The sequence below is a fragment of the Chaetodon auriga genome, chromosome 5, assembly GCF_051107435.1.
Source record: "Chaetodon auriga isolate fChaAug3 chromosome 5, fChaAug3.hap1, whole genome shotgun sequence".
Lineage (NCBI taxonomy): Eukaryota > Metazoa > Chordata > Actinopteri > Chaetodontiformes > Chaetodontidae > Chaetodon > Chaetodon auriga.
In genome coordinates, this window is record NC_135078.1 from 17,100,393 (window position 1) to 17,244,571 (window position 144,179).

Below are 144,179 nucleotides of genomic sequence, written 5' to 3' on the forward strand. Positions count from 1 at the left end.
TGTGGCACATAATCCCCTGCAAAACCACAATGAGTCATTTTTACACTTTGGTTTTTGTACAGATTAAACAAACAAGATATAACATGTCAATCAGTGAGCTTTAGAGAGATGCTGTTACCTTTGTTACCTTTGGACGGAGCCAGGCTGGCTGGTTCCAGGCTAGAGCCTCATATCTAAATCATCGATCTTCTCATCTAACTCTTGGCAAGAACGTGAATAAGCATATTTCCTAAAGTTTGGAACTATTCCTTTAACCCTTAAGCCCTTGTTGTAATACTCACCTCTGCACAGGTAACTTTAACCGTTATACTTGTTTAAATTTTGTCCAAACTGATATTATATATTCTTATGATACTTTGACCTTGTGACCAGAGTTTGCACCTTGTCTCCTACAAGCACATCTTCGAACCATGACCACGGCCTTTCCCAAACTTCATCCAAGCAGTTTTAGTTGCCGACATGTAAGCAAGCCTTAACCCAAGAGAGGATGGATCGGAAAACATCCATATGAATCATTACCTTAATAGCCAGATGGATTTGGACAATCTATTTTGCTGTTTAGATATAAGGTCTTGTCTAGATCCTCTCATAATCCTTTGAGGATTGGCAACATTCTCCTCATCTTTCTGTCCTTGTGAAGATATGTGGTCCTCATAAGTGTAGCCCTCAAGAATGACTGCAGGCACACAAGCTCTCTTTTTCTTTTGTACCCGCACAAACACTGGCGAGCCATCACCACTACAGGTTCCGGCTTTCCCTCGATGAATACAGGGACCTTGGCTGTCCCTATTGAAAACCTGATTCCTCATTGAATAGGAAGCCCTTGTCCTTACATCACTTTGTCTACTGCACTGATGGTGTACTAATGGCAACATCAGTCCCCATCTGGTGTCCATCATTTGGATTCAGGGCAGGGCCCGTCCCAGCAGATACATCCGATTAGTCCCTCTCATCGATTTGTGCTGCCTCGTCATGACTTAGTCAACCCAAGGTGTCTCTTCTATGACATGCTGTCTCCCTGTGATTTAGTTTGCCAACGCTCTAAGTGCATTGAGTGTGACAATAAAATCTTTAATCTAATATGCATCCTAAAGAGGGAGGGTGGTGGAGAATTAAGAGAGAGCGAGGGAGCGAGACAGAGAAGGGAGGTAATGTTCTCGATGAGCTCAGATGTAATGAGAAAGGTTTGTGTCAAGTTCATGAATATACAGGATACAGACACTGAGGTTTTAAATGCAACACTTGCTTTTTGATCCTGACTGATGAATGTGTGATTTCAGGTGTAAGATGTGGCATTAAATGGTTTGTCTGTCTTAGTTATAAAGTGATGAACATGCACAGGTACCAAGTGCTTATTTTTAACTCTCTCTGGAACCCATTTCCTCTTGCATGCAGGAGAAGTATGATGATTATCCTCTGAAATGGCCAAGAAAATTTCACATCTGTGCTCTGAAGAGGTGAAATCCTATTTTCTCCTCATATGTAACCCAGCCTAATCTGTGTTCGCAGTTTGAAGCATGTGATAGTGTGAATGGGGTTACAGGGCACAATGCATGCACAGTGCTCTCAGTAATTCTAACTGACAACGATCCCATTGCCCGGGCTTGAGAGAGAGTGTCATATTTATGGATGTGTGAGCTGTATATCAATGAGATTTGGTGCTCCACTGTATGAAAAGACCATTACATAGATTTCCAGTGCACTGCTCAATCTGCTGTACCAAAAAATGTTGGCATTGTACGCAAATCACGGGTAAGTTAAATTTGTTCATTTCATTAAGTATCATATCAGTGTTTCTGCAACAGGTATCAAAGTGACGTAGTTCAGATTACCAATTCACTGAGCTGAGTTCAGGAGGAGGAGGGATGGTGGTGGCGTGACAGCTAGGTGAGATGACTGCCAAGTACCACTGTTTGAGCCATGTTTGCGACAATAAAACTGGGTACTTTTAACGAGGTGTTGGGACATTTTCCAGCTGTGTTTGTGGCGACAAAACGTCATATTTTAAGCCAAACCATTTTCCAAACCCTAATCAAGTGTTGTTTTGTCATTAAACCTAACCAGACCTTAACCAAAGATTGAACATAGAGAAACATACAATGCCAGCATTTATGCTGCCGATTGACTTGGCTGTATCCCACTGCTGCTCAGTAAATAGACATAACATTATAGAGAAAAGCTAAACCATGCATTACTTTTAGTAGTAATGTACTATAAAACTGTAGGGACACTTTATAGAAACTTGATGATGAGAGAGGATGATTTTAAAGGTGTCTTGAGAGCAGATTTAATGCTTCCTTTTCATGGTTTATGATATTAAAAGCAAACCATTATACCTTCGAGGTGCCACATTGTCTGTATCACTCAGTGGTTTAGTTTTACATCTCTTTTGATGTGAGGGCATCTCAGGGATACAATAGATCTCAATTCAGAAAAGGTGATTACTTGTATACGTGGCTTTAATTAATGGCAAACAGCATGATGTGTTTTCCATTGTCACACCTATTAATTGACAGATATTTTCAACTAATTCAAAGGATCCTTTTTGCTTTTCATGTCTGTAATTGCCTGTTGGCACGCCTGACCTGTCACGGTGACACCAGACATACTGAGCCGCATTCTAACATCTTTTTAATGAGCCTCTGTTATGATGCAGTCTCTAATTGTGCTGATGGTAAAAGAACAATAACATAAAAAAAAAGAGGTATGAACTACCCAGCCAGTCAGTCAGTCAGTCAGTCAGCCTTCTCATCTCACCCTGCTGTGACCCTGGCTGTGTGAGCGTGCAGATTACTGTGTGCGAGAGGAGGAAAATCTCGGGCTTGAAGCCAGACACTTGTCATTTTGGCCAGAATGACTTCTATATATCAAATTGAAGCTCTTGATGAAACGAGTTATCCTGTATCAAAAAGGCATCACGACCAAAATTGAATTGAACAATAAAACCTCAAAGTTAAGCAGTTTTTTATAGGGAAAAATGAGGCTCTGTGGTAAAATTAAATGACACTCTGTGTGCATAAGATGTGAATGTGTAGAATAACACAAGAGATGTCAAGAAATAAGCACCTGTGCATGAAAGAGTTTTCATCCCTTTAAAAAAAACACACGACCTGATCACTGATAGTCCATGTTGGTGTTGTTTTCCTCCTCACTAATCAAGGAAAATAAAACCAGCTTTTTGAAAATAGAGTTCGAGCCATCTTTGCACCACGCTGCTTGAGCATGTGGATGGGGGTGAAGGAGAAAATAGGCCCGCATGAGAAGTAATCAACGCAGCCCACTATAGATAGTGACAGCAGGTTAAGAAGGGGAGGGAAAGCTCTGTTTCTATGCCAGAGAAAATGAAAGCAGCTGGGGGTCTACGCTGTGCGCAGTCATATACGCTTGTTATCAAGTGTGTTTTTGTATATGTGTGTGTGTGTGTGTGTGTGTGTGTGAGAGAGAGAGAGAGAGAGAGAGAGAGAGAGAGAGAGAGACAGGACGCAGCAGGAGAGGAATGCAGTCATGGCTGTAAAGTGGGTGTGAAACAGCCATGTTCACTGACCTCCACACTGACCTCCCCACCCCTCCTCTGCTGGTAGTTGATAGTGCCCACAGTGTGTGTGTGTGTGTGTGTGTGTGTGTGTGTGTGTGTGTGTGTGTGTATATGTGTGTGTGTGTAAGAGAGAGAGTGCACCACCGAAAAAATGCTTGAGAAAATTTGTGCGCGCGTGACAACACTTGACACCTGAGTTTGTGTGGCGGTGGTGTGTGCGCGCCCCTCGGTGTGTGTTATGTGTGCTGATAGTTGTAAGTGAATGGTCCAGAGTTCATGATAGTCCACGAGAAGAGGTCAAGAGGATTATCTTAAAATATTAGCTGCCCTCTCACCCCTTCCTCCTCCTTCTGTCTGTCTTTCCTCTGCTTGTTGCTCCTGCCTCCTGTGTGCTTGAAGGCAAACAGCAGCACCTGTTGCACACACACACACACACACACACACACACACACACACACACACGCACACACACACACACACACACACACACACACACACACACACACACACACTGAGTAGGTGTTCAGAACTAACTGCACCTGATATTCTTGACTTTATGAGGATAAAAATATTGATGTAACATTCAAGGTCTTTTTCAGCTGAATTTACCAATCTATTTTTTTTATCTTTCACATTTGCCTTATTGGCTGAAAGACGCATTACAGAAAAAGTAAGAGATAAAGAACGCACTAAGAAATCTTGACTTTCCTCTTTAGAATCACCAGCTTTAGTTTTATGTCTATATCTTTTTATTGTATAATTTTATATTACATAATTTCATTTAAAACTCATTGCTTTGTGTTGGTATGCTGATGCTATTTGCTACTGCAACTACACATTTTTCCACTTCTTAGACTGTAGACTGTAGCTCTACATGACATATGGGCAGAGGAGGAACTTTATCAATAAACTCAGGTCCCTTTTGAAAAAAAGTCACATCTAATTTCTCAAACACAAGTAGGCATATCTAAAAAACAAAACAAAACAAACAAAACAAAACAAAACACAAAAAAACAGACGAACGCAAAACAAACAAACAATAAACATGTGTAAGGATTAATCCACCTAACAGTCCTAAATCTGGAGAACTGTAGATAAATTTTAAACACTCCATAAAGCCACTATAAATCCACCCCAGACGTCATGTACGCTGTATTCCTATGAATACATGTTTCAGTAATTTTCGTTTGGTATTTCCCACCTGAATTTAGGCCTGCTGCTCATTTTCTAAAGCTTCATAAATCCTCCTTATGAGCACTTGTCTGATGTGAGGCGACGACAGACGCAGTTCCCCTGACGCGCTCGAACTTGGATCTGTCCCCGGCTGAGTCAGCTATCCCGCCTGCTCGCCACTGCGGGGCGTCGGGGCGCTGGAGCGGTGCCTTGAACCCCCTCAGTCCGCTTGCCGCAACAGGCTGCCCTGTCGCATCCACCCCCGGAACCCTGCAGTGGCCGTCACCTCTCAGCATTACACCGGCACACAGAGGGTGTGAGGCACCAGCCCCCCCCCTCTGCCTCTCTGTCCTCATGAACCTGTGGGATAGACGTGACCTTTCTGGAGCTGAATAACTCGCAATTCTAAATTAAATATGAACGGAAATGATTTTGGAACTAGCAATATGTGAAAAAATAATGGACAATATAATTGAATTGGTGGAACAGCCCAGTTGCTGCATTCTTCTAAACTCATCATTTGTTTTTAAAAATAGACTATATAATTAATTCGTCCAGCCTATAGCACATAAAGCATAGACTTTCCTGTTATTTAAAAAAAAGTACATTTGAACTGAGTTAAACTGAACTGAGAGTGTAACTCGAGTCCATGGTCGTCTTTGCTCCACAGCGTCCGTTTGCATGTAATTAAATAGCGTCGTGCGCACTTATCGGTCGCATCTAACAGAGTATCTAAAAGCGGTCCCTGTCCTACGGTGGCCCTGAAGTGCAAAACGCAAACGCAAAAGAGAAAACACGAACGCAAAAAAGAAAACACAAACGCAAAAGAGAAAACACGAACACAAATGAGAAAACACGAACGCAAAAGAGGAAACACGAACGCAAAAAAGAAAACACAAACGCAAAAGAGAAAACACGAACACAAATGAGAAAACACGAACGCAAAAAAGAAAACAAAAACGCAAAAAAGAAAACACAAACGCAAAAGAGGAAACACGAACGCAAAAGAGAAAACACGAACGCAAAAGAGAAAACACGAACGCAAATGAGGAAACACGAACGCAAAAGAGGAAACACGAACGCAAAAGAGGAAACACGAACACAAAAGAGGAAACACGAACGCAAAAGAGGAAACACGAACGCAAATGAGAAAACACAACAACATTAACTCTAACGGAAGAGGTAGGTACCTTCGGGTGGCATGACTTGACGCTGATTGGACGACGTCTCCTGAACAATCCAGCTTCCTTTAAACGACTCTTCAGTGTACGCAAACTTATTTTAATGTTGTGAAAAGTTGACAGCATATCTAGTATGACGTCATATGTATGCCCGGCATCAAAGTACTCTTTGATAATACCAACTAAGTCTGAATCACCAATCGCGCTCATGTTTTGAAACCGATGCGTTGAGGTAGGTTTACTTCCTGGTAAAGAGACGGGCAGTGACGTCGTCCAATCAGCGTCAAGTCATGCCACCCGAAGGTACCTACCTCTTCCGTTAGAGTTAATGTTGTTGTGTTTTCTCATTTGCGTTCGTGTTTTCTTTTTTGCGTTCGTGTTTTCTCATTTGCGTTCGTGTTTTCTCTTTTGCGTTCGTGTTTTCTCATTTGTGTTCGTGTTTTCTCTTTTGCGTTTGTGTTTTCTTTTTTGCGTTCGTGTTTTCTCTTTTGCGTTTGCGTTTTGCACTTCAGGGCCACCGTACTGTCCTGTGCACCTCTCTCCCCCCGTCCCCTTCCAGCTCTACCTCTCCGTAATTGAATTAGCTCGGTTTTAGGCGGGGGAGGGGCTTGGCTTTGTTCGAGTGACGCCCATTCAAATAATTTCAAACCAATGGGACTATCCCCCGCTCCGCCGTAACCAAACCCACTCTCTCAGTCGGCGTCTGGAGCTGCCTGCCTTTGCCCTCACCTTCCTGCGCGTCCCGGCATTTGAAACCCAAACACAAGGAAAGGGGAAGACTACACGGCATGCACATGGGAGAACGAAAGATTTTTTTCCTTCCTGCACGTCGCACGATGGCTTATATATGAGGAGGACACTTTGGGATGCGGACATAAACGAGCGTCTCCGAGGAGTGAAGCGCATGAGAAAACACAACGCTGTCCGTCCTCTCTCCGACACCGAGAAGGACTCCTCCCCACCTCATCCGTGACACCGCCGGTAAATCGCAGAGAAAGGATAACAGTCTTTTTTTCACGCTGGAGACGAAAGACCGAGTCTGACATTACAATTCATCTGCCAGCGACTGACTGACTGTATGGCTTTAAAAAGTTGCCTGGAGAACATGGACATCTGACGTGCGCCACACGGCGTCATTGGACACATTGAGCCTCTCTCTCTCCTTTCCCCATCACATCTTGGACTGACTAATCCCCTGCGCTTTGGGTTTGGAGTAAGAAGGAGTGTTCAGCAGTTGTCATTTGCCCTGACACTGGCTGCATCCAGTAGCTCCCTGCATAAGGGCAACATTATCACACCACTGAAGACACTGCCTGTTGTGCTGCGCATTTGTGTGTGCGTGCTGATCTGTTTGTGCATTAGTGGGAGAAACATTTTGTCAGCCCTCCACGGATTTTGTCCGAGCTGACAGCCTTCATGAAATAAAGCCTCTGATTCATCTGGAGCCACCTGCATCAGAGAGAAAACACCGTGACGCGTTGGTTTTGTAACTTTAAATTCCCGTCAGCCTGAACAAGTGTCATCTCAAGTGTGCCCTCGAATGGTCACGTTTTCGCCATTCCCTTCGTGCTCTCTATGTTGTGCGCGTTTGTATTTGTTCGGCATTCCAGAACTGCGCAAGAAACACACGGCCACATGTGAATGAGACTCGTCACCTGTCCCGGTTGAAGCGCCCGTACAACTCGACTGACTGACCCAACACTGAAGAGGAATACGTGCCGAAGTTTCGCTGTAGTGATGCTGCAAATGGAAATGGTCCTCTTCATCTGCCTGGTGCTGTTGATGTGTGTATTTAGCCAGGAGCCCAGTTCCAAAGTGGTGGCCGACCGCTACGCCGTCTTCTGGAACCGGACCAACGCCAAGTGAGTAGCCCCACACCGGGCACCTTTGCCGCGAAGGGTCGGCTATGTTCCGTCTCCTCGCATCTGCATGAACCGCGGGGTTCGCAGGTTTGCTGGACCACATCGGTGTTTATTCTCCGCAGTGAGGGCATCATGCCAGTAGCTGTAGGTACAGGCTGTAGCTGAGGATAGGAACAGGAGTGTAAAAGGCTACTGTGTCTTATTTCCAATCCGTGGCTGCTCATAAACAGCGCGTCACCCGAGGAAACTGTAGATAAAAACCGTGCGTAATAGGCCTGGACAGAACATTCATCGCCTGGTGTTGCATCGCTTCACCCGCTGTCAGTGTTGTTCAGATAAGGGAATTCACCGTTTCATTGTGAGTTATTCAGCTGTATGTGCAGGGTCAGAGCTGCAAGAGGCTGTAAAACCTGGAGCATTATGTTGTGTTGCTCCTCTGTCCGACGGACGCAGGCTGGGTGTTTGCACGACCCCAGTGGACCTATTAACACCAGTATCTAACTCCCAACTAAGCTAAACAGCAGAAAATGAGGACAAAGTCCTTTAAATTTGTTCATTCAGTTACTCAGTTCAGTCTGCGTTCATTGTCTTGTTTCGGAAAACTTAAGTTGGAGGCACACGTACAGGCCAACAGCTCCTCAGACCTGTGCAGAGAGTAGGACTGCTGCTGTATGTGGTTCTGTGTTCAGGGTATTTACTGTGAGGCTTCATCACTAACTAGCGATACTGAATGTAGGCAGTGAGAGCGTAATGTATCAGTCAATATTAAACAGCTCCTTCACGAAATGCAGTACAGTTGCCATAATGGAATTCATGGCCATACAACGGTCTCAGCACATCTAGAAGTACATTAAGGAGTGCTTCATGAATATTATAAAGGCACCATGGCAGACAAATTACCTAAATTGACAAACTCATTTGTGAATAACAAAGACACCAGTGTACTAGAATGGTGATTTTTTAAAAATTATTATTACATTAGAGTTTGTTCGTGTTCATTACTGTTAATCTCAGAAATAGTTCTTCAGTTGCTTTTTACGTGAAGAAACGTGTCTGAGAAGTTGGACAAAATTCGATTCAGGTTTTTTGTGCAGGGTTTTTTGAGTGAAGCACTTTACTGCAAAGTCTTTTTTTTAATCCAATGAAATCTGTTCAGGATGTTTTTTAAGATTTCAGAGAGAAAATAATAGATTTACTTCCTAGAATTAAGCCCTAAATAATGCAAATAAATTCTGGAAAATGTAGCCCACAGAAGCGTAATCGTATAAAACTGTGAAAGAGTTTTTATTGCACTTAGTGTAGTGATGGCTGTGCAGTATGAAACTTCCCCATTTTGAACTTTTGAAAACTCTCGCTCTGTGTAACTGTGCAGCTTCCTCATTCGCTAAACTTCACATATTCTTTTTCTCTATTTTTGCCTGATTTTTTTGCATATCCATGGCTGCTCATGCATAAGTTCAGAGGCACAACTCACGTCCTGACCTAATGCCTCAAAATTAAAATATTCAATCACTTAATTCAAATATTGTCAAATATTTTAGAATTAAAAAGTGAATTTCCTTCATTTGCATCAATAGAAGGACATGTGTGTGTTTAACGTAAGACTCAGCTCTGTGAGTAGTGAACTGAGGATTTTATGTTGACTGGGCCACACCAGAGAGCGCCTGCAACGTTAAAATAAGAGTTCCTCAGATGTGCTGCAATCCTTGTCAAACCCCTCCTGCTCGGACAACCTCAGCGTTCAGCGTACGTGTTTGTCGAGACAGCGTTTCCCACTAAAGGTCCCTCGTGGAGTTAGACTGTGCAGCCTTGTCCCGGTCTTATTAAGTCTAAACACTGCTGGTGGAGTTTACAGAGATCTTTCACTCAACTGCCAACGGCACTTAGTATTTGTTGAATAAAATCCTCAGCCTACCCTCCAAGTGCACACAAAGCCATTAATAGCACGCGCTGAATTTGTTGCACAACTATTTATATTCAGTTTGAAGTTTTGGAAAACATGATTTATTGCTTGAAGCAATTAGTGGTCAGGAGCACAAACGGAGGGCTGACTGTAAGCCCTCTCCTGAAGTCGGGGCCAGTCTAGCGGGGTGCGTAGATTCTCGGCCTGATATACCGTAGACCGTGACTGTTGTGGTCTAGGTCTCTACCCCGGCTGTTTATTTATGGGCCGCTTTCTTCAATGGAGGCAAACACAATTTTGAGTTGAATTTTGATTCCTGCCGTTGATAGACGTGCTTTCATTAGACACTACATTTTCTTTTTCAACAAAAAAGTTTTGACTTGTCTGGCTGCTCTGTTAACTTGATATCTTCCAGATGTGCTGACAAGTTTTCTCAGTTTCAGCAGAGAAAAAAAAAGCGTTGTTAGAGGAAAAAATATGAGTAAAGCTACTGTTAATCTCAGATCTGACACAGTGACACTGAAAGAGAAAACAAGAACTCTGTGATCCACTAGGCTGTATGCATGTTGTGCCTTTTTCTCTCTTTGGGTCCCTTGTAAAATCAGAGGAATAGATAGCCTCCCGAGCCTCATCCGTTTCTGAAGCTCTGACTTGCCTGAGGAAAGGAAACAGGTTTTTCACGGAGACTGTAATGCTGCTAACACCAGTCACTCCGTTCTACTTAGTCTAAATAGAGTTTGTTTGACTCTCACCCCTGCAGGGCTGAGGCAGCAAGCCAGAAAGGTAACGTAACAGCAGAGAGGAGACGGAGACAGGCAGAGATGGCAAACTTGTCTTGCTGATGACTCAGTTAATAAATATTGAGTCCCTTTCTTCATGCATTACTGTCGAAAGCTGGTGTGGCACTGTAAAGCAACTTGCCTGCGTCTGCCTTTGTTCTGAGGCTTCACAGTCACACCGAAAGTACGGCTGCTCCAAGAATTTACTGTGTGAACGCCCCGTGCTCACAAACAGGCGCATTTGAGCCAAAGTGACACGTTACTTTATGCTTGCAATAAATTAAAGCAAATCGTCTAATTTGTCACGAATAGTGTCAGCAGGCAACTTAAAGGATAATTTCGACGTTTTTTGCTTCCAGTTTGACTCCCTTTACATTCTTTCTTGTTGTCTGAACCCACTCGTTCTGGGCTCCTTTTACTACCATTCATTCCTGCACCGTATGTGACTGCACTTTCCACAGACTTGAAAATTGCCCTCGCCACGTAATCCATCACACTAAAGCTGTAGTTTGAGTTTGGTTTTGTCACAAAATCTGTTTTGCTTTTAATTTGTGCCCAAGTTGGATCAGCATGTGCAATCCGTTATGCTCTGCTTACTGACTTAATCACCTGAAATGCACAGAAAAAGCTGTTAAACTAAAACTGTTTTACCTATAAACTTCGTCAAACGTGTTTCCTTTTTTTCCGCTGTAGTTAATATGAACTTTAAAACTAAGAATTTTTGTTTTAAAAGTGACCAAAAAATATTCAATTATCTCATCACATGTCAAATTTGTTGTAAAATGATTGGTGAAAGTGGACCTAAATAAGAAAAAGGGCTGGAAAATCAAGGAGTCACCTCTACGGTTGTTTGAGTCACTGGTAGACAAAACACGCTGGTGTAGACACTTTAGCAGCTTAGACCGGCAGCAGTATTGAATGGGCAGTCTCAGATAAGGACTTTTTGTGTTTTTGCAGTGGAACTTTTTGTCTGCAAAAATGTTTTTGCAGGTTAGAACTTCTTCTGTTTGGTTTTCCAGCACTCAGAATTATAAGAAATTGGTAGATTAGTGTGGAATTTTCTGTTGGCGTAGTGTATCGTGATTAGTGTTAGCGGTGCCACAGTCGTCTTCTGCTGGGTGTTTGTGTTGTTGGTGTCTGGGGAAGGGGCTGAGGGGATTTCCATGCTGTTTTCCTGGCTTCAGTCCACCGTTGTGTATCACAACTCCAGCAGGAGGCCAGAAAATTGCTGTTTTATTTTCCTGAGTATCTTTTTTGTTTGTCTCTCTGTCTCTCTTGAACTCCTGCACACTTTCTGTTTTAGTTCTGTGTTGAGATGTTCTCCCAGCTTTTCTCATGGTGCCTTAATTTACACATTCAGCACTTTGCCCATCAGAAAGTGTTGTTTAGAGAATCTTGAAGTCTCTCCTCACTGAGTCCCTACAGCTTCAGATAGCTTAGAACACGGGGACATTTCTCTCAGTGGACTTGACCCTCTGCTATCGCGCTGACCGTCTTTGCTTGTGAGTATTTATTCTAATGAGGGGACAGACAGTGGCTCTAATGATGTCTCAGCTGTAATGCCGAAGAGACGGCCCTTTCCTTCCTTCCCTTCTCCCCCCTCTGCCCTCTCTTCTTCCCCGTATCCCTCTTTGCCTTCCTCCTGCGTCGCCTCTCGGCGCTCTGCCTCTCCCCGTCTCTCTCTCCCTCCCTCCCTCTCCCTCTCTCTCTCTGTGTCTCTCCTCGCAGGGCACAGAAAATGAATGAATACAATTAGATATTTCGGGAGTCCCTCCACGGTTGATGGTGGAGAAAGACGCGCAGAGGTCAGGCACACTCTGAGAGGAGCTCAGGGAGAGGTCACACACATACGGCGAGGAATAACGAAGCAGAAAGTTGGCCTGTGAATGACAAACTAGTAACTAGAACTCTCCTTGAAGTGCAGGGTGTTATTAACATAAACAGTTTGATGCGGTTGTGGTCATGCAAATTGCTCAAGGTGATTTGTATTTTGCTGCATAATTTGTAGCTGAGCAAACAGCCTGGAAAGCATTTTTCTAACGTGCTGCTTTCTGTTGTAGTTCTACATTTTTCTTCTCACAGTGTAATGTAGCTGGAGGCCTGCGCACAGGAGCTGTGTCGCCGGTGTCAAAGACAACTTTCTTTTGTTGCCGTCTCGTCTGGCTCGTCTTTGTCTGCGCATGTTTTTGTGTTTGAGAGTCCATGCGTGCGTGTGCGTGTGCACGCGGAGTGCTAAATGAGCCATGGGGTCATATAGGCCATGTTTCCTCTCCTTCACACTCACAGATACCAGAATAATTACATCTCTCTCCCTTGGACTTCTCATTACCTGTCACAGACCAGTGGAACATGAAAAAACGTCTCGTCGCTCTGTGTTTGTATGCATGTGTGCAAATGCTGACTGTACACTGACAAAGGCATGCACGCATGGAGGTGGGAAGTCAGCCCATACACCCATCTGCCTCTAACAGATGTGAAAATGACACATTACAATATGAACATATATTTAGAACTCAAAATCTGAAAACCTGTAATTTTTAAAAATCAAGTTTATATTGCCTTTGACTGCTAAAGTGGGTGGATTTTGACCCCATGCTAATCTCTCCTGTCCCGGAGCTGTGTTTTACTCTCTCCACTGCTCTCTCTCACTGTCTGAGGGCTGATTAGTTCTCATTAATGACCCCTTGCTCTGTCATTCTTTTGCGCCTGTGGCATTGGCAGGCAGAAGCACCGACCGGGCTGCAGGGACAGCGAGTGTAGGAGACACAAAGAGAGCGAGGCGGAGGATGCAGAAAAATAAACACGGGACCTGATGGAAAAGCAGCAAAACTGTAATGATGGTTTTGTGCCGTGTAATGCTTCTATTAGGTTTAAATGGCACTCTGTGTTTTCTCACCAGACCTGTAAATGCACTTTCCATTTAAATTAGATTTTTTTTTCTATTAACTAGAAAATGAGCCCAGCAGGCAGTAGTCAATGCTTAGTCAATGTGCTTGGCAGAGCAGCTGTTCTTCAGCGCGCGGTGGAAGAGGGGGAGGACTCTTGGCCGTGACCCTTGTGGACTTGCTATGCGGCGGACAGAAGCAGCCCTGTCGCCGGGGGTGCCTGGTGGTCAGGCTGTAGTCTTGGATATGCTGATCTTAGTGAAGTGAAGGCAGCCTACAACTGGATAGAAAAAGACATTCCCATTTATTTATTTATTTTTGATATATTTCTACATATAGATTTTTTTTATCTGAGTGTTATAGGTTTATTTAGAATTATTATTTAATTACGTAAAAATAATACATTTTGCTCCTCAAAAGTGGTAGATTATTAGCGTATAGGCTTGTAGATAAATGCATTCAAACTGCGCCTCCTTTTGAACAATTGATGGTGAGTTTTGACCTTCATTTTGGTGATGTTTTACCTGAACACAATATAAGCTAATGATTAGATAAATGTGACTCAGCCCGACCAAGGTTACCAGTGTTGATTTGGTGCTACGAGCCTGAAGAAGCACCTTCAGTTTAAATGTTAGGTTATCCACCAAAGAGCGGACGCGATCTCTTATTATTACACTGACAGACATGGACAGTATTGAATGGCAGCTTCAGTTCACTTGCACATGTTTCCCTCCCTTGCCTGGGGAACCAGATTTTAATGTCCAGGTTTTTGTTTTCAGAGTAATCACTCCAAGGTCAGATGGAGTGCTGAAACATTGCTATCAGCGGAGCGATCTGTCTTTTAGCCCTCATTCAACCCGTGGCTTTCAGGGGAACTCTCGGTATAGCTCTACTTGGAAACAATAAAGTATTAACCAGCTTATGCAACACCCACATGTGTAAAGCTCGATGCGAGACTTCTATTCTGTGATGAGAACGGTAAAAATGATGTTTCCCTTTTTGCTAGTTGGTTGCCTTTCCACTCGATTGTTTGTTTATTCAGGGGCTAATTTTTTCTCTATCCCTGCTCTCACTGTCTCAGTTTCACTCACAATTTCAAAGTTGTGGAAAGTTCCCCCCCCCTCCCCAACTGTTTCTTTATTTTTCCTAAAGTTAGTTTGTGCCACCCCAGAAGAACTGTGGGAACAGATCTGGTGGTCCAAAGTTGTATTTTTACTGTGAACACCTGAGGAGATTTGCAGTTAATATGAACATAGTCGACAGAAAGAAAAAAAAAAAACAGTTTTCTTCGGGCTCTCGTCTCAGAAAAGCTTATGTTTCATTTTAAGACCCTGAAAAGGAGCGATTAACAGGAATACAGGATTGCTGCAGGTCCGGTAAGGGTCGAAACGCCAGTCCAGGCACCTCGCTATCGTGTATGTAAGTCCTCGTTCGTTGCTGAAAATGGCGCTACCATATCCTCCTTCAGCTCCTCTGTAAGATGGAGGCTTAGAAGCAGCTGTTACAGTAGTAACGCTTGGTTGATCTATCACCCCTGACCAGAAAGGGGCGCTACTGAGAGAGGTCTGATAGCCTCTTGTGCCCTCAGCTCTCAGCCTGAAGCATGTCAAGTGTACAGTTGGAGTGAAAGCTACACACAATTGCTTGATTTGAACCAGCTCTTTCTGGCTGATTTGACCTCGTTAAACCCATTTACTGTAAAAGTCATATTGTATTTACAGGAACTACACCATCATGTAAAGGCCAAAACGACTGACGGGTTTCAAAAATTTTTTTCTCTTTCTGTCACCGGTCACTGTTCAACTGGAAAATATGACGGGAACGATTGAGACTGTTCGGTTTTTGCCAGACACATTTTCCACAGATAATTCCTTTCATGGTAGACTGGCTGTGGACCTTACACTGCCGTTTTCCTTATTTAACTTGGGGGGTTGCGGGGGAGTGAATGGATGTTTTTCTAGCTGGGCAGCAGTGTGGAGAATAGATCCCAGAAGAGAACACATCTCCAGCTTGTGAAGAAAGACCTAATTGACGGGTTGTAGCCAGTTGTAAATGACTCATGAGGTAATTCGTCTTCACAGGCAGACTGAGAAACACACAGAGGGACTTTACAATTGTGTGGTGTGCTTTCCCTTTACGACTGACACAATCTGCTTGGTTTATTTCCAAACTTTCGTTTCCCCAAATATAAATTTTGGACGTCATAAAGTGCTGTTTTGAGCCAGAGGTTGTGTCATCACCTCCTCACCTGTATGCTGCGAGTATCGCTGGGTGGTTCCTCCTGTTTTTGTTTGCCGTTTCTCTGTTTGCGTTGCCACAGTTATGAAAAGGTGAGGCGAATTTGGGTGAAAGGACTAACTGATCCTCTGGCCTTGTTCTGAATGTGATCACCTCTTTTTAAACTTCCCACTGCTGCCACAATGTTCCACTGACATAAATATAAACAAACAAACAATTAAACAATGCCGCTTTCACTTTGTTCAGTGTACCGTTGTGGCGAGACGTGCCAATAATAAGCTAGTTGCATTAGCCTGTTTGAATTGACAGTAGAGAAAAATACTAACAGCCAATGCCCCCCCCCCCCCCCCCAATGCTGGGTCGTGAGACTGAAAGGCCGCCATTGTTCTGCTCTCTCTGTCCACTCCACATAGCCTGGGCTGAAAGTAATGCATGCGCTTTAAACGAAGGGAGAAAAAAAAAAAAAAAGAGAAAAGGGAGGGCAGAGGAGAGGAGTGAGGGAGAATGGTGTGAATGGCGAGGGGAGAGCGAGAGTGCACAGCTGAAGATGTAGTACGCTTTCGGACAGAAAAAGGGAGGAGAGGGGGAGTATAATGCGAGCGCCAGACACGAGGGGAGAGACATGAAGCAGCCAGGGGTGACACAGTGCGCGGAAAAGAAGAGGTGGCAGTTTCTCTCATTTCCAACTGGCCTTATCCATCCTCTGTGTCTCATCTGCCTCCCTCCACACCATCCAGCGCATCAGCCCCCTCCCCGCCTTGTCTGTCCTTGCCAAGGTTTAAAGATGCATGTGGCTTGCTGGCTCCCTGTCTCCCTGGTGGTGCCCGTGGCTGGTCGGTCGGTCGGTGGCGGTTCTCCCGGGGACGGACTCTGGGTCCTCACCCTGAGGAGGTGTCGTCTTTGCGGTCCGGGTTTGGTGACAGTGGGGCTATTTTCTACAGAGGCAGGATTAAGCCTGCTCAGGTTTAGCTGCCTGCTTTGTTTCCTCTGACACTGAAGACTCCCACACACAGGGCTGTGTTTACTTGGGGGTTGGTGCTGTGGTACTAAGTTGCATCTTGCTCTTAACTACTGTGACACACTGCAAACTGTGCCCTTGAATGTGCGTTTTCCACTGAAATGCGTGTATCACAGTCGAAATGCCAGGGCGTGTGTAATGTGGAGGCTTAATGGAGGGTTTCATTCCAAAATGCTACGTATCTGCTGCGGAGACGCGTTGGTACAATAAGAAGGAGCTGTTCTTGTCCTCAGAAGTAGATTTACTTTGCAAACGAAGGTCATGAAATGATGCGCTCCTTTCAGTGTGATGAATAATGTGGATAATTATGCACGATTGTAATTCAAATGGTGGATATCTCATTCTGCAAAAGATCTCTTTGTATTTGTCTTCGACTCAGCTTGTCTCTCCAGCTGCATCAGTGTGAAGGCTTGGGCTCTAATGAGGCTAAGTGGGATTTTGACCAAAAATCAAATGGAGAAATGAAGATAATTTTCAGATCTATCGTACTGTATATTAAAAAAAAGTACAATTTAAAATCAATTAAACTGAACTTCCAGTGACGTTGTCATGAGAGGATCTTTTTTCAGATCTACCCTCCTGACTCCAAGCCTTTTATTAAGCAACAGATGCTCGTCTGATCTGAGCCGTAAGAAGAGTCTGGAATCAAACAGATAGTAAATCACGTTTAAAAATGTATAACACACAACTGAATCCGACGTCCGCGTTTGAGTCTGGGTTTGATGTTGAGGGTATACGCGTCCACGTGTTTGCTGGCAAGTTGTGTGCAAATACACGTGTGTAGTCCCTTGTGCACACGCGTAAGTGTGCGTGTGTGTGCGCGGTTATCCTGAGCCGACCTCTGCATCAAGGCCCGCTTTAATGAAGCAGCAGAAACACACACCCTTTACTATAGCAGAGCACAGCACTATTCTTGACCCAATTCTCTGAGCCTGCTCCTCTGAGAGCTGCTTGATAGTTTTCACATTTTGTGAAGTTGCATTGTGTGTGGGTGTGCGTGTGCATGTCGGTCTTTGTTTATGTACGGTGGTTGGTATTCCTGTGTGAAACTGTACTGAGTACGTTTTTTTTTTTTTTCTCCCCCTGAAGGGAAAACGATTGATCCCCGGAATGTGTGATAAATCCCATCTTCACCCTCTTCTCTCATCTGAGCCCAGCTTTGACTGGTCTGGCTTACTCCGAACATTATCCCACATAACCAAATATGACACCCCAAAGAACATAGGCCGACAAACACACACAGACACACACATACACACACCACTCTAGTTTGGAAAGGCAGTTCATTATTTCTTTAGTGAGGTTCAAGTTGCAGGAGATGTGGTATTTATTCTGCTTGTTTATTTTCTTCCTCTAAATCGGCGAGCAGCGAGCCTTAGAGTGCAGCAGCCTTTGAACCGCGGCCTATCCCATGACTGCAGCCCTGGGTATTAACCCAGAGCCACTGAGAGGCTTAAAAAGCCATCAGCTCATTGTCCGGAGACACAACCCCCCCCCCCTTCCTCCAAAATCCCTCCCATCCTTCTCTTCTCTTTTCTTCCTTCCCTCCTTTCTTAAGAAAGCCTTGAGCTGGCCTCTGCTGGCATTCATATTAATCAGTTTTAAGGGTCTAATGAGATAAGTGAGACTTAAGGGGAGTCCCCAAAGTGGCCTAAGCCCTCCAGATAAACAGAGGTGATGAGCGCTGCCTATGGTTACATCCTAAGGAGTGTGCGTGTTTTCTTTTTCTGGCACAGTCATGCATACAAAAGTGTTTAAAGTCCTTAATCTCACGGTTGAGCTTTGAAAGCCAAAACATCACCTTGAGACAATCATCACCTTGCCTCGTAAATGGGGAAGTGATGATGATGATTTTGGTTTGGCTGGGCTTGTTAAGGGGCTGAGAAGCGAGTGCATCTGTGAATTTGACCGACATCAGGGTTTTTTTTTTTTTCCTCGATGACTCCCTCCTTTGTCCTAATCCCCACACCCAGTTCATGCCCTCTGCTCCTTATCCCGCCAAGTATCCCCGGAATATAGGCCAGTTGGTTTCCTCCCGCTCTTTTGCTCTTTGTGCCATATTGTCCTCTCTTTCTCCGTCCCATCCTCTCTCCTGTCTTCAGGACCACCAGATCTTTAACTGTACTGTCCTTGTACTTAGCTCTGGGGGTCCTGCTGAGGTGGCCCAGCATGCCCACTGTCAGCATTAGGGTCAGTGTTGTGGCTGCAGCACTTGGCTGACAGTCGCCTATGCCCCCCCCCCCTTCTGTTTTTCTTGTCTTTTAATCTTTTTTTTTTCTAAAAAACATGCACTCCCCTAACCCCCTCCCCATTTCTGCTTCAGCTCTCAACTTCAAGACAGACAGACAGAGTGCGTGTGTGTGTGTGTGTGTGTGTGAAATGAAACATGGCGGCCAAACCAAGAAAAATGTGGTACCAGCCAGACACAAAGAGGTAAAGATGGCAGCGATGTTTCTTTCAGTTTTTGATAGTTTTTGTAATTTCATCATTAAAAATTTGGACTAATTAGGCAACAGTGATGGCTGGAAAGATGATAATAACAAGAATAATAATGATAATAATAATAATCTGCCAGTCAGGGATCAGTGAGGACAGGAACAACGAAGACAGACCTTTGTGTAAAAATCACACTGGAAAAGTTAACGCATTTGATTTGATTTATTTTCTTATAGTTATATTTTTTCCCCTCTCATGAAAAACACGTTCCTGCTTAAGGAAAAACCTAAAAGTTTTCCTGCTCATTTGGGCTCTTGTGTAACAGAGGCTGCGGTTGAACGATACAGTAGAAGTGGCGGAGTCGCTGCGAGGGGGACAAGTCCTCGGAGAGTTCAGTTTCACCTGCTGTTCTGCTCCTCAGGGCCGCTGGACTCCGCGACCGGAGACATTCCAGCCAGGATTAGAGCGTGCATGGCAAACGGAAGCACAAATAAGAGGCAGCGAAGGGGCTTTTTTCAGAAGCTACACAGTGTTTGGCCCGGCTGCTTGAAGGTTAATGTGCCTTTGACATTTTTACAACATTTTGGGCGCAATTCACTTTTAGAATTTGTGGTTCCTACAAGCATTTTTCCATTGAAGACACAATTAAAAATTCTTAATCGCGAACACGTTTAAGATTGAAAACAAACTTTTATAACATCAATTTGCACTTTAAATATTATCAGTAAAGTATATAACATTTAACAAAAAAAACTGATTGATTGGTGATTGAAAAATTGAAGTAGCAGCTGCTGTTGAATTGAATTGCAGAGAATTTTTGAAATTGTTTTAGTATATCGTTTTTAATTATAACATTTATACATATGTGTTGACAAAATAACATGTTACGGTAAAATTCAATATAAAAGTGCTGAATTTTATACTTTTCAGCCCTTTTTATTTTTATTTTATTTTTTTTACATTCAATAATTACTCTCTAATTTCAGGGTTATTGTTTCTTCCAATGGGTATTCATTTATACATATTTTTCCCAAGTAAAATTTAATGAAAACTTGAAACTTTCCCCTGTTTAAAAATTGGCTTAGCTGTAGAAAATATAACCGTGCCTCCTCATAATTATTCCATTTTTGGAAAAGCCTGATCATTTTCAGAGATTTCAGTGGTGTGATTTTTTTGTGAGGCACAGAGTTGAAGTAGATTATTAGCCTGTGGGAAAAGAGGTGCATCATATTTCTCGTATTGGATTAGAATGCGTGCTTGGCTTTGGGTGAAGTGATGAAATATTCATTACTGTTTGTGATCTCGAAGAAGAGTAGCACTTGCAAACCTTCGCACGCAATTCATGAAAAATGAAGTCAAGGTAGGCATGTTGAGAGCATGAAGGTGATGGAAGGTTGTCCTCTTGTCTGGTTCGTATGACCTTAACTGAAAAAAATCATGATGGCTGGTACGACTGCACACCTTCCTCTACAGGAATTTGCTTTCTTCGACTTTTTAAAAATATTTTTTCTTGTTTATAACTTATGCGTACTTCCCAGAAGTTGTTTAAATAGGTGAAATAAATAAATGTGAGATGAATTTGTTTGAAGATTCCCAGTTTTCTTGTTAACAGACTGACAGGTGTCAGCCACCGGTGTCAGACTTGTCAATCTTTGTGCGACATCTGGTTCACAGCTGCTTTAATAATGCATTACAGCCACACTTTTTATGTCCTCTGCAGCCCTCCATCCTCTCCATTCTCTGGGATGTAGAGAGCTGTCCTTACATTAAGGCCAGGTCAGGCTGCGTCTGCCGTCGTACATTAGCAGCACAGCCATCCTGCCTGTATCACTGGTAAGAGGAACATGGCACGAAGATGGCTGAATTATTCACACTCATAATCGGCCTTTATGTCCCGCTGCCAAGCCTGGCCCCACTGTTATTCTAGTGCATAATTGATAGTGCTCAGAAGTGGAAAAGTTAGAATAGCAGAAGTAATGCGAAGCGAAAGTGTAGTCAGGCAGCACAAGAAGGGAAGGGGGGATTGGTGGGGTAGTGAGGGGGATAGACGGATGGAGGTGGGCCCCTATAGGAGTTTTTACACTGAGCTTGTGTTAGCCTTTACGGGGCTTAGGCCCAGCTAGCGTGAGGATCGCGTGTGTAGGCCAGCCAGACTGGTCGGAAGGGGGGAGAGGAGAGGGGGATAAGAGGGGGATGAAAGGAGGTGGGAAGGAGAGGAGATGCAGATCCAGGGTAACAAGGCCTGACGCTGAGCCGGCCCAGAATGTGGTCTGGTTCTCCCCCAAAGTTACTCTGGGGCTCCTCCGTGGGCAAATATACTTTTGAAATCCAATTGAATTTGATTCTGGACTGAAAAAGTTTATTTTTGTCTTTTAAATATTTGGGGAGGAGCAATCAAGGCTGCTCTGTTATCTGCACAGTTGATTTGTACTCATGGGTTCGGTTTTCCTTTGGACGTAATCCAGCAGGTTTTTTTCACTACCTGCTTGCTCAGGCAGGTAAGAGAGGCATTGACATCACATTACAACCATGCGATACAATGATCAATAAACAGCAACCTCCAGAGAAGAGCAGTGATTGGCTCTATTCCAGCAGTAAAGAGAGGCCATCTATAGAGAAATTGAGTGAGACGACCTTTGAAAATAAATAATCCTCCTCTGTTGGAAATAGGAAAAATGCTGTCTGTTTCACGTCCTCTTTTCATTAGCCCGTCATTGCATATGTTCATCTTTACCTAATTCCCCAAAGAATTCATTCCTACATCATTTCCTTGAGCTTGATATTTACATGGTTTGATATTTCTGTCAGGATTTTTTCCTCCCCTGCCTCCTCACATCTCCCATCCACTTGTCTCTGTGAGCTCCCTCAGCTGAATGGAACAACCTTCCATGGAAGTTTGAATGTCTCAGGTGAAGGTGTTAACACAGCCCCAGGTGTAGTCTATTTAACACCTCTCTGACCCTTAACAAAGCCTTACTAACTGCTGCCTAGCTCTGCCTTTTGTGTTCCATAACAAAGCCCTTTAGCTTCTAATAACACCACTGCTCTGCCAGTGTCAAGAGAAACCTGAGATAAGGTCCACATCAGAGAGTTGGTGGGAACTGTTTAATCCGCTTCTCGAAACCAAACCAACACACAACAGGCAGGGATCATGTTTGGCAAAGTGGCCCGCTTTGATGGAGGGATCGGATGGTGTGAGTAGGAGGAACGGGGATGACGGAAAATAGAAAGGCGGCTGAATGCCGGTAGTCTTTTACGGAGCTGTGAAAGAGAACATCTGGAGAATAATGCAGGGAGTTGTACACAGTGTGGGCTAATGCTCACTCTCACACACACACACACACACACACACACACACACACACACACACACACACACACACACATACACACATACACGCACACACTAGCAGTATTACATGCTGTTATTTTTATAGTCATTTCATGATTCTGCAGATTAATTCAGCATTTCCTGCTCTAATCTCAACCAAAACTAAATTCTTTGCTAAATTACATCAGTTTTTTGTACATACATGCAAATATATTGACCATGCCTACGAATAAATAAATCAATAAGCAGTGACCAATTCATTTTCACTGAAATTGAAAGAGGTATTTCTTCTCTTTCTCTGAGTCTCTATTTATTTCCTAGAACAAGGACTCATGCACTTTAGTCGCAGTGCCAAACACGTTGTTATCATTTAAATGAAAGCTCCACATCCGAGCTATATATATTTTTTTGTCAACATCACTTTTGCAATATATTAGAAAGTATCTCTCACCAGCGTCACTACAATGTGGCCATAAAGCCGTCGAGTGGAAACATTAGCAGCGATATGTCTCAGAAACTCATAAAACCAATTTACGAGTGCACTTAAGGCCCATACACCTACTGGAGCCATTCTATAAAGATGCAGACAGAGATTGCACCAAACTCCCCCCCAATTACCCACATTTAAAAGTAATAAATGTGGATCGATAAGTGATAGAGGGCCTGTTAATCCTGGACTTACTCAGTTATTTCCAATTGAGACTCTCCTTTTCAAACTAAAATTGCAGCATTTACAAGCTTACCATTGATTCGTTTTATTGTTCTCTTCCTACAGGCCATTGCTGCACTGCACTGTTTTTGCAGTAGTCCTCAGGAACGGATGTTTTTATCTTTTATAGTGTTTAAATTCTTAAGAGACTGGCCTTTATCTTATTAAGAGAGAAATTGCAAGCACCAGAATGCTTTTTATTGCAATTATTCTTTTTATATGCGAATAATTCATTTTTAGATACCACAAATGAGAAAAGAATTTTAATTAAAGGAAACTTCAATAATCAACACTTCAGTATAAAGTAAACAATGCTGCTGCTCTGGTGTGTGGAAACAATAATGGCAGCCTCCTTTGAAATACATTCTTGGTCACCCTGCAGCAGGACATGAGTTGACCAGTATGCCTTGCTGAGCTCATATGCTTATTTACAGTATTTACCGCTTGGCTCAGCGTGCCAGTGCTGGAATGCTATTGGCACTAGCAGGTATGGATTAGACCCCTCTCTGTCTCACTGTGAAGTTAATTGAGGGAATCCTCCTCCCACAGTGGACTGGGGCTGTCTCGGATCTGCATGCAGACTCAGCTTACAAAGCACTACAGTTTCACTTTTAATTTGATTTGACGATTTCTGACTCCAATCTGATGAGACTGCATCCAATAAATCATTTCTCAGTGACCTTTTACAGGCTCCGTCTGGAAAAAAAAAAAGCCCTCCTCGTCACACTCCCAGCCCCCCCATCACCATTAATGTAATGTCATTAATATGATATAATGGCTTATTATGGTGTCACTAATTAGATTGTACAGTAGTTAGCTGCGATATCATCCAATTCTACCATTAATTGCTTCACTAATGATATGCTTTTGCATATTTACATGTAGCTATGCAATTACTCTACATGGCTTTATGTATTGACAGGCAGAAGCAATGCCAAAGAAATTTATTTCTCCCTTTGTAATACTGGATTGGACCCTCATAGTTTTCTAGACCTAGTGTATTATCAAGAAAAAAGTCTCATCAGGAAATGCCAGTGCTAATACCCATAGATGGCATTTAGTTGAAATACCCTAATGGCCGACGGAGGACGAGCTACTGTCTTTTTGATAAATTTGTCTGAACATGTGGTTTTTATGTGCAGCTTTTGCGAAAACAGCCAATTAATTAAATGTCACAGCAAAGCTCAGAATAGCCAGATGTTTATTTGCTCACAGGGCATATTGTCATGTATTAGGATTTTTAAAACAAGGCAGCTGATTTGTGATTGATGTGCTATTATTTGCTTGTCATGGCTTATCATATGGAATTATGCATTAACGCTTCCATTGTTAGGAGTTGTGAAATCTCAGTGGTAATTTCATTTCTTCTCCTTGTGCCCTTGAAAGCCATAGAGAAAACCATTACTTTTGTACATGCCGATCTCCCAGTGGAATTGTATGTTATTCTGTCTGTTGTGCAAATGTTTTACTTCCACATATCTGGACACAGAATAATTCCTCTCCTTCTGGCTTTGTTTTCTCTGTGTCTCTGTTGGTCTTTTAATTGTGAATTTTTCCAGTGTTTTACAGCCTAGTAATGATTTTATAGCAGGCTGTTTTATACCGGTGTCCAAACCTGCAGCCCGGGGAAGATTTAGTGTGTTTCCGCTGTTGGGTAGTGAGCTCTAATTGGAAGGTCAGGGGGACGTGTTTCAGAGTAGCAGGAGATCACCCGCATACTGCAGATTTAAAGGTTATCCAAACCCACCCGCAGACATAAAGATGTAATTTTCCTGTTATTATATTAGCCATCTGGATAGAGAATATTGCATGTCGAACTGATTTAAAAATTGAATTTTAAAATTGGGCCGAAACTTGCTTAAAAGCATCATTTAAATAACTTCATCGAACATATTTGTCCTTCCAAAGAGTTTAGATCCCACTGTACTATCATGCACAAGGGGTATTTTAGCTTAATAGGTACATGTGCTATTTTGAAAAATTTCAACGCAAGTGAAATAGTCCTCTAGGTTGCTTTGACACCGGGAAGATTTTTTCCATCCAGCCATGGCGTCTCTCTTAAGAACAGCTGCCTCTGGTCCTGCATGGCATGCCAGAAGTTAACCACACTGTAGGCTTGGCTGGAAGGCTGAGACGTCTGTGTGCTCCACTCTATGTGTGTGTGAGGGGCTCCGTTTCTGCATTTCGTGCCACATTTCGTGTCTATCGCCAGCCCTTCTCTCACGCTTGCCTGGTCCTGTGTCGTTGATGGGGTTTGGGTGGAGGGTGGAGTGAGGAGGGCGTGGGGAGGAGGAGGGTGGCGGCCGGTAGATAAGTGGTCGATGTCTGGCTTACGCTGTCGATGTAGGCTGGGGTAGGCTGGGTCACGTGGTGGGCCCACAAAAAAAAAAAAAAAAAAAAAAAAAAGATCTCTCTGGGTGATTCTTGGCACGCAATGTTTTGAACTCAGGCACACACACACACACACACACACACAGCTTGTAGACAGACTCCTACTGTACATTCCCACACACACACACACACACACACACACACACACACAGATAAACAGTATTTTTCTGGCTTCCAACCTGATTGAGGTGGGCATGTGTGAGCTGTGTTGCACATTTTGTGCACCTGTCTGTATCCACGTCTATTAGTGTGCTGTGGTGTTTTCTCCCTCTGTGTGTATGCGTGTGCATCCAAGTGTGGCTCAGTGCCTTTCCACCCACTGTTGGTAGCAATACGGTTATTGACAACAGAAGGAAAGGTGAAGGTTCTGCAGACAAAGAGGCAGAATGTGCTGACCAGAGCATCCAGCGACAAAAGGAGTGAAGAGTGTGGGCTGAGGCAAGGGTGCAGTGAAAGTAGATATACCATAAACTGCCTGGCTCAAATGAACCGGCTTGGCTTGCTGACCAGCTCTCCTCTATTTTATTTCTTCCCTTCTTCTCCTCCTCCTCCTCTATCTCTCCTTCCACTATTTCTTTTTCTCTCCTCTTTTTTTCAGAGGGCTGTCTGCCATTAAAGCACAGGGAATTGATTTTCTCATCCTTTCTTTCCCCTCCTTTCTTTTATTTAATACCCCTCTGCCATCGCCTACCCCTTGCAGCCCGAATCAATACAGTATCTGCATGTACACTGGGATAAAATACAAGCACACACTATAACTGTCACAGCAGGGGTCTGCTATTCTTAAGCCAGCATCCTGTTGTTCTTCATCCTTTTGCCTGTTTTCTCTGTCTGTCGCTTACTCTGCCTGTCCCTGTGTCTTTCCTCCACCTCCTCTTCTATTGTGTCCACTCTCTACTCCCACCTTCTTGTTTTTTTTATGCTCTTGAAACGCCTCCTCTCCTTCCCTTTGCTACCTCACCTCTTGAAGCTAAGATGTAATGCAGAAAGGTGAGAAAGTTGAGGGACTTAGAATGCATTTAAAGTGCCCCTCAGCTCCCCTTTGCCTCCTCCACCTCTTTAAGATGGCTTGTAATGAGAGTCTGAATGCATGCATGCATGCGTGTGTGTGTGTGTGTGTGAATGTGTAAGTAATGAGAGTCATATTGGTCTTGGGTGAGTGAGAGCGAAAACGCATTTTTAACCATTGTAACCCCTTATCCTGTGTGCACATGTATGTTGGTGTATGTGCATATCAGTGTGTGCATGTGTGTGTGTGTGCAGGTTATGTGACATATGCAGAGCTGACTCTATCTGCAGTCCTCTCCGCTTTAACCCTCTCTTTGTCCCCATTTGAGCTTCGTCCTGCGAGAAAACAGAGACGGGCGAGCGCATGTAGGCCCAAACACACACGCATCCTTCACAGAGAAAGCAGTCAGGGAGAAGGAGTGACACACAGTCGGAAACACACTGACACCACTTCTCCATCCCTGTCTCTCTACTTGACTGCTTGACTATATTCAGCGATTCTGTGGAGCAGCATTGAGAGCTGCCAGGCCCAGTGTGGAGCTCCCATGCTGGGCTTGCTGTTTCCTCGAGCTCCCCTCTTTGATGACAAATGACCTGCGTCTCCAGATCAGACACTGGGAGCTGCCATGGGGGCGGGGTGAGGGAGGGTTTAATAGTGTAAAGTGCTCCGTTATATGGGCTGAATTTAAAAAAGGCACCGGTGGAAGGCAGTAAAGAAAAAAAAAAGACCAGATAGAATGACCCATATCTGTGAGAAATGGACTCTTTGAAGCGACGAGGACCTCATTCACCTTTCTGTTCAATGAGTCACCTTTACTTTGCGTTGCAACGCGCAGTGTGCGTATTTTTCACCGTGAATTATGTTGTTAAAACATCAGCTGTAAGCAAACATTTATCAAGCGGCACTGCCTGAGAGATACACCCATATCTGTGTGCAGGACACACAATTAAACACACACACACACCTATTGGAACACAATGAGGCTCATCACAGTGCAGCGCTGAGGGAACATTCCCTGTAGCTTGAATTTACAATTTCTACAGAGTCCTCTGGATATTCATGACAAAGAATACAATAGGTTCCCGTTACACATTTGGCTCAAGGAAAAATAACTTCAAAATTGACAGGGTGGTGTTGCTGAGTAATTTAGGCCTATTAGAATAGCCGCTGATTGGAGACGCTATTATTTCTGTGTATTACTGAGTAAATGGCCTCTGATTCACTGCTTGTCACACAGGACGGGGCAGCCCAAGGGGGGCTGGTGCGACTAACAGTTCCTCTTTGTTCACGCCAAGGTTTTCATCAGGCCTTCAAGACCTCCATTTTTTAAACAGAAATGCCTAATTCATCCCACATGCCTCCCTATTCCTTCTCTCATTTTCTCCCCCCCCTTTTTTTTTTTCATTCATTTTCACATACCACGCACACACGTCACACATTATAGCTGAACACACCCGCAGCCCGAGCGGTCGTGCAGATGTACGAACACAGACAGACACACATTTACATGCGTATACGAGCGCACACCTTCACCCTCGGCTCCCCCTTGGCTGTACCTTTCTCAGTCAGTCAGTCAATGCTGGATCCTGCTGATTCAGACAGCTGTCACAGCAGCATCAGCAGTGGGGGCTACGCCAGACAGACACCATGCAAAGCCACGTAGACATTATGCTGCGTGTGTGTGTGTGTTGGTGAGGGGCTTTGTGTGCATGTGTCTGAGCATGCATCAGTGGTTTAGGTTAAGTCACTTTATGCTGCATTCAACCAAAATGTATGCTGTAACTGCAGTCTCTGTTATTTCACAAAGGCAGACAGGGTGGCCCTGCGGTTAGAGAGATGGTGCCATAAAGGAGAAGTTGCAGATTTGACAGGCAGTATTTAGTGCTGAGTGCTCTTCAAGTTGGACTCTCACCTGCTCATTCATCGCAATTTGCCCTGGGTAAAAGTGTCAGCTAAGACACCTAATTTTGTGACAGATTGGATATGACAGCCAACTGATGACAAAATGTTTTTAGTGATTTGATACAGAGGAAAATTCACCGCTGGAATTAACTTAGTGGGAAAGTGAATTAACCTCAAACGTAAAGGGTCAGTTCATCCAAATTACGAAAAACCACATTTCCTCACTACTCACCTCCAGCTCTGTCTAGCCATGCGGAAAGTTTTCATTTTAGTTGTTCTTCTGAGATTTCTGCCTTTGCACCGAAATTTGGTTTGTGTTGCTCACAGCATTTAAAAATTACCCTAAAGAAAGTCAACAATGTTGCTCTGGATAATCCATAAATCCGTTAACAGTTTTCATAGGCACTATTTCTCTGGTGAAAAGTAGCTCCAGTGAAAAACTGTTAACATTGTGTTCGGTGGATTATCCAGAGTAACTGGGGCACATGTTGCAGTTTTTAAATGTAATCTCTCAAGGCTGTGAGCGTCACAGAGAAATTCACTTCCGCTGCACTCGGCCGGTCATCTGATATCTTTGAATGCGCGAGTCGTGTGAGTGTTTGTGTGTGTTGTTCTTTTTCGAGAGCGAGTCCACTGATGGTTGATGACTGTGTGAGCACCACTTGGGGTCCTTAGCTCCCACTGTGCCCTGAAGGGGGGGGTGGCCTCCGTAGATTAGACACCATCTGTTGGCTGGCACTTGACAAACGCATAGCCTTCTTTTGCGCACACACACACACACACACACACACACACACACACACACTTAGACAACCTTACACACATCTTACACATCTGTTGGACTTTTCACCTTTTCTTCATTATTTGCTCCTTTTCTTTCTGCAAAACTCTTCCCACCTTCACCTTTTCACATTTTTTTGTTTCTTCTCTCCTAACATTGTTTTTTTAGCCTTAGGTTTTCACCTGATCTTGTCTATACTGTACGTTCATTTGCCCTTTCTCTTTTCCTTCCTTCTCTGTATCCTCCTCCCTCACTTCCTCATGCCTTCCCTCTCTCTATGTGTCCTTTATCCTCAGCTCTTGCTTTCCTTCATCCCTCGTTCCCTCCTTCCTGTCTGGTGGGAGTGTTAGGGTGTGAAAGACTGTCATTAAAGAGATGCCCCCTCTCCTGCTGGGAGTAATCATCTATGAAAGAGGACACATTAATGTTACCACAGCGAACACTGTTTGCCCTGTGCATGTGTGTGTGTGTGTCACTGTCTGAGTGGCCCATGATGCCAACATGGCCCACTTTGTTTCACTCAACACTCCCTCCTCACATACCCACCAAATCCTCCCTCAAGGTCACTCAGAGCACACTCTGTGTTTGTGTGTGTCTGTTGCTGATCCCATGACTCTTGCTTTGTTGTACCTTTATGAAAAGGGCTCATTCTCTGCTGAATCACAGACATATTTTTCAAATCCTGTTTTTGGAATTGGCATATAATCTGCAGACGAGTTTCACAGGAAGTGATGCTGAACTTAAATAAATGTGTGCGAGGGAGTGTGCTTTTGTCAGTGGTGTGTGTGTGTGCACATTTGTCTTTGTGAGTTGGTGCACAGGCTCTATTTTTGTGTCAGCTTTGTTTGTGTTTTGCTTGTGTTCATGTGTGTTCGCAGGCATGTGTGTGGCATCTCTGTGTTTCATCCTTCCTCCTGGTGTTCAATGCTCTCTGGCTATTCTGAAGGTCAGAGATGACACCGTGGGAGAGGGGTCAGTCATCACTGCCACCCCTCCACCTCCTCCTCTCTCCATCTCTCCATCTTTCCTTTCATGTATTCTCATCTCTCTCTTGTGTGGCTCTTGGTATGTGGACTTTATTAAATTTTCCTCCGGGTGGGTGACGGAGAAGACAGGAGAGGATCAGGGGAGTCATCCCCTCTTTTCTGCTTTCATCTATCTCTCCCCTTTCATTCCCGTGAGGGGACTCTGGTTGTAGGGTCTACACGGTGAAAAGGTAGCCCAGGTACCTCTGCCCTCTTTGGGCACTGTGCTTCACAACAGCTCCCTGATTCCATCTGGAGGTCAGAGAGTGGAAAAGAGATTAAAAAAAAGGATCTCTCTCTCTCTGTCTCTCTCTTTTCACACTGACACCACGCTGCACTCTCTTTAAGGCCTCAAGCCTGACAGTAAGGTAAAAACTTTGATCTGCAGCACTGCTCTTCTCGTCAATCTTCCTCAATCGATAGAAATTAAGAAATGTGCTTTGCAACAGCAAAATAAGGTCCAGCTTGGAATTGCTTTGCAAATTCAGTTAGTCGGATCGTGAGCTCTTCTTTTAATGAAAGGGTCAACGGATCTTGTTCTGCTTAAACACAAAGAAGCAGGATAGAGACAAGAGCTCACGAGAACACAGGTATTTGTGTGTTTGTGTGTGTGAGTGTGTGTGTGTGTGTGTGGGGGGGGGGGGGGGGCGCACACTCACACAGACAGTCAGAGACATGGGGGATGAAAGAGAGAAGGCAGTGCAATTGAGAACGTGTTTGAATATTTTGTGCATAAAACAGAAATGGAAGCCTGTGACGCTCAATGAATTTCAATATGATGATTCAATTGGATGAAAACTAGTTTCTGTGCAATCTTATTTGTGTTTAATTTGTTTACATCAGTGTACGAGTTTAATGAAAGATAAAAGAATGTCCGTAATGCCCCTTTCATTCTGTCATTCAGTCCTTCGGTAGCTGCTCAGCGGTGGTGATGCCATGTTGCTTTTGTTTTTTGTACTGTTATGAATCATATTGTGGTCTGCCCTCGGGCTTCCTGGCTCACACTGTCTCTGTTACAGCCAGGGAATCAAATAAGGTAATTGATTGCTTAAAATGATCCTTTCCTCCTTTTGTTCACAGCTCACCCTGTCTGTGCACTATAGCGAAAGCTTGTTTATCAGCAGAGATTATTTACCCATATTCCCCATGGGGATAATGAACTTTTGGCAATATCAAAGGATCTGTTCTGCTGTCAAATATGGCAAAATGACACACACAGATGCATAATAGATCCCTTCCTGCTAACCTTAATGACGGCCTCACAGCAGTTCATTTGATAGGAAAATAGAATGTTTAGCCAAAGATGTAGAAGACAATTCGTCCTGTGCAGACTTCCATCCACTGTTTTGTATAATGTGATCCTCATGCAACTGACCTGACCATGTATTTGCTTAATGTGATCATGCAGAGGTCACGGTCACAAGAACAATTATCAATCCCTGCAATTTGTTGGGTGACAATGTGCTTGCACCCAGTGGGCAATTTGTTCAAAGGGTTCCCAAAAGGGATTGTGACAGATAAATTATTGCTTTCCCTCTTGTTTTACTCTAAACTCTGCCGCCAACAGAGCAGGATTAATAATTTGTGTTAACAAGAGGGATGCCAGCCTCCTTTCATCCATCCTCAAATTGTGCCCCTCTCTGCTTTCACCCCTGTCATCCTGCTGATTATACCTGACAGTTCCTCCTTCTCATCGTCAGAGATGACAAAGTGTTTCGCCCGTGCTCCCAGAGTCTCATCCCTCACCCACGTATGGCCCAGATCACAGTAGGAGCAGATATGAGACCAGGGAGGAGATCCGTCATGACTCTCCTTTCTACCTGGAACTCATTTTTCAGCTCCTGGAAAGGCGAGTGTGAGGCGTCTCTTACTGGTTAATGTGATTTATCCGCTAAGCTGTAGCTTGGTGGTGGCCGGTGTGGCTACAGGAGCAGCCAGACTCACAATTAACGCTGATTTATCTGCTCGCTCTGCTGTGACGATAAGGAAGACGCTTCTGGCCGAACTTGGGTTGAGTTCTTAGCGTTGAAGTTGATTGAGGAGTGCTTGGAAATAATGTCTGTGACCGTATGTGAAACACTAATAAACAGATTGTATTGTCTAGATCAGGATACTAAAGAAAAATGTATGAAACACAGAAGAAATTTCAAATTCTGACTTGGCCCTGTTACTCAAAAGGACACCTTATGTCCATGATGGCACTTATAATAGTATTAAATATAATCATGTTCTGTTTGTATCCACACCACTGCATTCTTTCTCTCTGGTCACATAATAGGAAGAAAAGCTAAGCCACATAATTTAACACAGCACTAGGCTAATATGAGACATTGTAGGCAGCAAAGACAGACATTTAGCAGTACAGTATTAGACAGGATTAGGATGATTCAGTGTAGAAAGGAGGCGCCGGAGATGACAGCTTTAGCCACACGTTTCACTAGGTGTCATTTAATACAGCTCCACTGCTGAGCCAAAATTAATTCACTCATGATGACTTCTGCTCTTTTCATTTTCTTTATTTATATATTTACCCTTATTGCATTTGTTCCCCTGTCTCTTTTTCTTTGCATTCCTCTCAGTTCTAATGGGTTTATTTAATTCCAGTCTTTTTTTTTCCAATGTGGCAGCAATCAGAGTACCACAAATTTGCAAGAAAATTAGTCTGTTTCATGTGTAATTATTGACATGAGGGGAGGGTGGGGATGTGTTTGAAACACTCACACATGCCCATTACTGGTTTCTTTGAAGCCTGCAGAAGCTTGCTCTGTCAACAGGTTTGTCAAAAAACCATGACATGATTTACTATCACCTCGACAGTTTACTTCATGTCAGATAGCTTACACATGTGGTGAAACGGTGACCACATTTCAGAACTGGTCAGATTGTAAAGCGTGCAGAACATTTCGGCAAACACACTGTGGTGAAATCAAAACAGTTTTGCATCATGTCTTCCACAATGTTAGAGCGTGCCGTAATTCATTGTGATCCAGATTCTCAGTGTGACTTATTCCACACATGTCTCTGAAGAGGTTTGGTGAGGAAAATGTTTTTTGTTTTTTGGGGAATTGGGGACTGAGAGGGGTGAAGGGGTTTAGGTCTTGGCCTAATCTACCTCCAATCTGGTGTCGTGTGAAGAAATGCTGAAATCAGGCCATGGCTGGAGGTTAGGTCAAGTCCCAAATGTAAACCCACAACATTCTTTGAGCCATAATGGTGTATCGCATTCGTGCCTCCTGCAGTGTGTGCGTGTGTACATGCATGTGTGTCCGTGTGCATTTTCACACTTCTACCATATCAACTTCTATTTCCACTGTGTGGCGTAGCATGGGGAGCAGGGGTCTCCAGGGGCCCTGGGTTTGTGCTAAGACCATTATAAAGGATCGTGATTGCGGCCGATTGTGTGAGAATGTGTTTATGTATGTCTGCATGGGGCGCCGACAGGGCTCTCTCCCGGGGTCGGTTTTAATTCCAGACGGACGTGTGAGGAGTGGGAGAGTAAAAAAGTGTGTGTATGTGGGGTGTGTGTGGGTGGATGGGATCCATAGATGCAGTGTGTAAAATGGTTATTGTAGTGTAATCAGCGTGGTGACCTGAACCAGAGTTAATATTGAGGAGATTGACCTTTTCTGTTGGCGGGAGATGAGGGGTGCCCTCCATCCCCTGTGGCTTTATGCTAGCGTTCTTTCAACACCACAGTGCTTCAGATGCATGCACACACACACACACACACACACACACACACACACACACACACACACACACACACACACACACACACGTGCGCACACGCATGCATATACAAAAGTATGCAGGCATAGTCAGCGTTCTCGCAGATGTATGGTAGTCAGAATCAGTAATCCGCCCACACATATATACTGTATATAAAACAGAGAACTCTCAGAGGTGTCAGTCCTGCACATCTTCTGTTGTAGCTGAAACTAGAAACAGGCTGGATGGTTCTGTAAACTTCAAAGGTGTGCGAGAAATACAGGAAAAAAAATGCGGAGGAAAACTTGTTGGGTGTTCTAGGCAAGCCATTGTTCTCTTGAGGAAAGACACCTTTTTTACTCGCTCTCATCTGTAGTTTCATTTGCATTTGGGAAACCTGCCCAGTCATACCTTCCCATGCCCAGGGGAAATAGCTGGGTGCTTTGATCACAGAGGACTACTTTGCTTGCTAGCGACTACTTCACTTATCCTTTTCTCATCCTAGCCTTTCTCCACTTCTCTGGTTCAGTTATTCTCTGACTTCATCTGCTTTCATAACCTCCCATGCTCTCTCCCTTACTCTCGCCTCTTAAATCCTCCCAGTAGTATTAAATTTGTGTTTATCCCTCCAGCCTGCCTCCCCCATGTCTCCAGGTCCCCAAGGAAACATCCAAAGCACAGAGCCCCAGGTAGGGAGCCCCAGGCTGGGCTTGTAGCTGCCAGGGGAGCCCTCACAGGGATTTGTGAGCTCCAGAGACCCCGTAGTAGCTGCACAAGGTCTTGTGTTGCACCAGAGAGAGATGAGGAAGGAGAGCGGGCATAAATAGAGTGCAAGACAGACAGAGGGAAAAAATAGTCAGAAAGGAAAACCAGGGAATGAGTGGTTTTCTTGTGCACATTTAGGATTATAAACATTTGTGCTTCATTGTAAATCTACACTGCTGGAATGGAAATGTAAAGGCCCTCGGCATGCATGCCTTAACTCCTCCAACGTGAACCCCTGCCTACCATTTGTCTGACGGAGAGAGAACAATTGGTCGCAGTGGTTCCAGAGGCCCCGTCTCAGTCTCTGCTTTGTGCAAGGATAAGATGATGTCCCATGCTAAGAACAAAGCCGGATAATTGACCCCCTTCAGTGGCGCTAGCTTGGCTCATGCAGCCTGCCGGACACAGGCAGCTTCCTGTGCACACATATGTGTACACATGAATGCACTGACAAACATAATCACGCTCACACACAGGCATTCGAACGGGCAGAAAATGCAAACAAAACGTCTCGCGCCGTTCCACGCTGGCTTCACTTTGATTGAACTAAAACAGCACGTGAGTAAATGTAAGCTATATGTCATTTCTGCCTACATGGCGCGTTTTCACCGATCTGCTGAGTGCCTTTCAGTAGCTGAACGTGTATACACCCTGTAATCTTTTCTGCTTTGTTATACAGCCTAGGTGTAAACTTTCAGCTTTGATTGACATCTTTGCAATAGGCAGGCTTTTCCCATTCCTCTGTGTGAGTGCAGCATTCTTGGTGCTCAATGATGGACCGCACTTAACTGTGACAGAACAATAAGCAATATTAAACATGCTTGGTTACAGTGGAAACATACCTTGTTGCTCCTAATCTCTACATCTTTGTCTCTTAAATCCCAGTGCTTCTCGCTCTGTATGTACAATGTAAGTACATAATGAACTGTGAACATCATGCTTGAAATCTGAGGCGTTTACCCTCCAGTCACCATTTGCAGCCTACGCAGAGGGGAAGAAGAAAAAAAGATGTTACCTCTCTGGCATACTGAGGCAAAAAAAACTCTTATTTGGTATTCAATACAGCATTAAAATTACTCATGTGGGCTTCCAACCTTTCCTCTCACAAATTGAATTGATTTGTTTGTGAGAGAAATAACAGAACAAAAAAAGTTTGCAGCATAATTTGCTTGAATCTGTGGCCCTGCTTATGAAGCAACGCTCTCCTTCTCTCCCCCTCTGTGTGTGTGTGCGTCTCCCTCATTGTATTATCGAGCTTGTGCTTAGTGCGGGTCAGTCACATCAGTCATTCTCAGATGGCCAGAGTAGCAATATACTGTATGCTAATTGTTTGCTGCTTAATATGCTACATCAATCAGGACTAATTATGACATTGTTTCAGCACTCAGCGTTGTTTCAGCAAATGAGACCGAGTGGGTGAGAGAGACGGGAAACAAAGACAGAGAGACGTTTCATAAGCAGAGCAGAACACAAATACAAATGCAACTGAAGATGTGCAGTGTATTAAAAACAGTGTATATCTCCTCCCTGTGTAGTTCTCGAAGCCTCGGGGGAATTCCTGCGTTATGATCAGCCTACTGTTATTTCCACTGAACTTTCTATTTTAATGTGCATTTACTTCCCAGCGCATTCTCTCTAGGATGAAATTGGAATTAAATGCATTGCTTTCAAGAACGGAGATGATCATCTCCGACTGAGCAGGAGCTCCAATTACATGCAGGCCTGCAAAATGCACAGTGCAAATATTAAAATGTGGCTTAACGAGCTCTTCCTGTGAGTTGTCTCCAAATATGGTACATCACTTCAATGGCTGGGGCATTAATTGCCTTTCATGATTGATTAGCTCAGGAATTCCATTCAGTGTGCTCCCATCACCTCCTGTTACGCTGAATTATTGTCAGGTATTGGGATGTGCAGGGCTATCAAAATATTATTTCTGTTTAAAGAAAGTGTAAAGTACACACACATGAGCACCCTGCCATGCTCTCTCTCTCTCTCTCTCTCTCTCTCTCTCTCTCTCTCTCTCTCTCTCTCACACACACACACACACACACCTTTAAAAACTTCTTGACTGCAGTGTGTGACCTTCTGGTCGTTGCCAAGTGCCTGGGACGGGGGCCCTCTGGCTTGTGAGGCTTTTTAATGGACTCCTAGACAGTCCATTTCTATTGTGTGTGGAGAACAACCCGGGTGAATGCAGCAAATTAATCACATTTGGACCCGGACTGGCTGCCACTTTTCACTGTGAGCCCCCTTGCTAAGGTGCAACTAGAAGGACTACAGGGGTCAGACAAGCACAAAATGGAGGGCCGAGGGAAGAACAGGGGGAACTCTTTAGTTAAGCCCTGAGCTGAAAGATGAACAAGGCTGTCATTTTGTATTCTAGCATGGCCACTTTTGCGCTCCTGCTGGCGTTCCTGCTGCATTTGTAGTAGTGGCTCCACGTGTCTTTGTGTGCAGCATTAGTGTGTGTTTGCGTGCGTGTACAGGCAGGGACGGAGAGCGTTCTTGCTGTTTTGTTGTGGCAAAGGTCAGCTTGTAGTGCCAGCTGGAGAGAGGCCTGTGAGGCCCACTGGATAGGCAGACTTGGAAGAAAAAGAGGGTCAGCGAATGAATGAAAGGTTGGGGGAGGTGGTGGTCACAGTGGGTTGGAGGAATGATGCAGAGGCAGGTAGCTTACAACACACATTTACTGTCTGATCATCAGAGCACATAAAGAAGCAGGTGATGCTTTCAGAAAAGGAGAACAACACTGGTTAGTTTGTTTGAGATTGTAACAAGCAGAGGCAGAATGAGGGTATCATGGGAAGGAGGAGGAGATGGAGGGAGGAGGATTTAAATGGGTAAGGGGAGGTGAAAGCATGGAGAAGAGGAGAGAAAATAGGCTAAGCAGCGAGAGGAACCCCCCGGCTTGCCGTGGCCCCTGTTCAGTATGCATCCCCACTGTTTGGATGATAGTGAGGGCAGAAGAAGGCCATTGTTTCTCTCGGATCTTCCTCTCCATTGAAAAGAGAGATGGATGGAAGAGAGGAAGAGAAGAAGGAGAAAGACAGAAAGAGGGTTAGGGTGCGGGGCTGACCCATGACCCACCCTGACCCGCAGACACCCGCCACAACCGGGGCTTTTGTCTGAGGAGGGAGCTTTCCGCGACCTCCTCCATGTAAAAATCGAAACCCCGGCAATCCTCCCCTTCCCCCTTGGACCCACTCGAATGTGACAAGGTCAGGGTTCAATCACTGTCAGGGGCCCGGGGCAGTCAAATAGAACTGGGAAGCGGCATAGTGCATATGTGTGTGAACTTGCCTGTGTGTGTGTGCCTGGATATGTGTTTATATGCTTGTGTGTGCAGTTGTTAAAAATCTGTGGTCATGTAATGTAATAAGGGGGCGTGTTGAAAAGAACGGCTCTCCCAGGGTTTTGGAGCGGTTAAACTAATGCCGGCTTTATGTTCGTTTCAACACCCTTTCAGTCCTTTTCTACCTGTGTGTGTGTGTGTGTTAGTGTGAGTGTGTGTGTGTGTGTGTGTGTGTGTGTGTGTGTGTGTGCGTGGTTACTTGGGTTCCAGATTGCTGCAGGGATTCATTATCATTTGTCCTTTGGTTTCAGCTTATGGAGACAGCCAAACAAACTTAAATGTGTTTACCATTCACAAGGAAGAAAAAGTTTTGTGTTTTCAGTCCTGGGTGATATCAAGCACTGTTAACTGTATCCAAGATAATCAGACACACACATTCACACAATATTTCTCCTTCTTTATTTCTTTATCCCTCTATACCGCACTTTATTCTGTTTAGTCTTTTCATCATTGGTATATCGTAGTTTATATTCATTGGAGAGCCCATATACTACTGCAAAATCACAGGAGCCTGACTGTTTCCATGTGTTGGGTTTTATTGCCGGTTTCCTGCCTCACTAATGTGGATTTTATCGACTCAGCATGTGGATATTGATGTTTGAGAGAAAAGTAACGTTTCCCTTTTTGAAACTTTCCAACCAAACCCTCGGTGACACAGTGGGTTCTCGAGCTTTAGGAGTTAAGTTCTTGGACACACATGGACTGAAGTCCAGTACCATATAAACACATAAACATGGGTTCTCTCTCTCTCTCTCTCTCTCTCTCTCTCTCTCTCTCTCTCTCTGCCTTTCACACACACACACACACACACATTCACACTTCAGAATAATATGCTTTTGGGATAAAATAAATCACCACAAGATCACACGCACCCAACGTCAACTCCTTGGCACAGCTTCCGCCAATATAAATGAATTTCATAGTCCTGGCCAGTGACTAGAAAACATATATTAACATTTTCCTCTATATTTCAAGCTTGTCAAATGAAGATGGGAGTAGACAGAATATACAGCTGGTAAAAACTTTTTGACTGATGCTCGCTGGCTGGAGTGGAGCATTTAAAGCTAGAACAAGTGGGAGGGAGAGCGGGAAAAAGAGAGTGCGAGGAGCTAAATGTGGAAAACATGAGGATGCTGGCAGAAAAGCAGGCAGTCGAGCTGTGGGGGATCAACAAAGGGATGGTTTGACATGGCTCTGTCAAACCAGTGTAATTACTAAACACCCCAAATTACATACCCTCATTTAGTTGTACCCTATCATTTACCACTATCCACATAGAGCTCGTTTTACTCCTCCTCCTCTCTGTCCTGCTCATTCGTGCTCCCTTTTCGTCCCTTTTTTTCCCCCCCCTTCTCTGCTTTCTGTCTCATTTCTGCTCATTCATGTCTCTCCATTTCTCCACCTGTGGTTCTGCTGAGGCTTTCGTTGTTGTGTTGCATCCTTGTAAGGGTCCCGGGTGTTACCCCGGGCTGCATTCTCGTGAAAGGTAACACACCTACACACACGAAGAAACTCGTATGCCTGCGTTTGTGTTCATTTTACTGCTATGAAAAAATGTATGACCGTGATCTTTGGCACCAATAGCAGCGTGGACTCAGTGCAAAACAACCATCGAGGCGGAGGCCTTGGAGAGAAACTGACATCATCTGTCTATCACAAGATGGACCGAGAAGAGATGCTTTCTCCACATGTTCCATTCAAACCCACTGTGGGTGTGAGGCCTTGTTGTGAGAATACGTATTTACATTAGTCCCCTGACAGTGAGGGAAACATCATTTCCACAAGCTCAGCCCCTCGCATTTCCACAGGCATGATGGAGACAACCATATGTTTAGACATCAGCAGCAAGACTCGAGGTCAGAGTGCCCGCTGTGTACATCTGCGGGCTCCTCTTGTGTGTACGCCCAATGTGTGCACGTGCATGCTTGTGTATGTACTTGAATATTTTTAAGTATCTTAAAGTGCATTTGCGGTGAAGGGTGTATGCCAGTATTAATCCCCTGTGATTGTGCTGTTCTGATTGCAGCCTTGCTAGTTTGCTTGGATTGGCACCAAAAGTGGCAGAGGCAGACACCAGATGAGGAGCAAAGCCCCTGCCACAGACTAAATAACAGGCTAAAATACCTATATCCAGTGTCTCTCTGTCTCACCCACAACACACTTGTAGGGTTTCCGGTTTGGCTTTCAGTGTGTACCGTTTTGATTGAGTTTAAACCACTCTGCATGCTGCCTCGCTATCTGAAGTGTCTCATTCTGTTTGGGAAAGAATGAAGCACTTAGGGACAAGTCCTGTTCCATCGTTTTGTGACTGTTTGCACGACTCGAGACCTTGTGGATAGATCAGACTGTCGGGGCTCTCTGTGCCATATCTCTGCTGTGGCAGCACTCTGATGATGTCATAAACCTGCTCCAGCCCCTCTACATCATGGCTGACATTTTCACGGTTGACGGGACTTCGAATGGGCCGAGCGCCTCGCATCAAGGAAGGGATTCCATTACTACTCTCGTAACTCATAACTCTCTCTCGCACACATACACACACATTGTCTCACAGCTACTCACAAAAAAAGGGGGAAAAAAAAAAAGGTAGACTTGAACCAGAGGACACCCGCCTGTTGGACACCCATTGTGCATATCTGAGGAGGTGTGTATCATTCCCAGTGAGGACATTTGGGGGTTTTCAGGGTCGTGGAGTGTGTGCTCAGTTGGTCTCTGTGGTGATAATTGCTAGGCGCGGCCTCTGATTTATTGTCCCATCAACGGCCACGGAAACCATCAGCGGAGCGATGCAGATGAGCGGAGAGGTAACGAGATGAAAAACGACAAGAGCAATGGAGAAGTGAAAGAGAAGGGGCTGTGATCAATAGGAGAGAGTGGTGTCCATTTGGGTAATGGACAGAGGATCATAAGCGAGCAGGGTCAGAAGCAGTTTCATTATCCACTCCATCCTGATCTCCGTCTTGTGGCCGCGCGCATCTGCCCGTGCGCGTGCAGGTGTATGCACAAGTGCGTGTGCATCTTGGAGAGAATGTGCGTGTATGCGTGTGTGTGTGTGTGATGGCCACACAGGTTGCGAGCCAGCTCCATTATCTCACCCATCAGCTCTTTTTTCTCATCTGGGCCATGTTAAGCGAATTAGAACCGAAAGAGAAGAGGCTGATTAGACAGGCAGCGTGAGAAGCTGACACAGCTTTAAAGAGAGCATTAAGATGGTGTTTATCAAACGTCCACAAAATAATAACAAAAACACTCTGGATCCATGCGTCTGATTAGGTTACCTTGCTTGAACCGTCACTGCTTCATCATACTCTCACAGCACATGCACACTTGCTCTCCTTCACTTCCTTTTCTCTTTCCTTTTACTTTCTGTGTGCTTGTTCAGGTGCACAGGAGCATTTGCATGTGTTTTGAAGATGCAGGTTAAATTTCCGAGCCACCTCTTAGAACCCCATCTCTCTGCAGAATTCGCTAACTGATCCCACCTTTTGTAGCGATGCTTTGAAGTGTGTTTGCATTGTGACTGGCTGCCAGGTGCTTTCTTTTCCTCCTCTGTCTCTCTCGATTCTTCTCCTCTTCGCTCCCTCTCACCTTTGTTCTCTTCTGCGTTTGCTCTGAATCTTTCTCCTTGTATCTCTCTGACGCTCTTTACCTTTTCTCTTTCTCCCCATTTGTCTTCCAGCCTTTTCTTCATTATTTTCAATTCCTCCATTCACTCTCTTCGTTCTTTCTTTTTTTTTGCCTCTGAGCCGAAAACTGACCTAAATGGATGAGGTCATGGAGAGCTGTCAACACTATGATCATATAGCTGCTACCGGCTCTGCTAACAGCTGAGGATGCGCTTTCAACTCTGTGTTTTGTAATCTCAGGAGAAAATTGAGAGATTAATTTGCTGGAAATAAGGGCAGGCATACGGAAGGACAGGAGGTGAGACAAACTGATATTGTTTTGTATCAGGAATGTGAATGTAAGAATAGAAACAAACAAAACATTTGAGGTCTTAAACAAACACTGAACTGATCTTCTCTTAAAACCTCCTTCATCCTTCTCTCAGATAGCTGGTGTGTCTGGTTGCGTGTGTGGTCACAGTTTGTCTGACTGGGGTGGCGAACCTTTTCAACACATGCTGAGACATCAGAGACATCACCCTGTGAGAAGGTGTTGATTTGATCCCACAGTCGCAAAACCAACACACACACACACACACACACACACACACACACACACACACACACACAGACATACTCTTTATCTGCTGGGGGATTTCCCTTTCAGCCCAGGAGGAATGTACTTAATGATTTTCAGACACAGATAGGATCTCACTTGTCTCACACACACCATGCAGGTAAGATGTTAATATATAGCTCCATTTCTGTGCGTTTGTATTTGTATACGTGCCTGTTTCTTAGACTAGGGTTGTATTTGTTGATTTCAACCTTCCAGTTTGAAATTTGACATGTTTCTAGGGTTAAAGAAAGATGTACTCAAAGGCACACAACCCATCACTGACATTCACAGAGACTTTCTCAGCCAGGTCAATGCACATTCGGTGAATCAAAGCCCAAGAGTTCCACAAACATCTTTCCCTGAAATGAACCTCAACAACAAGCGGTCTTCAGTCAGTGAAACGCTGTAAATTCAGACGAAATGCTCAAGTCATGCACACTCGTCAGCTGATTGACAAAAAAACCCCCACTTTAAATCAGGTGGTCCCCTGAATCTCTCAGCTCTTCATTCATCCCTGTGGTTCTTACTTGACAGACACTGCTGCTGTTGCCTGTAACTGCCTCCACTTCCTCAGCTTCCTCTTGTCCGTTTCTGAATGAAACACTATACTTGCCGTGGCGCAACTCGTCTCTGGAAGTTATGTAATCCATATGTCAATAGAAAGGGTTTGGTGTGTTGTCTTCTCCTACCCTCGGGCGGTGAGTTAAAGTGGCGATCTAGAGGATCGATTTGGCGACACCAGTAGTGACTGGTGGTAACAGCAAATGCGGTTTAGTACTACAGATGACAGAATTCTGGGGACAGCAAAACAAACTATTGTCATATTAATCAAGAAGTCAGGCAATAATTGGCTTTTTTCCATCATTCTGTGAGCAGCTGTGATCTGATTTTATGCTGCATGTGGCATGAGTCTGTGAAGAGTTTGTCACCTCACTGAGAAGTTGAAGTTGCTGTGCAGTTTGTCGCCTGCTGCTCTTCATCTAGCAGCTCAGTGTGGCTGCTCATTCTTGTTCCATTACTTACTGCAATATTTCAAACTGATCTGCTGTCAAAAAATACAGAAAATGACCGTTACTGTTCTCCAACATCCACTTCGTAATACTGCTAATAAATAAATATTGCAATCCTTTATTCAGTGGGCCACAGGCTCAATCACCATAACTCATTTGACAATAGTTGGTAACTTAACAAACATTTATTTAAATAAAAGAAATCTGATTATAGCCTTAAATCTTTAGCATGCAGCTGCTAATGCAGTCCCTACCCTAGACAGCAGAGCCTTTAGTGTCAAATGCAACCACATTAATCGTCTTCTTAACTGTGGATTTACAGCAAAAGTAGGAGCTGTTTCACACCTCTTGCTTAATTACACAGGTCAACATTTACTTTAACAACCAGTAGTGAAAAATCTGACAGTTTGGTGCCGAGTTGTTGGTTTGTTTGCACCTCTGTGTGAGTTGTCTGTTGCGACAGAAAGAGAAATAGAGCCAGATTGGGAAATGCGATGAAAAACAGCCTGCAGGTATTTAGACAAACTAGCCTTTGTTAATGGTGGTTTTCACACATGTGGCTAGAACGACTCCTAGTAAGACACTAAAGCTCTTTCTGTCACCTCCAGCTTCATGTAGAGCCGCCTCGGGCTGCTGTTGTTTAAACAGGCTGATGGCTAACAGCATGTGTGTGTTGCAGATGAGGTGCATCTGCTTTTTAATGTCCCCCCCCGTCTTCTAAACACTCCACATACACAGTCTCTCTGTCTAGATGGTTATAAATGGCTGGGTGTGTGGTGCCTGCAAGCTGTCATTAGGAAGCCATTAGGAGCATGCAGGGGAAGGACAAAACGAGACTGAACAGAACAGAGGAGGAAACATGCAACTGAGATCATCTTGGATCAGCCACACTACATCCTCCTCCTCTTCCTCTTTTCCTCCTTCATCCTCTCACCCTGTAGCAGACTGGAGGGGCCTGGCTAATGGCTGCCACACCTCCTTTCAACTGGCCCAGGCCCCCGGCGCTGCTGTCAGACAGAAAAATATATAGGGAGGTGGAGTCGTGGTTGACTGGAGGGGAGGGGAGTGGAGACAGATGAGGTTAGAAATCTGGCAGAGCAAAGGGACACTGATACTGGAGAGTGGAGAGAAAGAAGAAAAGAACGTAAGAAGAACAAGCGAGTTTGGGGGAAAAGAAACAGAAGTGTGAGTGGAAAATGAGAAAGAAAAAGAGAGGCCTTTTGATTTCACGACTGTCCCGTCTGAGTGACAAAAAACAGGAGATGGGAGGACAAGAGAGGAAAAATCAATAGTCTGACTTTCTTTTCCTCCTCTTCAAGGTTCTCTTCATCTTTCCGCAACATACAAGAAAAACCCCTCTGGAGCCATCTCTCCCTCATACTGCCTCTATCTAACTTCATCTCTCTTTTTTTTGGGCCTCTGTTTGCCAGATAGTGAGAGATGAAGTCAAAGGACAATAAACAGGTACAGTGAATCAGAGAAAGAGGACGAAAAGAGGGAGCAGGAGAGAGAGAGGAGTAAATAAAAGCTCGTGAATAGCTGCTTGAAGCGTGGACACAGGGTCTCCTAGCAACCAGGACCAGCTATGCATTTCTTCTCTCTTTGTTTGATTTCCTTTAAAAGACTGAAAGGAGAAAATGCACTTTGATTAGGAGAAGGGTACTGTGGTTTCGTTCTCTATGGACCAGCAAAGGGACAACAGGGATTTAGTACTTCTTAGAGGGCTGGGCTGCAGGGGAAATGTGATGAGGGGAAGAGCGGGAGAGGACTGGAAGTGTATCCAGAAAAGGGACTAATAATGAAAAAAAGTAGAAAAGTGATGAAAAGGGTTGGCCCGAAACCAGGACATAAGGACACACCCTGTTATGAGAGAGGAGCTGGATCTGTCTCGGGATGATGTGAGAGCTGAGGCAGAGCAAAAGAATGTAGGCCAGACTGTAAACCAGAACAGACATTTTGGAACAAAGGGCGACGAGGAAAGAGCGGAGGTGGAAGGAGAGTGAGAAATGTCAGCTAATGATCTTTGTGCGATCCAATTGAGCTCGGAGCTCCCAACACAATGTCAGGCCACTATAGCAGCTGATAACACCGATAATGGGGAAAGAGGTGGAGGGGTCGAATTGGAAAGATGTTGCAGGTTGAGTGGGGAAAAGGGTGGAAGTGAGAGTGGGTGAGGGCTGAGATGAAGGGGTCAAGAAGGGGAAAGAAACAGAAATGGGAATAGATTCAGAAACGATGGGACAAAACAAGGCTGATCACTCTTTTCAGTTTCCCCTCAACTTGCACCAACTTCCCTTATCTGTGCTTTTTGTGATATGCACCACACACAGGGCACATGTTGCACACACGTGTATGTGGTGACCGCGGAGAGCAGCCGCTCCGCTGCTGTGGCATGACAATCAGCAAAAGAAAGTTTTGTTTGCCTTCCTATCGATTTGCCATGTTGACAAAACCACTGTGTGTCCAGCAAGGAAAGGGAGGATAAATGGCTGTGCGTGTATGTGCATATGTCAGCAGTTTTGTTTTAGTTGCATGCCTTTGTATTCGGACAATATGCAATGTGTACATACAGACGTGCAAGTTTTGGCTTTTGTTACAATAGCAATTTCTGTAATACAAACTGCGAGTGAGGGAACTCATCTGGGACACCACGAACTCCGAGATCAGAGGAAAACCATCTGTATATATGAGCAAGCTTATGTGTAATCACTTTGTGTGTTTAAGTATTCATCTCATCTAGCATGAAGCAATAGTGTAGATAAGTGGAGGACTGTTTCCTGGAAGAACAATAGATAATAGGATCAGAAATATACAGTAAACAGCAGTTAATAAACACAGAAGACGGTTTTTGGAAGAATTACAGAGAGTCAAAAATTACATGGCAAATACAGCTCAGTATAAATAACACTTTATATCAATGACGCCCCAAGTCGTCGTTCAAAAACAGTATGTCATGTGTTGATGAAGATGGCAAAGTTGCAGTTGGCGTGGAGCAGAAGTAGACAGGAAGAGAAGGAAGGAGATCAAAGGAGGAGAGATTAGATCGTATCTCAAAATTGACTTGGTGGTGCCACCCTTGACTTAAGATAATTAACATCCCTACCTGCAGACAGATGGAGAGAAAAAAAGTGACTTGGCAGATGGATTTGAGGAAGCCGAATGAAAGGCAGTCAACGGGTGCGTGTGTGTGAACGTACACCTATACATAAATGTGTCTGTGAATTTGTTTGATTGAGAGCCACTTGTCAAAGAAGAGGAGATAATGAGTACAAATGCCAGCGGTACAGTCTGTTTGTCAGTTGCAGAGGAGACAAGAGACATCAGAAGGATATTTATTAGTAACAGTCACGCAGAGTGCGGTTGACATAGTCTATGAAAATATAGATACATTGCTGAAACACACATGCAGAGAAATTCTCAGCGAGACTTTACTCTCTCAAGATTTGTGTTCCTGCTTTCTAATTCAGAGCCAAGTCATTCGACCTAATACAACCCCAATTCCAAAAAAGTAAATAAAAATATCAATGCAAACAGAAATAAAACAGAAAAAGTTCTAATCCTTTTCGACACATGCTCGACTGAAAACAGTACAAAGACCATATATTTACCGTTTCATCATCAGCTTCATTGATTTTTGTAAATATCTGCTTATCCTGAATTTGATGCCAGCAACACGTTTCAAACAAGTTGGGACAGGAGCAGCAAAAGACTGGGAAAGGAAACAGGTGTTTTGGAGCATTCCGCAGGTAAACAGGTGATAGTATCATGATTGGGTATGAAAGGGGCATCCTGGAAAGGCTCAGTCGTTCGCAAGCAAGGCTGGAGCGAGGTTCACCAGTTTGTGAACACATGATCGTATGAAGGATACGACTACGTGGGCTCAGAAACGCTTTGGAAAACCGTTGCCTGTAAACACAGTTTGTTTGCAAATGATTGCATTCTGCTTTTGTTTATGTTTTACAGCATCCAAACTTTTTTTTGGAATCAAGGTTGTATAAACTGCTTCCAGATCAGTTTATCCAAGTATGTTTTGCTGTCAATTGACAAAGATGGATAACCTTGACTTGGCCAGCTCTCCTACTAATTAAACACATACTATATGTTCAGCATGCAGCCACACACACTGTTGTGGTCAGCCTTGTCGCATGTGTGCACCAAGTAGATAATTCACACGTATGTCAGAGAGACAATATGCTGCTGTGTTGGTGTTTCAGAGGGTGGATAGCCAAAAGACACAGAGAAGAATGAAGATGAGTGCAGGGTGCATTCCTGCATAAAAGCCATCCAGCCTGCCAGCCCTTGTTCTTGTTTACCGTAAACACCCTCATGCCAATCACTCTATCTCTCTCTCCCTTTCAGTGCTGTGACTCCAAGCCAGCATGTTGCCCTGGGCAAGTTTCAGACTTTTGTGGTGAAGCTTGCACACACATGCAGGAACATTTGTCACTGTACGCAGACAGGTCTCACTCGTGTACGCTCTCACACGCACGTAGACAATTCTTTTTACTCCCACGCAAATTGTCCTATTTCTTGTAGTCGCATCATGATGAGGTGTTTTTGAAGCCCGTGCGGGAACAACGAAGGACTTATGATCGGAAGATACATGATCTGATGCGTACATGCTGCAATCCTTGCCAGCAGTAAGTCACCTAATCAGTGGCCCTGAGGACACAACTGTCTATCTACCTGTCCTGCCACGTACCAGAGTATCAACCTGTCTTTCAGCTGGCTTACCAGTTCCGTTGTGTGTATTTGGATATTTCCAAGGTGTTGGTGTGCTGTCTTGGAAGTGTGAGACGGTTTCCTGACAGACAGCCCAAGCATGCTGGAGGGCATGGCAAAGAACGGATGCATTGTTTGACCAGGTGTGTATAGAGGTGTGTGTGAGGGAGGAAAAGACAGAACAAGACAGGAAGAGAGAGAGAAGACAGTGACAGTTAGACAGGAGTAGAAGGACGAGTGTGACAGATTTCTCTGCAAGGCACGCAGCTGCTGAGGCATCGGGATGGTGGTTGAACCAGCATGATGATGAACCATGATGGATCAACACAGGGCCCAGTAGCCGCTTGGGGCTGCTCTCACTAGAGCTGAGTGAAGGGAGGGGAAACAGCCCCTGGCTGCGAGTCGACACAGAGCCAAGATGGAGAGAGGACACTTGGGGCATTTGTTTATTTATTTCCTCCCATATGCTGTATCCTCTGCAATGCTACAGTGAGTCAGCTCAATGAGGCATAAGGTGAATGCTCCATCAACTCTCTGAGGATGGGCGGGCATTTCTGCCTCAAGAGCAGCTTACTCGAACTTCCAGCATAGAAAGTGGTCCTTTGGAAGGTTTTGGATGGGAACAAAGCTTTTTTGGCATTTCACTTCAGGCCAGTGGACTTGTGTTGCTCTTTTGAGTCGCTGTCCAGTTCTCTTTCTCTCCACAATGCTGAGATTCAACAAACAAAAAAACAGGAGCCACAGTGTGCCACATTGACAATCCTGACACAGTTTCGAACGCAACAGGTAATTAATCTGGCAACAGACATGAACCAAAGCCTGTGAAGCAAAGCTGCATTGTGGTGTACAACAGCAAATGTCTGTGTTTCTTTTTGGCTGCCTGTTTGTTTCTCATCCCCATGCGATCACACATTAGTTATAATCTGTTATGTTAGGTTGTGTGTGGCCCTGAAAGAGAGAGAGTCCTCTAATGCCCACTACTTGAGAAACTGTAACAATGCCATCTCATTATCAAATGCCCTTCTTTGTGTTTGTTTACACCATATGGAGAGTTTGAAGCCAGAAGGGTAAAAGAAGGTTTTGACTCATTTTACATCCCAAATAGTTTTGACCTTCTCATTGAAATTTAATTTTAAAAATCTTAGCTCTTATTCGTGCTAGTAGCTTCTCTGGTTCACATTAGTATGTGCAGCAAAATGCCAAGAGAAGAGGTGCAAAGGGAGGAAGGATTAGACCCAAACATATACTCACACCTGGAAGCTGCCTATGATGAGTATTTACCTAAACAGCGTGCTCAAGGACAAGGGGCAGGCGCCTGTCAGTCCATCTGTGTGCAGATTTTTGTAGTTAAACAAATAAATGCAAAACATTTATCTATACAAATGTCATAAATTGCCCATGGCTTCTATCACTGTAAAGGGCTGCACTGGTTTTTGCATGCTTCAGACAATTATGCAAATCATGCATGGCTGGAAGTCACTGCCAAAGATTCTCTAAACACACACTACAAGTTTTTTGACAGATTTTTGTACTTATAGGCTACATAATATCCAGATGGTACAGTTACAATTTGGGAATCTGTTTTCAAACCTTTCCCTTGGTTTGCTCAGCTGGAAACTCACATCCAAGATTTAAGAGTGTACTGCTAAACAGCAATCTTTCCTGTGCAAGAAACAACCAATTTCTCATTATCCTTTCCACATCATGTATGTTTTTTCTCCGGAATTGATTTTCTGACAGCAGAGCTTGTGAATGTGGTGCTTTTTTGGCAGCTGACTCTTGAATCTTGGATGTTGAAGTTTGCTTCAAGCAAGGAAACGCACCAAGTCCATCCAATAACCGACGTGCTTTGCGTATTGGATGACTCTCATGAGCTGTCATTTGATAATGGAAAAAAACTTGGATGCTTCTTGACGATTTTTTAATTTCATCCTCCCCTCTAAAGGTTCTGACTATCCTTTCAGTGCTTTAAACACAAGGCTACAGTTTAGTATAATCCTTTAAGACTACACACATAATTTCAAATCCACTCAGGATTAACAATTTAACGATCTTGCACTATAATATCCACACGGCCTTCGTTCCATCCACCATTCCCCTCTGAATTTAAGACAATAAAGCCCATCGTCTTTTCCTCAAAAAGATGCGTCATTCCCTTGAGAGATACTCAATTCCAGCTATGGATTTAGGCAATCCCTGCTTGTAATGACAAAAACCTCACACACAGCATGCATCTCGGAGGCAACTCTCAGCGCCTGAAGCAGAAAGCTGCAAACGGCGTACAGCCTCTTTAGGAACAATTCTAATGGGAGTTGTGGCAAGACAAAATGAATTCCCAATGCCTAAATCAAATTAGTCTGTGTCCAATCACGATCTGATATGGAATGCACACCAATTTGAAGAGAAAGCCACATGGAAATAACACATGGACAATGAAGGAGAACATCTTGTCATTTTCACACAGCAGAGGCTGGAGTGGAACTGTTGTGTGCCGAGGAAAACCGTTCCATGTTTAAATAGCCCTCTGCTACTTTTATCTGTGCATATACTGTACGTACTGTAAGTGTGTGTGTGTGTGTGTGTGTGTGTGTGTGTGTGTGTGTGAGAGAGTGCATCTGACAGGGAGACAGTGCTCATGAGCGTTTACATATGTGTATCTAATGAGCAGTAATTTCATTTAGAAAGCAGTTAGATGGGTGGTGCAATCAGGCATCCCATTTCAAAACTCTATCCCCCCCAGGTCTGTCACTCTCTCTCACACACACACACACACACACACACACACACACACACACACACACACACAGCAACTCCGTGACTCTGAACGCATACAGAACAAAGCGTCTCCTGGCTGATATCTAGCTATCTAATTATTCCTTTTTTCATTAAATGGGTAAATCAGATTCTAATTAGCTTGGCTGTCATTCAGTGGCCAGGGAGCTGGAGATGGTGAACACCTATTGGACAGTATTACTCTGAGTGTGTGTGCAGGGATGTGGGTGTGTGTGCGTGATAGCATATGCTCTCCTCTCTGTCCCTAGGGCGAGGTAGAGGTCTCTGGTAATTACTTTTGTTGCACCAGGAAAGAATGTCGGTAGGGAGCAGGAAGGAAGCCAGCAAGAACCAATCAGGTGTTAGACCCTTGATTAAAGCTTCTCCAGATGTATCAATATACACAGTTTGGAGGATAGACATGAGCATACTTTGAATACACGCTGAGTAATTTAAGCACAATCTTTATTCAGAAAAACAATGCACATTTGCATAGCATCCACAGAACAATATCTGCAGCCAGATCACGTCTTAGGAATTGGTGCACGTTTTAGTGTGTGTGAAATGCTGACATTTCTGAATGACTGTCTTCCCCAATTTGCTCTGCTTTGTTATACAATGTTTTAGTAGTGGGTAAAGGAGGCATCAAAGGAAATAAAGCAGAGAAGAGGGTTGTGTAACATTAACCATGGCTCCTCTGACTAATTGGCCCTCAAGAGACTCACAAGGAGGACACTTTCTTCTCATTCCTGTCCTGCAGCAGGACCATTGCTCTCACTCTGCATCTCACTCGGAGCGGGAACACGGTTTGCTAGGTTCTGGCCATTAAGGACATGTGTTTGCGTGCATGCGAGTGCATATGCGAGGCTGCTTTGGGGGACGTGTGTGACAACATTCCCTGTCTGATGGGATGTGGCACTGCTGTTTGTCCAGACCTCATCTGAATTAGCTGAATTGATGTAAAACACTTCAGAAATTACTATCTCCCCCAGATAAGATAAACATCAACTCATCAGGAATTCCAGCCCGGCACGACCGAACAAGCCTGCCAAAGTTTCCCATCACTAAACCTTGTGTAGAATGTCAATGTCCCTTACTACTGATTCTGATTCTAATCCTAACCAAGGCCCCTTCGCTCTGGGGACCTACTAAAGATTTGTTTGGGAGGCTTTTGAATTTTGCAGGACCTCTACATTTGGCTCCTTGTTTTGAGCCTGCCTGGTGTTCTAAGTTTTAATTGCAGTGGGTACAGAAAGAGAGAGGACCTGTGCAGTTTCATTGTGCGCCTATGCATGCGTCCCATGTGTTCAAACGTGTGTGAGACAGTATTTGTAAGTACTGGTGGGAATTTGGATTTGGTCTAATTGAGAACAAAAACATTCCTGCATAATGTTCACTTCTTAGCATCACCACTCAACGCTCTCTCTCTCTCTCTCTCTCACACACACACACACACACACACACACACACACACACACACACACTTCAGGCAGCAAATGGGGTAAGAGGTGGGACAAAGTTTGCATGGGTTTATGGCCTGTCCTTGGTAGTTTGTTTTAGGGCTTAGCCATTTCTGATGCAATGCAACACGTAACTTAACTGGTTGGTCATTGTCTCAAACACTTAAAATAACCCGTGTTCATGTTTTTGTGATGGTGTGATGTAATGACCAGAGGCTAAGATGTACATAGCGTGATGTTATTACATTTGTAGAGACAAGTGTGAAGTAAATTGATTGTATAGCGCTTTACAATTTTGCCTCTCATTCACCTATTCACACACTGATGGCGGCAGAGCTGCTGTGTAAGGGGCCCAAGAACACTTCGACACAAGGACAGGAGGTGCAGGAATCGAACCGACAACCCAGTGATTAATGGATGAGCCATCGTCTGCTTTGTTTCCTCAGTTAACTTTGATTTGTTTTACTTGTAACCGTAATCGCTAACTCCACTTCAACTCAAAAAAGTAGTTTTGGTTGCCTTAACTGCACTTTTACGGTGGTGGTGGGACATCAGAAGACAGCTGCATGAATCATTTTTGTAATGCTCATTAAGAAGGCAAAGACAAAGCCCACATTGTATCAATAGCATACGAGGACTTGTTGGTTTCTTTGCATGAAACGTCAGTTATGTTGTCAGCAACAAGGGTACAATAATATGGAAAAATGGAAAATGAAAGCATCACTTGAGCGTCGATGCTCTAAGGCGCGTGTTTCTTGTTCTTTGCACCTGTATTTGTACTGCACAGAACACAGAATCCTTCTTTGTCCCACACAGACTGTGTTCAGACAGCAACACCTACACCCTCACACCACTGTATATATACTGAGTGTTTGAACAGAGGACCCTGTATCTGTGCAGTACAGCGGTTGACCACAATCCAGCAGAAAGTCTGCTTATGATCCAAAGCCTCAAGGGAAGAGAAGAATTAACAAGAAATAGAGTGCTGCAGAAGACCGCAATGGTGATTTTGAAAAGTGCTCAAGGAATGAGTCATTATGTAAATAGTTACATTTAAGATATTTGTTCACTTGTTTAAACTGCCTTTTTTTTTGCTTCAAAGCAGAAGCATTTAGCATATTTAGGGATGATTCTTTCCTTTTTATACACTGATTGAGAGCCACCCGGATGAATCATTGTAAACAAAGGAAAAAGAAACTTCTGTCTGCAGTCCTTTCAGCTCACTTCTCACACAGATGACATCACCGCTTAAGGGGTCTTATTTTATGCATGTAAAGTTTGTGTGTTTGTGTGTGTGTCTGTGTGTGTGGTATGCATGAAATTGTAGCTCATGAGTCATTTTATGGAGGATAAGATGTTGAGGATATGACAAAAGAAGGCCGAGACGATGTCGATGTAGCTGCGTCTTTTGTTTTCCATCTTTCTTTGTTCATTTTCAGTATTTATTCTTTGAAAACTAGCTTCTGACAGACAACAAGAAAATTCACTTTCTCTTTTTCCTCCCCTGTTTATTCCTCTGTCTCTCTCTCTCTCTCCACCCATTCTCCCTCTGTTCTGTGTGGGTGTTCTGATAGCTGGGCCAGCTCACCACATCTGGGCGCTGTTTGAAAGTACACTGTTATTTCGGCAATTAGGCTTAAAAACAAATAGAATACCTTCAGTTTACGCTTACCAGTCTCCATATATAAATGCCAGTGCACACACGCACAAACCCTCTGTCTCATCATGCAGGTCACTCACTCACACTCACACACACACACACACACACACACACACACACACACATAATGACAGTCACTGTTTATGTTTGTCATCCATTTTTCATGGCCAATTAGGTGAAATGGAGAGCATGTCTCACTGAAACCTCAGCTATGGCAGGAAATCTCAGGCTTTGGAGGATGCACAGGCTTAGGGATGAGCTGGGAGTGTAGTAGATCAGGGTGCATGTGCAATTATCATGTATGCATGCTTTTGTGCATCCCTCAGGAACAGTCATTCACTGTTCACGTCATGGAGATATGTTTGTGTGTGTGTGTGTGTGTGTGTGTGTGTGTGAGATGCCACATAGACCATTGCAGCGTACAGTAAAGTTTCATCAGTTTTGGGCTCACACATCAATCACAGCAGATTAGCTGACACCTCTCCTACCCACACTGCTCTGCTCCCAGCCTGCAGGCCCTGACTGATAGGTGGGTGCTAGAAAAACAACACACACTCTAGCCTGATAGAAAACCAAAATACAAGGTCTCTTTCTCTTGCATGCACACACACACACACACACACACACACACACACACACACACACACACACACACACACTCGTCCTCCTCTCGTGCTTATTTTCTTTTTCTCTGTCTTTGTTTGTCTCTCACTAACTCAATATTTTTTCTGCCCACTCACTGGATCAGTCTATTTTCATGTATATGTTTCTCGTGGCTCACATGTGTGTGTATGTGTGTAAAATTTCACTGATTGTCGCGTCTCTCCGTGGTGGCTTGTCGCCCACTGGGCTCAGTATCAGGCTGATCAAATGCTCAGCACTCTGTCTGCCTGATCACACAGGCAGAAGAGCGGATCCCCGATGATAGGAGCTCCAGATTACAGTCTGCTCTGGACCACCGCCCAATTCAGGCCTGAGGCTCTGCACAGCTGGGACCCGTGGATAGATGGACAGTTAGTAGATAGTTAAGAATGTGGGCGGTATCATTGGATTGAAAAAATAAGCCAATATAAATTAGCACCGCGATATGGATGTTTAGCCTCAGCATTCTCTTGACCTGCTAAGTGAGATGTAGTCCCATTTGCCATTGGTAGAGGATTAGTCATCATTGGCCTAATATAGAACCATGCTGCACTGGCTTTGTTGTTCCTTTAAACATGTAGGATGGGAAATGGAAAATGCTGCAAATGATGAAAAAGGAACAGTGATCATAACAAATGATCTCGCTGCTTCTCTCTTCAATTCCAGTGTTGTTGCTTCAGAAGTTTTTTAACGTTTGAGCATTCCTGCTTCTAAAAGTGTTCAGATTGCATGCAAAGCTAACATTATAGCTCGCTTCGCTCATGTGAATTTTCACCACTGTGGCTAACGAGCAATACATTCGTGTTAGTGAGCCTACCGAGACGTTGGCTGATCTGAAAACTTACCACAAATTCCTATTCTTCCTGTTGTTTCCTTCAAGATTCCTGCTTTTCCCTCCCTGCGTGTGCATGAAGTGGTGTCGTAAAGCCTTGGCATGAGTCGTCTCCTCATTTACACCACCCAGAGTGAATTTTACTGTCTGTTTGTGTCCACGTGTCTTTGCATTGACTTTGCACCTACTCCAAAATCTGCTTAGTGGTCAGTCTCAGTATGTCTTAAGGCTAATGAAAATCCTTCTTAGACTACTTGAAAAGCATTACCACAAAGCTGAAATCAGCGTTTCGTCATTGCTGAAAAGTTCACATTCTTGAGATACATGGTTTTCTGCTACACACGCATGCTTGAGCAGTTGCAGCATTGAGCTGCAGACTGGAGAGTGATGTGGATGATAGGTACTATGTGGGAACTGTCGCCGTGAACATGACCGGTCTTCACCGCAGCCAGTGCCAGTGCTTGTGTTTATCAGATGTTTATAGCACATGATCAAAAGTCAAATTTCCTCATTAAAGGCTGAAGTGTGAGCTGACTAATCATCTCTGCAGGAAACAAGATGAAAAGAGAATCACAGAGAAATGCTGAGAGATATCTAATATTACTGTAATGAGAACCACCTGCTTAGCTCTGCAAGGCCCTTAGGTGGAAACAAGGCCAATCACATTGTAATATCCCTGCACGGTATGTCGTCTTTAGTAGCCTGAATCATATTCCTTTGAAAAAAAAAAATATAGGCTTACACACACCCATGTACACACCTGTTGACTGTGCATGCTATTGTGTCTGACTTGGTTCAGTAGACCAGTAATATCAGCCCATGGGACCAGCTAAAATTGGCAGACCACACAGGGTGAGGATATGTGTCAGCACTGTATTTCTGTGTGTGTGTTTGTGCATTTTTGTGAGACTACACCCTGCCTTTTCTTGATTAATGGAGTGTGAAGGGATTATGCTGATTCAGTTCATAACTGGGGCACAGTGACACAGTCATTACACAGGTGAGTGTGAGTGTGTGTTCTCGTGTGTGTCTGTCCTTGCATGGCTGTTTTCCACACACAGGCAGGTGAACGGAGATGGCGGAGCAGAGAAAACGTCCCAGTCCTTTTGTCCTCTGTGCCAAAGGCAAACATGGCAGAGAGCTCTCACTAATCCCCTCCTCTAGCCTTATCTAAACTACACCTGAGAGCAAAGGAGAGGGGAGAAGAAAGGGAGGCGAGGAGAAGGGAGAAAGAGGTATGAGCAGACGGAGAAAGAGGAAAAAGTAAAAAATAAATGGGATAGATGAAGAAAGAGCACAGGAAGAATGGAAGGAAGAGTGAATGACATGCTGATGGGAAATGATAAGAGATATAAGAGGTGTGAAGACAAGTATGAGAAAAAAGAAGAGAGTTATCGAATGACAGAAACCGGGACTGAAATAACAGAATACATTGTGTAGTAAGAATAACTGAAAGCTTAGTAGTAGTTATACTGGATGTTATCAGAAACGTAACATCACGCAAGATGTTTTCTGACTGTCACAACAAGGTTTCAAGGAAAGCTATATTAGGCCTCATAAGTTCTGCAGCCTTGCAAGTTTAATCAGGCTAAACAAATTCTAATTGGTGTCTACATGTGGACATCAAGAAAACAGACAACTTAATACTCTGCTTCATCTCAGTCCATTTAACATTTCACTATATCCAACACAGGATGCAAAATGCAGTGTCTACAAACGGGAACTCCCTCAAACTAACTATTCTTGTCTGTATCTTTATGGAAATCATGCAAATATAACTTGCTTTTTTCACCAAAGAACCGTCACTTAAGTGAATCACCAATAGAAAGAGCAATGCCATAACTCAGTGATTAGTATATTGATCAAGTGGTGAGTCAAAGGGTGTGGCACGGCTGTTGGCTTTTCATCACAAGTTCAAATGTGCTGCTGTAAAAACTTTGAGGTTCAACAGAAAGCAAACAGCACAGCAACTGTCATTATTACACCCTACTGACGTTCATAGAGATGAATTATCATATTGATTACTGTCCTGTGCCACCACGTTTACCGGCACTGCTGCCAGGCCTGTGATGGTAACACGAGATAGAACAGGTTTTATCCTTGTGAATCAGCAGTGAAAAATATGAGTCAGTATTTAGATCGAGATGAGCAAAGAAGGCTGGGTAAACATGGCAACGTTTCTTGCCAATTTCTTGAACCGCTTAAGTGTAACATCTCCTTTTGTTTGAGAGACGCGGGATGCAGGATTTTCTCAGCTGCTGCGATAAGGCTTCAGTCAAATGCTAAAGCAGTCATGTTAGTCTGAACAGAGGGTACGGAGTGGAAATCTCTGACAACATTATTGATGGTTTCAGCCTGATCTAAATCTGGTTTTACTGGAGTCTCGTATTGTATTGTTTTTTCCATCCAACGTGCTAACCTGCTCCCTCCTGTCACAGACACAACAAGCTAATAGATTATCACATTGTGTTCCTAGAGGCTGCTGAAGGCTAAAGAGGAGCAGAGGATGGATAGAACGGCAGAAAAAGGCAAAAGATTAGATGGATGATGCAGTCAGTTGTGTTGGGAGAACACAGAGAAGAATTATCTCCCTCCCTCCTGTCTCTCATGTTCTTCCACTCATTCCTGTGTGTGTGTGTGTGTGTGTGTGTGTGTGTTTGTTCACTCATTGAGAGCTGAATGCCGCTTGCAAGTGTGGAAAACAGGAGCTGCGTCATGGGCATTTCACACAGATCAACACCTGCACACACCCCACAAACCAGGCATGTGGAAGACAGACAAACACTCTGAGCGTTTACATGGAATCCAATAAAGATAGCCGCAGCTGTCTGTCTGTCTGGTCCCCACACCAAAAATCACAAAACTCTCTTCTTCTTACTTCCACAGACTCTCAAATCTATAGTAAAATCCTTGCATGAGTGTTACAATTTATTCTTAATTCTTGGGTGTGAGACCCACGTGACAGCATTCCTCCAGCATATTCCTTTGTTTTTTTGTAAATAATAAACCCATCTCTGGCTTCAGCTTGGTAGCAAAATGGGCAAATGCTTAATTTATGTGTTGGGTGAGGTTAGCAATGGAGAAAGATCACTTCTAAAGCAAAAAATATATGCTTTTTTTTAACAAGAATCAGAGCCCACAAACTGCGTGTTTCCCTGTACCAGCCTGCATCTTTAACTAATCTTCTGGTGCGCCTACAGTTCTGGTGTCAAAGTGTGAATTATGTTCAGCAAACGGGACTTGGCTTCAGACGAAACATGTCATAGTAGGAGCTTGGCCCAAGGCGCATCTTGATATCTTGTCATCTGCACATTTATGTGTGTGCGTGCATGCAATTAATGTCTGTTTCGTTGTGTGTGTCTGCATGCACGTCTGTGTGTGTATGCGTGTGTGCATGATGAAGTGCCAGGCAATGAGTTGATTGGCCATATGTCTGCACAAATGAGCTCTTTATTTAATAAGGCCGGTGAACTAAATTGTCATTACTGTCAACATTTAACTGTGGTCCTCCCTGCCAGATGGTATTTGGTAATATATCACAGCGATGAGCTCTCTCAGATTACTCTTTACTAATTTACTACATGATGAATCCATCCCAGATTAGAAAATGGTCCAGTTTTCAGTCAGATTACCTTGAAGAACTCTTTAGATTTCTCTTCACTTTAGTTTTCCCCTTAAATCTTCCCCTTTTACAGTTTCTCAAACATTGTTGTTATAGCGTACGGCTTTGTTTTAGACTGTAGTGTACTGATCATTTTTAGATTATGTCTGATCTGTTGTTTTTCTGCACTGTCACCTATTATTCATTATTAGTTCAGTTCATTACACATTAGAACAGTTAACTTCACATTTCCAAAGTTGTGGATGGTATCATCCCATTCTGTCCTGTTTTCCTCTCTTTTTTTTTTTGTTCTCCTCTGTTGAGGTATCTATAGCACACTGATCTGCTACCTTAAAGTTAAACTAGAAGCACAGCAGTCCGTTGATTGGTCAAAAAGAATTGACCTGAATCGGACCTGTGCTGGTGCCTGCAGAGTAACTAGTAACAAGAATATAATAGAATAATAGCTAGTGCCGCAGTGTGTATCTCTGAATAAAAGTCTCACAAATTCAAAACTTAATGATAATGATACCTAATGACCCGGTGAAATTACCAGTAGTCATTGCTCTGAGGAACAGTGTTTAACTAAATGTAGTTGCGTGTAATTATCTTACATTTACAGTGTCTTAATTCAGACATTCACTATGTTGTTTCATCAGAACACATCTCACAACACATCTTCCAGCATAATTTTGGTCTTGATGTTGTGGTGTGAGTGAGCGTTAATGGAGCTCTTTGTACTGCTGAAAATACAAGGCGAGAGGATGAAAATGTCAGGGATGTTTGTTAATGATTGTGATGTCCCAGATGAGGTCAGGGCCATGGGAAGGCAGTTAAACAGGTCCAGCACTGCCTAGCTGGCACTTCAACAAGAGGACAGAACCTTAGTCGATACTTTCTCAGTGCTTTTGAGCTAAATGTGCATTTGTACGTAACGATACTAAACATGTTGTTTTCTCCAATGTTTTCTCTCGCAAATCCCTTAGAAACCACAGCTGGGAGGGCTTCCCACTGGGTGTGTGTGTGTGTGTGTGTGTGTGTGTGTGTGTGTGTGTGTGTGTGCAGTCAGCAGTGGTCCTGTAACTTGTGCTGGGTGTGTGAGTGTGTATGCATGGGTGTGTATACACAAACACAACTACACTGTATCACAGTGTCCACCTTTACTTTCTTGTCTCTTCTTCAAGTCTCCTGACATCAAACATCACACTCACAGTGTGCTCATGGTTTCTGTCTATCTGTGTCCTCTCTGTACTGCTCTGTGTCGTGCATTTTGGCAATACTTTCAGCCAGTGGTCACGTCATTAAGGCTTCACTCAACGGAACAGAACCGAGTGCCAGAAAACAAAAGGGAGAGACTCAAACTCGGCTTCCTTTCTTGCTGTCAAGGCAATACTTCAGCTGCTTATCACCCTGCCAGAGGAATTTATTCTTCGATTTTTCCCTCAGATCAATGTGAGGATTTAAAAAGATATCACTAAAAAAAGAAGTAACAAATCTTCTCTGTGAGGGAGGAGGAGTGAAAGGAAGATGCCTAATAAAACCACAGCAGAGTCATAACAAATTCAACCACAGAGCAGAAATTGGTTGTGTCTGAAGTGGAGACCCACTGTGGGCTTGGCAGTTTGGCATTGTGTGCTCCTAATGCAGCATGTTGAGAAACACACTCGAGAGAGAAGACAAAAGTGCTCGCTCGCTGTGGATGCAGTTTGTGTAATTTCGCCGTTCAATTCATTAGATATCTTCTTTTCATTTGATGCTCTGTGTCTGCTCTTTCCGTCTTTAATGGGATGATGCATGCTAAGTGTGTACAAAGTTTCCATTCATCCTGTGCCATCTGAGAAAAATGGGAAACTTTTTCGCTCCTTCTTAGTTTTTGCCTGTCTCTCTCTCTCTCTCTGCCCCCCATCTCTCTGTCTGTCTCTCCCTGATGGGGGTTAAGTGTTCAGGTTAATTGCAGCCCTAAGTGGAGCCTCCACTGCAGCTAAAGAGGGAATTTTCACACAAACCTTAATGTCTTTCTCTCACGCCATCATCTGTCCTCTATTGTTTCAAAGCGACCCTTTGGGAAATACAGCGGGCCACTTCAAATCTCCGTCCGTTCCTGTCTCACCGTCTCTCTCTCTCTCTCTCTCTCTCTCTCACATGAGGTTATTGGCACATTTGCTGCGATACGTATCAGTTTTCTAAAGCTGGCGACTATTGAGGAAATCTTGAAAATTGCACACAGAGCTGTGTCATTACTGTTGTTTACAGTACTTTGACTGTGAGCATGGGAGTAAAATCTTCATAGCTCACAGTACGACGTTCGAGGTGCAACACCAAACAACAGCCCATTCTTTCTCTCCTTGATGTCTCCGTATCTTGTTTCTTCCCACTCATCTGTCATCCATCCTGTGCTGCCAAAAGACAGCCAGGAGGCAGGGAATGGGAGCAGGGGTAATAACAGGGAGGGAAGGAAGGAAGGAAGGACAGAAAGAGAGATAGAGAGGGAGAAAAGGGGAAGCAGTGTGTAATAATTGTGCGATAGAGGGGAGCTGAGAAAAGTACAGAGCGATGGTTTTCACCTGCCGTGCTGTGGCCGTCCAGAGAGCTCAGGTGTAGTTTTAGACGTTCTTAAATTTTGAATTATGGTGGAAAAAGGACATCATGTATAATTAATGTCTGTGTTTTATTTTAGGGTTGATGGAGTTTTGGTCTTATCCAGTTTTATGCAACACCTGTGCTACCTTTGTGTGTAGGTACATGTACAACAGGTACATACTGTGTGTGTATACGTGTCATTTCTGCTCTTCTCTGAATGTGTAGATTTCTGCCAATGCAATCATGTAAATGTCAGGAAAGCAGATTAAAAACTCTACGTGCTTTACATCATTTGCTGAAGCCTGTGAAAGTGCTGCTTGTCGCCCCACTTTTGTTGATTCGAGGAAGACATGCAGGATGAAGAAGTTTCTCTAATGTTTTGCCTCTTTGATCTTTTTGGTTTGGCCTTGCTGTTGGCTTTACGTATTTGTCAGTGATTCATTTACAGTATGTTGGCAATTGGCTCTTGGTTGTGCTGCTTGTTACGAACCAACAGCTACGTCGGGGGATTGTTCTTGTGCGAGACCTTTTAAGGTTTTCTTCTACGTTTTTCTCCAGTTTCAATGGTTTCTTGCTTGATGGTTGATAGAACAATTTCTCAAAAATGCTTTAGTATAAATAAAGTTCATTATTATAAATACAGCTGCAGCTACATATTATTTTCATTGTAGATTGTTTTCTCGATGAATCGATTAGCTCTTTGGTCTGAAAATGGTGAAAATGGTCAAATAGTTGATGACTAATAAATTTATCGTTGCTGCTGTCATTATGATTACTGTTATTTTATTTACCCATGCTTAATAGTTCAGACTTGGGTGGCTTTGTGCGATACTTCCAACTAAATACATTTAATGTTTCTGTTTAGTCTTGTTGTTTCATGTATCTGCAATGTGCTTGCGCGATTCGGAAGAGTTACTGTAGATTTATTGCTAGACTGCACAGCACGTCGTCTTCCTCGCGCTCTGTTCCTCTGTCACTTGGTGCTTACTGTCATTCTACCTCACTCTCTGTTGGTCTTTATTTGCCTTTGTTTTTTACTCCATCTCCGCACTGACTTCCTCTCGCTCTTTCTCCTCTCTAATTCTATTCATGAGAGGTGCACACTCCATCATTCTGTCTGCCTGTATCTCTGTCTGCCCTTCATTTTCTCTACACCTTTCTGCAGCAGAGCGAGATGGAGGGAGGGAGAAAGAAAGAGAGAGAGAGAGAGACAGAGAGAGAGAAGAGATGGACAGATTAGGTGACAGTGATAAGCGATCGATCTCAAGGCCAAACAGCCCAGAGAGGATCCCCCTCCCCCCTCCACCTTCCCTCCTCACCTCCACTCTATTCTTCTTTTTTCCACTCTCCACTCCTCTTCCCTCTCTTCTTTCCCTCTAACCTTTGTTCCCTTCAAACTGACAAGGGTTCATTAAGGATCCACTTTGTGCGTATAAGTGCATGTAAGTGTGTGCGTATGTGTACACACACTTTTGCCTGTCTGCCTAGTTGATAAGTCATGAAGGATAGTTCCCTAAGGTGCCCCTAAAGAGCTTTTAGTGGCTTTCGATCACACACACACACACACACACACACACACACACACACACACACACACACACACACACACACACACACACGCGCACACACACGCACACACACACAAACACACACACAAACACACACAGGCTTCATTAGAGTTTTTCACCAGCTCACAGCACTTGGTTAGTGATTGTCGGACAGTCTTTCATGCATGTTGGTTCATGTCTGTGTATTAATTTTGCACACTGTTGCTTTTCTGCTCAAAGCCATGTGTGCATGGGGGAGCACCACAGAGACCATCCACCCTCTCCCCCGTCACACCCACCCCCCCATCATGCCCCCCCTCCCACGCCTCAGAATGTGCCCGCAACAGCATATTGCCCTAACGAGGTTGTCTATTGATCAAGTGATGCTCTTTGTTCTGGACGCCTAAATGGACCTTCAGCCACTCTCACCAGGCCTTTATGGGAGCTGTTACGGCTTTGGCCTGATTACAATGGAAGCACTTAAAATGCTCAACGCCTGATGTTTTATGCAAGAGCACGCTCAGCTTCAGAAGTGTACGTCTGCTGTATTACAGCGTTCCCTAAGTGTATGCATTTGAGTGTGTTTTTCCTCACGCTGCTTCTTGGTGGTTGGCCATCAGTTTGTTTTTAATGTGAGTATTTGTTTAGTGTAGATGGTGATGATGAACATCTGAGCAGCTCAATCGGATGGAGGTATATAAACACTTCTGTTGATTCACTCCTTGTGCAAGTCCCTTGCTTGTCTGTGTGTGTTTAAATTCTTGTTTGCGCAGTATATGCAAGTTATTTTTGTGTTTGTGTACATGCATACATGTTCAAAAGCGCTGGCGGTCCCTCCTGTGTGCCGGTTTAATTTAAGGCCAGCCAACTGTGACCGGGAAGCACATGGAAATATTACCCACAATCCCTCTCACTAAATCCCTGGTTTCCCCTCGCCATCCCCATTGCCTCCCAACCCACACAGCATCCTCACGATAAATAAGCGTTTCCAGCCAATCATTCCCTCCGCTGTTTATTCAGGATGCATCCACTTCAAATATTTCACCAATCATTGGGAAATATATTGAGTCGGGGTTGATGAATTATGAAAGGGTCTGTGACGTTACGTTGTGTGTGTGTGTGTGTGTGTGTCTCAAAAACCAGCTGTATGATCAGCCAGTCAGTTTAAGGGCAGCCTCGGCTTTTGTAGTATTTTGTGAAATACTGATTGTTTCTGGTTTTACTTTGTGCAGGTTCTGTCTGTACTTTAACAGATACCTCCTTTCTCTGCCTCACTCTCTGTCTGCATAACTTAGCGTTTCACATGAGCCCATTTCAGTCAAACAGCATGAAACCACAGTCCGATATTAAACCAATTCCTGTGTAAGCCTCATACTGCAAGCTGATGTGCTGAACTGCAGAGATGGTCATTAGATACCAACATATGATTTTCATTCGAATACTTTGATAATCTCCTTCCCGTTTCTTCTTTTGTCTGTTACCTTGTGACATTCTCACTCTTCTATAATCATATTTCTTCTGCTCACATCCCTGGTATTCTTTGAAATAATAAGTTTTTTTCCTTGTCAGAAATATTAAAAAAAAAAAAAAAGTTTGTCTTGGATCATGTCATCTTTTTCTTCTTTTCCTTATCTTGATCTTGATCTTTTTTTTGGCTCACTCCCCAAATATCCGCCTTGTGTGTCTTTTCCTTGTAACAGAAACAAAAGGTCAGCAGTATTTATGGGAATTGATGTTTTTATCTCATTGCTTGAAAAAGGCTGACTTTTCGCTGGTAAAACAAGAGGAGATACATCTGGATCTGTTAACAGCTGTGTAACGTCAGACACTGGAAAGCACGCAGGTGAGGGCGTGAGTAGGGATCAGTCTATGAAATGGTTTGTGCTTGAATTGATCCCTAACACCTGTGGGAGGTTTCAGCCAGCCCCACTAATCCTACACTGCTGACTTGATATGTACCATCTCCTCGCACATATATACACACACACACACACACACACACACACACATTTTACTAATGGCTCTACTGGGACATCTCACCCAGGCAACTGTGTGTCTACATGTGTGTCCGCGATGAAGGGGCCCCTGCTGTGCCCTGATGGGGACATCAATACCAGGCGGTTTAGGCTTTCGACACACTAGCATCAGTGTGGAAAGAGAGCAGCAGGTGGAGTGAGACAGGCACAAAATGGAGGGCACTCAAAAGGGATATAGTGAACAGATGATTATTTTGCTGTAAATGTGAACAACATTGCTGCAGTAAACTTGCAAGGAGGCTGAAAAAAATACATTTTAATGGCTTACATTATCTCAGTGTTGCAACTATGAAATCAATTCAGCCCAAACTATTAAAGATTGTTGTAATAATACACCATATGTACCATGTGCAGTACGACATATGGCCCTGGTTGTAGCCATTAAGTAATAATTGGACTCTCTTTTATAATTCTGACTGATAGCAATTTTATTATATGAGGTCTTGCAGTACGCAGCTGTGGTATGTGGTGAACGTGCAGTATGCTGTGTTGAAGCAGGAGGCCCTGACAGCCAGCTCAGGTCAGAGGATGAGATGGAGGAGACAGCTGGGGAGGAGTGTATGTTCAGGGATGGATGGACGCAAGGATGGAAGGCATTCTCCAACTGTGCTAACTTTAGACCACACATGTCGGTAAACCTCCCAAAACCTGTCCACAGCGTGTCACCACTTGCTTCCATAAAACCCCCTTTGTGAGAGTGCGTGTGTGTGCGCATGTGTGTGTATTGGGGAGCATTTCTCTGTTTGCCCAAACCAACTAGAGTGCATAAATAAACAGCACAAAAGGGGTCAAATCATTTGCTAGTCTAACAAATCTTTGCACTGTGTTGAAATTTCATTTTCTCTCCAGAAGCTTATTGTTTCAATTTCCTGTTCTGCGAAGTGAGTTCAAAAGTTCATGAACTCACAGTTGGAAGTGTGAACAGAGTGTAGCTTGTGCCCACCAAGACATGACCTGCAGACCTTGTTTCAGTGCCAAAAACCTCCCGTTTCCCCACCACAGGGGAAACTCAACTAGGCCAATTAGTTTGAATGCAGAACTAGTTTTGGTTCAGCGAGAATCAATCAGAATCTCTATCATCAGAGGAGTGTTCTGGGAAGCGGTTTGAGTGTGGGGGCGTGTGTGCATATGTTTGGTTGAAAGACACGTGGACGCACAAATCGTTTTCCTTCTCTGCTTCCAAGTGGATGGTCTGGATAAGAAGTGTTTTTTCCTGTTGTGAAGCTCATACAAATACTAGAAATGAGAGGTAAACAGAGACAGTCATTAACAAACACACACAGATATCAACACGAATGCACAGACATGCACATGCACATACAGTAAGGTCACCCCCCAACACACACACACACGCACACATAAGCAGTGTTTGCAACGCTAATCGCCTGCAGCCTGCTCTCCAGGACAGCAGAACAAAGGCGCGCTGAGCATCTTTTAGCTTGTTTGACGTGACACAAAGCTCCGTTAAACTGACAGAGTTCCCGCTCCGTCAAACTGGGTCTTTTAAACAGGGCTGAGTAAGGATCAAAGGCAAGGACAGGACTGACTGCTCCCACTTTGCACGGTTTGATCCTGTTTGCTGCTCTTCGCAAAGAGAAACACACTTAGTCTCTTCAGAGGGAAGCAGACAAGGGGAGGAAAGTTCCGCTGTCCGTGCAAAGTATTCATAAGCAGGTGGCGTCACAACAAGGAAAGAAACCTTTGCAGTGTGTAACATTTTCACTTGGAGGTCACTCACGCTGGTGACACTTTCAGATGGCGGTGATGCAGAATATGCTACTGTATAAAATACATTACAGAGCAGGACTTCAAATATACAGCGAGCCAGCAACAAACAACATGTAACCTGACAAAGTCCTTAATAAAGTAGTAGTTCATGCTTTTCAAAACATTTTCCCTTTCTTATTCATGACTGTTGAATATAGTTATCTGCCAGATACACCGAACTGCTTGAACACTGAACAAAGCATGTCTGAATTAAATAGATAAAACATAGCCAGACCAAGGCCTCTGTAATGTAAGCCATTTATAATGAGAGCAATAGAAGGATAACTGCAAACTGGCCCTGAACTATACAGTTTAGCTTTTAGGGATTTATGTGTGCACATGCATGTCATGTACATGTATACATTCAGATTTGTGTGTGTGTGTGTGTGTGTGTGTGTGTATGCGAGTGTGTGCATTCTCACATCTATATTATATACTGACCTTTGCTGCCCCATGTAAGGCAGGCATTGGCCACAATAAGACACACAGCCCAAGTATCCGACACACCACTTAACCCCCTGCCTGGGACCTTGACAGTTTCTCCATGGGAGGCTGACCCTGAAGGTCCTGGAAAATGCTTTGTTCGTACCAAACACACACACACAAGCAAGCTCTCCGCATTAATATAGACTTTCACTCTGCACGTGCATGCACACACATGCATATACAGTGTAGGAGCTAAAGGACCATATAGCTTTTAAACAGGCATGAGGAATTAGCAGAGAGGCCCATGTGTCAGCCCCCCCACTGACACAAACACTGTTGATCCCCCTGGAATTACAGCTACTGCTCTGTCCTCCTGACCGCCTCGATACAGCTCTCTGCCCCTATACGTCTGACACACACACGTACTGTACACACATGCAATAACAGACACTGAGCCACAGAGCTGTTTCACTTTTATCAAGCTAAGATATCACTCTCAGATATTAGGACTTGCTGCATTAATCTATTTTTAATCACTGTAAATTCAATATTTCGGACTGTTTGAACAAAACAATATGAAGACATCACCTCGGGGAAAATGTTATTGATTTTTCTCTCTTTTCCTCACAGTCAATAAAATACATAATCAATTAATTTTTAACCAAAAAAATTATTGACACTTTAAGTGTCCCACAGCCGGTGTGCCTTAAAGCATTCATAGCCTACATAAATGATTCCTGATTTGCGGTGCATGTACGCATGCATGCTTGTTTTGCAGCTGAGCAAATGATTTTATAAAAAAAAAAAAAAATCACCCTCGCCTCTAGAAACAGCAGCCCCTTGTTAGAAAACATTGCTGCTGTTGCCTTGTGCTGAGGCTGGTTATGAAGGACTTTCATCATCTCCTCATAACCATCTGCTCTTAAAACACTCTGCCTTTTACAATCAGCAGATGCTCTGGAAATTACCACCTCTTTCCCCTCCGCTACCACATCTCCTGTCTGCCCCATCTCCGGCTCAATAACAGAGTCATAACACTGAGGACGGTGGTGCATTTCGATTGTTCTTAAAAGTTATGATTGAACTTGAAAGTTTTTATCGGACTGAGAGAAGACAGGGCTGTGCAGCTCCTGTCATCTGACTGTTATCGCTGTGATAGATTTTCACTGTTAAGATGAAAGTATTTATTAGCCCTTTTATAGAGCCGAGTTTCAAAACTTAAAACTTGATTTGGATAGCTGCCACGGTGATAGTTATCAGGGAATATTGCTGTGTTTCTGCTATCTGATGTATGTGTCAACACTGTCTCTTAAGGCTGTATTGTGTAGACAGCGGTATGACTAAGACAGGTGTCTAGACTGATGCAGATAATAGAGAGGGCAAAACATGGCGTGATGTGACAAAACATGTCATCACATAACACAAGCTGTTGGCATGAGTATTTATTCAAAGACTCCTTCAGTACAGTGAGATAATACACTTTTATGATGAGGGTTCCTGACAGAAAAAGCCTGCAGAGTTCAAGCCTTCTGCTGAGTCTGAAATTACCTGGCTAGAGTTAAGATCATGGTTTCTTCGAATGTGAGATGCCAATGTTGTACTGCATTTCACTTCACAGCCCACTTGTATCGCCTTAAGACAGTAATTAGTGTAAAAATGAATGGTTGACATATCATCTCATTATGTGAACAAGCTGGATCCATTAAATGAAACTTTTACGAGGAGTACAAGCGTGGGAGAACCAGAGGAAGATATAGATTGTTGTGGAAACCGTGAGAATGTCAAACCAGAGCAAAACATTTGCGATAGAAATCTCAAGGAGCTTTGTCATACAGTTTTAACTCAACAGGATGGCTGCTTGATGCCTACCGTTTTATCTACAACGCTGATTTGAAAATGTAGGGATGCTGTATAAAACATAACTAAAACGGGTTGTGGAACGCTCCAAAAACACCTGTTTGGAACATCCCACAGGTAAACAGGTTGATGGTAACAGGTGATAGCATCATGAAAGGGGCATCCTTGAAAGGCTCAGTCGACCACGAGTGAGGATGGAGTGAGGTTCACCACTTTGTGAACGCATGATTGTATGAAGGATATTGCTACATGGGCTCAGGGACACTTTGTGAAACCGTTGCCGGTAAACACAGTTTGTTTGCAAATGATTGCATTCTGTTTTTATTTTTACGTTTCACACAGCGTCCAAACATTTTTGGAATCTGGGTTGTAAACCAGTCTGCTCAGGCTCATGTAATGTGAAGCTTTTCAGGAGTAATCAAGACTGGAATCTAGGAATGACCCCTGGAAATATGAGAGACAGAGTATTGACCAATGGAGAGACCTCTCACTTAACAAGACTGTTTACGTCCACGAGACTCCTGGCTGCACTTGCTCACCTCTTTAAAAGCAGCTATACATTTTCATATAGAGCAGATCAATACATTTCATAAAACAAATATAAAATGGCCGCATGCCAGGCTGAGTTCACTTACATATACAATTCCGAATGAAATGACCACACGGTTACCTTTCTAATAATGTCACATCACATTACAATATGTTTGCACAGTAATGAAACAGTAATGAAAATGTTTATGTAAAGGAAGAAAGAATGGTACATTTTTCTTCAGCTGCTCACGTAAACTGCTTCTCAAAAGGACAGCAAACATACCTTTGTGCTGAGCTTAGTCTGGGTAAAAAAAAAAACCAAACAAACAAAAAAACGTCTAGATTGGATTGATGTTATCCGAGGGGATTTGAAAGGGTCATTTTTAGCTGTAGTCCTACAAGGTTTTCACATGACAACAGTGATGTATAGACAGGCACAACTATGGCTACAATCTGTCAGTAATGCAATTACATCCCACAGACAAACACATTTATAAGCAGTCACCATTGGCTTCCCATGGTCCCCTCTTTAAGTGCTGCCTAGATCTGCTGCAGTCAGCCTGTGCATGCGTGTACACTCACACACGCATGCACACAGTAGCACATACAGTAGTATGCACCCGGTGGTTTGTGAACTGTGAAAGGGCCGAGGGTTTTATGAAAGTGGTGACATTATAACATCCTGACACAGCTCCATGGCAACCTACCCTGAAGGTCAGTGTGCATTTAGTTTAGGGATATAGCGTTTAAGGGCTTCAGCATGTGCATGTAGGGCCCTATGGTTTTTTACTACCATTATAAGCATTTTGTTCACGGTGCCTTAGCTGAATGAACAACAACAAAAAAAATATGCTGCTTGGTTTTTGTGTTTCTCTCTCGCACACACACACAGAATCAAGTCAAAGAGGTCTTCTGAGACAGAGGCAGCACGCAAGCAAGAACACAGAGAAACTCTCAGAAGTTCAACCACATCGACAGATGCAAGACGCAAATTCGTTGAAGACTCTGTGGCTGTGTGCTCGGAGCCAGTTGGAAAGAATTAAAAACCTATGTCTGTTTCTGGTCAAGCTTTGTAAATAAGGACTGTTGCCCGAATGTGAGCAGCCTCTGTCAGAATGACTTATCTGTTGTGTTTTGAGCTCCGTATGGAGGCTGTCCTGCAGATGAAAAAATAGTGCAATGTCGTGTTACATCTAGGGCTGTATGGAAGAGTTCAATGCTTCATTCAAATTCGTATCATGGGGCTTTGCAGAGTAGAGCGTTAGACGCTGGCAGGCAGCTGCTGAGAGCCGAGGAGCTCCAGAGGAGAGAACTGGGGGCAGATCAGAGCTTCTGGAGGAAGATGATGGGTGTTGATGTCATAAATATGACAACACATTTGAAGCTTCATTGGAAAGAAGAAGCTTTGAATGTTAGAAAAAAAAATACATTTGGTACATCCCTAATTCCATCAAATTCATTGATTTTCATTAAATTTTGAATATTTTCTAATTGAATCGTTGAAATTTTATTCATTCATCATTCATTCATTCATTCAACACAGAATTTAGGAAAAAATAGAGTTTCAACGGATTTCATAGGACCCTGTGATGTGAGCCCTAATGATCAGTACAATGGCTGAACACACAGACCTCCTGAGATGAAACAAGCAGGGCACATACATGTCAGTGTGTGTCTCTTTTCATCACTTCTTGTTTCTCTTGTCACCCTTGCTTCTATGTTTTCTTCTACCCACCCTTTCCCTTTATGTTCCCCGCCATCTTTTGCAGCCTTTAAACCTTCATACATGCCTTTCTTCTTTTTCCCTCTTCCCACCCTGGACCTCTCCCACATGGTATGCACCCTTTATTTTTTTCATCCATCGCTGCCCTAAACCAGCTTTCTTACTCATTTCACTCCTCCATCCATCTGCTGATCATTTGTCCTTAGAGACAGAGTGAGGTGGGCTTACATGGAAACAACAGAAGAAAAGTGGGCTGACATTCTTCTGTAATGTGCCTTATATACAGGTGGGCCACAGGAGGCAGTTGGAGAAAAAGAAGGTAGGGGAGAGAGGAATATGTCTACCAGCCCCTTCATGCAGGGGATATGGCGTAGATCTGCTGAACACATGCACGCTCTGTTTCTGTGTCTTTGTCAGACAAATCAGGACGTGCTTACAAACAGAAATAGAAGTGCCTGTCCACAAAAGCACAGTAGTGTCCAGTCTGTGAAATGAGGTTAGTTGACGTGTCAGCCCATTCAGATCAGCTGCTATTGTGTCAGTCTGAAAGGGGTGTGTTAGTGTGGGTGTGCAGTTAAGGAGATCATCGTGTTTAATTAGAGCTCTTCAAAATGTAAAAAGATGTTTATCTACAGATGTTCTAAGGAGTAAATTGTTCAGAACTAACTGTGCTGTTGTGCATGTTGTGCAAGAAATTAATGACACCTAGACCTTCATCTGGGCTCTGGATTTAAGGGTGCAGACTATTCATACTGGAGTTTTTGGTCTTGTTTCCAGGGTGCAGTGATCTTCTCTAAAGTATGAGAGAAAGTGATGGTAAAATATTGTACATTTTAATTTAAAAATGTTTCATTCAGCCACAGTTTGATGAGACTCTTTTAGCTCTAGTTTAAGTTTAAGGTCTTCACAATGGACATCATGCAATGTTACTAAGCATTGTATTATGAGTGCGATGATCTTCTGAATTGTATGAGAACAAAAGGAAAATGGTGCACATTTTAATTTCAACAACTATGATTCAACTTGCCATCCAGTGACTGCGTCATCTGCTATGAAGAGACCCTTTCAGTCTCCATTTAAGGTGTGCATCAGGGATGTTATGCAATGATGCGTGCTGTTTACAATGCAAGCATGTTTGCTTGCGTCTCTGTTTACAAATGCATGTTACCTCACTTATCAAAATGTTTAGTTATGTCACTTATACTTATGTAAGCATTAATTTACACAACTTTTAGCAGCCGTGTGGGGTGTTTGTGTTTATCTAACCTGGAATCCAGTCACAGCTAGCTGGCTATTCAGAGCTAAGTGCAGGTAATGGAGTACGCAACCGACCAAGGTTTCAGCCCTGTCCCTATCTGCACAAGATGTCCTTCTCTCTCTCTCTCTCTCTCTCTCTCATACACACACACACACACACACACACACATCAGAAGGACGTGTTACACTGGTTAGAGCCATTTCATTGCTCCTGTTGTGTCTCAGCTGCCAAATACCTTGTCACTATAAAACAATGACTTATGATTAATGGCTAACACGTCTCCCACTCGATGATGTATGGCTATTAATTGACAGTAAATGCCCATGTGTGACCGTGCATAAGCTCACACGCATCTGCGGGCGTGCACACATCCACTCTGGTCCCGGTAAACATGTCAGAGCGCACTGTATTTACAAAGGGACTGAAGTGGGTTTGGGGCAGCAATGATTCAGGAGAATGGCCCCAGGGTCTGACAGGATGTTGGGGGATGTGTCATTTTTCCCCGACTCCCTTGGTGACGAGCAGAGACATAAAGAAATCCTTTTACACACACAGGGAGAGATATACACAGACCCACATACACACACACTCAGCCATTCACTCACATATATAGCCTACACACATCAGTGTTATACACCCATAAAAATGGTTGTTTGGCAGGGTAGTGAGTAGATGAGCTCAGAGGAAGTATCTGTCTGTCTCTTATTTTTTTCCTTCTCTGTTTTGGACTTGAGTTGCAGCATGGTAATGCAGACTACATCAAACACTCACTGGAGCCCTACATCTCGCTGCTTCACTCAGCACCAAGAACAGAACAAGAACTTGTCTGTCACTGCTCTTAATTCATTGTCTCCCTGGGGCAAAATGAGCGCTGACGGACATAAATGGCAGAAATGAATATCGTAAGATCACAGTCAAGGGTGGTGGTGGTGGTGCTGGTGGTGGTGGTCGAGGAGGGGGGTGAAAAAGATGGAGAAAGCAGGGGGATGGAGAGATGTGGAAAATGGAGGAAGAATTAAAGGAATATGGAAGGAATGCATTGGTACATGTCCCTGTGTCCCTCACTGCTGACAGTCAGTATATTATACTGCACTGACCACCTGCTCTGAGCCTGCAGTACACCCTCCATAAAGCTCCAGCAGATGGACACAATAAAATGCACCATGACCAGCAGCTATGCAGTCATATGTGTGCGTGTCTGTCCATTACAACAGATATCTCATAGAAATATATTAAAATATGCCTACATGCACACACGCCCCAGCCCCTCCACAGCGTCCCTGAGGCAATACCAGAAATATGTGATACTCTATAGGTCTGATGTCTCCGTGTCTGCTCCCCATCTCCCCTCCCAGTGCTGTAAGCCTATCAGCCAGTTAGCCAGCAAGGAATGTGGCTGTCAACTCGTATAACAAGCAACACTCTCACATGCTCTTCCTCTGACTTCACTGCTCTCTCTGTCTCCGTAGCTGTTTCTCTCTACATCAATACTAGTGTTTTGGGGGTTGCATTTATTCTCCTCACAGTATCATGTTCTTTGATTAAAGGTGCTACAATCAAATCAGAGTAGGGCGAGAACATGAAACAAGATCTTCAAGGATAACTCTTGTTTTCGTTCCGTCATTCCTGTCAGTACTACAACCCTGACTCCGAAAAAGTTGGGATTCAGAAAGTGTTCATTTGCTGATCATATACTCAGCTGAAAACAGCACACATCAGGGTTGTAAATGTGCATTGTAGTAACCAAGTGAAATTCTGAAATCAAGAAACTTGCTTCACCACAATCAAGTCTGTCAGGGCAAGAAATGCAAGCAGTCAGATGATGCAGGTTTTGGAGGGTGAGCTGTGAAATTACTGCCCAAATGCGCATAGAGACCTACTTTCTGGTTCACCTATAACCTCCTATACTTACTGTATTATACACACACACGGTTTCACTGTGCAATTTGAGATTATTACCAACATTTCAGTCGGCTCAGATAATCTGGCTTGTTTACACCCTGTGTGAACACTTTCTAGACCCCATCAGACCAAGTCGCACCGGTGTTCCATATTATACTGTATCACAATAAACCAAAATGATCCTTTGAAGCTGCCTCTCCCCTTTTTTGACATGTCATCTTTTAGAGCAGAGCCCAGTTACAGCCATGGTTGTTGCTGCCTGGTTCATGTGATTGTTACACTGGTGGAGAAGCAGCCTGTTGTGTACTATGAGCTGTAATATGAGCATCTCAGAAGCTGGTATTGTCATTTCTCTGCAGTCCCTCAGACACAAAGAAAAAAATGTTTTCCATCTCCAGGCCCCAAAGAAAAGAGAATTGCTCAAATGGTGGTCTGGTCAGGAATTTAATTTTACAGTCAAGATGATTGTGGAGTGGAAATATTGGATGCAGTTATCTGTTCCTCACCCCGCTCCCCGCTCTCCATTACACTCCTTTGCCATCAGTAATAACAAGGTGAATACCTCTCTGGATAGAAGTCCTTTCCGGCTGCGAAGAACAAGTATGATCAATTGCATCAGCCTCTGTCTCTTATTTCCCTCTGTCTCTGCCAATCCTTCACTTCTCTCTCCTTCTTCCTGCCATCCTCTCCCTTTCATCCTGTGACCCCAAACCAATCATGTGCAATTAGACAACTGCACAAACTATACCGAGAAGTGTTTGCGATGTGCGTTTGTGGCGTATGTGTTGAGAGGTCTTGAATACGCATTTGCATGTGTTCTCTAGTCGGAGTTCAGTCACAGGTCATCTCCTCTTGGCTAAACATATTTTCCCTCTGGACCAGAATCAACAAATGATCTGTCACTTTGGGAACATGCACACGCACACACCCACATAAGCATACACACACTCAACAGGATATCACAGGTTTGCCTTTTAAGGTCCCAGTGCATTTTTTTTTTTTTTTTGTTTCTAGGTTACTGTGATTTGATTTATCAGGCAGCGGAACATTGCCTGAGGATATTGAATTGAAAATATATCAGATGTATGAATTTCAACAGGGAGAGGTGAAATAATGTAAATAGATCTGATTTGGGGTCACGAGCGGGGCTGGGCCGAGCAAGAAACTCAGGCAGGCGGAAAAATCAAGAAAGAGAAAATACAGAGAGAGAACAGAGGGGAAAAGACAAACAGAGATGATCTTTTATGCTGAGGTAGAGGGGGCTCTGACTTTGTAATGCATGCAGCTGTCGGCAGTGTGTAAGCACTACAGTTTTGACAGTTCTTGTCAGAGTCTCTGCAGCTCAAGAACAAGAAGGAGGACTGTTTCAAGCACCTCTTTGCAGTGTTTTGTCACGGCGCATTTATTAATTGTCCATCCTTAAAGTCAAAATGTTGTCATCACAGTTTTGCAGTGACACCGTCTTTCATCTGCAGATGCCCTGAAGTTTCGCTTTGAGAAGTGCACATTGTCTTTCATGGTATCGCTGTGATTTCATAGTGTGCTGCTCTTTACGTCTCAGAGAAGAAACAATATTGGAGACAGAAGACGAACATTGAAGAGTGAGAATGTTTTTTTAGAGTAGCTCTTCCCTTCCGAAACAAGCAAAACATTTCATACCAAATCTTTTAAATCCTCTGATATCCCGTGTTAGTATTCACTCTCCAACACTCCCTCTGGGTCTCACCTTTGAGCTGTGGTATTTAAGAGCAAAGCGCTGCTATGGCGGCACATTGAAAAGTTCCTCTTTCTATTGAATCTCACTTATTCAACTGGTTAGATGACTCGGATTGCTCTCTGCCTCTGCCTGCCACTGAGCTCTTGCTCTCCTCCTTTTCTCTGTCTTTCTTTTTCACTCAGGTTAGCTATCTCTCCCTGTCCTTCTTGCTTTCTGTCTGCAGCCACCGGTGCACAGCTCAGAGAAGTGGCTGATGGGAGTTCATTGGGTACAGTGTGTGCGTGCGCGCAGGGCCTGTGCGCGTAAGTGTAGTTGTGTGCGTGTTTGTCTGTATGTGTGTGCCCGAGTGTGTGCACAGCAATGTCACTGGGCTGTGTAATTGAAATGGAAATGAGCCAATCAGCGACTGCAGTGGTGTGCCACCTTACCCTGCATTCACTTCACTGTTCCAGCTCTCCCAAACTCACTCTCTCTGCTTGTGACTGTGTTTGCGAGTGTCTCTCTGTATCTGTGTGTGTGTGTGTGTGCTTGTGCTGACAATACTTGGCCCTTCAGTTTCAGCCCTGAGGGCCTGAGGAGGTGGTGTGAAAATGTAATCAGTTGGTAATAAAGATTATCTCCCCCTCTCTCACTAACACACACTCACACATATGCACCCGCGCTCTGTGTCCAGCTGATTTCGCTGGCTTTGTTTTGTGACCCACAGCTCAGTGGGACAGCTGTGGCATGACAAAGACGTGTAATTATCACCATTTGACAATTAGCCTACCATCCAACTTTGCTCCTCAATTACCTATTTTACTGCAAGAAGGCCTGTGCCGCTACTCTCTGCTGCCGCTGCTCTTTTCTCACAAGAACGGAAAAGTCGCTCAGAATGTTGCCATGAGTGTGTCGTAAAATAGGGAGGGATTGTGGTGGCTGGGTGGAGTGTGTGTGCATGTGTGTGGCACTGTGGAGGAATGTGATTTGCACCAGCTTTTAGCTCTCATCTTAGGAATATTAATAAACATGGAGGTTATCACTGTAAGGATTGTCGAGTGTGCCAGCCAAATCATTTGACGTTTTTACTGTTTAATTATAACATGTAATAATTAAAACACCTATTAAATTTTAAAAAGGCATTGTATATTAATCAATTAAATTAGCATTCATTCAATTGACTAATGTGTCTCACAACTAATTTGCTTCCAGCTTTTAACATTTAAAGCTTACATTTTGTAATAATAATAATAAAGGTCCAGTGTGTAGGATTTAGTGGAATCTTGCCAGGAAGCTGCAACCAACTGAAAACCCCTCGCCTCACCCCTCCCTTTCCAACCCTATAGTGGCCATAGAGCCAGTGTTTGGTTTGTCCCTTCTGGGCCACTGTAGAAACATGTTGCATCATGGCGGACTCTGTGGTAGAGGACACGCTCCCTCTGTAGATATAAAAGGCTCATTCTAATGGAAACACAGTGGTTCTTATTTTCAGGTGATTATACACAAATGAAAACATAATTATGAATATTATATTCATTTTCTGCAACTAGATCCCCATAAATGCAAAACGCTGGACTTTTTCAGTTTGTTTTTTTAAGCAGTTTGTTGGCCATAAATGATATGAGGTCCAACCCTTAGAGCAGCAGCTAGACCTCTGATTGGCTGGTTGTCAGGTGTACATTGCTGCCACCTTCTTTTGGACAGTAACAGGTGGACGAGTCACTGTGTCAACAGCTGTTCATTTTATTATTATTTCTTCATACGCATACATTTTATATAACAGTATTTTAACGCATTATTTAAATATGAATTTATTTGCTCAACACATTACTGCATTTTGAAATTCATCAATTAATTTAGTAATTGGTTATCATTAAACACTGAGAGGATCTATAATTATTCTGGTAGCACACTCCAGACACTACGCCGCAGACAAGCACAAAACATCCAATTTTGATTCAGCTTTAATTGGCATAGTCTTTTGTGCCCACTGGATTAGTTGATCCTGCAGCATCTTTGCAATTACTCTCTTCTATTGACCCCAATGTAACTGCACTGTCTCTCCTATCTATATTTCACTCTTTAGGATTCTACCAGCCTTGATTTTACATCCCAGTGGTGCAACCTTTTGGTGCTGTGTGTCCGATACAGAGACTGAACAACATGTCCATTCCACAGTGAAGAACAGTTTCCCTCTTTCTGCTGAAAAGCGGGAACTGTTTATAGAACAGCAGCAGCCGATTAAAGCTGCCATCGCTATAAACAAGACACTGGCAGCATCTAAAACTCCCACATTAGTCCCTCGATAACAGGGGTTTTATAAGGACAATAAACACAGCTTTCGACTAAATACAAGAAGTTTTCCGGGAGACCTCGTCATGATAATCCCACACTGAATAGACTTGGGGAAACATTTACAGCTTTGGCTGCACACACAGTCATGTCATGCAGATGCAGTTTTAGCAGAATCTCCTTTAATGATAAATGCATGGTTGAATGACTCCTGCAAAGACTTGGATTCAGTGGGAGCCTGGCAATACTATCTGCATCGTTCAGTCCTGCTGCCTCTTTTTTTTTTTTTTTTTTTTTTTTCATTACCTCACCCTCTTTTGGAACCAGGTCCTTTCTCTCTCTCACCCTGTCTGTTTCTCACCCTCACTCTCTTTCTCACTCGCTGCCATTAGCAGCTTCTGGCTGTCTCACTGCTGTTCCTTTGCCAATGTGCCAGGGAGCTCACTGAACTGATAACACAAACCTAATGTATGTGCGTGGGTGTGTATGCGCGTGGAGGTGCGCACTAGGTGTACGTTTGTTGCATGTGTGTGTGGGTGTGTGGGTGTGTGTGTGTGTGTGTGTGTATGTGTGAGTGGGTGTGTTACATGTTACAAATGCCTGTCCTGTCCCTTTTTATGTGCTCACTCACCCAAACATCCTCTGCTTCATTTGCAGTCAGGGCCACGAGCCACTATTCTGACTGCTGAGGCAGGGAGAGAAGGGCAGCTGAAACATCACACACACACACACACACACACACACACACACACACACACACACACACACACACACACACACACACACACATTCTCTCTCTCTCTCTTTCTCCATCTCACACGCACACACAGTACACATACTGTATACACACACACACACGGACACACAAGCTGGGCGAGCGGATGGGAGGATGTGACCATTAAGTCAGTGACATTTTAAAGCAGTGAGGGAGATGCATGGCTCTTCCTGGACCTCCACAGACATGTTTTAAATGAGATGTTACAGATGAGCTACTCCAAGCCTTGGTTGTAAACACCCTCACATTGGTATTTACCCTACACGGGTAAACACAGAAAAGCAACATTTCATGGGAGCTCATGCTCACATACACACACATGCACAGAAATAAATGCACAGAGCAGACACACGTGGTCACATAAAGGAGAAATGGCTGCGGTTCGATTTGTAGCTTGATTGTTGTTACATTAATCATTCCATTATACCAGAATGAATTCAGTCACAAGTGAAAGCGCCGCAACCAGATTTTTGCTCAAATTGCTATTTGATCTTCAAAACAAGTGGTCTGGTTTGCATTGTTATTGTAATTCTGTATAGTTTGTCTAGGCATCCTGCAGATTGGAGTGAACGCAGCCAAGCAGGATAAGTGTCTTCAGTGCATATACAGCGATTTGATCTTAGAAAATCCATTCTTTAGAGTCAGAACTCAAACATTACATTGAAATAACGAGTGGAGCAGTAGCTTTGAATACAGAGAGCGAGTAAGTGGGTGGAAAGAGAGTGACGGGGGAAAAGGAGGATGACAAAGTCATGGAGGAAAGTACTGACATTTTATACTACTGTGCAGTATGGTATTTTTATCAGCATCTGAGGTGTTTGAGACATCAAGTGCCAATCAATGAAAAGAACAGATTTTTTTCCACCGGTATTTCTAGACCAAGCTCTCTTGATGAGTCGTTGCTCTGCGTCCAAAATCTTTAAGATGCAATGGACATTTTGCACAAGGGAAAAGCAACAGAAAGGTCAAGTCAAATTTTAGACAAATATCCCGTCCACGTCATATTTGCATCGAGTCAAGAAGAAATCCCAGGTAGAGAAAGAAAGGTGAGATCCCTCCTCCAGGGCGGACATGTGCAGAACGGACCTACATAGTAAAGTACACAGACAATAAGGATAACAAAATTACAGATAGATTCTAAACATATCTTAAGAATATAGATTTGAGAGGGTGTTGAGTAACTTCTGTGTGACACACTGAAGACAAACTGCACAAGCACACAGGGCTGCATGTTGAGAGAAAGAGGTCACCATGCTGTGTGTGTACTGCTTCAGTATGTTAATCCTGAAGCTCCAGAGTCCTCAGGATAAAATAGCTTTAGCCTGTTACACGCTCTGCCCCTTGTGCGTTCTGGGACTTGAAGAGCCCTTCTTATAGACACCAGTGGCGGTTTTCAATTAAAAGTTTTGTCAAAACTCTTGTCAGGTTGTGCTCTTACAACATTAAAGACTGGATCTCATTTATAAGCCCACACCACCTGGCTCACGGGTGAAATGAGTCAGTGGCACCAGCTGTGCATGTGTACTTCAAGTGTGTGTGCTAAATTGAGGGCATCCTTAGCAAGTTTACAGGTGGTCAGTGTTTTCTCTGCGAGGCCCCCCGTGACCCCCCAAGGTTAGGGTCATACCATCCTAGACCCAGATAGAATCTCACAACACGGGAATTGCTCTCTCATTTCAGTAGCTGTGAAAATTCCACAGGGAGAAACTTATTTTGTGGGCAACGGAGAATAAAATTGTGTTTGTGTGTTTGTGTGTGTGTGTGTGTGTGTGTGTGTGTGTGCGTGCGTGTTTGTGTGTAGATGCAAGCTTGTGACATTGTATGGCCTTTTGATGAATCTGCCTGTATGTATTGAAGCCCTCTGACCCCGCGTGGCCTGTTCTAGATCACTGCAGTTGTAAAGATGCCTCATCGCACAGCCCTCAGAGACAGCCCGGCTCTGTATTTTTCCTACCATGACATTTACTGTCTGGACCATCCTGTATCACCGTGATCATTTCTACTTTGCACTCAGCCCGTATGTTGTTTTTTTTTTGTTTTCTTTTTAAAAGAGAAAATGTGTTTTTTTTTTTTCTTTTTCCTTAAGACACCTTAAACTGTTTTCTTTGAAGCATACTTTCTCAGGCTTGAACATTTCAGTTTGCTATCATTCAGAAGGCAGATGTGCGTATGTGTGAGTAAATATCTGTTGCAGTGATAGATTTATAGATAAACCAACCCATCCAAATTTATTGAAGCCAGGAGATGAGAGCGCTGGTGCTTGTAAATTTCCGCGCAACATTGAAAGAGTGCTGAGAGATCAAACCAGCATTCTCTGCATAAGCAAACTTTTATCCAGAGTAACTGAAGCAGGATTGATGCATCGACACACAGATCTATTAAGAATATACTACAGTCGCATGTGTATCTTTGAAATTAGGTGGTCTGGATTTATTCTTCATATAATGATCAAAAAGTTAACCTTTCCCCATCTCTCCTCTCTTCTTTTTGACAACCAGGTTCCATCGTGGTGACTACCACATCGACGTGTGCATAAACGACTACCTGGACGTCTACTGTCCTCACTATGAAGACACAGTGCCTGAGGAGCGGACGGAGCGCTATGTCCTCTACATGGTTAACTACGATGGCTACAGCACGTGCGACCACACCGCCAAGGGCTTCAAACGCTGGGAGTGCAACAGGCCGCACTCCCCGAACGGACCGCTCAAGTTTTCAGAGAAGTTCCAGCTCTTCACTCCCTTCTCCTTGGGCTTTGAGTTCAGACCGGGCAGAGAATACTACTACATCTGTGAGTCACCATTGCTTTGATAAATGTTCTCACTCAGAATAGTATTGCATTGATTTGCAGTGACGCAAACCGCAGCAGGAAAGGGCGCCTTTGTGTATCCAAGCGTCTGCATTCGTTACGTTTCTCCTCTCATTTATTTGGACTTTTCCTTTAATTCAACACCCGTCTGTAAAGACAACAGCATGCAGTAACAGTAGTGACATATCACAGAGCTGCAGTTACACTGATGAGACGATTTCAGCTCATCTCAGTGTTGTGTGATATGTTTTTGAAAGCTGCACAAAAATCCACGTGAATTCACTGAAAAAAAAACCTGAAGCCAAATGACCTAATTCGACACGAATTGCAGACCTGGATGGCCCTTTCCTGACCAAATGTTTTTCTTTTAATACAGCAGAGCAAAAGAGGGAGACACACAGAATCCCTCGCCCATGTTTTCATAACTTCAGCACACGGCTTTGAGAGTGGCATTACAGTGATCCGACTCGACGCTTTCATGCTCTGCTTTCAGCCAAGCTTTTCACACCGCTCTCATCACTCGTGGCAAACTCTTCCCTAAAATGGCAATGGAATTCACCGGGGAGTTAAATTGAGACAGTTTGAAAGTTATAGCTCACAAACCCAGCTGCATAATGCTGTATCCTTCAAAAAGGAGTGCCCTGCTCTCTGCATTATGTTATGTTCCCATTCAGCTCGCGTTAGTTGTTAAGTTGTCTGCTTCTTGGCATAGGAACTGAGTTCATCTGAAGTTGAAGCCCCTGGGAAATTAGGTTTTATCAAAGCAAGGTGATAGAGTGGAATTGAGTTGAGTTTGTCCTCCCACCACAGACTGTTCAGCACATGGGAGACGGAGGAGTCACTGTCAGTAGGCGCAGCCACCGCCGCTCGCTCCAAACACATTTGTCACAGGGATACGCTGATATTACAAAATAGGAAGCACGGTTATGTTCTCATATGGGTGGCATTAGTGCAATATCATGCAGTGTAATGCATTATTGGTTCAGCTGTTGAAGGAAAAGTTGAAAGATTTGAGCACTTTGTGGGCTAATGTATGAGAAAACCCTGCACACATTCCCTCTCAGCGAGGGGGGTGGCAGGTTTGACAGTTAACACCCTCCTGCTAAACGCTGCTGGTTATGCCGTACTCGTTTCTGTTTATCTGTACAATTTGGCCTGTGGTGTTAATGCAGCTCTAGGTGGCTGTCAAACCTCTGTGTCTTTGTGTTTTCTCCTTCTCCAAGACGCCGTTTAAAGAGTCAGGAGCGCAGCTGAGGCGAGCTCCACACGCTGAGATCTGTTTTCTAAATTGGCACCTTTTTATGAAGCAGTTAACCCGACAGCCAGCCAAGACTTCTGTCCCTTATTCGTTTCACGTGTTTTCTCTCCCTCCCTGCGCTGTAACACTTTAGTGTGAGTTAGAGACTGGAGTCAAAAGTGCCTCCCTAATGTTTGCTGTTGTTTCTGTGGTAAATGGGTGTTTTCTCTCTCAAGCTTGTCCACAAAACAAATAGCCTGAAATCCTTTCCAGAGGCCTTTCAACAACCAGGTGTTTGGCCATTCGTCTGTTTAAAAAAGTAACCAGATTTTCCTTTGCTTTTATAGCCAATTTGCATTGACAGTCATATTAAATGAGACGAGGGAAAAATGGAAGTCTCCGAAGTTGGGAGCGTAGATGGGGGTTAGCGAGGGGTTATACAATTCATCCACTCCCTCAAGTCTCTATTTCTAACATTTTTTTTTTCCACATTTCTGTTGAGAGATGCTTGTCCTAAGGGCTGGATTAAATTACACTGCGACCGACAGGGCTTCCATGGAACACATCCATTCTGCTGTAGCACGCCATATTGGTTTAGTGGCCCGCGGCTTCATTGGCTATTGAATGATTCCAGCGTATAGCCTCTCTGGCTACTGTGGCGGATATTAAAGTCATCTACCATGAAGTCATCTGACATGTGATTTCCCTCTGCCATTGTGTCCGGCTTCGATGTCAATAAGTAGCAGCGGAGATGGGCCGCTGATGGATCGGACAGAATCAATCCAGCGGACAGAACGTACAGCTGAAGGAGGAAGATGCTGAGTGGTAGTTACATTAGCGCACCTGCCAGTTCACCTGCAACATCTGCTTCTGAGTCAGGTCTGCAGAAACATACCAAGACCACTCAGGTTACGCTGGGTTACATCACTTTTATTCTCCTTTAATCTTAAGAATTCAGCGCTAAATACAACTTTCTAACTGGGTAAAACGCAAACAGACTGCAAAATTAAATGACAACAGGGAATTTTTCAAGAGTCTAACCTAATTACTGTAATTTTCTCAGGGATTACATTTTGGCTTAACATACCATTATTATAAATATTCAGGAGTTAAAGACGGTGAAAAACATTGGCTCAGACTTCATTATCTCTAATCTTTTTATCTCTAATCTTTTTAAAAGAGCAAAACTAAATGCAATTGTGGCAGCTTGTGGTCACTTAAGTAGGAGTAAACTTTTTGGAAAGATCTGTCCCCCCCTGTGTACTGTATGCTTACATGCCCCAAACTAAGTTCAACTGCTGGTCAAGTTTTGCCTGTAGTTTGTTGTCTCACAATAACTCCATTCAATTAGATGGTGAAAATTAAAAAGATGTATATTTATCAGCTTATTCAGTTCTTTTGACTGATGTGTCAACGAAGTAATTCGTATAATATCACTTACAGAGTCCTGTTCTCATGCTCGTTGTTGAATTCCAGTACTTGCTTACAAAATGCAAACAGCCCCTTTATGAAAAGATGTGTTTGCATTTGCATTTGTCCCTGTGAAGTGTTCTTGAATAAGATGCTGAATCTTTCAGGATTATAGCGATAAATGTGTCAGATGAGTTGACTTATATTCAGATAATGTCCAGTGTGGGGACTGATAACCTCACAGTGGTACAGATACTCAGTCAGTCGGAGCTTACGATATACAGCCAGACCCAAAATAGAAAGCAGTGTCTGTGTCAACAATAAGCCTGAGACGATTGCATGCATGGGATTTCTGTAACAAACAAAAGTGTTGGGCAGGTGTGTTTTTAACAACCTTTAGTGCCGTCCTTTCCTGCCATAAAGGACTCAAATTCTTCCTGCTGCAACATTTTCAGAGGTATAGCGCCTGCAGTTTGTCAGTGTCTGATAACGCTACACCTGCTTAATGAAGTGAAAGCATTGCTTAGCTCTTTTTAATGATAATCATAACGTTATGTGCCCAGGTTGATTTCTGAGATGTGGATGCCTATTGAACTATGAAACAGATATTTAACTTAGACTGTTATTATGATAGCAGTTTGCCAGCAACCTTGTGATGATATCCAGTCTCATTAATGTTGCCAATGAGAATAAAGACTGTTGTCAGATTTGAAGTTATCAATGTGTACCGCCCTGCAGCCGTGAGTAAACACTGATTAAACTCTAGCTATTGGCTCAGGCTGGATATTTTCATGGACACTAGTCAGTATCGGTTGTTTTATGGTTTATTTTTGACTCAAGGCATCAACAAGGTGGTAAACTAGTACTTTGTTCTACATGTTCTATCACTGCATGGATGCACTACATAGGTCAAACTGAGGTAGCTGTCAGTTTTTCCATGAGGTAAGACAGTAGAGTCAAATAATGTTCATGATCTTTCCCACTTGAAAATATGATCACATGAAGTTAGACGTGTACTTGAACTTGTGCAGTGAGGCTAAAAGAAATGAAGATATCACTTTTGAATTAATTGAATTGAGAATATTTTACTGTCCCAAAAGTCCTAAACGGCCTTGCTTGCTCTGGTGCACAGCCTGATTTTTCCCAGTTTTTCCACAGGGATCATTAAATGTTCATCGCCTCTCCTACTGTGCATAGCAATGCTTAAATACCCAAGGCCAAATGTCTAAATAATGGATCTCAAACAGTTTAAAATTCTTAGTAACTTATTAATTTTTATTGACACAAAGTCTGTAATTAGTCAAATTTTTAAAATTCAGTTGTGAGTTTGGACATTACACCACACACAGTGCCGACTAGCTTCGACATAGCGATGACATTTCTATTGTATAAGATATGATGATATCTGCAGTTCAGCACAAAGTCACTGGTCAGACTTTGCCCTTGTAGCCCATTTTCCTACATGGTGTGAATGCAAAGTGTAGCGTAGCTAACAGAGAAAATCTTATGCATCATTAGCCACTGAAGCTGGCTATAATGCACACCTGCACTAAACAGAATTGTCAATGTGCCCCGAGGCAGAGGTCACTATCCATGAGCAGATGAGCCAGAGGTTAGCAATAGTTAACAGTGAATGGACTCATGAACATGAGACATAACAGTAGATCATCGTTGGAACTCATGAAATGCATCACTTCTTTGGTTTTATAGCACCGCTATAGGAGTGCACTGCCTTAATGAAGACAGAATATTTATCCACAATCAATATTTCACTAATTTCACCAAAGTATTCATGTAAAATGACCAATGTTTAACTACATACAGAACAGCAGGAGACCTCATAAACATTTCTCATATACACAGTATGAGAATATTAATCATTTCCTCATCTCTAATAACTTTCTGTAACCAAATGACCTGAGGGAATGGGGGATGAAAAATCCGCCCTCAGTGACGTGATTGATTAGCTTTCTTGTTTGTAGATGAAAATGAAGCTGTCAGATCATATTCCTGCCGAGAAAATGCCTGTTAATGGTGTTTTCGCCCTATGAGTTCGATGCGGGTCGAGGGTTGATTTGTTGCATCTCTGATAAAATTAGAGAGAGGAGACAGGGTTCTGCTGTCATCTGCTTCAACAACAGAAACAGCTTAATCAACGCTAGCAAGACAGAGGGAATTTACTCAAGTGGAGGTCATAATTCTTCATTTTTGTTAGTGTCAGCCTCTCCGCTCTGTCAGAGGCAGGTAATTGGAGACAAGACGAAAGCTGGAGTCAGTCAGGAGCCTGATCCTTTGGTAGACAACGCACAGCTGTGTTTTCTCTGCAGGTCAACAGAAGATGGAAATAAATCAAAGTGAGATGCATCAAACATGTAAAATTTACCGAACTCTGGGAGATCCCACATATGCACGCAATTCAACAAACTGCAGTGTTGCAGTGAGTGAGTTACAGCTCCGAAGTGTCTGCCCCTGTGACAGACAGAAGCGATAAGCGTACGGTTGGAGCTCTTCTCGGGTCAGAGTTCACAGCGCATTCGTGGTTTAAGTGAAACCCATCTGGCAGAATGCTGATGCAAGCACGTTTTTCTTATATGGACACAACCTTGTATTTGAGGGATTTTAATCGGAAAAGGGCAGTAATCCAATATCAGTGGCAGCTCCCAGCAAGAGATGAGTGAGCCGAGTTATGGTGTTTTTAGGCGTGTAAGATGTGTGGCAAAAAGGAAAGCGCTTGGTGTGATCATGCAGTTGCAGACTGTCGGCAGAAAACATTTTCATTTTCTTGCCGTCTGACTTGTTCACCTGCGTGGTCTGGTACTGCTTCTCACGGAAAACACAATCAATAACACCTTTTGCCTCTCACTTGTGGATGCAGTTATTTTATAGATATTTCTGTGGTTGACGCTGCAAGAAAAAGAAGGATATTAAAGCAACACAGACCTTGTGAGAGTATGCGGCTGATAGCAAATGAACACACGCTAAATGGCCAACAAAACCCAGAGGGTGTGCGATGATCCTACCCATGTTAGATTACAAAATGAAAAACAGTTGGTGAGGCTTCAGTCACTCTGCAGATGCCTACAGGCCAATATGCAAAATGCAACACAAGACTAAGATTGATCATAAGCTAACACACAAGAAAACCTTTTGATATTCACAAGGCTTTTTCACAAGATCTCATAAAGTCTTATTCATCTTTACTGGACGGCTACATGCATGCGAAGCTCAAACAGATCCAAAACATGGACTACAACTGTCTTCTGATTGATCACAAATCCTGTGATGCAGCGTGCTCCTTCAAGCTGCTCTTAGGAGGTGAGAAGAGGAGAGACTGTAGAAGAGGCAGCGGGAGCAGCAGAAAGAAAATGGCATTAATGGACAAATGAAATAGAGGCAGGGGACGATGTACGCAGCCTGTATTTTGTTAGAGCCATGGGAGGTCTGCTAATAATGACAGAGAGCTGGTGCTGTTCCATTTGTGGTACAAGGAGGGAACCTGCATACGGACACCATCATAACTCAGCCCCCTTCATTCACTCACATGAAAAATCAGCCCTGTCATCAGTATTCAGAAATGATATGACAACATGGAGTAATGTGACAGCTACACACACACACTGGCATGGATACACATACACACTGTGTACAATATGCATACACACGCATGAGCAGATACACAGAAAAGCCACACAGATGTCTGGAATGCATTATTATAATCCTGATAGATGGATAGTCCTTCCACCACCACCGTCTCCTCTGGTTACTGCATTATTTCTTGTCTCCCCTTTTAATCTCATCTCCCTCTCTGGACAGAACCACCTACAGTAACTAAACCTCCCTGTGTCTCTTTTAGGGATACATAATTCATCCAATACCAATAACAATTACCTGCTTCACATGAGCGATACCGATAAGATTTCACATTTTTGTATCTTAAAAAGTTTAATATTCCATAGCTATGACCTAGCCCCATGCAACTGACATCACTATACAAGGTTTTTTTGTGTTAAAACTCATAGACTTTTTGCTTCCTCTTGCAGAACGCGTATTGTAAATTGCAATTGTGTTGTCTTCCTCTGGAACTTTGAAAAACGTCCACACTGGAGATGACATGTTTGGCTCTCTGCAAAAAAGTGCAGCAGTTTGACATCATGGGTGTTACCATAGTGTGCTGCATGTCATCTTCTCATCCTCCTCCTCTGTATTTATTGGTGGATTGCAAACCAACTTTAAAGGTGCATATCACCACCCACTGTATCAAAGTGTGCAGATGCTGTGCTTGCGAAGTCAATGAAACCAATTTGACTTCATATTGTCGGCTTGATTTAGCAGATACAATTTCATTATTGAAATAATACCTATTATAAATACCTTATTGTTTGTCGATATACATTGTGCATCCCTAGCCTCTGTTGCACTTGCCAGATGTGTGTTTTTGACCTCCAGATTGCACATTTCAGACGCATGCATCCAGACTGGTGCAGGTTCTTCCACCAGTGGAAAGTCTGCTGAGTATGAGAGTAAATCATATGTAAACTCTAAATGAGGGAATATCATTTGGAAGGATGCATACACAAAACTTGCGGAAACTTTGCCAAGCTATATTGAAGACATTACACCTCATTTTATTTTGAAATTTCTTTCCAAAAAAAAAAAAAAAAGTCACCTATCTTAATATGCATTAATGCATATGAAAATGGTAACAAATCAATCAGTTCTGTCTGTTGCCTCCTGAGAAGATCTAATAACATAAGAATAAAGCGATAAAGGTCTAGCTGTGGCAGCGTTGGAGTTTCAGGACTCCTCTTTCAAAAATAAACTGAAAACAGTCCGCCAGTGAGCCAACCCATTGGCCAGACTTGGCTAATAATAAACCAAGTCGTGGCACACTTGTTGACAGCCCAGAGAAAGGCACAGCGAGAAAGTCTCTAATCAAGTTATTTGAGTTTGACCGGCAATACGGTAGTCATCACTTTGACTGACGAAAAAACACAGAAAGTCTGAGAAAAGCCAAGAGATCAGAGGAAAAGTAGGGCATGCAAGGGCTGTGATTCAGAGGGCACGAGGTTCCTCTCAGCCGAATATGATTCATGCATCTAAAAGCCGTCTTCAGGAGCTGATTATGATTCACTATCACAAGACAAGGACATTTTATCCTTGGCCATTAAACCATTAACACATATATTATTAAACCAGTGCATTAGTCATTATGTTTAATTGGTTTTTGTTCAGTTATTTGTTCTTTTTCATTCTTCCTCTGTTGTAATACACGCATTTACTTACGCACACATACACACACCCTCATGCAGTTTTCCTCATTTATTCAGTGGGTGGATACTTAGGCCATAACAATAATATTGTGATTGTACTGGATACACTAAGTGCAGTAATGAAACATTATTATGTACTGTGATTTATTATTCTGTGGCTGCTTTAAAAAGCTGAACTCCCCCTTAGATTAATAAATCACCACATTTATTGTCATTTGAGTATGAAGACATGAATGAGTTGATGAAACTCAAGGGTTTTCAGACTTTCAATCACTCGCTTTTCATTTTCAAGAAGACAGAGTAATTTGTTAGGCAATCATTATGCGATCTTTCACAAAATTATGACACTTATTGTACATTGGCATAATAGCAAAGGGAAATAACTGTATCACACTATTGCATAATAGTGTGAGAGAACTAGTGGCTGTTTAATTAGGCCTTCTTTCTCTCTATCTTCTCCTCATTGCCTGTGACCTCGTCACCTCGGCGTAAGTGGCATGAGGAATGACTTTGGTTCACTTTTGGCAGAGGTTGAAAGATGCAAGGAAAGAGCAAAAGGCCAGCTATCAACGGACTCTTTCACCGCTCCTCCCAGCTCCCTCATTCCCTCCTATTGTGTGTTCGCTGTATAGCATCTGGTTAATGGGCCTCTTCAGTGGATAGTCTCTTCCATCTTCTCACACACACACATTTTGTGTAGCCATATACACACACACACACACACACACACATACACACACACACACACACACACGGTACAGATAGATTCTATGTGCTTGTTTGTTTTTTAAATCTTTTTAGCATATTGTCTCCCTCTTTTTAAAATATCTTAACACAAGAGTATGCTGCTTTAGAACTGGCTGAATGTGGGAAAGGCATTTTGTGAAAGACATTTCGTAATTTTGAATGTGTCTCCATGCACACACAACATTTTATTGCACATGGTTTTGTACTGTGTGTGTTATTGTAGGCACTGAAGAGATTATGTTTGGGCAGCGCAGCACTTGATATTACCCATTGTAGGGGTCCTACAAACATTCTCTCTCTCTTTCTCTGTCTGAAATTCACTCTAGTGGGTGTACTATCTTGAATCCAAGGTTTTCTTCCATCTGCTGAGTTCAGCGTTGTCCTCCTTTGACTGATTCCACACCCTGAAACCAAAGGACAAACGTTAATGAATCCCAGCAGTGGTTTTTGCACATGGAATAGAGGAAATGTATTCTGGCCGCAAACTGTCTAATTACGATGGAGACGTGGGAAGAAGAATGCACAAAGGTTCTAGAAAGTAATCCTAAACTCAGACGCCTGGACCTAAACTCTGACTAGGTTTGTATGCTGTAAGCCGCATGAGTAATCCCAGTGAATCAAAGACAATGCCAGCAGCATTTTTTCTCCGAGATCTGGCAGAATTAGCTCGCTAGGAATGCTCAGTGCTGTACACAACATTACAGGGCATTCTGTTTAACCTGCCCCATCCGAACAAATAAGCAAGGATCAAAGGATTAGAGCATCATTATTAAAGCCAGCTGGAGACCTGACGCAGACAAGAGGCATGCTAACACGATGCTATTAATGGTATATGCTCACACAATAGTATACAAATCTATGCAAGACTCGGCTTTTCAAACTTAAGATCTTTGTTGTAAAAACACTGTTTCATATAAAGTGTCAAAACAGTTTGTCACAGTATGTTTAGATTTGTGGAAATTCAGAATGCATAGTCTGGAGTGTTTATTGATGGTGGTGGACCACTACAAACAAGGGCATCTTAAACAAAGTTGTCAAAAGAGGAAACTCCAAACTCTGACTCTACGAATGATTTGAAGCCATTTATGCCACATTGCTTGCTAATCTGCCATATTGCATTAAGTCTTGTGGTTGTGCTGATACCGCCAAATGTCCACATCTTGGCAATGGTTCACTGGCTAAGAGAAGACCCCAGATGACACCTGGTTTAATGTAAAAAATAAAAATAAAAAAATGACGCAAACAAAGCCTTATATAGCAGTTTGATTGACTCACCCTGCAATATTCTTTTACGACTGAGCCATTACGCCTCGTAAATGATGGATAAGAAATCAATATCCTACCATGATATTATCTACTGGATCTAGCCAGCAGAAACTTTGCTTTTAGCCTCCTATCATTACAGACACATGGTTTTATGTCCTCATGTCTGGAATGCGCTGTTGGCTCATTCATTGAAAGGCAAAGGAAATGTGTTTTCCAGATAACATTACAGTTGCAATAAAGCTTGGCTTGGGCTGTGATTGAAACAATACTGCGCCTAAGCCGCACTGAGCCCACCTGTTTGTTCTTCCGTAATTGGATTCTGCTTCATTCCATTTGCCTTAATGCTGATGCATAATGCAGTGTACTGAGGGACCAGCCATTACCAGCCAGGGGACATGGCTTGGAGGAGTAACCCGATCTCGTCCCTTCCTCCCCCTCTCGTCTCTGGGACATCTTTTCAAGGCCTCTGTCCTTCAAAGCAGCCACTTGCTCGGGCTGGATGGATTGATGGTTGAGGCTGTAGGCCTGATGGGAACCAGAATAGCAGGTGTTGATGTTACTGCCTAGAAGAACAATGAGCTGGCCCTCAGCAGCATGTTAATCCAAAATAAACAGGTGCTGGCGTGGACGGTTCGGGTCTGGGTGGAGGGATCCTCATCAACACAGCGTGTGAAGAGCTGCCACCAAGAAAGGAATGTAGAGCCAAAGCTTAATCTTTCCTTTGAAGTCAAGAATGTCCAGCAACACACCTCAGTTATCTGCAGCATGTCAACACGATGGTCTCATCCAAACTCAGCTGAACTCATTTAGTTGACTTTTGTCACATTTGCAGAGCAAAGCAAAAGTGTGGCTGGACATTGTAATGTGTTGCATTTATAAAAAGCAAAGATATGACAGGTTTTTTATAGACTTGCTGCAAACTGCTCAAGTTAACAGAAGTAATGAATTCCACTGTAGCTAAAGCTACTTTGATCACTGTAATTGTGATATCTGCTCTCTCTTGCACCTTATGTCCGCGATTCTCCTCGCGTAGGAGGTGGATAACGTGTTATGGCCAAATCTATAAACACCGCAGCAGCTTCACAAACTGTCATCATGACAGAGACTCCCACATGCCTTTTGCCATTTTCATCAGGGCCATACTTCTCTCATGATCAGCTGCCTTTGCTAAGTGGCTGGTGTCGATGGCTGTGACTCAGCTCTGCCCACAACAATGATGAAGATAAGACATCTGGAGACGATGCGTGCGTGTGTGTACGTGTTTGCCTGTGTATGTGCACACGTTGGAAATGGGAGCATAAAGCAGTGGTGGGAAAGAGAAGTGGAGCAATAAGAAGAGTGGCATAAATTGTGTGGGTACTGGTGTGTATATATGACTGAGTGGGTGAGCAGCAGTGGTCAAGGTTCATTAGGGTGTCATCGGCTGCCTCCACACAGAAATAATAAGGCCTTGTCTCTCTCTTCCTTCCACTTTCTTCCCCATCTGCATCTGCTGAATATGAACTGAGCAGTGAAAAAGGGCATCTGATCTCATGTCACCTCTCCTGCACACTGACACATGACTAAAAAACAGATAACAGCTGATGAAGCGACAACATTAAAATGGTAACAGCAAGGTCGAGAGGCGAGAGGCACGGAGAGAGAGCTTGATGAGCTGTAAAGAAGCCTTCGCAAAATGAAAGTGATTGAAAGAGTGTGCAGTTTAAAAAAAAATGGAATCTGGATCTCTGGATAAATCAGGAGTAGAGAGCGTGCGAAATGCATAGTAGTAGTAGAAAGTAGGGGTGGTCGATATGGACACAATCTCCTACCAGTGTATATGTCATTTTTTTTTATTATGGTGTCAATTATATCACAAAAGAGTAAATCTTCTGTAAATTACAGCAAACCAGCCAATTGCCAAACCAGTTAAGAGGTGCACTGGCATCATCAACATCACATGAGAACAAGTAGTCCTGCTGCCCAAACACAGTAACTTGTGGACTCTGGATTCGCAAGATCATACAAGAATCCAGTCCTGATTTGTTTCACAGACCTGTCCCCGATATACAGCAGAGACAGGCAGGATAGCTATCATGGTGGAAACGGTATTGCCAAATCTCTACCGGTGGACACATCCATACCATGGCTTATACCGTCAAAACACCCGAACCTGCAAAATGGAGTAGATTTGCATCTCTGACCCTTTCCCATAGTTATTACACAGTAATTCTCTTAATGAACACATCGGACATCACGCCACAGACTCAGCTCACTGCTTTTCCCACAGCTTCAATATAAAATAAATGCTAAAACATCGTTTGCAGTGATGTGTATGTAAACATCCCTGAATGCCAAACATTCTGCACACGAGGGGAGATCAGAGAAATGTAAAAATTGTTATTTAAGAGGACGCAGAGCAACAGATATGAAAATCGGTCTCTTGTGTGCGTGTGCACACATTGGTTGGTCTGTGTACTGTAAATATGATGAAGGCCAGTCAGTTGAGCTATGATGAATGTATATGGCCACGCTGACAGACGAGGAGAGAGGGTGACACAGCTGCGAGAGAGGGAGGGGAGCTGTTAGGTAAAGGTTCACTAGAGAGGAGTTGACAGATCCCAAATGGTAGCCTTTGGAAATGCTTGGCTTCATTGCATCAGCTGTGGAATGATCCACAGAAGACATAAAACGATGCCCGAAAGACACCTTTGCAGACAATATGGTCTCTCTGGAGCTGAAGGGGATAGTCGAAATGAAAACTAGTTTATCGTAAAGAGCATTAATATATCACAATAGTGGGGAAAAGCCTGCAATATTCACCTTTTGATTAGAGGTTCTGACACGAGACAACAGCATATATTTTTAAACTACTGTACGATTTCCTCCCATGATGGATGCACGCAGCGTGCACCCACCATGCTCCAACTGACATGTGTTTGACCCCTATCCAGGAGACAGCACCTGGTGCCTCACCACAACACCATTAGTGGTCAACCGCGCACACACACGCATGCACACACTCGCACACAAGATATTTTTAGGGCATGTGATACAACCACTATGGTAGCTAACGCTCAGAGATTCACACCCCATGGGCTTGACAGGAAGGGATCCATTTCCTGACAGCAACCGCAAACCATCCACACATGCAGCACATACATCCTCAGTGTGCGGACTTTGTACCGCTAGGAAAGCGTGGAGGCTTTTAGACACGAAAATACATACATGTAGACATACATAGTATTAGCGTGACATGATTTCTTCCAGTTTTGAGCATTTGTCAAAGAGCCAAAATGTTGAAAATTCCTTGATCCTCACTAAGCTGCTGCCAGTTCTAGAATCTGAAATGAGACAATTAAACTGTGAGCAGAGCACTCCACTTTCCCTAGCACATCTGTAAATACTTTGTGGCTATAATTTCACAAGAACCATGACTAACCCGACAAAATCCACTTAAGAGTCAACATTAACTATCTGAAAGTTTATTTTCTTCTAAATAAACAACCTCAGTTTTAATAGTTGTCTATACATATTTATGATGAAAAATATTCATGCAGACTTTTATATGAGGGAAAAACTCCGTCCGAAACTAGTTTCCTGACTGTTCAGAGCACATGTGATACTATGTACTGTATATTAACGCCCTATTTACCTATATCTATTTTTTTCAGCATCCACCATTGCCGAGAATGGGAGGAAAACATGCCTGAAGCTCAAAGTTTTCGTCCGACCATCAAGTAAGTGTTTGCATGCAACACAAGGCTTTGTAATAGAGCTTGTTGAAGTACACATTTGGATTCAAAATCAAAACAATTTATGCCTACTTCTCTGGTTACCTCACTTCCTCTTCACTTACCTTTTGCTCATTGTCCAACATACCACTTTCATTTATCACAAAACTGCTTTACTTGCTAAGGAAATGTTTTTTTGTAACGTGAAAAGGATGATAAAATGATCACACCAAGTGAAATCCAGGTCACTTCATACCTCACCTGAATGTTGCCATGAGCTTTGTTGCTTGGGATGTTTAATTTCAGGGCTGAGAGGGGGGCTTCAAATGTCACTAACCTATTTGGCATATACCTCTAATGATCTCTCATTCTCCCTATTTTCTGTTATAGACAGCTGTGTGAAAACTATAGGCGTACATGACCGCGTTTTTGATGTAAACGACAAAGTAGACAATACATTAGAACCACGAGGTTAGTATGGCTTCCTGCTTTTTTGATTGTCTTGGGTATGACCTCCATACATCTGTACATGTGTCTCTTGTTCTGTGCCTCTTTCCTTTCCTGCTGTTTGTCTGGAAGCTGATCTGTCCCTCAACATCCCTGCCTGTTGCTTCTCTCGAACTGAATCCTCTCCAGAGTACCAAAGTTGTGCCATGCTACTGTCGCTCGCATATTCTACTGATGGACTATATTGCATGTTGATATATACTGTATATTGGTATATACACTGTATATGTAGTGTATATAATTAATTACATATATATATCATATACACAGAGGTGTCACTTAACAGTGTGTTTCTCACACGAACCTTTTCACTAATTCAACACACAATGTCACTTCCGGCTGCATGCTGTGCTCCCTAACGTTTGTCTTTCACTACAATCATTCTGCCCTAATACATCAAAATCAATAAATGTCATCAATTAAATAATATGTATGCATCTACACATACAAGTGCACGTCAACAATACATTTGGCAAGTTTTAATGCTCAGTTTCCCTCCTCGCTGAGCTGCTGTTTGGCTCTGTAGTGCAGCACTGATTATTTTCTGTGCTCAGAATGCACAGCATTTTTACATCTTCATACATGAGTCGAACCCAGCCACTGAACTGAAACACTTCACATCACCCACATGCTGCTGTCTCATTCCCAGCACCAGCTCACCTCAAGGTCTGAAACAACACAAAGACCGCCCCACTGGGAATGTATATAACAAACTATAATCGAATGTTATGAATTTGACAATGAAATCTATCACGCTTGACGAAAAAGTAAAAAAAAAAGAAAAGAAAGAAAGAAAGAAAGAAATAAACTGGTATCTTAATGGGACGCCCACACGCATACACAAGGCCAAGCCCTCAGACATGTGATGCCCACCTGCCTCTCCTCATGCCTGATTTTCTATCTGCCCACTTGTCCGCCTCACCATCCTGCTGCATGTTTGATGGCTGCCTCTAACCTTGCATGCTTCTTCTGGCTCATCCCCCTGTCACGCTCTCCAAAGGAGGGAAATTAAAACATTCATCCGTCATCCACTGTTGCCACGTCCCCGCACCCCCTACACACACACACACACACACACGCACACAGTCGCGTTTCCATCACTTCAAAGGACATTACATGGACTTGTATTAATTTCCTGGAGACTCGCCCTAACCCAAGTCTTCACCCTAAATTTAATGATTTACATTGTGGGGACTTGTCCCCATAAGGAAGGCAAGTCCCCACAATGTGAGTGTGTGAACAGATTTATGTTTCCTCAATATGAGTAATACACGTCCACAAACACACACACACACACACACACACACACACACACACACACACACACACACACGTATAGTTATGTAACCGTCCGGTCTTCTGTTCTGTCCATCTGTCCTTTTGCTGTGCATGGTTCAGCTACTTTCCCATGGTGCAGCGGGGCACATGGCTGCTCACAGATATTGATGCCACTGCCAAACAGACACAAGAGGCACCTCACCTGGGAGATGGATTAAAAATGCTTCTGACAACATTCGAAGCATGATATAGCAACCGAAGTTCATATGGCAACTCAGACTTCACTATTACAACTTCCACCGTTATGAACATGAGCCCAAACATCTCAGCAATGAACTGATGTCTCCACTAATGTTATGAATTAACAAAATACGGTCAGCTTATGGCTTTTAAAAAATACGAGGATATATTGATAACGTTGTCTGTGATGCGCTGTTGCAGAAGAGCAGTTTGTACCATAAGTAGCAATTCACCTCTTTCTTCTTTCTTATCCTTCAGATGATACCAGCCACGAACCGGCTGAGCCTTCCCGAAGTGACGAAACAAATGCTGCGACGCACTTGCAGAAAACAAGTCCACTCCTGGCTTTGTTGCTGGTCTGCCTACCAGCACTCTTCACTTTATAGCGCCTCCCTCTGTCTCGGAGGGCATTTACACCTAGCGTGGCCTGAATCTGCCCGAGGCTGCAGGGAAGGGGCGGGATTTGGGTGGAGCGTGTTTGCTTGATTGGGCATCAGAGCAGGCTTCTCAAGGAACCCTCTATTTTTTTCAGAAATATATTTAAGTGGTCTTTCTCTGTCTGTGAGTGAAAAACGTTGATGTTGGAAGTGGGAGAGACAGTTCCCCCTCTTAAACCTTCACCTAAGATGCCAAATCCCGTTTTTTGACACTTAGTGATTCTTATTTTCCCGTGACTTTTTTGTGACATCCCTTTACATCATGTTTATGTCATTGCAGCACTGATGTTCACCCACGCACATATACACATACACATGCTTAGAGAGTCAAATACAAAAATGCCTCTACACTAACAGTCAATAGCGGTAGGGTTTTTTAGTTGTACGCAGTAGCAGCATTACACAGTAGGAAAGTGAAGACTCTAGGACTTAGAAAGGACTGTACATACACGAGTAAATAGCTGTCCCGAGACCTCTCAAGAAGCCTTTCAGAAAATATTTAGATGGAGTTCTGCTGCACCTTCATTTTACTGGGAAGTGCAGTACAAAGCTGAAAGATGAAGTAGAGGGAGTAATGGTTTTAAGCAGAGGTCAGAGTAGAAACCACAGCACTGAGAAATACGTACATGGCATGCACCTTAGCCTGCTGATCTCCAGACTGTCCTGCTTTAAAGATAGTGTCCAATTCTCTCCTGAATACAAAGTGTGCCTATAGGTGGATAAGCTACTTAGAGCTGAGTGAGTGTAAAACCCACGGAACCATGAGGCAACTTTTTCTTGTCCTCCTTTGAATAAGCCCATGGCAGCCCGCTCAATAAAACACCTCTCAAAGCATTTGGTTCACTCTGACTCACAAAACAGCTAAATTGAAACTTTCTCTCCAGACACATTGTGGACTGCTATTAAGATCGAGGATCGATATCTTTTGAAAGTTGATCACACAATTTCACGGCAACAGTCACAGTCGTTTTATGCAATGTTTACTGAGCTGGGCAGCAATTGTTCTCTCTGTTCCATTTGAGTATTAGTCGATATTAACACCCACATAAACATTTGAATCCATGGCTTTTTTTCCCCTCTGATTCTGATTGTTTAAAAATGATTCACAGCTAAATTGGACACTTTATATTTTTTCTAAACTGTCAAGTTATTTTACTTTGCCTGTGTTGTCTCCAAGCATTGCCTCTCACATGGCAGACACTGTAAACTTTGTATTTCTGAACTCCACTGCAATGAGAGGTCATTGGAAAGACACTTCAGGTCACAGTGCCATACTTTCTCCTCGTGTCTTTGTCACTTAAACATAACCACAGCTTTGGCTCATGCTCATCAAAATATTAGTTGGCTTGTTCTCACATTCAGTTCATTGCAGCAGTTAGTGCAGTGTTTACAGGACTGATGCATAGCTCCAATTAGCTGAAAACACACTGCGTGAACAGAGAGACACTATCCATTTAATTCAAGGCAATGCACAGCTCTGTTTAGTAGAGCCAGGTTTATGTTAGCACTTACATTCAAATGAATTCACGGCGATATAATTATATTCAGCTCCCACAGATGCACATGGTGAGTTCGCATACAAACACTATCATGTCTTTTTTCAAATGCAAGGGACTCGTTTCTTCGCTTTCAAAGACATATGGACAGAGAGAGAAATTAACTCTGCTGAAGCTGACGTCCTTTCAGTGCCAGGTTTTTGTATGGGAAATGGGGCACCAATTGGTTTAGAAAGACAGATAGAAAGAGAGAGATAGAGCAAGAAAGGGGAGCACAGGAGCAATTGCATGTCCACCTACAGCTCCTAGTGTTACTGGTTTAAGTGACTCTTTAATGAGGTTCAAAATGACAGGCATGTGGACCCCATGTTGTGGCAAGGGAAGTTATTTCTGGTATTAAAAATAGATGGTGGAAGGCTTGGGGGGTCTCGGGAGGGGGGGTGTAGATTTCCACCATGGGGGGGTTTAAAGCACCAATGACCTTGCAGTTTGAGAGAATCGGTGAGTGAAGGAGACGGAGAGAATTAAAGGCAGAGACACAAACACAGGAACAGATAGAAAAGACATGGGAGGTAGCCGAAGGTAGTGTGACTAGAGTGCCTAACAGAACAAAACAAAAGAACTAAAAATCCATGCAACACTACTGGAAAAAAACCCCACCGGATTCAATGACAAACTTATTGTTCGGTATCATTCTGTCTCAAAAGGCATGCACTGTTTTATTTGTTGCTGTTTTCATTTTTATGGCTGCCTTTTTTCTGTTTTTTTTTCCCCCCAGAAAGACTGCCTTTGCCTTTTGCCTTTGCCATTTGTGTTTTTGCGCCACGGTAACAATGCTATTATGGCGGAATAGCTGCTCAGCTATGGGGGGTAATACGAGACGAGGCCATTTAATGAGGTACTAATTTTCAGGAGAACACCACAGGGAATGAGCACCGCATAAGATTCAGAACGGACGCCTGTCAGCAGATTAACACTAGACTTTTATCAGAAACCAGCTTCAACTGTACTCTCTTCTAATTACCAATACTACTATTTGTCATTATTGCTATTATTACCATGGTTTATTCTGTACACACCTTAACCTGGGAAATGAGGATCAACTTATAAACTGGATACTGTGTATCCTGAGGTAGTCAACCATAAAACATGTAGTGTTAGGTTAGTATCTGTTTTGTACCTTTCTGGAGGACAAAAGAAAAAAATGAGATACATCATTGTTAAAACTGTATAATTATTATTATTGTTATGATGATGATGATTATGACTATTATTATTAGGAAAACTTCTTGATGTAAATAGTGTTTGATATTAAAGTATTAATTTGGTTCTTATGTCTTTTCTAAAAAATGAATACGGTATTATCTCTGGGTTTTGCGGAGTGTGTACTGTCCTCAAACAACGCATTGTGTGCTTTGATCCTCAATGCCTAATGAACCTTTGAGCTAATATGAAGGGGAAACCTGTGGGAGCTGTACACCAGTGTACAGAAGGCTGGACATTAGCCAAACGAGTGGCTCACCCGTTACATGTTTCAAACCAGTCACCAACCTTCACCATCTCCTCACACACGGATCCTGCCTTGGAAAGAAACACTTGGGACTTAACGGACGGCTTCTTTGTACTTTTTTGCCTTCAGTGTTTGAGAGCATGTTGGTCAGCTCCAATCTGCCATCAGTGGACTGTTGCTTTTTAATGGAAGGATCTCGTCAGATTCATTATGTGGCATGCGCATGAACTTGATGACATGTTAAAAAAAAAAAAAAGAAGAAAAAAATCAAAAAAAAGTTTGAAAAGGATAGTTTTTCTTTTGCTCTTATTTTTCTTTTTTCCTTTAAGACGTGTTAGATTTTCGGATCACTTTCATGTTGTGTGTTTTTGCATCCCCATCTGAGTGATATCATTAAGCTGTGTAGTGACAGATGACAAATGTACATAACACAAACCATTGTTGTGAAGTTACAGTGGGGGGAGGGAGGGGATCGGTCATTTTGTAGTTCAAAAGCAACTCCTTTTTTTTTTTTTTTTCCTAAGAATGACTCTTTCTGTACCCATCTACTGAATTCATCCCATGTAGTTGCAGTCTGTCTCTTCTGACTATTCATCCTCTTTCTGCTCTCCCGAGAGGAGGCGTTTGGGAGTGTATACATCAGTGTGTGGACGTTTTTCAGTGTGAAAAAAATGTGTGAGACCTTTGAGTTTGTGTGTGTGCGTGTCTCATTTGCTGTTGCCGCAGTGAATGGGAAGCGGCAACCCTCTTTGGCAACGAAGAGTGTTTCCCATGCCTTAGCCCTTCAGCCTCTGCCCTCGCAGCCCTGTCTGTGTAGAAGATGCTTTTTTCCATTGTGCTTTTACACGGAACGGCTGCTGGCGTTGAAGAGACTACAACTGGGGCCCTTCACTTTCTCTCCCTTTTTAACAACCCTGAATCACTTGTCCCTATGGTAGACGTTGGTCCTGGGCACAGTTCAAGGATTAGTGCACCCCCTCCACCAAATCCCGAACTGGATTGTTAGCGGGGTAAAGCCTGTCATCGATCCAGGCTCCGTGCGACCAGGGCCAAAGCCTCTTTTCGTCAGCTCCCCCTCTTGCTGATGAGCCACTTGTTCATTTTGTGCACCTGTCCTGTCCCATTCTTCTTGTGCTTGTGTAACCTCCACCACACCACCTTCTTCCCTCACCTTTAAACCCCGCTCCCACTTTGCCATCAGTGGGGAATATTTCCAACCTGCTCTTTTACAGTATATAAACAACAACAAAAAATTTGACAAAAAAAATTATCTGTATTTGTATATACACGTGTCTGAGCAACTATGAGTAATACAATAAAACGGAAATACATTGCTTTGATCATTGTGCTACTCTTTTTTTTTCTCTTCTTTGACCCATTTACCGTACAACGGAGATGCACAGCGATGACGGTGTCATGCAATCAGAAGCACTGTCAAATTTGTCCATGCATTAGGGATGTTTACTGCATTAAACACTCCTACTGTTACTAATAGAGCAAATGAACATAATCCTCTCACTCAAGTAGCATCATGTCTCATCATGAGCCAAATTGGATGCCATCACCATACACACACACACACACACACACACACACACACACACACTCCCATCTTTATACATCTGCCTATCTGTGCCTCTGCCTTGGTGTCTACACGGTGGAACAACCCCCTCTGAAGACAGACTGAGAGGAACACCATCCATCAGGATCAGAATAAGACCTTAAACCTCCTTTCACTTCAGTCGGGCACTAATGAGGACACCTAATAACCTTCTGCTGGACCCCATCAGTGCCATTTAGCTTCACCCTCCATTATCTCTGGTAATTAGACTGAGAGCCAACCAACCCCTGAGGACCAAAGGAGGGGAAAAGGCCTCCTGATAAGCCAATTGGAGTGCTGTTATGAAAACGAGTCAAATTTGACATATGAGAGTGGAAATACTACTCTTTACATGGGAGGTACATATAAACAGTTTTGAAAGAGAATGTGGTAAAAAAATAAAAAATAAATAAAAAAAATTAAGGATTCTTGGAGGATAGTTGTGCTGCCAGCATGTCTTTGGTATTAAAGGCTTTTTCAGCACCACGGTGGGTCACAGTGAAGATTAAGAAGACATCGCTTTGCAGGCTTGAGTAAAACACACTGACGCCAAAGACATGAAATCTCATCCAGGATGCAATCCTCTCCAATCTCATCCTTTTCCAAAGCTGGTACTTTTTTAAGCATCAGATGAAAAAAAGCTTTACACATGAACATGCTTGACATGATGAGCCAATTAGTGTCAAGTTGTTCTTGCGGGTGTTATTACCAAAGGAAGGCTCCGGAGATGCAGGTGTGTGTCTATGAAGGCCAATAAAGACAAATCACTGCGCCTGATCATTAAATCTGAGGTAATGATAGCTTTATGTGAAGATGTGTCCCAGATGTACTATTAAGCTATGAACATAGTCAAGGTCTGTGACCAGCAGTGAGTGAGAGGAGTGCGCTCGGATGAGATGGCGTTCCACAGAAACCGTGTCACCTTTGAGACGGAAACATGAATGTGCACAGATTTACCTGCGCCTTTGATCTCACTTCTCCTTCTGCCAGCGTCGCTTTCTGATAGAAGTTCTATCCTAACACAATAACAGCTGACAGTCCTGAAGAGGCCACTTTAGTGAAAGGCTCTTGAAGGCATCATTCTTAAGTCAGCTGGCTCCCTTATTGGCTGCATGGTGTTCCGTTTCCATGTGAACAATCAGTTTGATTGACAGCTCTGAATGATGTCTTCAGTTAATCGCTCCAGTGGTTTGAAAAGGTCATAAATCACCCAATTATGTTGCCCCGCTTTATGAATAGATATTTTTGGGGGGGAATATTTAAAACCCCTCCGAGGCATATCAACTTAGTCAACCCCATATTTATTGAGAGGGAGTTGGGGGGTGGCTGTTTGTGCCAGAAATAACTGATAAGCTGAATATATTTTAGAGTCTCAGTCACACTGTGGAATGTCACACTGTTGATGGGTTAGAAAGTTGGAATTGCATTCAAGGTCAGGATTTATGATTTATGACAGCTTTGACATGTTTCAAGAGCAAGTTCAGAAAGAAGAATAGAAATAATTACAGAGAGAGGAAGTGAAAATAGAGCGGAAAGTGCTGGGTAGAGAGAAAAAAAGGAGATCTTTGAACAAAGCCATCAGCACATTGTTTTACAGCAGATTTATCAGCAAAGCAAGATATTTATTTGAAACACCTTGTCTCTGTCAAAGCAGGTGCAATGCATCTTTCCACTCAGCTGTGTTTGATCAATACCCATCAAAATAAAATGTCTTACTTTCTTTCATTGTACTTGCAGACTCAGAACCTCAGAGAAAACAGAAGCTCACAGATCTCGCAGAACGAGCAAACGAGTTGCGGAGCGTAGTTTCCACTAAACGAGGCAGGAAAATAAACTGCCAGGAAGCAGCATCCTTTAAAATATAACATGAAACGCTTTTGTCGCTAAGATCTTACGGGGAGTGGTCTGCAGTGGGTTATAAAGATGTTTTATTCGTACGAGTGTTTTTTTAATCACCCATCAGCCTCAGATCACCAAGGCTTCTCTCCCCACTCGTCCTTCTATAGATCCAAGGTAGGCTCCACCAGCTCGGGTGGAGGTTACCGCAATGGGTTTCGCGCAGGTCATTTTCTTTTACTGATGCCTCTCACATGTTGACCTTCAGGGCTGAGAGATGAGGGGCTGCAGCCAATCCAGAGGAGGATTATGGGAAGATGTGACGCCACTACAAAATATCAACTTCAGGGAGACTGAAAGAGGAGGGATGGAAGGTGAGGACCGACGCTGAGGACCACGTTTTTATGTATCCAGCTTGTGTGTCTGATGTCTCATTTTCAAATCTCAATTAAAACGGCAAAGAAAAGGTCTTTATGTCCGTGTGAACTAGGGTGGCATGGATTGTTTTCAGTGTTGTGTGCAGGCGCTCGGATGCTATGAAGAGCTCCAAAAACAGCAGGTTTTCACACACCATGTCTGATGTGTTACATTAAGTATTTACACATGCACAAATGCCTATTTCCTCCTCTGAGAGGACAACTAATTTCACAGGGAGATGTGACAAAATAAATGTGACCCAAAATAGCATGAAAAGTGTGCGGCTTGTTTGCTTAGAAACAAGACGCGAAACTGGTTACAATAAAACAAATTAGCTTGTGTTGTCTGCTGTCAGTAACTGTTAACTCTTGCAATAACATCTATTAAAAGTGTTGATCAGAGGGTTTTTTTCCACTGGTGAAGCTGATATCACTTAATCCTGCTGCTCAAAAGCACCGTTAAGTAAACTTTATGGGTGGGGACACACAAAAAGCACAACTGAGTTGAGTTTTGTTTGTTTCTACAGTGGCAGGATTTAATTATGGATGATGACTGTGATGCAGAAATCAGATATTAGAGTCAGAGCCACACGCTGCATGTCTATCCGCTTCCTCCAACAAAGAATGGATGTGTTATATTTGTGGGGCGCTACTGTGGAATTTGAGCACACCAATTTACCAGCTTTGCCAGAAGGGAGAAAGGGGCTTGGTCATCTCCTGAGCAACTTGTTCCATAAGTGTGCCATTGACATGAGTATTTCCTGCCAGTGCCCACTGAATGAATGAGCAAACGCAATGACAGGGATATTATACAACATGCCAACACAAGATCATAGAAAACTCTTTGCCCTGGGGCTCATAAATTAGATTCTAATGATTTTGTCATCCCGTTAAAACAATAACTTTCAAACCAAACCTCCTCATAACCTTTGATTTATGCTTTTAATTTTTTGATGGCAAGAAATAGTCCAACACTTGCGGCATTACGATGCTGATGGGATGAAATATTGTCACAATTCATTTTCTTTTTCTGGTTTAATTGGTTTACTTTAAACTGTCCATCCATCATTACCAGTGTGGCTGAATTGCAGAGAGTCTGAGAGCAGGGAGACTTGGTGAGAGGACTATGTTTTACAGTTGACTTCCTGGGAAATAAACGTCGGCTGCATTATTCATGAAGCTCGCCATAACTTTAATCTGATTCTTAATTCAAGACTTTCCTCCTCTGACAATATTTCACGTCACTGTTGCACAATTTCTTTGAAGCCGTCATCTCTGCAAATGTGTCTTCAGGTGGATTATCACTCTTGCCCGTGATAGCATCATATTGTGTTTCAAATGAGAATGCATGTCTGAGATCAGATTAGCAGCTAGCTAGACAGCTCCATTTAGTGTTCCAGCCTTTCATTTTCAGCCAGGTATTGAAGGTTCAGTCTGTACCAAGACACTGAGACAATAATAACAACAATAAAAAAAATCAGACACCAACACATTATAATTACCATCTTACATTTGGCCTACATCTTCAGTAATATTCATACATTATATTACATAGATATATACAAACTCATTCTACTGCACTACTGCACAGCTAACTTATTACTTTCAACCATCTTATAATTAAGCCTTTTCACTTTAAAATAATGAACATACACAAGCAGTACTGTTTAATATTTCATGGATGGATCTGAACTGGCGCTCTATCAACGGACACACTGAATATTTCCACTTCTGGTGCCACATGGTTTCTTACACTGATTTATTTCTCGGTCACTGTATTTTCATCCCATTTTTCATCCTGATTGTAACACGTGTATTATTAGCTTTGATAAATATTTTAGCTGTCATTAGTTGCAATTGGGCGGAAGGCAGCAAACATTTTAATGTGTTGTGCAAAATTTATAGATATGGACAGGAGGTCGAAATGACAGTGCAGTAGTATTCCTGTGAAATAGCACATTCATCCTCCAAACCTAACGAGCACAAATTCCATTTTACACATCTGGCAACCACAGGCGGACAGGCTCCTTGTACAGGTATTGAACTTTTCTAAGCAGCATACATGGAAGAACAAGCGAATGAAGGTTAGTCCATCCTCTCTCTATGTTTTGACCTGAGGATCAGATTGTTTGCTGGTGCAACACATGATGCCTCTAAATAAGTGATAAGTGAGCAGATCAGCAATTAAAATTAACGATTGGGTGACCTTCTATTATTCACAGAATAACTTCAAGAGGACTGCTAAAGCTTATTAAACTGTTCGACATGCTGCACGTTCAACAAATGGACTAACAAATGCTTCACGATACGTTCCATTAGAGCCATGCAACATACATGTACATATTTCACATTGAACTGTTACTTCTTATATAATGATCTCATACACCACTTGCAAAACTGACAATTGGAGAAGTCCCCAAAGAAGGGAATGAAGGTCTGTAATAAAAATTTAAATGAATCTGTTATGCTAATGCTGTCCAAATTATGCATTAGAATCATGTTATTCACTGGTGGATCTTATTAAATGTCATTATTCTGAAGTGTTACCGAATAACATTAATTAAGGGAAAAGCCTAAGCTAATTGTGAGAGCTCTACCTTCTGTGTTTGTTTTAATGCACCATGGAAGTGCATTTATTTATCTCGAACTGGCAGCGTGAGCACAATATGGGAAATAACTCAGTTTTCTCTCAGCTCAGTATTCTTAGTAAAAGCCTGAGGCTATGGCAATATTTCCAAAGATCATGCAAATGACCCTTCTAACTTCCGCCTCTCCCTGTTCCTCCCTGCTGTCCTCCCGCCCCCCCTTTTCACCTACACACACAAGCATGTGCATTTTCTGTTTCTCTCTCTCTTTCACACACACACAAACTAACAAAATGCACAGATTAAGAGAGTAGTTCATCATTAGTATGACACAACATCAACCGAATATTCAGTTATAATAAAGACAAACAAACAAACAACCCAGATTCTAAAACAGCTGGGACGCAGTGTGAAACATAAATAAAAAATGTGATAATTTGCTAATCCCTTTTGACATACACTCAATTGAAAACAGTCCAGAGACAATATATTCAATGTTTTACCTCATTAACCTCACTGATTTTTGTAAATATCTGCTTTTTTTGAATCTGATGCAGGTTGCATGTTTCAAACAAGTTGGGACAGGAACAACAAAAGGAAAGGGAGGGAAAGATGTGGAATGCTCCACAAACACCTGTTTGGAACATTCCAGAGGTAAACAGGTTCATTGGTAACAGGTGATAGTATCATGATTGTATAAAGGATATCACTGCATGGTATTAGGAACACATGGGCTGTGGGTAAACACAGTTCTTTTGCGAATGATTGCTTTCTGTTTTCAGTTACCTTTTACACGGCGTCCCAACTTTTTTGGAATGGCAGTCGTATTACACTGCCTTCCTCAGCTTTGTAGACACTCCCAACTGCAAGTTGTGTCAAGTCAATGAAGTCAGATCCTTACATGACTGGCGTCTTTGCTGACCCCTGACTTTTTAGACTGGTTGCTAACCGCTCCTGTATTACCCCTGAAGGTCAATCCTAAATGTCGGGGGTCACAAGGCCAACATTCACACATGGCCTTCAATGCCTGCCTGTACATTAACTGCCAAAGTATGCTGCATAAGCGGCTCCAATGGATGTGCCGTCACACTATGTCACCGCGCTCTGGTGCAGTCATATACACTCACACATGCAAATATGTGGATGGTATATGTGACCTGACATCAGTACAAACACTAAAGGAATGCAAAGCCATTCAGCAGCAGTGGGGATAATGAAGTACAGGATGTCTGTGAGAATGCAGTGGTGGAGTCATATAAAAGTATAAAAAGTATAAAAGCTGAGTATATTTTTTCAATACTGAATGCTGGATGTGTTTTATCTAGCCCTGCTCTTTGAATGTTGTGCAAGATAGATCAAGCACACATGCATCAGTGCATTTTTTTTCTGTGAAATGTTTCTCATGAAGTGTTGAAAATCTCTTTCTTCACTGGGGAAGGTAAAGCTGATGAAACCAATGGCAACAGCAAGGCATTAACATCCTTTTGGTACCACAGGGACTTCACAAAGTTTAAAGTCTTTAAGTATTTCTAAAATGGTCCTTTAGAGCAGTCATTATGTAGCTCTGTACACTGCATGACACTACTGAGGGAGCAATTTCAACTGAATCTCATGTAACTTTAAAGCAGCTGTTGTTTTCATGAGGTCCTGTCCTGCTGTTGTGGGGATTTAATTATCAGCATTTTACGTCTGGACACTCGTGCAAGCCTCTGCGCAGGTTGTTGAAACAGAGCAATTATCATCTCACATCACACTGCATTATTTAGTTTACTGAGGGCCCTACTCATGTAAAGTAGCGCATGTACAAGGAAATGCAAACAGGGTGTGCGTCACAAATATTTTAATAGCCTGGATTGTGTTTTGTACGATAGTATAAAAACTGTAAAAAGTTATTGACATGGAGGTGGGGAGAGAGAGAGAGAGAGAGAGAGAGAGAGAGAGAGAGAGAGAGAGAGAGAGAGAGAGAGAGAGAGGGAGAGTACAGAAAGACAGAGGACAGATGAACAGATGTTATCTGACAGGTGCAGTAGGCCCGGCTTGGTGTGTGGGCAGCAGATATGACAGGGATTTTGCATACACTGTGTGAACTAATGCTGTGCACTTCAGTGCCTGTCATGACTATAACCTTATGGTCAGATACAAAAGTTTGGGATGGGGTGTAGGAGGATTAGTCATGTCGGTGTTGCACAGTGTTGATGTAACGTGATAAGATCAACAACTTGGACTAGCCTGGTTTGCAGTGTGAGAACAGTAAAAACACACAGACAGGATGTGCTGTTTTGAACGTTTTTCCTATAGAAATGCCATTTGCTGTTTATGAGGGGGCTCTATGTAATGACACTTGCAAGGACATGACTACTGTGACAAAAATCAAGGAGAGTTGATGTATTTGCGTGTGTCAACAACATCGCAAAACTCTCTTCAGCTGGATCCGCAATGCATTGTTTAACCTGCAGCACTCCTCCTCCATTAGCCCGTCAATAGAGTGGCTATCTGTGCCTGTGTGCGTTGATTTGGTGTAATTATTGAAAATGGAACGATGACTGGCAGATGCCCAGATCTGGGGCGTGTGTTTTTCTAGCACTTGGTGTGAGTGTTGTTGTCCCTCTCCAGCCTAGTTATAAATATGCCAGGCAGGCAGGCAGGCCCCCTGGCAGGGGGGGTGGTGACCAGCAGCAATGGGGTCAAGGACAAAGGAAGCCACTAGATGCAGAAAATTAAATTAGGTAACCCACCTGGAATGTAGCTGTTGAGTGAAGTGAGTGTGCATGCTTGTGTGTGCATCAGACTGTGTGCACTTAAAGCCTGTGTGTGTGTGTGTGTGTGTGTGTGTGTGTGTGTGTGTGTGTGTGTGTGTTTTCAAGCTTTTGGGTGAGTGATTGAGAATGCGTTGGGATGGTTGTGGGTTTGGTGGGCAGGTGGATGATGACAGAGCAAAGGTGTACAGTGTGATATGCTTTACGCAGGCGGGTGGGCACCTCTTAGGTAGGCTTAGCTACTAATTCCAGATAAAAGCACAGTGAACTGTGGTAATGTGAGGCTAAAACCACAAACCCATACCAGGATCTGAGGGTGTAGAAGAGTATGCGGAGATCAGAGACATGATATTTCAAAGATAAATCCCAGAAGCCCAGAAACTTGCAACAAAACACTTTTATCCTCCTTTTTCATATAAACATGTCATGAAAAGAGCTGCCACCTCCCTGCAAAACTGCAGCCAGTAAACATGCAACTAGTTTTTTTAATGCACAGCATGTATTACATCATATTAATACCATATATCATATTAATAGACTCTCAAGACAAAAAAATGCTACATATCTACAATTGTATCCACCTGCAATTATGGCGCCTTCCTTGGGATGCCAACAGTTCACTGTTCTACAATAAGCAAATCTGCAAGCGCAAACATCAAGGTTGATATTACTTGTGGCTTGTTCTCATGAACCTTAAAGTCCCAAACATTTTTCTCTAATATCTCTGGAGTTTATTGCAGACAATTCACACTTAAATGTGAGCATGAATATAATTAGTTGAATGATATGTGTGTATTTGTGTTTCCATAGCCACAAGGTAATTTAAAAAAAGCATACCAGTTCTCCCATGAAACAACTGTTCCCGAGTGACTGCTTTCTGTATGAAGTTTGAGGAACTACATGTCTGTGAGGGTGGTTTGTGTCATCATATTTCTTTAATTAACTATGTTTTGTCACTGGTGAACTCTACTGAACAGGACTGAACTCTGTGATTTGGATCAGCTCCATAATGTAAGGCCTTCTTCCTTCACCCATGCTTCACCCTTCTATCAAGTTTCATGAAAATGAGGCTGGTAGATTTTTCATAATCCTGCTGACAAACAATGAAACCAACCTACAAACTGAAAGTGTAACCTTCTTGGTGAAGGTAATGAAATTATGGGCAGCACTTTAGTTTCTATTTGCTTATTTCTAAAGATGTTTTCTGAAAAGGACTACGCAATTTGATGCTAATTGCAGGTGACATGGAGATAGTTATGGCACAGCTGGATTTTAGTTGGGTTAGTTTATGAATACATGTTGAATAAATGTCCATGTAAACCCATTCATTCAGTGGGGACTTTATTCTTGAGCTGACCTGCTGTGCACTGCCAAAGAGACTCTCTAGGTTACATTGGCCATTAACTGGAATTAATTAATTGGCAGTGTACTTATTAAACACTGTCTCCATTTTTACACATAATTACGACCAAATTGCATAATGCTGTCCAGGAAGATTCTTAGGAAATAATGGACCTGTAAAATTAAGTGCTAAATATTAGTGTGATGAGGTAAAATTCAGGCAGTGGTTTCTATAATATTTTGTATGCGTGAAGGACGGATGAGGGAATGACGAAAATATTTCCTCTCTGTCCCTTCTGCCCTGCGGCATTCATCACAAAATTCATGTGATTGGACAACAGCTGGGCAGAGAGTGTATCATTTTTTTCCAAATATTTTTTTTTTTTACATCACTTTCTGGCCTACCTTGAATCAGAAACTAGTAATATATGGAAGGAGTATTAATCAAAATCATGGCACCAATGTCAAGGCCTGTTTCACACAATAATTTATAACTCACATCTATCACTGAAACCAGATACCAAACAATCCAATAACCACTCTGCTGTGTTTCTGCCCCCCCGGATGGCCACCGCGCAGCACCGTAGTTAAATTGAGTCAGTATGACCCTCCATGTTCGGTGAAATTGAACAAGCTTATTGTCATTGTGTGAGCTGCATGTTCTGCTGAGAGCTGTGTAATGTGGATTATGTGAGAGACTAAACATCATAGGCTTGGCTTTGGTCAACTTGACCAGGCTCAATGCTGAGGTTATCTCTGGGCTTCTGCAGGCAACACTCCAGCAACAGCAGGTGCCACGAGAAGAACAATAACTTGGCAAAATGTATGAAAGAAAGGAATGATTTGTAGGAAAGAGGAAGACTGAACTGCATGTCGCCAAGTTCACTCCCTTACTTGCATAATGTAAACAGAGATAGACTGTACAAATGAACTCTGACAGTTCATGCTACTTATCCTGCTTGTTATATTACTGAGGTTGACGCTTTGACGTCAACAGACTCTCAATGATATCATCTGGCTTTGGTCCCTGAGGGTGGGTGACTTATATTCATCTCTTCCTCTAAATAATGCTCATTCCCTGAATTATAATAGTCTTATTGATTTTCCCTTATTTCACCCCCAAACCCAGCCACACTCATTTATCCTATTATTTATCTCAGAGGTGACAAAAGAGAAAATATATATTTGGTGTCACTTTAATTGCATAACAAAGGGCTGACTTCTTGTTACCTTTGACTGTAAGTGAGAATCCATATGCCACATATAAATCTACTGATGCAGCAAAGAAAGGGCTCTGTATTTATTTCTAGTAGTGCATGTGTCTAAAAGTTTAGTCAGAAACTGATTTGATGACACAGTGTAATAACCATGAATAACAGCCATATGTCAAAAGCAAAGTGCCCTTAGATGTACTTTCTCCCTAAACACCATTAAAGCTGTTTAGTTGAGTCGTCTGTGATCCCACTGTCTCGACAGTATTGATCACACTTACATCACTGGACTGGTTTTATTAGATGGCTTTGATTTTTTTCTATTGCAGACGTCTTGTTAATACTGCCAAATCAATGAACATGAATATGGTGATGTTGGGAACGTGGGCACAAGCGAACAGTAAAAAACAACAACGGTGTGTGCGGCCCCTTACAAAAGGGTGCACGAGTCTCTCCCTTGATGTGCATGCGCAGAAATTTTGACTAAGTTGTAGGTCACCTGGGATGAAAGTATTGTCAAAGCCTGACAAGAAAAAAAAAATACCTCCCTGTATTTCGCCACAGTGCTGTGGCACACATCACACACACCAGCATCTGAGATAAATGGACTACTGTGAAATTTTATTAGGGGACATTAAAAAAAAAAAAAAAGCCAGAATCGCAGTTCATCTTGGAAGCCAGAGCGACCACGGAAACTCTCAATGAAGTGTTTAAACACATGTTCTGGGCTGAGCCAGGCAGAGCGGACTGTGTGGGGTATAATCACAAACAGTCAAGTCTTAAAAGAGCCCTAATCCTGAAAGGATTACGGAGAAATAATCAGTTTATGTGCACCATTACAAAATGCATAGAGAAAGAAATAAAGTCACATAATGTGTTTTTTTCCCCTGCTTTATTTTGGCCTAACAGCCTATAAGCATTTTAATCTCTTCCTCCAGATAATGGCGTTTTCACTTCATTTATTTCTATCTTGGCCACTTAGAATAATGTAACCCTTTAGTCTTCAAATAATGCTCATTACGTATGCAGCATTTCCAATGAAACAAGTGGAGAGAGTCTCCTGATGGAGATTGATGGCACAACTAAACCAAACAGACCAGAAGACGCTCAAAGACAAAAAGGGGATGCAGTGTCTTTTGAGAACAGCAGAAAGCTAATAATACGTTCTAAAACAGCATTTTCTCGAAAGGAGCTGGTTCATCAGGGGTGTGCAGATAAATTAATTGTTCATTCATCCAGTTTCTACTCCTGCTTATTGAGGTTCACAGGTGGCATGGAGCAGATCCAGCGCCGGGCTAAAGGCTTGGAAATATCATGAACAGATTGTCAGTCCAGCACCTGGAAGAAATCCATGTGAAGACGGGGAGAACATGCAAACTGCACTCTGAGATTTGGACACAGGACGCTCTTGCTGAGAGGCAACAGTGCTAACCGTTTAGCCACCTTGCTGCCCAAATGTAACATGATATTCACATTCTACAGGCAACTCCTCAACTGCGGTTTTAACGACAACTTGCTTTTTGAAACACAGTGAGTCCACACCTGTTGTCATGTGCTACATAAATAAACTGCACTGCTACACTTACAGTTTTCTCATTTCACAATAGTAAACAGTCATATCAATCATTTCTATCTGGTTTCAGATGTAATACAAGTCACATTTGTGGCAATGTGGAAATGTTTCTAGTCTTGTGATGCCTGGTTCATATGCTTGGTCATAATTTGAGATTTGACTGATAAACAAATAAATATGGCAACATAATTTAATCATCTTGCACCAAAACAACGCAGGTGAACATCAACCTCCTCCAATGCACGCTGCCCAAAACGCAATTTATGAAACTCTGAGTGTAACAGAAGTGAAACCAGGCTGTGTTTGGATTCAGAGTGACATTAAAATCTATTCCGCAGAATGATGCACGTAGTGCCCATAATAACAAATGTGGATGCAGCAGGAAAAGACTTGCAAAATGACGCCATATTAATTCTGCTCACTTGTACATAACAGTGTGGAGAATAAGCTTGAAATATCATATTTGAAACACAAATCAGATTTTCTTTGCTTTAGGTGATTACATGGCAATGGGAAAGCTATGTTTAGAGCATGTCGCTTTGATAAGCCTTTTGATTTAATGAAAATGATCATATTCCTCTCTTCAGATTTGATTTCCGAAGAACCGTGCCAGCTCCACTGCTGGGAAATTGCAGTTCAAGAGGGTGTGGATGCATGGTTATGTTTACATGTACAGAGGAATGCAGCTGTTGGTCATAATCTGGTTATGGTGATGTCTGAGATCAGCTTCAAAAACAGTTTTTAATAACCTGCAGATCTCTAGCATTATCCCTGTTGCTATAACTAAATCACTTGAATATGTGTCCATACACCGAATGATCACCCAGGCAGAAAGAATGAGGAGGGGTGACTCTGAGCTCCACCGGTCAACTGAAGGCTCCTTCCAGTCATGACAAAGAAATGACATGATCTGATTAACAGTGGTTTTGTTTTTGTTGAGATTCAAATGTTCCCATAACCCCGTGTGACTCTGAGGCTGCATGCAAACAGGTATTTTTATAACTCTGTTTTTCCTCCTTCATTTAAAAAAAAAAAAAAAAAAATCTGTCCACAAACACACTGTTTAAAAAGATCTCTGTCTATATGAAAAACACAAAAACACAAATGAGGCACTGACAGCAGCATGCCAAACCATGCTGGCCAATCAGAAGCCTGAAAAAAAGCTCTTACTGGTAGGCTGCCTTTAACTAGAGGTCTGACCAGGTCTCGTTCAAAACCGTCTGTGCCCTGAGAGTGTTGGATTATGTAGCAGTGACCTCTGTAGTGCACTCTGACGCCTCTATTCCTCAATATAGCAGAAGAGCAATTTTACATTTATGTGTAAACATGCAGAAAGTCCTCTTAGCAAGGTTAGCATAAGTCCGCCACTGTACAAAATGGCCTCATGTTAACAAAAGATCGCACACACTCCAAAGAGAGTTTCTTCATCCTGAAAGGAGTTTTCTTCAGTGAGTTAAAACTGTGTTTATGTGTGGATGAAAAGACAAAACACCTAGAAAAAACTGCATTTTAAAAAAATACCCATGCACATGTGGACTGGGCTTGAGTTTGTACCAAATACAAAAAATATAAAACCCAAATTGAAATGCATGACATTTTTGCTGGCAGCAGTAACCGAGTCAGCCTTTGTCAAAGCCTCAGCATCGAACGTTTCATAGTGATGGTGTGACTTCACGCTGACCCGAGCTGCAATGAACTGCATCAACTTAAAACCACCATACTTGAATTATTGGGTCAAGAACAGAGCTTTCCCTGCACACAAATCTACTGCGGCCAGTGATGCAGCGGGAAAGTACCTGTTGATCCTTCGCACTAGAGGTCGTATCTAAGGTCATTCCCCCAAACAGCCATTCCCGTAGATGCAATAAAACTCTGGATCCAACATTCCAACGGAAGCAGTTTGAGGTCCATTTGAACCCTGTCACTAAATCTACAAAAAAGAAAGAAGGAAAACACCCCAAAACCAACCTCTCTTGGCAAGCAATTATTTACAGTGAAGAAACAAGATTCAAACAGATGAAGAAACTCACACACACACATATGTAGTCATACAAACACGCCCAGAAATACACACACAGACATGCACACATGCGTTTCCCACAGCAGAGAGCCGCCGACACTTCATCATCTTAGATTAGCAGGGTGGTCAAACATGGTGGAAACTCTCTCTGCAGTATGTCTGCTTTAAAACCAGTCTTCGTGCGTGTGTGTGTGTGTGTGAGAGAGAGAGAGATCTACTGTAGCTTTACCCAATCTTCTATGTCATTCAGAAGGAAAGTGATGTGTCTATATGTGGATAATAAGCTCCTTTGGGGGAGAACTCTCTCCCACTGTAGACCACAAACTAGTCTTTTACTTCAGATGATACACTTCATCCAGGGAAGACGTTTTTTCCTCTTCTCCTGATCTCAATTATATTCCTCTCGTATTGTTTTGTGACTTTATTTTTGGTGTCTCCGTTGCCATGGCAGTAATGTGGGTCCTATTAGAACACACTCGTATGATAGAATCTACTTTCCATGTCATCGTAAAAAGCTTTCAGAGCCGGTATCAAGCTTTACTCCGAGCATTACACAGCCCTCCTACTAACTACAAAACCCAGGTCTGGCTATTAAAGCATATACGGCCCCCTTCCTCAAAAAAAATCTCTTTGATTTTACCCCAGTTCCTCCTCACTTGAACCACTTCAACTGCTTTCAGGCTGGTTCTTCAGGTCTCTGCTAAGTACCACTAATTGAGGTGTGTTGAGTTTTCTTGTTTTGTTTTGTTTTGTTTTTTTCATCCATGAGGGGCACCACTCAAGTCCCTCAACCCCCTTCCAGCCTTCCAGGAAAACACACACAAATGCATTCACATTTGAACCCTCATACTCGCTCTTCTGGACATTTCATGCCTTTATTTTCTTTCTTTGTTATATCTTCCCCCTCACTCTCTTGTGGCCCTGCTCCGCACAGTACAGCCGCTCATCTCAAGGTCACAGACCGGTGCTTTTGTTGTGGATTCGCTCCCAGTAATGTCATGCTGTCTCTTTCCATTCACCTTGTGTGTATCCGTCTCCTTTAAAAACAAATCCAATACATTTCAAACAAAGGTACAGTGTAAAACACTGTAAAAAGAAGCTTTTCATATCTCAAAAAAAAATACCTAGACAGGTCAATATTATGCCTCACACTTCATTTCCAGCTCCATGGTGCCAAATGATTCATCCTCCTTTCTTTTAAACCAAAAGGAAATATGTGTGGAATTCCACTGGCATGAATGAAATTGTAGGTTTTCTCTTCCCTTCTCGGAAAGAGGCCACAGAATCCCCAGTTCAGAGCAAAATTGTGTTTTCTGGCTTTTCTGGGACATTCACCTGGCGGTGCGCTCAGGGCCATACAGTCACACATCAGTATTGCCGCCGTCATACTTGCTTTTTATAGGTTCTGGAAGAACGAGATGGGATTTTGCAATCACATCACTGTGCTGAATACATCACCACAAAACGAGAGCACTACCAAGCAGGGGATAGAGTTTCTTTTTGCTTCTTTCTCCTCGTAGTACATGGATGTCCTCATTTATGGGCTGCAACTTCCTGTTTTTCCTCATCTTGAATCTGTAGTCCGTGTAACAGTGTATCCCAACTATGGATTTTGCCCCCCAGACTTCTTTGCTATTTCTTATTGGGATAGTGTGTCTTCATCTGATCAATGAAAACATGCCAATAGCATTTATTGACAGTACATTTACTGTATGGTTTCTATGAGATAAGGTGGTTATCGTGGTTTGTCTGCTCTCTGATGTATAATCCCATCTTGTGGTTGGAAAATCATTAATTGTGCTGTGGGGTAATAGATAACGGCACACACACACAGCACTAACACATTCGTCCTCACATGCTTCAATCATGGCAAATCTGTTTCACATCCTGATTTCTAGTGGTCCAAATTAATCAAATGACACATAGAAGTTATCATCACTGCGGTTGCACATGATTGATCACTGATGTTTTTCGCTTTTCTTATCAGTCTTACTTTGAATTTCTCCAAAATGTTAAAATTGATCGTGCATGGGCGCATTTCTTCATTTTCTCATGCAGGAGCATTGTGCACCACAAACCAAAGAAGGTGTTATACATTTGTCAGCGGTACAAAGGCTGCCGACCTCCATGTTAACTGATGTGGTTGGCTGGACTAGTTCGCATGATCACTTTTCATTATTCCTCCCCAGCTAAATCTGTAACAGATTAGAAATAAATTAACTCCATTCATCATACATCTATGGAGGCGCTGTGTGAAATAAGTCAGTCGCTGTATGTGGTGGATCGGCACTGGTGTGGTAGAATTGCACTTCTCTCACTTGGCTTGCATAAACATTAATTAACACACCCAGTAGCTATACAAATACTATCTGCTGCTGTTTTGTGGCCTCTGACTGCACGTATGGCTAAATATGATGGAACATTACTGTGAATTAGAGACAGTTTATTTCTGATTTTGTCACAAAACAACCTTGAAAACAGCCACACTCCGACAGTTTATGTGATAACTCACTTATTTCCTTTCAACAAAAGAGAACTGTTGTCACATATTAGAATGCTGTGTTAATTTTGGTATTATTTTCACACCCCCACTACCCTCTATTTCATGCACCATCCTTAACACTGGCGTTTTGGCACAGTTTCTGTCCGCAGCTGCAGTGCCCTGAGCCAGGTCAGGCAGGCAGACTAACAGGGAGAGGAGCTGGTTTGCACATCATTAGCTCAATGATCACTTATTGTCTCTGCTGCCAACTATAACAAGAGACATGGTGGTCCGCTAATTCTGTTCTTCTACAACCCCAAGGAGGAAAAGTCACACTGAGGAGGTTCATATTCATGCAAATTAAATGATACATTAATGATTGTGCGCATGTTAATGTATACAACCTTAAATCTACACAGAGAAACTGAAACAAAAACAAGTATAAAATACAATTAGAGTACAATAAAATCTTTCATGCTTCTATACACTGATTTTTCAATTGCATTTTAACAGATTACTCATGTAGAGAATCTAATCTCTCACACACAAATCTATCCAAATGGATTTACAGAGGAAACAGGTTTTGTTGATTTGCTGATGTAAAAAGTTATTGGAGTTTTCAGAACTGCTCTTCGGAAGAGCGCTGAGTGTTTCCTCGTACCCTATCAGGTTACAGATGTTTAAATTGTGCACTTAAAATGTCTCCTGTAACTAGCGCCCTGCTTCCATTATGGTGAACTCTGTGTAGAGCAGGGCACAGGTGAAGTCATTTTGCCTCTCCATATCATGTGAGCAGCTGAAAGGAGGGCCCATTAGGCTTAATGAATACCATATTTTATCAATTAGACATTCCCCTATGTGGTGTGTGCGTGAGAGAAGTACAGAGAGAGGGGATGTTGCTTCATACACCACAGGAAGAAACTATGAAACTATAAGACATCCACTCCAAGTTGCAGAATTTTCACACAAATTGTAGCGACGGGGGGTTAAAGTTTCCTACAGCACATGCCTTCCTCTCACCTCCTCCTTTGTTGTGTAATTTGTGAGTAAGTGCTCATTAGATAATGCGGTCCAGTGGTTCAGGGTTGGCGTAATTGGCTGCTGGGCCATCTACCCCTCCTCTTCTGAGCATTAATTTAATCACTGGTCTAGTGTAAGCCTATACCAACCTTAATGGTTAAAGTAATTGTGTCAGTGTGCTCTCCCACAGACATTATCCATCCGAAGTCTGTCCTCAAACTGAAGTTCCACCTTGAGATTCAGTTAGTCAAGGCCATTGAACTCAAGCTAACACTTGTGGCTAATGGGAAATTATTCGAGCAATTACCACGGAGGTCACTGGGAAAATGATAATGGGAAAGGAAGTCAGGAAAAAACAAAAACTTGATAATTGTATTATTTTGCAGCTAAAAAGAAACTCATGGGCTGTATATCAGGCCACACTGTGTGTGTAGTTATGCAGTTTTTAGCAGAGGAATAAAAACATGTAAATCTGGTCCACAGTTGAAACACAGCGCACAAGTAGAATAAAGCTGGACTCTGAGCATAGCTGGAGCTTTACAGTGTTTATCGCCGTGTGTTTAACCCAGGGCCCCTCCTCTGTATGCCCTGCCGTCCTTCATAGCGTCACAGACCACTGGCAAGGAACTAAATAATAACATTTCACAGTTTCACTATGGGGCGCCATCTAAGGCCTGTAGCACTGTCACATGATATCACTCTTGCCGGGCACAAGGCTGCTGTGCGCCTTAAGAGTGTGTGTGAACGTGTAAGTGTGTGCGTCTGTGTGAGAGCTTGTGCATGTGAAATTGCATTCTTGCTCGCTTGAATGTCAGAGTACGATATTACGATGTCTGAGAGGCTATAACCTTCATCACGTCTGTGAAGGTAAAACATGTGTTTCCAGGGGAAGCATACGTTCCACTCAGATTTACAGAGGGAAATGACATATCCCCTTTCTGACAAGGAGTGTTAAAAAGTGAAATGGGGATAGATGCTGGGACAAAACACACCTCTGGGGTACGAAAGGTAGAATCATAAAGCTGAATCTGGAGGATGGAGACGAGCAACTAGAGCCATATAACACTGAACCTAGTAAAATAAAGGGAGGCTGGACTTTAAATAACATTATATAATATAGTCATATTTTTAGACCTTATGCCAGTTCCACTTTAGAACCACGTACAAAGAAAAACTGCTTCTTTTATAACAAATTAAATGCCTTGGCACTATTTGGTGTATTTCCAAGGCAAAGCTGTCTTAATTATTTGAAATGTACCCTGAACCACCATTAGCTCAGTTTATTATATAGTAAAAATGTGCAAAATACTCCCTGCCGTTTATTGGCAGAGAGTAGTCCTCCACTGCTGTACCATTTACCTCAATGCAGCATTACAGTACATTGTTCATTGTTCCTAAAACAATATAGCTGTTTGGTGGCTAAACATGATGGTTATTTGGATAGAAAACATGCTGCTTAACCCTTGTCCAGCCTGTCAAGATAAGCAAACACACTCCTGTTCAGTTTGACTGCTCAACCCATGAAATATTGTCCCTAATCCACACTTACATGTCTTGTGTCGTCAAGGCATACACAGTATTTCCTTCCCCTAAACCAGTCACAAGCGATTTTGCAGCGCCTGAAAGATTGAGATGCTTGTCGTATTCATTCTGGGCCGAATCACGTGTCTGTCTGAAATGGCTGCTGAGTGCCAGTGAAGGATGCCTGTCAACAGACAGGGGGATTTCCAGCAGCTCGAGGTGGAGCCGTCCCTAGGAGGGGAAGTGGAGGGGATGGATGAGGGGAAGGGAAAGGCAGGAAGAGGGGAGCGGAGCCCAAAACGGGCCAGTTGCTCAACGACCATGGGGAATCTGGTCTGGGCTGTGGCTCTCAACACATCCATCTTGACCTGAGGCAAGCAAGAGATTGGTTTCCTTTAACAGCGCTCTAATGTCAAAACATCATGAGGCGCGTAACAGGAACACCACCAATGAATGCCTTTGAATCCATAAACTGATATTTCAGCAGACATAATTGATTATATCATGCTGACAAGCAGATGCCGTGATATTGATCATTGAAACTTTTCCCGTTTCATGTGGGATGACCAAGTGTGTCCAAAAACAACTGAGCAGATTCAGCCTAAGTGTTTTCTGATGACCAAAAGATTTGGGGAAATATACAGAGAATGTTGGTACAACTCAAACTGTCCACCATCATGTCCAAAATCTTCCACAAGAATGCAAACCGCAGCAGTTTGAAGCGAAGCCAAGTTTGGCTGCAAGCTGGGAAACAGGCTGAGACGAGTTCATATTGGTTCAATCCAGCAGATTAGTAATAGCAAACATCTTTCAATGAGAACCATCAAAATTGTATTGCCAACATATTGTTTGGATTTTGTGTGTACTTCAGTGTGTTTAACTGTGCATGTGCATGTCTGCGTCTGTGCACGCCGCTGCACTTGGCAAGGCCAGTCAGACAATAGCCTACAGTGATAATGCAGCTTGTTCAGTATCAACACTGTTTATCTGTATATAGCTCTATAATACAGTTGTAACATGTCAAAATGAGGACTCAACTAAGGTTGTCAAATGAGTCCACATTGTTTGTCATTTTCTTTAAAAAATATATATACATTTTGAAAATATGTTTGTTTGTTATGTGAATTGTTCATTTCATTATTTTCGCAGGAAGACAGAACATATTCAACAGCCGTCCTTTCTTTTCTATCTCATGACTTATTGCACTAAATGTTGTATGCTACTGTTTTCCTTTGTGGCAGTCAAACAACATCACCCTACGCAAGCAATGAAACTTCCCTTTCACCCTCCTTCCTTCTCTCATATTTTTCCATAAATTGTCAAGGAGACCTGGATGCAAACCAGCTTCAAGGCCTGGAAATGAGTGTATTTTTACTGGCTCAGGCACTGTCCAGAAGATATTAGCCGTGTAGGAAATGTGCTGAATATTATAGGCCCCACTATCCAGGGCCAAGAAAGACAGTTGGTGCAAACCCCAGACTGCTGTGCGGCTGCTATCTCTCAAAATGTCAAAGCTTTGGTCTCTAAGTCTCCTCTGTTCTGCTGTGGCTCCAGGTTGGACCATGCAGGCAGGCGAGCTGACTGGCTGGCTGTCCAGCTCACTGAGTCATAGTGGTAATTAAATGTGACTGGGGACTGTAGGGTCAGCTCTGATACCCAGCCCAGTCTAAAGGAATGGTTTCGGCGCAGGCTCACGCTGCTGCCGCTTCCATTTGCACATTTTTTTAAACAAGACCTGGCTAGTTGAGACAATGTCCCAGTTTCCCAGTCAAATACTAAAACAGTGAGTATTGTTTTAGCATTATCAACATAATGAGCGTACGCATGTGTGTATGTGCGCATGTGCTTTCATAATTTCGGATGTGAATTAACATTTGACTGCTACAAACATGCGAAGGCTCCAAGGCGAATGAATTCAGAGTCAAGATATTTATGATCCCATAAATGGGATTATTTTGAAGTAATCCATTTTCATGAAGAATAAAATGGAGGCAGGCGTTAATCACCAGTATTGCGAGCTCTTAGCTCCGCATTCCTCACACGCTGCGCAAATGAGCCCTAAAATGTGCTTGACTGCTCTTCTAACGGTTACATGTAGTTTCCTGATCTGCAGCGTCATGTGGGACTGCAGCTAATGATCCAAAAGGGAGAACACAATGAAAGGCAATTTGTAGCATCTCATTATGCCCCTCATTCATTACTACAGTTCAGCTAATTTATACTTTACAGCAATTTTTGCCCTGTTTTAGATGAAAAGACATTAAAGTCATGGTCCCACAGTGTTGTTGACAAGGCCTGTCTAACAGCTGGCCACAACCACATCAGCTATGAAGAGTAGAGGGGATGAATCCCCCTATGAGGGAGCAGAAGAATAATATAACTCACATAAGCAGCCACATTAAAATCATTCAGTTTGGTCTGGTAAGGTCATGTAAGAGAACATTATAACTCTTAAACTTGTCTCCTTGTAATCCCTGACAGAGGGGAAGAAATAACATTAAGTGCTCTTGGCTACGCATACAGTGCTGAAATTTTAACATCTCATGTCCTCCTCCACTGTGATTGGTCCATGAACACTGGAAAACCCTGAAGACTTTAGGTTCAAGGTTCACCTTCCACTCATGCCAAAGAAAGTAAACATTGGGCCAAGAAGTGTGTGGTGAAATCCAAATCCCACACTCCACTTCTGGATTCGCTAACTTTATGAGCTCTAATATGATGTATAATGATAAATGTTACGTATTGCGTAGAATATCTTGTAACATCAACAGTGATCATTTTGGTTTCTCTCTAAATACAATATATAATTTCTACATTAATGGTATGAGTGCTGCACCATAATTACGCACTGACCCTTCATATGACTCTGAAACCATTTTAAGGGTGATAGAGAGCGTGAGAATGCATTAGAAAGAGAAGAAGAGGCAAAAGGAGACTCATGCTGTCCTTCTTCATTTTTCATTTGGTAGGAGATATGGTTGCATCTCTCAGAGTTTATATCCTAGCCATAAATGTTAAGTGATAGTGGCCAGTTCTTGGCAGGCAGCTATCTCAGAATGGCCAAGTCACCCAGCAGCAGCAGTAACTATATGTGACTGAATTAATGGACAATTGTAATCTGGTACAGGTGCTGAGAAAAATATGCAATTGCATTACTTTTCAAGGTTACATCTGAATATATTATTTTTTGGTAAAAATCTAGAATGTAACATTACATTCATTCTGTTGCTTGGCGCCTTTTCGCCATTCAGGAATGCCCGTACGGACAACGTGGGTCAGCACGGCCGTTGGGATCAAGGGTACGACAGCTTACAAGGAGCTGTGTCTAGACAAGCACCATTCATTGGGCAGTATGCGCTCAAACTTTGAGCACTGTTTTTGATTGGTTCACCTGTTTGAATTGGCACCACCTCTCGTCTGCCAATCAAATCAATGCCATTGCTTTGGGCATCGGTCTGCGATGCCTGCTAACAGCCGACAGCCTCAAGGTGGGTGGGCATGCTGTCAGACAAGAACGCCTTTCAGTGTTGGAAACTCAAAAATATTTTCTTAATGAAGTCAGAAACAGGCTTTAATGTAAAGCATGCTGTCAACACCGAATTACTCCATGTCCAATGCAAAGAAACACCTACAGCTACGTTAATGTAACTGCAATCAGTCACATAACGTAGAGTACCTCCTGTCCCATCATGTTATTTTTCAGCTTTATTGCTCAGTTTCAAGCATTTGTTAGAAAAGTAATGTGATGAAGTAATTGAAATAGTAACATTACTTATTACATATTTAAGAGTAACTAGTAATCTATAACCTATTACATTTCAAAACCTTTCCGACACTGTCAGCGGTCGAGAAAAAACCCACACAAACACTGTTGTTAGATGCTTTTTACAAGGACAGACATTGTGATTTAGCACTATAACCTCACATTTTGTTCTTGCTCGGTAACAATCAATAAATATGGTATCTCTTAATCCAGTGACATTTCCAACGGATCAGTGTTGATTTCTTAGTGGGATCTGAATGCGCTTCTTACCGCAGTCAAATAAGTGAAACCTTTGAGACCAGACGCAGTAACACAGTGGCTGATTTATGATCTGAACATGGAGAATGAATAAAGTGCTTTTCCCCATTGTGCAATATCCGACATGTCATGCCAGATCTTCAGACAGAATATGGCTCGGCAAGTGCCTTTTGCTACAGACAGAACATGTTCTTGGCCTCTGTCTGAGATGCAGCTCTCCTCTGAATGTTCTCTGCATGCTTCAAAAATATGAGATTAGACAGCTGCATGTCAGACTCATTGTCCTTCGTTAACAAGTCTAATTTGTGGCTCATTCTGTCTCCCAGCTCTTCCAAGATCTCAGACAATCATTCTGGCCCCCACTGGGGTTGGAAGAATCATCACGCTGGCATCCATATTTGCACCATCTGTGATGGAGAGAGCTCTGTGGTTATAGATCAATCACACACACTCAAACACACACACACAACTATATTTATATCTCTTTCTCTCTCTCTTTATATATATATATACAGTATATACACATATATATGTAGGTACACACACATACACACACACACACACACACACACATATGTATGTATGTAGAGAAACACACATATATGAACACACTTATATATATGTGTGTGTACACGCACATATATGAACACACACATATATATGTGTGTGTACACACACACTAACATATACACAGACACAGAAACAATCATCTTATTTCCATCACACAAACACACAAGCTCGCAAACACACTCTCCTTCTTTGAGTCAGAGCAGCTCCATTCCACCACGCACGCACGCACGCACGCACGCACGCACACTCCTACATCCCCATGTTGTAGTTGCTATAATCCCCATTCTCATCTAATCCCAGAATCCCTTAACTAATTTGGGCTAAAAACCACAACAAATGAGATGATACCATTTTCTGATGAGCCTTAGTGAGTGATTTGCTTTGCACCAGCTTCGACTGCTGATTGTGAAATAGGCAGCTGTCACGTATATCATGATAACTGCAACCTGCTCACGCGCGTCGATTTAGCAGTAGTGTAGTTACTCCTGGATTAATACTGACTTATTGACTCATCGTACAATTACCACCTGATACATCTCTCTCTGTTGCACTGTTACTAAACTCCCAAAAGGATCTTTTTGGAAAATTCTGCAACACTTTGGGACAGATTCATTAGTGGGCGGACTTCTACCATGTCTCCCACTGTATCTACTGTAATAAAAGCAATGACTGTGTGCAATCAGTGGAAGTTGAAGGGAGTCACTATTGATCCCCCCTCCCTCGCACGGCAGTCAGGATGAGCGAAACGGTCCATTGGTAGTTACAGCGCTGCATTAGTGGACATATTTGAATTTAACTGTAGGTATTGCAATAAAACAAATGGAACGGACGACCGCTGCCTGAATGGATGATCCGTCACTGCCCATGGGTCATTTTGATGCTTTCCCACTGGGCCCCATTGTCCACTTATTTGCAGACTTTGCTTCCAAAAAAGATTAAAAGCCGTGAATCTAACAGTGCATACTGAATAAAGTCATAATGCTGGAGCAGATTTGTTACCGCTATCTCGAGCTGGGCTCTGGAGGACGAGCTGGCACGAAGCTTAGTTAGTCTACAGCTGCCTGGTTCTGTTTGTGTTCATGTGTGTGTTTGCGTGCTTCCCAGGCTGTTGGATATTGGTCTGTTCTCCGAGCAGGATTCTGGTCATCACTGCCAACCTGTGTGAGTGAATCCCATCACATTTTTTGCACACCACAATATGAAACACACCCCAGTGCCTAACAATAGAACACCACCACGAGGCAGCCTCAAACTCACATCTAAACACAACCTGCTCCTGGAAGAATCTGCGAACGAACCAAGTGTCTGTAATTTTGTCAAGCCTTATTCTCTCTCACCGAGCAATTAACTTTCTCATTTTTCAATGAATTCCTTTTCCAAGTATGATGGTGTTTCCACAGTAGTCATCTCTGCACCCCATACTGAGCAGGCCTCTAGCAGGAGCGCTGTGATAATGCTGCTCGGGGACGCTGCAGCTCCTATTCTCTGCCTTCTCGTGCAGCTATCAGCGGAGCGGTGTCTCTGTGGATGTTTTTGAGATGTGCTCATGAAAGCTAAGACAGATATTAAAGTGGGAATTAAACAAGCTCCTCTCTGTGGTTATTCCACTATGAGTGACTTGTTTAGATCTGGCTGTCGACAATGCCTGTATTTTGTGAACACACAAATTCACAGCTGCACGTGTCTTCTGCTGCGCATGTGTTTCTGTGTGTGTGTGTCTATCTCCATCTGCCACACACCACCCTGAGGGAAACAGTAACAAGTCAGCCACCTGAATATTTGTCCTGGGACACGGTGTGTGTGGTGGGTGATAAAACTCCTCTGAAAACGGGGGAGCACAGGATATGGAGGGCACCACTGAAGGCACGGAGATCGCAATCACGGAGAACAAGCAGCCAAGGCGGAGAGAGAAGAGCCTCTTGAGACAGGAGGCGGAGAAGAGCAGACCTGTGTTTTTATATATAGGACTGGCGGCAGACTAACTGCGAGTCGGACCTACACAGTGAGCAAAGAGAGCCGGGGTTGTGACTCTGCTCTAATGCAAGAGATGATAGAGGACATGAGATTGTATAGCTAAGACCATGCAGTCACATAAGTGGGATTTTAAACATCACTTAGCAGCACAGGCCCAAGAAGTTCACACACAGCAAAGGCGTGTAAGCCTATGAGATTTAAAAAAAAAAAAAAAAAAGGGTCTTAATTTTTTTGTCTAATGTTTTTGTCTAGATTTTTCCTCCTTTGGCCCAACAAAGGAGAAATTATGTGATTGTACTGGAACAGCGTGTCCCACTTTTTGGCTCTGATAACATTTTAGTGCATTAATGTGCATTTTTTTTTCCTCTGTCAATTATGTGGCAACATGATTCTTTGCTCCTTTTATCTTCAGTTTGACTGTCTTGGGCTTTGATTTTACACATGAGATATGTCAGGGCAATTAATTGTCGTCCTCAAGACGAAGGAGTGGAAAACGTCCTCTGTCAGGATCAGGCAGCGCAGAGCTCTCCGCCAATCAGGGCTGAGAAAGTGCAGAGGGTGAGCTCAATGGGAAATACAGGAAATGGAGGTGAATGAGAGAAAGACATTCATTCAATTCCAGAGATAGACAAGTTCAAAGAGTGGAGTGGAGACAGGAAGGCAATGATTGATAAAAACAAAGAAGTGTGTGAACTCAAAGCGACTGCCTCATTCACATCTTAGTGTGTGAGTGTTTTTTCTTAAGAAAATATGATTTATGCTCCCCTTTATGTGCTACAATGAGTGTGCATATTAGCATTCTGACCTTGCCTCCCTCTGTACTCCGTGGGAGCAATCGCAGCTCAATTAAACCCCAGCCATGCAGATACAAATTGTCCCAAATAGCTGGCGACCAACGGAGGCTGTCAGTTTAATAGGCAGCTTTTTGAAGGTGTCATGTAAGTTGCAGTATACAACCAAATGGCTTTAATGAAATATGCAAATTCTTATTGTAAACCTGATGATGTTGCACTATAATTAACCTTAATATTTAAAAATGTTTAGAGCCTAACAAAGCACATTTGTAACTTTCTCCTTTTTTCCTCGGTGTGTGTGTATGTGTGAGAGAGAGTACTGAGACCTTTAAGGATCATTGAGTTGTTCTTGTCAGAGAACTCTTGCAAATTAAGAACCGTTTTCACAAGGTTGTTAATAAAGTCCCTTGTATGACTGAATGTACTGGGCACAATAAAAAGAAATAAAATACACTGTGAGTCTGTTGGCATCTGCGAATCCTGTGGAAATATTAAAATTTCACGGCCCATTATAATGACATGTTTTTGATAACTACAATTTCACAGTTGCTCAGGCCTGAATTTAACCCACAGGACCTTGGGATCAAAACAAATGGGCCATTTCATGAATGATCCCGACAATATATTAGGAGTTCTTCTCATGCACAGAGGCCAACACACTTTCCTATAAGGTTCTGATGAACAAGTATAGTCACTTGTTTTAATTATATGATTTTAAAACGGTTTGGGCTGAACAGGAGTTTGACCTTTTACCCATTTTTGTCTCATACATATTTTTTTCTTCCAGCTCGTTTTTCTTCATCTTGTTGAAAAAGCAAACTATTTTGCAACAATTTGGACACATTTAATTTCTTTTGGAAGTGGAACACATGAATCTCTTATGTTACCCAGTGTAATGTTACTTTTCCCTTTTCAGTCGAAGTCTCTCTCCCTCCCTCTCACTCTATGTGCCCATCTGTTGGAATTAAGTTAGTATGTGATCGTCCGTGTTTTTTGTGTGCATCCATATGCTTGTGGTTATGACTTGTGTGTTTCCTAATGTTACTAAGTCTTTGCCAGGCATTTGAATAAAATACTGTGCTGATGTGGCAGCTTGGAGAGATGGGCTCACAGGAGGTAACCACAGCAGTTTCAGTCTATGACATGAAAAGAAAAGCTAGCTCAAAAACTATGTTGGTGTTGAATACTTTTCCAACTGCAGTAAATCCATGCTCTCACCAGGGTCCTTGTTGTGAAGCCTGTTTCTGATACACTAAACCAAACCAAAACACATCCTCAGCTTTAAATACACCTACCTCTGTCTTTGGAAGCCATTAAAATTTGTGGTTCCCAGTGGTTATGTGGTAAAATGCTGTATTTACTAGTTACCAGACAGGAGCCAGTGGGCAAATCCAGAGCTTGCGTCCACTCCTGCGTCATCCATCCATCCCAGCCTATTTCCTCTTACACCCGTTATCTGACTCTCTCTCTCTCTCTCTCTCTCTCTCTCTCTCTCTCTCTCTGTGATTTTTTTCTTCGCCAGCATTCGAGCATCTCAGCTGCCATTTAGGTCACAGAAATATGACGTCTGGTGCTCTAATGATTTGCAGACCATAAGTGGAAATGCCCACCATGAATCATGAAAATGCATTTTCCCATTTCCATTATGGAGGAGACTACATGCTCACAGAGAGATTTACACCGTCATTGCTTTCTCATTCCCTGCCTCTTTCTCTTTCCCTCTCTTGCATCTTCCCTCTGTGCTGCGTTGACCGTCTCCTCCTTCCCATTCATTTTCCTGTTCAAATCATTTATATGCCCCATGTTTTCGGATTTCGCGTTTGCCGGTAAAAGTCCTGTCATGTGAATGTCATGGACAGATGTGAATATCTGAAACACCTTTATGAGTCCCCTTGAGTTTTGCTGATGTTTCTGTCTGATTAGTTTACAAATCCATCACAGAATCTTTAGCTTTACTCCCTGAAGGATACACAGTCTTAAATTGAATTAATTTAAGACTGTGTACTTACTGTGTGGGTTGAGGATTTGTGCTGTTGAATACTTGACTGCAGTTATGTTAGACTATGGCAATTATGGCACTGCTGTTTGAAACACAAGACATCAGTACTTGCAGCATAACACAAGGTTTTCATTTCAGAGTGTTTAGCTACCCTGGTACAACTTGAGGGCATTTACATGCTAATCAGCATCAAAAGAATGGTGGTTCTGCAACTGATTTGTATGTGCGCATCCCAGGTTGAAGCACTTTCTCCTTCTGCGTAGACCCTAAAAAAATGCCACCATTTAGTTTGTGTTGAGTTCTGGTTAGAAATCTGGTCACTGTAGAGATATATGTTGTCGACTTTATGCTTTTAATATCTCAGCATTAACCTTGAAACACTTGCAAGTGGCTCCTGCCATCAAAGCAAACATACACAGCTCTCATAAATGAGCAGTGGTGGAGGAAGCATTCAGATCCTTTACTTCAGTAAAAGTACAAATACCACACGGCAGAAATAGTCCAGTACAAGTAAAAGTCCTGCATTGAAAATGTTACTTCACTATGAGTATATAAGTATAATCACAAAATATCAAAAGTACTCTGTGATTGTTATGCTTTTATATATCATAAAATGTAATTACTCTTCAACTAATGATTATAATCATGATTATTTTGCTGATTATTTTCTCCATTAATCAACTGACTGTATAGTTTGTAAAAATTCTGAAAATAGTGAGAAATGCCGTCACAATTACCCAAAAGTCCAAAGTAAATCTTTCCATTTGTGAAGCTGAGACCATGAAATGTTTTTACATAGCAAAAACCAAAATAGTTCCCAATTAATTATTCTTGTCACCAGGTTAATCGACTCAATTGTTTTAGCTGTTTGTAAAGAAATTAGTAGCTAAAGGTGCCAAATTAATGTAGAAAAGTAGAAAGTACAATATTTCAGTCTGAAATGTGGCGGAGTAGAATATATAAAGAATATATAAATATAAAGTTGAGTGAGAAGAAAATTGTAAATGAGTAGTGCTAATCGCAACTGAAGATCAGAGGCGGGGTTAGGTTAGGAGTTGCCTTTGATTTGACAGTACATGCAGAACCACAGTGTTAGAGGTTTATCCACAACTGGCCTGGCTCCTCAGGACCGCCTGTGGCGTGTAAACCTGACCAGGAGCCAGACGCTGCACAATGCATTCCAAATCATGACGTCTCTTCATGTTATTAATCTCACATCCGCCTAATCAGGATCATTCAGGGGAATTGCACATGTAAGAATTTTAAACAAAACATTCATTACAGTGCATTGCGTCACTCATGTACTGCATGTGAAAATGCACTGGGATTTTTAGAATACCGTTTTTTCTCCTTTCTTTTTTCCCCTCTTTCTTGTCAGGATCTGTCACTCATTTGGCTCTCGCTTTCTCTCTCCCTATCTGGTTCTTTTCAGAGGCAATTATTTGGGAAACAGAAATATCATGCACATTCTGTGTGAATGTGAGTGGAAGTGCTTCTTATGCAGCCAGCCAGAGCTCTGATTGGTCTCAAGTAGAACTGTCAGAGATACAACACCAACACAATGACTGGTTACCTAGCAACCCATGACCAATATTACTAATTTTGGAGATAATTGTGCAGCTCCAGGTTGCCTTAAGGTTACAAACAAAAGGTGACTCTTAACATTCATACAGAAAAAAGAAAACTAAATCCAGGATGTCTTGGAGCGTCTCAGAATGAACTCCTTTGCTCTAACAGAAAAGCATGTTCAGAGTATGTATTGTTGTGGAAATTCACACATGCTACTTATGAAAGAGTGTGCAGAAACCAAAGGGCATACAGTATATAGTGAGAGCTCCATGATGGTTGCATATGTTCATCTCTTTTGAAAGCTTCAATCGCTGAAATACTGAGCTAAAAACGTTCCAGCCTTAGGTGCACATGATGAGAAGCAAGACTGATTCACGTGTAGGGAACCCTAATATATTCGTGCCAAGCAAAATGTGTCAGGAGCTTTATCAAAAACTGCTGAGCACCAAGAGGAGGCAACGCGTTCTTTAATTAGATATTCACCTTTTAAAATCAAAACTTCAGACTGGATTTTAGTTTTGGCAGAGTTTCTGTAGAGCTGCTTGTGTTTAGACAAAATTTGACATTCAATATGTTTGGCTTGCTTTAATTCTGGTAAATGAAAAATAAAGGTTTCTTGGAAAAGCATGTTAATAAACCTCAAAGTAAGGTATGAAAAAAGGAGCATTTTGCTATTAGTCACGAGAACTACAGCAGACATCATATCTGAGCTAGTATAGGTTGTTTGCAGCCATGTCTGCAGTTAGTGCCACAACAACTCAAGTCAAGTGACTTGAGCCGCCCACACCTCTGACATGCGGTAACCACTTGGTAAAAGGCAAACACATTTGAAGGAAAAGTAATTACATTTCTCTTAACATGATGAGGAAATATTATTAATTCACGTCTGGCGAGCTGAAAAAAGGTCGATACTGACTGGATCAATAAAATGTTCACTGACAACACAATTTGATTGAAGCAAAAATACGATCCTGTAATACAATATCTACTCGTAGTGACCACAGCATTATCTGAGCAGCACTTGGTTAATGTTCAGAAAAGATCTTGGTTTGATACTGTACAGAAAAAATCTTGAGACACAACATCTTTGTAAATAATTAGTCCATCCACAATCTTTCCTGAACCTTCACCAAAGTGCGTCTGTTGCCCAAAAATAATGACAGACGGAGTCAGGATGTGAAATCAAAAAAAAAAAAAAAAAGTCCTGTATTTCGCCCACCACCATCCACCTTCCTGTGAATCCGTTGCGGCTCTGAACATAATTCAGGCAGCAATCACTTTTGCAACCACAATATAACTGGGAAAACAATTTAGTGCAGTATAAATGTAATTACAGGAGACAGGGTCGGGTTATCACCATGTTTTCCTTTTGCTGTGTTGCATTCATATAGATGATGGTTCCTTCCCCCTCATCTATTACATGTGCTCATGGAAACTGATGGTAGAGCGAGTTCACCATGCTATTGTGATTTCTTAATTAAAAAAAAAAAAAAAAAAAAAAAGCTCTCCAAGTTAGTTAAAATAAATTAAAAACATTATTGCTGAACCACAATTTAAAATATGACACCAATCTTTCTTGAGGAGATTTAATTAGGTTTCAGTGAGAGGGAAATGTGATGAGTATCACAAGAAACAAGCAAATCTCCTTAAGAAGGTTTCTTTCAATATAGGAAAGGTGACTCTAATTGGTTACGTTTAGAGCAAAGCTTGAATCAATATGTTTTTACAGTACTTTAAGAAAATAAATGAAGCAAAACAGCACATGGAAAGTCACACATACACAAAAGTTCAACTTAAAGAGTGTTTTTTGTTGATAGTTGTAGTACTGTTTATTAAGATAATTTCCCATATATCAATATCATCATTTAATCTTAAATAAAAAGCAATAAAGCCACGACAGACAGACAGATATTTACTTTTAATGTAAATAATGCACTTAAATACAATTCTGCTTATAAGTTAACTTGGAGTAAAACCACACAACTGCTCGTCTCAGCTTTCAATTGTGAAATATTAGACGCCCTCTCGCCTTTGAGCAAAAGAAAAAGCTGCAAGTTCAACAGTAAAGTTTAAAACTGAAATGCTGCACTTTATATTAGGTGAGCTACATCTCCTCACATCATTTCTTGACTCTTGGAGTACCTGAAAGAAACTTCTCTCGCCGCTGAACTTTGAATCGAGCATTCCTTGTTTCTCTGGGGTCAGGGTGAACCTTTGACTAGCTGGCCTCCTCCGTCTTTGCCAGGAAATGACTACAGTTCAAGTGGAAGTGCTTAACAGCTGGTAGCTGCGATCCATAAACAGAAGATGGAGGCCCTGATTGGAGCAGCACACTGTGCAACGTCAAGCTAAAGTTTCAGCCTTCTGCCACAGAGTGTAAATCACACAGTGCAGGGAAACAGAAGCCAGATGGTTATTCACCTCCCAGCTTTGTGTGAACGTGCACATGTGAGCGCTTGTGTGTATTGAAGGTTTACGTCTATTTGTTCACATGTTTGAATGCATGGGCTTACTAGGCATTGTGTGTCAACTTGTGTGTGTGTTTATCTAAGCCATTGTATATTTATGCAGTGTTAAGTGTTTTCTATTACATGAATGTACTGACAATGGGACATATTAACAAGTCCTAATGGCCACAATACAGCACCAAGTATGGAACTTCATCAGTAATTTCTCTCCACTGACCAAGGTTTAAAAGGAGGCTAATCCAAAAATACAGTATGAAATGAATTGTGCAGTCCTTGGTCGTGTTTAAAATATGCTGATTAAAAGCTGAAGTGGACTGAAAACTTGATTTTTCCATCATACAGACAGCTAGGGATGAGACGGGCTGAAGTGGACAGTATGTGTGTTTTCTCTTGTGCTGTTATCTTTGATTTTTCATACTTGAGTTTAGACCATGGGAGTGTGGATATTTTGGCTTGTCAAAGGGTTTTGTTAGCAACAAGTCCTTCAGATTAAATGAGAAGAGTGGTCCACCAGAACAGCATGTTTTCTGATCTGACAGCCATCAGCAGGACAACTTCATTTATTAATGTCATTTATTAGTGTAGTTAATGTTACTAATTACCATTACAATAAGAAAACATTTTTCCAGTTTGGTTACGTTTATGCACAAAAACAAGATATTTACAGCTAGGGTAATGATGACCATGATTTAAAATGAAAACAGCTTTGACTGATGGTAGGTAGGAAGTTTTGCTGACCCATCCAACCCCCTGACCTCCTCCCTCTGTGGACTTTAGGGCTCCATGGTAATGTCACAGTATTTCCCCCTTTCCTGCACTCCAGAATGACACCATCACTTGTCTGTGCCTTCAAAAAAAGTTATAAATCACTGTGAGAAAAATATATTTTAGGTTAGCGACCTCTGTCAGTATGAGTCGGCCACTAGAGGGCGATGTCATTGGAAAGTTGGAACGTAAACATACTGTAACAACAGCTGATGGTCTTTTTTCTTGGGAGGACAGTCTCTTTGTTTGATGGTTAAGAGTTGAATTGAGTTTAGTTTAAGCTTAGGATTATTAAGGTTAGGCAGGTAATTGTAATGGCGAAGGTTAGGGTCAGGGGCTTGGAGATGCCTTATTTCAATTAGGGTCATATTTAAGTACACGTCTGTATGTGTGTGGGAGTAATTATATACAGCAGCAACTCATCATTGTTCACTCTGAGGTCAAGGACCTCACAGCGGATGAACTGTTTTCCCTTTAGTGTGACAGGTCTCCTCAGGTTAACAGCTTACATATTGGTTGTCAGAGGTGAAACACAAAATGGGACAATCTGTATTACTCTGGTCCTTTGACTCATATATTTGCTAGGGTTGCTACAGCAGCCAGTGTTACATGGTGTTAAAACAGAAAGAAAACCCATTTAGTTCATTTTCGCCAATCGGTGCCCACGCTCATTAAATTAAAAAAACGTGTATATGTTGGCAATAATTAGTCGGACGTTACCATTACAAACTGAAATTGTCTGCTCTGTGCAGCATCAGAGTCACAGCACGGTATCAGGCGTCAGACTTCACTCATCACATGACCAGAGTAAGTAAAGTTCACAGACCAGACGATGGCAGAGCACTCTACACACTACATACAACTCAGACAGTTATCTCTGTTATTTGGGTAGAAGCATTATTTTGTACTCAGTTGTTCAGTACATGCAATACTACATTATTGTGCATCTAAACAATGTCAAAGTATCCTTAAAATTATATATTTTACAGCCTTGTGATGTTTAAAACTTGTGTAAACCTCGGACCAAACATCCCCTTTATTGTTTTTACATTTGATTGTGTTTAATCAGTCACAGGAATATGTGAATTGTTATGCAGAAGAATGCAGTTAACAAACAGTGTACACGCAGGTGCAGCCAATTACACAGGCACCGGCTCATTATGAGCCAAGATATAGCCCCAAATGATAACTCTGATTTGACAAATGCACTGCTCTCTCTGCTCTAACAGGACTTTTTATTGAACTCTAATTGGTTGAGACAGCCACTGTATTGGCCATTCAGCAGAGGGGCCATCCTGTCCAGTATTATGGGGTGTGAAAGGAAGAGATGAATATTGAAGGGGAGAGGCAAAGATAATGCTGGTGACAGAGGTTTGCTAAAAGCTGACAGGACAACCCAATGGAGAGGAAACAGACAACTGACAAGACTCCAGCCATCTGCACAGAGAGCGGGTTATAGACCCAGAGGTAAGATCGATCAGCATTAGTCAAAAAAAGAAAAAAAAAAAGAGATCAATAGGAAGACTGTTAAGTGGCTAGAGAAGCAAACTTCCTTTCGAGGCCCAGTGTCTGATATTGGGCTGGTTTAATCACATCCTTTTAAATTACCTGAAACAAATTAATACTGTGAACTTCTATTGGCTTTTGGAAAAAAGGGAGATTAATATATAGAATCAAATTAAAACTGTGTGTGTGTGTGTGTGTGTGTGTGTGTGTGTGTGTGTGTATCAGAGATGGATGGCTGGAGGAGTATGGGAATGTAAAGAAGTGAAGCTTATACTGGTGTAGTATCAATCCTCATAATTAGACATATGTTAACTGAAGAGTACAAAACTTGCCCGGGTCTGATCTGTTTCCTCTCTCGCCTCTTTGCCAGAAATGCCTCATTTAAGGCACTTCTGTGCCAGCTGTGCAGCGGCGTCGAGGTGCTGTGGCTGTTCTCCGCTAAAAAAAACCTGTGAGAAATCGCTATCAGTAAAACTCCAGTCCACTTCTAGCATAGCTGCAGCTACAAATGCATTTTTTACACATTTCCGCAGAGCTTTGACGCTTTGTCTGGAAGCCTGAGGCTGGCGTGAATTTGCCCATGGGCGATCTCTTCGCTCTTCGCTCTGCCGCTCTTATCTGTCTCCCTTTCTGTCCCTTTGACTACATCGACTCCTCTCCCTCTCTCATCCCCCTCCAGCTATTCTATCCCTCTCAGTGGAGACCGTCAAGCCAATCTGCTTCGCTGACACTTTTACAGGATGTCCAGGTTGAACTATGACCCAGGAGCCAGCCTTGCCCAAAACTGTCACATGATTTAAAGCAGCAAATAAATTAGCAGCAAATTACCTGTCAAACACCTGCTGGTGAAGATGTTGAGAGTCTCCGCTTACCAAAGAACAGCTGGTAGAAAGAGACAAGAAGGGGGCATTTCCATTTGACCAGAAATCACTACTTAATGACCCCCTGCCTCTTTTCCCCACCCGGAGAATCTGTCAATATCATAACGTATCATCGCCTGGTTGGATGTGACGCCAATTGTAAGTGACACGTGAGCTGTCGTTGGCGCTGTTCTCTGTGGGACAAATAAGTTTAGTGTTCGGCTGAATTAATCAGTGTTGACAGGAGGAGAACTCCCTTGGCTGTCTCCAGTCACGACGCTTTGTTTGCCTCACCTCCTAATTGCTCTTGCCTGTGTAATTAACTAATTGCAGCCCGTTATGATTTTAGAAATGATTGTTTAATTTAGTGCAATGAGAATGGTGTTGTTAGCACCTGTGGCAGAAGTTCATGAAGATGACGGGGCGCGCAGGGACCCATTATCTGAAATAAGTAAGAGTGACAAAAATTATTTAGACATAACTGTTATATAATCCTTTTAGGACACTATCAGCTGCCATTATCATTGATGAGATCTGTTGCTCGGAGCCATTGAGGAGAAAACTTGATGATTGCTAAATACAGAAAGCTCTGCACTGTGTGACAACTTGTAATCATCGCCTGTGTTATTTGTAATTAAAGGAACACTGAGGTCTTTGAGTATTTAGCTTTTGTATGCAAATGCAGCTCCCTCTCCCGTCTTTGTTTTAATGATATGAATAAAGAAAACCTACCAGTCACTGTGCTCAGATTCTACCAACTCTCTGTTTTCAGTTCTGCCTGAGTGGCTCTGGAGAATCCTGCTGACTTTACATTGTTTGCAATAGATACCACCTGTTTGGAGAAAACACATTAAAGCTCAGAATGAAAGGTAATATCCAATGACCTTTTCGGTGGGACCTATCTACATTATTCAAGCTGAGCACAGACCAGATTTGATGTGGAATCGGCTAAACGATGCACCCGAGTCATGTTTTATTCATCCGGCTGCTTCATGAGCTGCAACCACCAAAAGACAAATGTTGGGAGGTTTTTGTGGAAACACTAAGATAAAACTGCAGTTTAAAATAAAGCAATAATCTTAAATAAATTGTCATTGTCGCCACTGAATTATTTAACAGTTTCAGACTACTTCTCCCTAAAATGATCCACTTTGAAAAAAAAGGTGCATAAAAATCCTCTCTAATCTATGAGCGTATTCAAGTGACAAGGAAACATTAAAAGGATTTAAAAATAAAAATCCCAGCATCACTTGTTATGCAGAAACTTTAGCAGAGCCAGAAACAGATGAAACTCCTTTTTTTTTGTCATAACTGATGCTTTGAGGAGAGCTGACTGTACACACATGGTTGAAAAAATTACTGTACTTTCAGAATATAATCCATTACAAATGACTGTGACTGACAAGGTGTTTAAACTGGGTTCAGTCAACTGCAGTGCATTTTTAAAGGGGGTGGGGGGTGTTCTTTGTGGTGTGGCAATGGTGTGCTTTTTGCAATTTTATGCAAACTGTGTGTCTGTGTGTGTGAATGTGTTACATATTTTGCTTGTTTTATTTTTTCATTTCTTTGAAAGCCTTTTCAGCCACAATTAGCCAACACTGTCATTACACAGTAGGTGCATTAGGTCAAAAATTGTAAGTGATTTAAGCTTTTCAGCAATGGGGTAATCGTTCAAGTAAAAATCAACTCTGCACAGAGCTAATAACCCATGTACAGCATGTTATCTTAAAAAGGTAAACTAATGCATTAAAGTCACTCCTGGAAGCCGGAAAACACAAGATGAGAGAAGAACAACAGGAGAACTCTGAGTCAAAACACTCGACGAACACAGATTCAGATACGTCTCACTGAAGTTCAGCTGTAATACAAGCCAGATTCCGAAAAAGTTCAGATGCTTTGTAAAACTTAAATAAAACATACATTCAACTGAAAACAGTGCAAGCATGACATAATTAACATTTTCCCTGGAATGAAAACACACGTATAAAACTAAGCAATCCCATGTACCTTTATGAAACGTTGTCACTGCCAACAAACACTGACTTCTTCATGAAACTGGTATATAAAGCCACAGATATTTTTTTTTCTTTTTTCCACAAATGATCAGTGTGTGGTTGTGCCAACAGCAGCCTGACAGAGGTGAGTGTGTTAAAGCTGCAGGTGTTTGCATCTGTTGTCTAACCTGAGCCATGCACGCCGTTCACCATATGTACTGCTGACCTCTGATCTCATCTCTCATCACTCCCTGCATAGCACTCACTAAACTGAGGGTTGAGTTCATGTCCGTGTGTGTTCATGTGTCCAAGTCTCATAAAAGGCAAGTTCAAATAGAAAAGTCAAATTCTTTAGAAATTAGTTGTTTGCTTTCATCGCAGTTCAGTTGGAATTTGCTTTGACCAAAGGAAAAGCAACAACGGAATTGTTCAACTCAAAATCTATTTCGTATTCATAATCTACACGTTGAGCTAATAATGTGATTGTCTGGACACTGCTGTTCTTTATTACTAAATTTAATGAGACAGTTCAAAGAGGAAGACGTCAGTGTATGAAGATGTCTTTGAAGTCACATAATCGTACATGTCGTATCACAGTCATTTGTGCTCGTCGTGCAGTATTAAATGTGCTCGTTCATTCGTTCACACTGTGTTAGAACTTGACATAAGGGAGAAACTCTCTGAATACATGCTTTTGATAAAACAGCTGGCGTCTGAATGTGCTTTTCGTCTCCATTCATATTTGATGAGTATGCACAGCCAAGTTTCATGTAGAGCTATGGCTGATCATGACAATAGATTAGATCCTATAATTGGCTGATTCTGTCCTTTTCTACTAAAATCGAAAATGCTAAAGACTCTTAGACTTTACAATTTACCACCTACTGCAGACATTTCTCAGGATACAACAAGTTGCTTGTCCGGAATCTATAAAAGGCATTTTTATAGAGTTACATAAAGCACTTTGTCATATACAGGCACAAGCTGTTATCTCCATCACCAAGTCAGTCAGAGGAATTGTTATGCATTCTACTGTGACTAGCTGCTTATTGTTTGACGATCAAACTCCCTCCGGGGACGACGCAGTCTCTGTCTGCTCCATGTCATCCACCGACAGTCTGCAGAACATCTAATGATTTTCATCTCAGTTGCCTGGTTCCTTGCTTCTTTAAGCCGGTCTCCAAGGGGCCGTGCAATGTAACCTTAGCCCATATCCCTCCTGTCAGTCTCTGGCTATGACCCATCCATCATCCGCTGTATAATTACTCTGTACAGCTACCTCTCCGCCTGTCACTGTAACTTTCACAGACTGTGTTCAGGAGAAGGGCGAACCCCCGCACATGTCTTTTCTCAGACTATCTGCAGAAGTGATTAGAGCTGTAGACATGCAGGCCAACCTCATCAGTGACAGAATTAAGACCTCTGAGACAGCTTGAGGTGTATCACCTCCTGGCTGGAGGCTGTTGGGTGAAGGTTTTTTGTCCGTATTTGTTTCCTCTACCTGTAAAACTATGTTGTTGCTGTATAATCTTGTTATTTTTGCCTATGTTTATAGCACAGGAAAGTCATTTTCAGCGGGACAAAAAAAAAGTAAGATATCAATGGAAAGGTAGAGAGAGATAGAGAGAAGGAAGGACGGAGAGAGAGAGAGAGGAAAAGACTGTTTTGGCTGAGCGGTTGTCTCACATGAAGAGCGGCATGCTGTGACCATATGCTAGTCCAGGTGGACTTGGTATCCAGGCAACTGTATCAAAGCAGCGGGGGCATTTGCGATTGAATCCAGAGGACTTTTCAAACAGAGGAGTCAGAGAGAACAATGCAGCTATCATCTGTCGGCAGGTAAGATCACCTGGCCTTGCTGAGCCGAACTCTCCTTCTGGCAACTCCACAGGGAGTTCATTCAGACTCTCTCCTGCCTTGGAAAGGCACTCGCACAAGGTGTCTGGAAGGAACACTGGTATGTCTGTTTAATTTTGATTTTCAGCGATGAGACAGCGTCAACACATCTAAAGTACCGGGCAGGTGCTTCATACAAATGAGGAGAAATTAAAGAAAGATAGAAAGATATAAAACACTGGACTGATGTTCTCTTAGTTGTTTAGTCACTGTTTTTACACCAGCTGCATTTTTGCTGCATACAAAGTTAATATGCAGCTCTGACATAGACTAGTTACAATATGCTGCTGATTAATCCACCAAAGAAGCTTCAATTTTTGCATAAATTTGATACTGAAGCTCTCCAACTTTACGCTCTATGACTCCATTTAAATTCCTCTACAAAACTTTTCCAACAAGACAGAGTGCACAGACAAATGAACGACTACTACACACAGTGAAAGGATGTTTTTCTATCAAAGCATGTCCTGCACATGTTTGGGTCAAGCATGAGTCATCTCACAGAGGGCTCCTGCATGCTGCAGGGGTGTGCCAACAGGGAAATGAGCCCAAGGTCAGAAAGATGTATGGAAACCCTCCTGCTAGAAACCAAACACCTGCTATCACTGCTGTCCATACAGTATATATGAATAACTGCATGTTTTGTCCTTCAGATGACAGTAAATGAACTCAAATTGGCCCGGTTACAATCGTTTTAGAAAATCATTTTCTGTCATATATTACTATCATAAGTAATTTACCATTACACTAAAAGAAAGTACTTTCGGTGATTGTCTTTGGAAGCACATGAGGTGATCTCACTCAGTTGACTAATTTTTCTTCTCAATTTGTTTCAAGAAAAATATGTTTCTAATACTCAGTTCCTGATTCAGTGACTTATTAAGATGTGCTTCTCAATACACGTTTTGAAAATGCATATTTATACTGCACCATGTGCATCATATTCTTCTGTTGAATTTAACAAGAAATTTCTTTTATTTATTTATTTTTTTCACCTGATGCAGAGTGAGCCAGACAACAGAGCCCCCTGCTATTAAAACCTTGTAGACTTTATGTTAAATTAATTGGACAATCTCCCATAGCTTACGTCAAATACGTTCTGTTTTCAGTGGTTTTGAATTCACTGATGCAAAGTATAAATGTTTATGTCCTCCATTAAAATGTGCTGGCCCACTATAGGAAAGCATTGTTTTCCCAGTTGTTGTGTAGTGACCTTTCCAGCATATGGAATTTATTATTGAATTGGTGTATTTATTAAACTTGACTCAATAGCATACTCATACTGAGATAGAATTGGCTCTCCAAAGGAAAATGGCTGGTTAGCAGACGCTGGAACAAATAAATGGGCCTAATTGTGCTGATGAGGGAAACAAAAATACCAAACAAGCACCATTTTAGCGGCAAATTGCTACTTTGTCAGCCAGTTGTTGCAGAGAACAAATTTTCCATAAAAACACGAAAGACAATTTGCCTTATAGTAAGGAATATGCTGAATGTTAAACATACCTGACTCAACCAGAATCATGTACAGCAGTGCATTCAGCAAAATACTATCAGCATCCCCCCATTAAATGCTTTATATAATAATCATATTAGTATTGCTCATTTTATTTAACTCAATCCATCTGACTCTGTGGCAAGCAGCTCGCTTGTTAATGTTGTGTCTAAACTAGAGAATGAAGGATCGACACTGAAAATTTTGGAGCATTTTTGGGCTTTCTGGACTGAAGCCCAGACAGCAGCAATGCCAAGTTTTGAGCATTATAACTGTCAGACAAAGAGAGCCAAACCTGAAACCCCTGCTGTGGGGCTCTATACATTCGTAAAATGCACCATTCCAAAGACATTTAGTAAGCATGTTAGGGAGAGATATAATGATAATTAAAGAGGATACATGATCTTTGAGTTTTCGTCTTACTTGCTCTCCTTAATCAAACGTTGAACAGTGCAATTGCATTGTTTATAATACAGCAAAGTGTCTTAAGAGCAGCTTTTATAATTTGTCTGTTTAAATGGTTGCATTATACATGCACTGCATGTTTTGCATGTACTATGAAAAATGTAAATGTCTGTGTAGTTTCATAACAAAACAGCACTGCAGAGGTAGAACAAGTTCATTTTAAATTGTCACAATTTCAATACAAGTATCTGCAGCCAAATGCAGCTATACCATCCATCTGAACA

General features: G+C 42.6%; 1 protein-coding gene across 2 annotated transcripts; it reads left to right on the top strand.

Moving 5' to 3' along the window:
- Positions 1–6,575: 6,575 nt before the first annotated feature.
- On the top strand, positions 6,576–101,460 carry efna5b (ephrin-A5b). Of its 2 annotated transcripts, XM_076731365.1 has the most exons (5): positions 6,576–7,751; positions 81,797–82,089; positions 95,691–95,756; positions 96,141–96,221; positions 98,034–101,460. In XM_076731365.1, the coding sequence occupies exons 1-5, from the start codon at positions 7,627–7,629 to the stop codon at positions 98,159–98,161; spliced, it is 693 nt and encodes a 230-aa protein (XP_076587480.1). In that variant the 5' UTR covers positions 6,576–7,626; the 3' UTR covers positions 98,162–101,460. The 2 variants fall into 2 exon arrangements, with proteins under 2 accessions (XP_076587480.1, XP_076587482.1); XM_076731367.1 differs by lacking the exon at positions 96,141–96,221 and having other exon boundaries at positions 7,515–7,751; positions 98,034–98,287.
- Positions 101,461–144,179: the final 42,719 nt, after the last annotated feature.

Bases quoted from the DNA above. Each gene is read 5' to 3' on its own strand.
- efna5b (XM_076731365.1), top strand. From the start codon at position 7,627: ATGCTGCAAATGGAAATGGTCCTCTTCATCTGCCTGGTGCTGTTGATG. The intron at 7,752-81,796 runs GTGAGTAGCCCC...TTTGACAACCAG, and splicing joins TGGAACCGGACCAACGCCAA to GTTCCATCGTGGTGACTACC. The intron at 95,757-96,140 runs GTAAGTGTTTGC...TTTCTGTTATAG, and splicing joins AGTTTTCGTCCGACCATCAA to ACAGCTGTGTGAAAACTATA.